At 38.0% G+C, this 144,179-nt stretch overlaps 2 protein-coding genes and 1 pseudogene across 3 annotated transcripts; 1 reads left to right on the top strand and 2 right to left on the bottom strand.

Moving 5' to 3' along the window:
- The first annotated feature begins 23,165 nt into the window (after positions 1-23,165).
- On the top strand, positions 23,166-67,326 carry LOC149145661 (uncharacterized). Of its 2 annotated transcripts, none has more exons than XM_089447786.1 (2): positions 23,166-23,305; positions 66,932-67,326. In XM_089447786.1, exons 1-2 carry the CDS (start codon positions 23,299-23,301, stop codon positions 67,195-67,197), a joined length of 273 nt encoding a protein of 90 aa, XP_089303912.1. In that variant the 5' UTR covers positions 23,166-23,298; the 3' UTR covers positions 67,198-67,326. The 2 variants fall into 2 exon arrangements, with proteins under 2 accessions (XP_089303912.1, XP_089303911.1); XM_089447785.1 differs by lacking the exon at positions 23,166-23,305 and adding an exon at positions 64,963-66,455.
- Positions 67,327-70,873: 3,547 nt separating this feature from the next.
- On the bottom strand, positions 70,874-81,915 carry LOC149145662 (serine acetyltransferase 5-like; annotated as a pseudogene).
- A 2,325-nt stretch (positions 81,916-84,240) lies between these two features.
- LOC149145663 (uncharacterized) lies at positions 84,241-84,693 on the bottom strand. Its single transcript, XM_089452526.1, has one exon. The coding sequence runs from the start codon at positions 84,691-84,693 to the stop codon at positions 84,241-84,243; it is 453 nt and encodes a 150-aa protein (XP_089308652.1).
- Between the last annotated feature and the right edge of the window lie 59,486 nt (positions 84,694-144,179).

Below are 144,179 nucleotides of genomic sequence, written 5' to 3' on the forward strand. Positions count from 1 at the left end.
AAAACAAAACAACAACAATAAAAACAAACAAAAACAAAATAAAGCAAAAAACAAACAAAAAAACCTTTGCCCGCCCGAGTTTAAACAAAAGCACCAAGACTGCAATTATTTTGTGCATGCCCTAGTGTTGTTCCTTACACGAACGCCTCGCGGCTTTTTTTATTATCTATTACCATTGGTGCATTATGAAACATAACAATATCGGTCCTTTCATATAACTAACGCGCCGGGGCATTTATACAAACCATACACATCGACTCTACAAGTTTAAACAAAACCACCGAGACAAGAATTATTTTTTGTGTGCCCAGTGTCATTCCTTACACAAACACCCCAGGGTTTTTTTTTAATTATCTATTAGCACTGGTGTGGTATATATTACGCACTAGTGTACTTTGAATTCAACGCCTCGGTGCTTTTAGTTATGTATGCAACTCAGTGTGTTTATATATGTAGCGCACCGATGTTACTTGTTCCATGAGGCGGACTGGAAAAAAACAAAAAACTAAACTAAACTAAACTAAAAACAAAAAACTAAAACTAAACAAAACAACACAAACAAACAAACAAACAAACAAAAACAAACAAACAAACAAAACAAAACAAAACAAATAAACAAAAAAACAAAAACAAAAAACAAAACAAAATAACAAAAACACAAAAACAAAAACTCTGCCTACCCATATTTTTTTAGTTGTGATGAAGTTCTGTTAAAATCTACGCTAAAATATTCACTATCGTAAACATATGTTTAAGTGGATTTTTTTTTTGACAATTTTTGCTAATTTATAACACTAAAAACCTTCGTTATAACCTCCGCTAGAAGGTATTTTCCTTGTAGTGATGAGAAGTCCAAAAGTCATGAGGGTAAACCAAGAGTCAAGGGGAGATGAAAGGTCATTCCTCTTGTTCTAAAAACAACATCATAACTCAAGCAAAAGGCTTTTGGAGGCTTAAGACTTGGAGAGATAGTCTTGGCTTTTCTACTTGCCATTGGAGAGAAAACTATTCTTTGGAGAAGTAAGAAATGACTTAATGTTCCACTATTGGAACTAGTGCCTTGTCATTCTAACTGTGTACTTGGACCTTTCACCTAATTGAGATTCAATGAACCAACACATTTTCATGCATGTATCACAAATGTTTTAGGACTATTCTTAAGATGTTTATGGTATATGTTGTGTTCATATGTATTGGAGAAATTGAACTAGTTTGGTGGCTTTGGTACTTATCTTGTTGAATGTGTGTTGTATTTGCTTTAATAATCGTTATGTGAAATATTTTGCTAACAAATATTTTCATGCTTTCGTGTGTCTCTCTCAAGTTAGTACTATTACTTCCTTCCAAAGACTCACTCTCAACTCCCACTCATGAAGGTCTCCTTTTACACATTGCAGTCGATGTTTCACATTGTTAACTCACTTGCTTGTTTAAAGTCTATGTATATGATCTCTTATGTTATCTGTTGAAACCAAGGCGAACCTTTGTGTTATGGTGGCCATGTCGATACTTAGAATGAATCTCTTACTCCAAATGGTATGAGGTCTAATTGGGACTTCACATGAAGGAGATCCCCTATATGTTGGAAATATCCAACACCGTCAACATGATGGTATGGTTGGTTAGTCCTCTTTGAGACCTTTCCACAGTATATAACACTTGGAAAAACTCATCTCAGATGAGAAGTTGTGATTGTTTGAAGTTAGCAGTTGTATTAAGGACCAAAAACACAAAATTTGTTAAAGAACGAGCATATTTTGGGAAAATCTATGGTCTTGTGGTGAAACCTACTGTGAATATCACATAAACATGCACAATGTTTAACCTATTAAATATCGAGCATCTTCTATAGAATCTAGTTGTTGAAATCTTAATATATGATGGATGACATGTCAACATGCTCATAGGTTAACAAGGTGGTCGCCCTTCTAGGTTGCACTAATCTCATTTGACGAGTGGCAAAGATTTGTTTGACCCCTCTATCGAGAGTGATGTGGACCCCTCTATCATCTATGACATGGAAATGATGAATCACATATGGACAAATGGCAGTAGTGACACGTGGCCTTTGGTGGTTGGCCCAAGATGATGACATGGTAGTATAGGATGATGTGTCTATTGAGGATGACGTGGTGCATGACATGGCATCTTGTCATGATGCCACATGGAATACAAATATGGCTCTTTCGGTCAGCCAATTAGTATAAATATTGATGAAACGTGACCCACTTATAATGAGCCACGTGACAGGGATGACACCATAGTGATGTTAGCAAGTTGTTGACTATAGACCTTTAGCCCCTAGGTCTTATGGCATGGTTGCATGGGTAAAAAAGGGTTAAGCCTTATTGGCTTTTGGCTTCATCGAAGGTCATATAATCACTAAGTTTGTTGGCACAAATGTTGGCCCCATAGGTTGGCTCACCATAGCCCACATCCACATATGAAATGTATATATACTCGACGAAGAGTTTCAATTGAAACAATCCTTCAAGCATTAAGAAGATTGTAGAGAACAAAGTGAGGGTGTGTCCTATGTGGCTAGTCTGAGGCAGTGTAGTTCAAAAGGTTACAGGGTTAAAACCATGTGGTTCATGTTTAGTTCGGTTAGATGAGCATTATTTTGATCTATCATGGCAACAAATGTTCTGGCTCTGTGTAGTTTGACATGGAAGTTCTATTGTGGCAACAAAACTTGTTTGGAAGCTCTTTGATTGGTCGTGGCAACAAATTGTTTTGGCTTTGTGTGCACTGACATGGAAGCTCTGTTGTGGCAATGAACTTGTATGGAAGCTCTTTGATTAGTCATAAATTTTTTGGCTTTGTGTGCATTGACATGGATGCTTTGTTATGGAAATGAAACTTGTGGGTTGTAAATGTTTTAGCTCTGTGTGTTCTTATCTGGACGCTCTATTGTGGCAATGAAACTTCTTTAGAAGCTCTTTGATTGGTCGTGGCAAAAAAAAATTATTGCTTTGTGTGCTCTTATGTGGAAGCTCTGTCATGGCAATAAATGTTTTGGCTCTATGTGCTCTGACATGAAATCTCTGAAGCTCTTTGATTGGTCATGGCATCAAAATGTTTTGTTTTTGTGGCCTCTAATGTGGAAGCTTTGTCATGGCAACGAAACTTGGTTACTATTAGTTGAGCATCCTTGACATGGAGCAAGGGCCTCAATTGTGAGTTTAAGTAGTCACAATATGCCAACTCCAAGTGAGAAACATGGTGACACAATTAGTTTGATGATAGTGTAGCCCCCATGAGGTCGAGGGTTTGAAACTCAGTGGAAGGAGGATTTTTTTTTTTTTGTATTTTATTTACGCTGATAACATGCTAAACTATTTGTAGAAATTAATGTGTAGATTCAAAACTGCTCATGAAATTTGCTAAACCACAAGACTTGAAGCTACTCTACTCATATGTGGAAGTTAATTCACCATCTAAAACAAGAATCATTGACATGCAAAAGGAGACACACATACATAGAGATTTATCTAGGGGAAAACAACTTCTCAAAACCCCTTACTATTTGTATTGCATTAATCAGAGAATAGAGAAGAAATACAATGCTTGCTCAAGCTTGAGCACACCCTGCACTAGTATAGTCTATCCCTTTGCCTGACTGACTGAACCTGGCCCAACACTTAGCCAATTTCAAGCCTTCCCAAGCTCCTATTTCCTTGCGTTGTTTCCTTGGGAAATTTCCCCTATTGTTTAGGAATTTCACACCAAGGAATTGTGCAATTACCATAGGCCAATCCTCTGACTGCATGAACCAACTGTACAACTTGGATTAGTTTACAACTGATAGTACATTGCCCTTAAACTCCAATCTCAACTAGGTAACTCAAATTCTCTGCATGCAAAAATTATTTTGGATTGATTAATCAGTTAACTGGTTGATAACTCAGTGTCGTTGCAGTTACACACCCACAACTTGACCTCCACTAGTTCTTCTAACAGTTAGAACTAGTTGCACTGATAATAACTCAAATTAACTGAAATATATTGCTACAAATTAGCAATCAATCGTGTAGAACTAAACTCGAATGTCTCCAACTTGAATTTATTGAGTTAACTGAGTGAAAAGAGCCATGTCACCTCAATTAACTGCCTCCAAGTATTCTGCTGAAATTGAAATTGAAATTTTAATCTAATTTGACCAAGGCAAAGTCAAAACTAGATTTTCTTGCTATATTTTCAACACTCCCTATCAACAAGAAAGGAATTATTAGATACCCCAATCCTGCTTCTATGGAACTTGAATTTTCCTCTTGACAAGGCCTTTGTCAAAATATTTTCAACTAGTTCCTCTGTCACAAGGTATTGCAACAACATAATCTGCCTCTGCACATAATCTCGTAGATGGTGATACCAAATGTCGATATGCTTGAATTGATCATGAAATACTGGATTCTCATAGAGTTTGATACAACTATGATTTTCACAGTAAATCATTGTATGATCCATCTTATGACCAAATAACCCAACATGATTATTTCTCATCCAGCTAGCCTCACATGTTGCTTGACTTGCACTCATGTACTCTTCTTTTGCTGAGTTGAGTGCCACAGATATCTGCTTCCTATTGTACCAAGAAATTGTTGTTGACCCAATGCTAAAAAGTCCTCTTGTTGTGCTCTTCCTGTTTGATGGAATCCCCGCCGAATCTACATCTGTGAAGCCTTGCAGCTTCACTCCCTTTGTCTATTTGTACCAAAGACCAAACTGAGTAGTGCCTCTAAGGTATCTCAACACATGATTTGTTGCCTTCCAATATAGTTTGGTTGGCTTAACCATTGCTTGACTAAGTTGGTTAACTACATAACACATGTCTAGTCGTGTGTTCACCAAATACATAAGTGAACCCACAAGCTACCTGTAAATGGTAGCCTCCACTACTTCACTTGAAGTAACATCCTCTTTCCTCCAGTTTCCTGCTAGAGGAGTCTCCATAGGTATACACCTGTCCATGCGGAACCTCTGAAGTATCTCGTTGGCATACGGGACAAGAGACAAACAATTTCCCATCTCCTTGCCATACCTCCAAACCAAGGAAGTAGTGCATGATGCCCATGTCCTTCATCTCGAACTATCTTGCAAGGTTCTCCTTGCAATATTGATCAGTTGCTCATCACCAGTAAGCATCAAATCATCGACATATAAAACAATAATCAATAATTTACCTTCTACCAAAATGTGATAAAGGTTTGCATCTGCTTCACTTTTGGTGAAGCCCAAACCAGTGAGATAACTATCGATCCTAGTATACCAAGCATGAGGTGCTTGCTTGAGTCCATACAATGCTCGTTTGAGTTTGAACACATGCGACTCTCTATCAAAGGTCTCAAACCCCTCTGGTTGCTCAATATACACCTCCTCCTTAATAACTCCATTGAGGAGTGTTGTCTTCACATCCATCTGCTGGATTTTCCACCCCATCTGCGTTGATAATGCTAGAATTGACCTGACGGATGAGTACCTTGCTACTGGAGCAACGGTCTCCTCATAGTCAATTCCCTCCACCTGAGAGAACCCCTTGGCCACAAATCTAGCCTTTTGTTTCTCTATGGTCTCGTCTGCTACATGCTTTACCTTGTAAATCCATCTCGAACCAACCACTGATTTGTCTGTTGGTCTTGGGACGACTTCCAAACACTATTTATGACAATGGAATCATATTTCTCTATCGTAGCATTAACCCATACTAGTTGCTCTACAACTTCCTCGAATGAGGATGGCTCTATCTCTACCAGATCACTCATCAGAGCCATGTAGTCAATGTACTAATCTGATGACCTCCTCTACCTGCGTTGTGATATGGGTGCTCCCACATTCTCTCTAGTGTCTTGCAATAATCTGTCAGCATCCCCGGTTCACTTCCTTCCTTCTCTGGATGTATATGCTTGAGTGGATGTCTCCACTCTCTGCTCCTCTACTTGTGGTTGCTCCACAACCTCCTGAGGTCCTTCCTTTAGAGCCAAAAGCTCCTTATCAGGCTGCAACTAAGGCTCCCTCTCAATAGAACACCTCATTACCTTCTCCTCGTCAAACTTCACATCTCTTCTGACCACTGTCATCCTGAAAGATGGTAATTACACCCGATAGTTGTGAGGTGTGTCTATGTACCCCACAAATATGCCCAACTTTGTTGTCGACTCTAGCTTTTTCCTTGCTTCCTTGGAAACATGACAGTAAATTGATGATCCAAAGATCCTGAAGTGTGACACATCTGGTTTCTTCCCTGAAAAATCTTCCTTTGGTGTACTCATGCCAAGAATCTTGTGAGGACTCCTGTTCTGCAAATAGACCGTTGTGTTACATGCTTTAGCCCACAAGTGTAGAGGTAGGATCATGCAACATCACCCGTGTTGCTCCCACAATACTTATGTTCTCTCAGCCATCCCATTTTGTTGTGGGTTATGGGGTGCTATCAACTCCCGTCGAATGCCTTCCTTTGCACATAAGTTTTTAAACTCATTTGACACGTACTCACCACTGTTATCGCTCCTGAGAGCCTTCACTTTCCTGCTAGTTTCTTTCTCAACAAGTGCTTTAAACTCAATAAATTTAGAGAGTGTCTGTCATTTCTTCTTCATGAAGTAGATCCAACACTTCCGTGAGAAATCATCTACAAATATAACATAATACTTGTGTTTGGTTGATGAGGTTGTCGAGAAAGGTCTACAAACATCAAAGTGGATCCTTTCTAGGACTACATGCACCCTATTGCCTTGATAATTGAAGGTGGATTTTGTGTACTTCCCCAATGTACACCCTTTGCGTGTATCTCGCTTCTCTAGTGCTCTTTTTGGGAGGCTTGTAGAAATATGTTGTGTGATATTCAAAGCACCATGATGCAAAAGGCCAAGTCTTCTATGCCATAATTCACCGACTTCTCGGCTCTACACCTTTTCTGATTTTGTGCTCAATGCTGCACAATATTCACATCTAATTTGTAGAGGTTCTTCACTCGAACCCCGATCTACTTCACTTGTCCCGTGGTGATATGTCTCAAGAAATCTTTTCCTTTCCTGAATATCACATCATAGCCACAGTTCGACAAATCTACATAAACTAGATTCTTCTTCAGACCCGGTACAAACATCACATTATTGAGCCTAAGAGGGCAGCCATAATCCCTCTAAAAAGTAATTGTACAATATCGGTCGCACTACACCAAGTTCCATAATCTCCCATCTCGATGTGTATTCGAAGATCCTTCTCCTCTAAGTCACTGAAAAATTCTTTGTTGCTCGTCATATGGAATGAAGCACTATTGTCAAGATACCACACACTACCCGTCATTGTGCTTGCCATGCATGCAATGAGGGTAGAATCAAATTCAAAATATGAAGCCAAGGCTTCACCCACTGCTCCTCCTACAATCTTCTTTCTTGATTTCTTGTGTGGACACTTCGTCGCATAGTGCACAAATTCATGATAGTGAAAGCACTTAATACTGGACAAGTCTTTCTTCTTGCTCCCGTAACTCAAATCTGCTTTGGATTGGGATTTCTTCCCCTTCCCTTTCTTTTCCTTCCAGCCAAGGCACATTTCTCCTTATCCTCACCCTTGGATGAGGTGTTACCTCTGGTGCTCCGCCTTATCTCCTCCTATACCAAATCAAACCACAAGTGTTCCCAATTTGGTAGCTTCTCCCTCTCATTCACCGAACCTTGGTAGTTGTGCCAACTATTGGGAAGGCCTATAAGGGTTACGCTCACCAATCCAACCTCTACTACAGTAAAACCAACTTGACCAGTTCATCATGACATTGTGTGAACATGGTCGGGTGTCGTGGAATAGTCTCGTTCCTTTGCCTCTTGATATTTTGAAGCTTGTCCTTGAGTGCCAATTTCCTGTGGTCACTACTATTATGGAATAAATCTATCAGTGCTTGCCAAATTTCACATGGAATCTCTTTCCTGTGGGATATTAGAGACAATATGGTCTCGTACTCCCTCCAATATGGTCCTCCTCGCCTTGGCAACACACTTCTTCCAATCTGCTAGATTATGAGCATCAACTATTGTTGGTTTCAGAATAACATTATCAATGAATTACTATAACCCATTATCCTCTAGTATTGCATCCATCTGGTCCTTCCATGCAACATAATTTGAGCATCCCTCAAGTGCATACTCGAGCCTTAGTCCATTGAAATCCATCTTCTCAATCTTAAAGAAAACCTGCAACCGAATCTACAACCTCGAACCTCCTGCAATGATAACTTCGAAATCTCCACTCTACAATGATTCCAGCTCTGATACTGTTATCACAAAATCAATACTGAGGGCTGCAACCAAGCAAGATTTCATGTAACTCTTTCAACCAGACTTTAGATCAAAGATTAGCCTCTTTGATCAGAGAGGGCTCTCTCACAAACTCTTGATAAAAATCCTTCACTACAACAGATGGCTAACTCTTTACTCATTCATGAAAACAAAAGCTGGTTGGATACATATCAAACTGGTCCTCATTGGGCTATGGAGTCTCATACACTAAGTAAACAAGAAAAACATAGTCATTTCATGGAAGTCAAGGCTCTTTGCATTAAATGTTCAAACATACTCCATACAAAACCACAGCTTGCCAAATACACAGGAAGTCAGAGCATAGGATATGAATTCTGAGTGATTGTACTATAACAAGGCTGTAAAAGAACATATAATATAAAACACCACCATTATATTTGAACACAATAATCCATCGAGAATCTTGAGAAGAAATCAACACTGTTTTACTATTACTGTCACAAGTCTTACAATGGCCCAAATAACTCTGTTTTTGTATAAAATGTCCAACCCCTATTACATCCTAATCTGATCCCTTTATAGGAATCTATTCCTCCCTCTCTAGAATGAGCTCGAAGCCTATGAACTACTCCTACATGCTATTTAACTAATTCATTAATTACAAAGTGCTGAGCTGTAATTACACAAAATCCTAATCAAACTAAAACACTAATTCCATTCTCCTCGTATGCTTGATTCCTTTGTGAATGCTGCCACATGTCCTCTTTCTGTTTTGGTTGAGGTATCTTGAAGGAGAATATACTGCACGAGCTAGCTTTGGATTCTAGTTGCGTAGATGGCTCATTTAATTAACCAAGAGAAGTGCTCTATTTTTACGGTCTCTGTCTCCCATTATTCTTCATCACTTTAATCACATGTCCCCTGCTCTTTAATTCTTCCCAAACAACGCATATCATCATACTTATTCAATGAGATGGAAGCCTTCTGAGCTGAACATGTGTTCAAACCAAATCACCGAAGACTATAACCAAAACCCTAATAATTCGGTCATAAAGTGACTTTAGGAAGACTTTAACAAAAGACAAAAATTTCACCTTTTCCTTAAATACTCACACCTGTCACCTTTTGAATATCTGAATAGCTTTGTATAATCTCCATGCTGGCCTCGAGTCATCCCTTTAAGATTTGCTGACCTCAGCATCAATTTCATTTTTTCACATAAACAGTCATCTACAGCAGTTTCGTAGCGCGTTACGAAACTGCTGTAGGTAATCAAAACAAAGCATATGAGTTTTAAAGCACTGATGACTTAACTCCGTGATCTCTTCAGCTATTTTTTACAGGTGTAAAGGCTCCAAAAAGTTTCAAAATGATGACAGCCAAAATTTATCAAAACTTGAAAAGCAAATTTCCCCTTGGATTAATCAGCTAGTTTACCTAGTTTCTTCTTCAAACTGCTAACCTCTTTCTTCAAAGCCTTTGTTTCTAGCTCTCAGGGTTATGTTCATCTTTCTGACATGTTTGGCTTGTTTGATGGCTGAAACCGTCCAGGTGTACACCTCATCCACTGCATCTACCTGACTAGCAAAGCTTTTGCTACCTTTCATTACAGCTACGAAACTGTTGTTCTGCCTGAAAATAGCTCTTGGGACAGAGCTCATAACTTCTCACAGAAAACGTATTTGGAAAAACTGAAGGAGGCTTTTGTGAACCAATCCGTGCTGAACAAAAACCTATTTTAGTTTTTTGAAACCTTACTCCAGCTGCCCAGAATCGATCCTTGAAGACTATGTATAAAACAGGAAATTAAAAACTGCATCTACAGCAGTTTCATAGCGCAACTTTAGTCACTTGTTTCTCCCAGCTCATAATCAATTTGAAGAAACTGAAAGAGGTTTTTCTAGTTCAGTATGTTAGGAATAAAAACCTCTTTCAATTTTCGAAAATATTATTTCAGCTGCTCTAAATACCTCCTGGAAGTTGACAACTTAAAACAGAGAAATATGCCTTATTTGCCTTGTTTCGATATCATGATGACAGGACCTTGAGTCAACACATGAAGCCTGAATGCAAACATTTGTTACAATATCATCTGCTAGTTCAGTGCCAACAGTCAAAACTCAAGTTTGCTTCACGTTGTCTTGGAGAGAGAAAGCATGTGTGCTTGAAATCATAATCATTGTAATACAATGGTGAACCTTCCAAAATGCAGAGAAACTTGGGCATGTCTCAGCAATAGCACGAAGTGATGATGGCAGCAAATGGTGGAAAGAAGACCACTCCTACTCAAGCCTAGGAGAAATTGAAGCAAAATCATGTGTCTGAGTTGTGAAGATCTCATTGCCAGCCACTTGAATGAGTCGTTGCAATCGATGCTTGTCCTTCAAAATCCGTTGCCAAAACAGAATTGCACAAAAATTTGCCATAAGAGTCTTTGTATGATATGAAGAACCAACAGATCCATTAGCATCATTATAATAGCTGTCCACATATTTATTGAACAAAGATTGCTGCCCAAATGGCTGTATGATAGGCATTGGTCGTGCATCCATCAATAAACCAATTATTGCACCCTCTCTAAGAAACCCACACTGACCAAACTTAATGACAAGCATTGATGCCTCCAAAGAAAGGGGAAGACTCCCAAGCAAATTGCCATATAATGTTGGTTCACACTTTCCCCTATGATGAGATGGTGCCTTCAGAGCATCTAAAGAAACCAACAAATCTAGTGCATCTTGAAAAACAGAACGCTGCACTAAGGAACTCGGCAGTGCAATCACTTCAACCCTTTCATTCTTACCAAGATCTTTAATGTAGTCCCTGTATCTTGTTATATCTTCACCTTTGGGGATTAGGTTGTTTTGCAGCTGCAATACCTCAGACTTTTCCTTTGTCTCTGCTTGGCAACAGTGGTGGATGCAAAGCATAAAAGTTACCATCCCACTCAAAACACTCCTTCACCTGTAATACTTCCCTTCAGATTCAGAACTGATGACAAGCATACATGTAGGAGCTTGAGAACATGCCACCTGTAAAATGCATCCACCCCAGAGCTATTTTGCATTACAGTTGCTATGGATTCGAACAAATCCCCAATTTCGTAGCGCAGCTAGTGCAAAATATGGATTATGTGCTACGAAATCACCTAGAAGATGTTGCGCTGCGAAACTGTCTTCAAGCTAGTCTGAGAAATTTTGGCATTAGAATTTTTAGTGATAACAGATACCATGTTGAAATTAATGTGTAGATTCAAAACTGCTCATGAAATTTACTAAATCACAAGAATTGAAGCTACTCTACTCATTTGCAGAAGTTAATTCACCATCTCAAACAAGAATCATTGACATGCAAAAGGAAACATCATACATACACAAAGATTTATCTAGGGGAAAGCAACTGCTCAAAACCCCTTACTATATGTATTGCATTAATCAGAGAATAGAGAAGAAATACAATGCTTGCTCAAGCCTGAGCACACCCTGCACTAGTATAGCCTATCCATCTGTCTGATTGATTGAACCTAGACCAACACTCAACCAATTTCAAGCCTTCCCAATCTCTTATTTCATTGCGCTGCTTCCTTGGGAAATTTCCCCTATTATTTAGGAATTTCACACCAAGGAATTGTGTAATTACCATAGGCCAATCCTCTTACTACATGCACCACTTGTACAACTTGGATTAGTTTACAACTGATAGTACAATACCCTTGAACTCCAATCTCAACTGGGTAACTCGAATTATCTGCATGCAACAATTATTTTGGGCTGATTGATCAGTTAACTAGTTGATCACTTAGTGTGGTTGAAGTTACACACCTACAAATTGACCTCCACTAGTTCTTATGACAGATAGAACTCGTTAAACTGATAATAACTCAAATTAACTGAAATAGTTTGCTACAAATGAGTAATCGATAATGTAGAAATGAGCTCAAGTGTCTCTAACTCGAATTTACTGAGTTAACTGAGTGACAAGAGCCATGTCACCTCAGTTAACTACCTCCAAGTATTCTACTGAAATTGAAATTCGAATTTTAATCTAGTTTGACGAAGGCAAAGCCAAAACTAAATTTTCTTGCTGCATTTTCAAGACTATTGAGCACTTAACCAAACAACGATTTCCATTTCGTAGCACATTGTCGAACTTTAGGCATTTTGTAGAACACGCCCTGGAAGGAGTCATTATGTCAAACAATTAAGTTTTCAAACATTTTTATAGGTCAAAATTAGTGTAAATTGATTTTTGAAAAAGGGTTTTGGTTGGAATATTTTGCAACTTGATAAAGTGAAGCTACAAGCATATGTTGAGTAGAGGTCATTGTTATTGGTTGTATAAGCACATGAACATGTTTTTGAAATATGAAGAGAAGGATAATTGATTTGGAAAAGATTTAAGCTCATGGATCTAGTATAAAATATTGTGAAAAGTGGTCTACAACAAATTGAAGGAGATTGGTGACTTCACCGAGATTGGTGCCCCAATCAGGTTGATGCCTAAAGTAAGTCGAAGCTTGCACATTTTCGAGGTTGGTGCCTCAATTAGGTTATAGCCTATTTCAAGTGGGTGCTTGCACATTATTTGAGCTTGGTGACTCAATTAGGTTGTAACCTATTGCAGATGGGTGCTTGCACACTTTGGGTGTCACTGCCTCCAACAAGTCGGTGCCTGCAAATCTATGTAAATAAATTGAAGAAGAAGACAAAAATAATATGTGATTTTCTCTTGCAAGGGTTTCCATGTAAAATATTGTGTCCTCTTATTGAGGTGATAATGGATTTTTGATGCATGGTTTCATTTATTGTTATGATGCAAATTATTATGATACATTGCTGCATGGGTTGTTAGGTCCCTATAACACTAGTGTATTCCCTCATTATTATTATTGTGGCCCCCTTATTGTTATTTTTGTGCCCATGTATTCCCCATATTTTTATTGTTGTGCCCCATAGAAGCCCACTGTTGTTATTTTTGTGCCCTTACATTATTATTGTTATGTCGGCTCTGATTATATTGTGACCCCTTAGACTCCTATATATAAAAAGGAGGTTTTGTCATTTGAATCATCAAAGAATTGTTCATTTGTGTAATGTAAAGGAGGTTTTTTCATTTTAATCATCCAAGAATTGTTCATTTGTGTAATGTAAAGGAGGTTTCCCCCTCGAATAGGCTAATTTTGAAGTCATTAATCTATCTCTTCTTCTATTTTGTGAGCTGGTAACATAACATTTGGTATCAAAGCTTTGGATTCTAGGGTTTCCCTGTTTCATACATGCCATTGTGGAATTTTCCCTATAGATTTTTTGCTATGAAGTTTCAGAAGCTAAAATTAAAACCCATTTGAGCTGAAATCTTGATGAACCTTTTGCCAAAATTTCAGATCTTGTCTCTCTATATTTTCGGAGATATGATCTAAGGAAGTTAGGGTTTTTCCAGGATCCCGAATTCCATCTCAAACAGGCGATCTTAGGAAAATCGTCATAACTTTTTCTCTGAGCATCGGATTCAAATTTCGTACAAAGTTCTAGAAATAGGATGGAATTTAGTTTGTTGGGTATCATTTTCAAAGTTGAGGGTCAAAAGAGTGAAACGTGGTACTTCGTACAAGTTCGCTCTTGAAAAAGTATATAATCAGGTCATCTTAGGATATTAGGCATAACTCTTTCTTGGAGAATCCAATTTCGATCAGACTTGTGGCACTGGAAAGAAGACTCAGAGGGATACCATAGTTCGCAATTTCAAACCTCGGAGATCCTAAATTTTAGAGATTCCTACAAATCAAAAAATGGTGTGTAGTCTTTTTAAAAATTGCATAAGTTTTGTTTGAAAAATTAGTTTGAAGTGATTCAAATAATGAAGCATAATTATCAATAATTGATTCCTTGAAGAAAGAAAATGGAAACACCTAGTAAGAAACCTAAAATCTCTACTATGACTCATGAAGAAGAGGAAGAAATGCAACATGATATATCAAAATTACGAGACCAAGTGCAACAAATTTCACTCTCACAAAAAGTAATAGAAGCTAAGATGGATGGTTTGAAGAATGGCATCAATGAAGCAAAAGGGAACATTGAAGATTTGAAGAAAAACATAGAAAGTTTGAAGGGAGGTTTGGCAAAGTTGCTACAAGAAATGCTTCTTAATGGCGAAAAGATAGTAGAGGAAATTCATGATGAGAACAAAAAAAATGTTAATCATGATTTCATATACTCTAACGTTGGATTGAAGACCCGCCATATTCCAAAGATAGATATGAGGAAGTTTGATGGCAATGATCCTATAACAAAGATACTACAAATGGAGCAATATTTTGATCTCCATAATGTGCAAAACACACAAAAGGTACGCATTGTAACTTTATATTTAGAACTCAATCAAATTGTATGGTATCGATGGCTTTGCTCTTGTAAACAAATTGTCACTTGGTCAATTTTTACGGAGGAAATATAGCACCTTATGAGGATAAAAAGAGCGACACCTTCTTTAGCCAATTGATAAATCTCAAACAAAAGGGTTCAATAATGGAGCACATTGAGGACTTCCAAAAATTGGATATAAGGGTAAATGATATTCTAGAGCAGCATAGGATTGATGTATTCACAGGGACTCTAAAGGATAACATCCAACACGAGGTTCTCCTTTGGGAACTTGATTCATTGGAGAAGACATTTAGGTTGGCAAGAAAATTTCAAAGCAAAATTATGGCAATAAGGAAGCCTACCACTCACAACTATAAAGATGGAAGTGTAGTTGCTCCTAGCCTTCCAAAACCTACAAGGTTGACACCACAACAATTGGAAGAAGAAAGGGAAAAAGGGCTTTGTTACAGTTGTGATAGCAAATACACTAAAAGTCATAAGTGTGCTGAGAAGAAATTATTTTACATCGTTTGTGAAGAGGAGGAAGAAAATGAACAAGAAATGTCAAAAGAAGAGGATATACACCATGAACCAACCCCAGAGAAAGAAGAAATGAATCCAACCATACCTTGTAATGCATTGGCAGGAATTACCACTTCTCAAACTCTCAAGATAGAAGGACATATCAAGAAGAAAAAGGTAACAATGTTGATTGATTCGAGTAGTACCCATAATTTTATTCATTGTAAGATATCCAATGAATTAAATTGCTTGTTATATCTAGCACCAGAGTGTCAAGTGATGGTTGCAAATGGAGGAACCATAAATTGCTGAGGAAAGTGCCATAATATAAAGATATCCATGGGAGAATATGTATTGAATAGCCCAATGCTTTCCATTCCAATCGGTGGTGTTGGTGTTGTACTAGGAGTCCAATGGTTACAATCTTTGGGTACGATAGCTTTTAATTTTCAAGAACTTTTCTTGAATTTTTTTTGGGAAGGAAAGGAAGTTCAATTAAGGGGTATCGCAAGGAAGCCAGGAAATATAATTAGCTCTAACGGCATGACAAAGCTTCTAAAGGAAGAACAATTGGGCATAATTGCACACTTATGTTCACTAGAGGCTTAAACATTGAAATCATCTATTTCTCCAGACCTCCAAAAAGTCTTGGACAACCATTCCAAGGTATTTGAGACTCCCAAAAGCCTCCCACCTTTTCGCGATCATGATCATGTTATTCATTTGATTCCAGGAAGTATTCCTCTAAACATCAGGCTTTACATATATCCTTATGCCCAAAAGAGTGAAATTGAACGTATGGTTGCAGAATTGCTAGAGGTTGGTATAATTCAACCTATTCAAAGTTCTTTCTCTAATCTAGTAGTATTGGTGCACAAGAAGGATGGATCATGGTGCATGTGTCTCGATTATAGGGATCTCAACAAACTCGCTATTAATGATAAATTTCCCATTCATGTCATTGATGAATTACATGGAGCAAATTACTTCACCAAGTTGGATGTTCGTTCAGGATATCATCAAATAAGAATGAAGATTGAAGACACTGTGAAAACAACATTTAGAACCCATGAGGACCATTATGAATTTTTGGTCATGCCTTTTGGCCTTAGCAATGCACCTTCTACATTTCAAGGTTTGATGAATTCCATTTTCAAACCCTTCCTTGGAAAATTTGTGTTAGTATTTTTGATGATATACTAATCTACAACAAGTCTTGGAAGGATCATGTTCAACATGTTGACAGGGTGCTCAAGCTATTGGTGGAGAAACAATTATATGCAAAAACCTCTAAACGTTTCTTTGTAGTACATGAGGAGGAATATCTGGGTCATATTGTATCTCATGGGGGTGTTAAGGTAGACCCTAACAAAATTAAAGCCATTAAGAAATGGAAAATACATACATACATAAAGCATTTGCGAGGATTTCACGGATTGACAGGGTATTATCACAAGTTTGTTAAGAATTATGGGAGAATAGCAGCACCTCTAACAACATTACTAAAGAAAGATGCATCTTCTTGGACTCCAAAAGAAACTAAGGCATTTGAGCATATTAAAGAGGCAATGTGCCAAGCACCGAGCTTAGGTATGTCAGACTTCAAAAAAACCTTTATTATGGAATGTGATTCCTTAGGAAATGGAATTGGTGTTGTTTTAATGCAAGAAGTAAGACCCATTGCTTTTGAAAGTCGTCCAATCAAAGGAAAGTATTTACACAAAGCTATTTATGAGAAGGAAATGTTGGCAATACTATTGCAATTAACAAATGGCAACCTTACCTAATGGGAAGGCACTTCAAGGTAAAAACAGATCATGATAGTCTTAAATAATTTTTAGAACAAATATTATCTTTAGAAGACCAAAAAAATGGGTCACAATGATGTTGGATTATGACTTTGAAATCATCTACAAAAAAGGGAAGAAAAATGTTGTTGCATATGCAATCTCAAGAAAGGATGAGGATGTGGAAGCATTGCTTTGTGCCATTTCTATTATCCAACCAGGTTGGATAACCGAAGCAAGGGATGAATGGAAGAATGATGAATAAGTGTGGGCACTCATTCAAAAGTTGCAGAAATATCCTAGTACATTTGATACATTCAACTGAAATAATGATTCATTATGGTACAAAGATTGCTTGTATCTTTGTAAGAATTCATAACTCAAACAAAAGATTCTTCGGGAATTGCACACCTCTCCCCTAGGAGGGCACTCAAGATTTTTAAAAACTTACCACAGGGTTAAGAAGGAATTTTTTTGGGATGGCCTTAAATCTGATATTCAAAAGTTTGTGGCGGAATGTTTGGTTTGCCAACAAAATAAAGTTGAAACAATTAAGAGCTCGGGTCTGTTGCAACATTTATCCATTCCAAGTCAACGTTGGGAGGAGGTTTCAATGGATTTTATCAGAGGTTTACCCAAGTCTGAAGGAAAGAGTGTCATCATGCTGGTAGTTGATAGACTTACCAAGTATGCACACTTTTATGCATTATCTCATCCATTTAAAGCCAATACAGTCGCTACTGCATTTGTGGAATCAATTCCCAAAGCTACATGGAAACCCAAAGATTATTGTAAGCAACATAGATCTTATTTTCAGTATAAATTTTTGGATGAAATTATTTTCTTGTATGGGTACTCAATTAGCTCATAGCTCATCTTATCATCCTCAATCAGATGGGCAAACTGAGATAGTGAATATTTTTTGGAAGGATATATTCGTTGCTTTTTATCTGATAAACAAACATAATGGGTCAAGTGGTTACCTCTGGCTGAATGGTGGTATAACACTTCCTTCCATACTGCAGCAAAAATGACCCCATTTATGGCACTTTATGGATATCATCCATCATCCATCACATCATCTTTATGAGAAAATTATAAGGTTCAAGCAATGGAAGATCACATCGAGCATCAACAACAAGTTCTCCAACTCTTAAAGGATAACCTCACTTTGGCACATAATAGAGTGAAACAACAGGTAGATCAACATCGCAGCGAAAGAAGTTTTGATGTAGGCGATTGGGTATTTTTACGGCTACAACCATATAAACAAATGTCCCTCGATCTAGCTAAGAAGGATAATAAATTATCACCAAAGTATTATGGCCCTTACAAGGTGTTGTAAAAGTTTGGTACTATGGCATACAAATTAGAGCTTCCTACATCTTCCCGAGTTTACCCAATTTTCCATGTTTCATGCTTAAAGAAGGTTATAGGTGACAAGCTCCCAGTTCAAACCATATTTCTAGAACTTGACGAGGAAGGAAAAATCGTATTGGAACCTGAAGCAGTCATGGAAACAAGAACTCGACAACTACGAAAAACAATCAATTTCAGAGTATCTCATCAAGTGGAAGAACTTACCTGCAAAAGATTCCACATGGGAGGATGATGATTTTATATAGAAGCATCAAGAACTACTCAAGCATTGAGGACAACACTTTTTTGAAGGAGAGGGGCATGTTAGGTCCCTAAAACACTACTGTATCCCCTCATTATTATTAGTGTAGCCCCCTTATTGTCATTTTTGTGCCCATGTAGTCCCCATATTTTTATTGTTGTGCCCCATAAAAGGCCACTATTGTTATTGTTGTGCCCTTACATTATTATTGTTATGTCGGCTCTAATTATATTGTGACCCCTTAGACTCCTATATATAGAAAGGAGGTTTTGTCATTTGAATCATCCAAGAATTGTTCATTTGTGTAATGTAAAGGAGGTTTCCCCCTCGAAGAAGCTTATTTTGAAGTCATTTATCTATCTCTTCTTCTATTTTGTGAGTTGGTTGCATAATTATTTATTGATGAAATGTTTTGAAATGATAAGTTTATCGCTACATTGATTCACCCCCCCTCTTAGTGTGATCTTTGGTCTAACACACTCATGAGATTCTCACTTCTTGTTACACTTTATTTTGTTACATTCATGGAAATTGATGTTGTACCCCTATCCTTTTTCATCTGAAACATAATTGCCATTAATCCCTTAAGAAGATGGAAGAAAATCCTCTCCCTGAAATATGAAACACTTGTTCAAATTCTTTCAAAAAACCTAATTCAAGAGGATGTCGCAGGTTTCACATTGACAAGTTGTGACATATTTGATTGTCATAGGTTGCATAATTGTTAAGTTGTGACACAGTCACAAGTTGCTTCACTACAAAGTGCGACATTATTTTAATGAAGGTGAAAAAAAAAGGAACGAGAGGCTTCTAGAAGATAAGCCTCATGGTTGGCATCTCTCCTGATCGATTTGGATCTTGCTCGCATCCCAAATTTGCTGGACCTTAACCTTCTTCCCTTATCATCCTCTTATCCTCTTCCAAGCCTATAAGTACAACCATCTCTCATTGAGAGGGCTAATTAATCTCATAAAGGCTTTGGCTTTGGTGAAATTATGCTAAAGTATCCAACCTATGGTCTTAAGACTTTTGAAGGAAAGGCACTAAGATGAAGGACAACTGGAAGGAGACCTACAACATCAAGGCAACATCAGGTTATAACCTCTTCTTTCTATATTAATACAATTATATGCTCCTTTCCCACAATTATTGTATATCTGCTTAGCAATCATTTGGTATACAATTCCTTGATCATGTATATAAGTTTGATCAAAACATTTTTTGGATTATATGTGCTTCGATGTTTTTGTTTGTTTGTGTTGCTTGTAGGTCTTTGCTTCAAGAGTATTGAGGGAAAAACTGGGAGCTACAACATTTTAGCGAGGACAACCTTTGATAAAGGGTATGAGTTTATCCCATTTTTTTTTTCGCTGATGATTTGATTGTATTAAACTTAGGGAAAGCTACATGTTCATGTTTATTTTGTTCTATATCTTGGTACCAGAGCTAGGGAGATCACTCTTGTCTACAAGAGGGATTTGTCTTGAAACACTTCCTATGTTGGTGCAATATTTCCTTTGCTTTGTCGGTTGTGTTGTATTAAACATCCAAATCAACCATTTTTTTTATACCAAAATCAGGTTATGTGGAGAGGCCCCCACTATTGAATCAAAATTGAGCTTGGTATGATTATTCATTTCCTTACAACTCATTCTCTTCCTAGGAAAACATCCTATTAGTGCCTGATCTCCCATATCCATTTTATCATTAGTTTGGTTTTACCACCCACGTTGAAACTAATGGCTTCCTATGTCTTTTTGGTACATTTATGTCTCATTGGATTTTTGGAGCCCTCTTAAGATTATATCCCAACAACCTAAATTCAAGAATGGGCCTCCACTCGATAGTTTCAAATCCAACATATTGCTAACAAAACTAGAACTAGGAAAATTATCCCACCAATAGATATCATAATGTAAAAGAAAATCAAACACATCACAAACCTCATCCAATGCAATTTTTGATTCATACCTTGAGTTTGATAAACCAATGACGTTCTCTAACTAGGCATTTAGGTTAAATGGATTTGTAGGACTAGGGCCTTAACTCCTTGTGTGGGGTGAACTACTTAGGCAATTATGGTCCTTGGATTGACCATCGAAAGACCCATCATCCCTTACTCCAATTGTCTCAAGGTCATGACTTTTTGTACACCCAACTCTTGTGCTAGTTCACTTAATATCATCACAGTGGCCTCCTTTATTTTCTTAGATCCCAAATGGAATAACATGTTGTAGTCCCACAAAGCATCTTGTCAACATACCCTAAGGCTAGACCAACTCATTGGATCCTCCAAATAGATCATTGGAGAAATCCAGTGCTTCTTCCTCATACCCCATTCTACCATCCATGTAGCCTTTTCCAAACAATAACAATGAAAAATTTACCACACATCCACGTTAGCTACTAATGGGGAAACCCCCCTACTCAAAATCAATCTATTTACACTCACAATTTTCGCAAAACATAAAACGATATATGAGTATGTGATCTATGTTGTATAAAGAATGAAATGAAATGTAGGAAAGGAAATGGAATACACACACACACATAGATAAATATAACAAAAAACACAATGATATGGTGAAAACCCAATTTCTATTAATAAATGAAATAACATAATACTATAGAACACAAACTGGCTAGAAAGGTGGTAGCTATCTTTGAACACAGAGAGATAATTGCCATTGGCATTCACAAAAGATATTGCAAGAGGCCAAAAAATAGCCTTTTAACATAAATAAATAACCTTAGAGGTCTAAAACCCTAACCCTAGAAGATGAAACACCAAAAGTTTTGTGAGCCTTGAGGTTGTTAGTTGGTACATCAACTTCTTAAGGGCATGAATTTTGCATACAATATCCATTTAGGGTTCACAATAGCTTGTTGGAAAGAACTATTTAAGGGCTACAATTTTTGACTAGGTCCAAGCCATGCCATAACAACTCCTAGCCCCTCGAATTGCCAGAAAACATCATTTAGGGCCTCAAAATGACCATGGAAGTTTAGGACCCAAAAAATCGGAATTTTCCCCCCAATAAGATAGAGAACCGTTATGACAATGAAAGAGGTGGGTGGTCACCAATATCCACGTGGATCAAAATGTGCACTTGTCATTTAATTTCCCAGTGTTCTCGACTTCATATCTCTATGGGCATTTTCTGATGTACCAAACACCATTCGTCCAACACACAATTGGCCCAACAATTCTTTGTCCCACAACAATGCCATCTGATTGAAGGCACCAACAATCTCCAATCTCTACATCATATCTAGGGCATTCGTCTAGGGTTTTCGTTCCAAGCTTGACTTCTCCTCATCTTTGGATTACGTCATCTAATAGATTGGACAAACACTACTAAGGATGCTACTATGGTCTTTATCACTAACAAGGACGCTATATGCCCCTTAGTTCATTGCATAGGTTCTCCATTCAACCACATCATACAATGTACATCAAGCTCCTCTTATCTCTAGACATCTCCCACATTAACACCATGGCAATATGCCTCGATTTCCTTAGAACCAATTAGGGGTTTGGACCCAGTGTTTATAATATTGATATAAAATATAAAATTTATGTGAAGCAGGATTACTTCTGCCATATTTTGATTGAAATTCCTCAAAATTAGTGGGAGCGAAAAAATCTGCTAATTATGTTATCATCCCATTCTAATCCCTTAAAATCGCACAAATGTATATTTTCATAAATTATTCAAGAGTGAGCATGGAAAACTTATCTATATTAATTTTTGTGGAGGACAAGTGTTGCATATAATTCCTCATTGTTCCTAGATTAACTTCTATGGAAGACAAAGGCCACATCTCCCTCTTCTTTTTGTTATTTAGCTCATTAAAAATTAGAGTTTCTTGTAGTCTAGGTGGTGACTTTTTGGCTTTTTCATCATAATTCGACCACAAACAATGTTCCACCATTTAAATTGTATTTTTGAATGTAAAAATGGTTTAACACCCTATAAAACTACGAGGACACTAGTATTTGAATTTTTCATCATAATTTGATTGTGCTCCATCATTTAAATTATATTTTTAAATATAGAAATAAATTTAACACCCTAAAAGAATCACTAGAACACTAAGATTGTGCATACTCAACAACTTAAAGCTACAATTTTCTTAAATAATTCAAGTAAAACCAACGTAAAAAACATATAAATCACCTCGTTAAACTGCACCTTAAAATTAAAAAAACAAATAAATTCCCAAAATAAATTTTTTTTATAACTTCAGTTTAAAAAATACATTGTATTGAAATTATCCTTAAGTATATTTAATAAACTAAAACATTATTTAAAAATATCTTTATTCATTAAGACAGCTAATGACAAAGCACAATAAGTTTAAAGATGCTAATCAAATATAGGAGAAAAGAAGAATCCAGACTTCGTGTCTCCGAAGGAACCGGAGAATCGCAGGGCTCAAATGTTTGGTGGGCAGAAAATTAGGATTTGTAACTTCCATGATTAATTAACCTATTCTTTAAATATATATTCCACATAAAATATCTAACAACTAGTGCGCGCCGACCTATTGTGACAACCACATATATGATAAATAAATGAATAACTAAATAAAAGCAAGGTATCTTTTGGCCGAAGCAAAAGGGACAGTGTTGTCTCTAGCATCGCTGGCTGGATGACTTCTATCGGAAGATGTATCTGGATGAATGGCCACCAGAATTATAAATACGAGAAAGGTGTGGGCAACGACTTCATACTAACACAATGCGAGGTAAGCAGAAGCCCCGTTCTTTCTTTTTGCTGGACTGCTTCAGCGTCTAGACCAGAAGCCCTGTTGTCATTTGTCTAATGTTTTCTATTTCTTCCATCTGAAGGTGGAGCTTCTAGAAACCCTGTTCTCATTTGTCTGAGGTTTTCAATTTCTTCCGTCTGAAGGTGGAGCTTCTAGAAACCCTGTTCTCATTTGTCTGAGGTTTTCAATTTCTTCCATCTGAAGGTGGAGCTTCTAGAAACCCTCTTCTCATTTGTCTGAGGGTTTCAATTTCTTCCATCTGAAGGTGGAGCTTTTAGAAACCCTGTTCTTATTTGTCTGAGGTTTTCAATTTCTTCCATCTGAATGTGGAGCTGGAAGCAAAAGCGTTCTTCACGTCTGGGCCACGATGGTTTATTGATCATTTATATGTCTAAACTATCGTTGCCAGACGCGACGAATACATTGGCCTCCGTGTATATCGATCGATTTGCGAGTATTTCTTTCAGGCTAAGCCGGAATCGCAGGAAGGTACTGGAAATTCTTGATTTTCGGCGAAGTAGCAAGAAAAAGTGCGTTTAACACGATCTTTAGGCAACGTCCTCCTAGAGTAACTATCTAACTTTGTGTCTTCACACGTCTCAGTTTATAAGCACAAGATCATCAATGACCCTGTTGGTGCTTTTAATCGTCCCTCTTTGAAACCCTAGTTTTTAGGATTCTTGGACTGGCCATCTTTAAACGTTATCGAGCGTTTTGCACTTTCACATCTGTACATACAGTATGATCCTTTTTATATGGTTGTTCTATGGCTAGACACTGTGGCTGAGATATAAGTGCAGGTGGAAGGGAAAGCCAAGGTGTCCTTCACGTCTGGGCCTCTATGGTTTGTTTTTACAAATAAACCATCTGTCCCAGGCGAGAAGAGCACCTTCGCTTTCGTTTAGTTATATTGCGAATCTTTCTGGATGAAGTCGGAATAGCCAGGCAGGGGAACCTCGTATTGAAGAGGCCTTTCTCCATACAGGTATTTTCCAATTTCCTTTTCTTTTGCACTTATCCAACGTTAAGTTGCGGTTACTACATTTTAATAGATGATAGAGGTTGCAAGAGTAAATGTATTTTTTAATGACTTTTAAAATGGATTTATGTTTTTTTTAATAACTTTTAAGATTTAAGATTGAGATGGAGTTATATTGTTTTATTGGATTTTTGAATAAAAATATAGAGCTGTGCTGTTTTAATAGTGTTGTGGATACTTAAAGATTCTTTTTAAAATTTGGAAAATTCGAAAATTTTCACATTTCTTAAATGATAATAGTGATAATGAAATATAATCTTAATGCATCTTATAAACACAATAACACATTTTTTTTCACATTTCTTAAATGATGATAGTGATAATGATAGTGATAATGAAGTACAAACTAAGACATTTTATAAACAAATTGATGGGATCCTTTTATATAAAATTCAAAACACTCATTTTTTTTAAATTTTTTTTTTGTAAGTTTGGTAGTACTTTCTCTATTAATATTTACAAACCATACTAATGTCTTTTAACAAAATTTGCAAGTGGCCTCAACCTGAAACTAGTTTGGCCACCTGTTTGCGTTAAATGCTGTCCAAAATTTAAATAAAGTTTTCAACACCATCCAAGCAACACTTGCAGTTCTATCTACTATAAACTTCAACTTAGAAAAGTACAGGCTAATAGACACTCGTTAGCTGAGTCCAGCGGGGCTAGGGCTTTCGCCCTGAACCTCGGGATTTCGCTCCTCTTCATGTCCAGTATGCTTTGCTCGATCTTGTTCAGTGCAAGATTGTTTATGTACACTTGTATCGGGACTACAACAATTTCTCTATGAAGGTCCTTCATGCTGGGCTCCGTTGTTTGGGCCTCTTCATGTGCCTCTTGTTCCTTGTATAGTGTCATTGCTCAGGCCACTATGTTTTTCATGACCCAGTATTGCTGGATTGTTTGCCTAAACAACGTGTGTCGGCCACTAGTGTTCCCCAGATCTTTCACCATAGTTTCTCATTCTTCTGTCTCTATATCCTGATTGGTTATGCTATCATTAAGCTCCCTCTCCCACTCTGCAATTTGAGCTCTTACCTCTGGTGGATTGCTAGCCATATACGCATTTGTGAGGGTTTGCATGTGTTCTTTCTCAGTCCTTCTGCCTCTTTTGTTTGGACCTCTGCTAAAGGTTGCTTCCCCCCCCCCTGGTCCTTTTTCCCTGCCTTCCCGATTCCTCTGGTTCCTCTTTTACTCACCTCTTTTCCCTCTTTTTCCATACTGTCTTCGTTCCTGCTTTGTATTGCTTTTTCTTGAGCGGCTCACCAGTATTGACTTGCTTGCTTGATCCAAATGGATCCGAGAATGCTCTCTAAGTCTTCATAAATTCTTTAAAAATCGTGCCAAGATTAAAATATTTTAAAAAGATCAAAGTATTTGCAAGAGGAACACCCTTAGCATGACAAAGAAACACTATCGGGAGGCCCAAAACCTGTGAAATCAAATAAAATGCAGCTATCGGAGGCGGAACAACAAAATACATAGTAGTCGTCGAATCTGACTAATCAACGGTCTAGATCCGATCGACAGTGGCTATCGACGCTTATCAGCGGAACTCACTTAAGAATTGTGATGGCGAACAACGATATCGAAGCTTAACGCATATATATGGCGACGACAATTGGTGGAGTTAATATGGACCGTTGATTAAGCGCGCAGATCGACGGTTCGTATTACGTCATAGGATCGTTATCGGGTATTGCAGGAGCGCTTATAACGGCCCGGGGGTATTGCGATGAGTGATTGCGATATCACAATCGGAGCAACCTGATGAATCGGACCCGATGGGCAATTAAGTGATAATGTATATATTTTGAAGTTCGGTATGTGGTTTTTACAGTGTTTTTATATGTTTTCGCAGTTTCGTTTGTCAAACGAAAAGCGAAGAGGGAAGAGCCGATGCGGTAAGTGACAACGACCAATAGGCAAATCTGATAGAGGAATGAATCATATTTAAGGACTTTTAAAGTTTGATATATTGAATTTTGGCGGACTTTCTTTGTTAAAACACATTTTCCGTGTGTTTAACAAAGTGTGGCTGTTTCAGGAGTTTCAGAGGCCCGAGGCACTCTGGCATTACAGAATGGGTGGCCACCTCCACATTAGGTGTTAAACAATGATTGTATCACGTTGAGAGAGGGATTTGAAGCGGACAGAGGTCGGGGAGACCGAGAGACAGGAACATGAAACGAACAGGTAACGCATTTTTGGCTATAAAGCCATAGACAGAGAACGCAGTAGGGAGAGCAGTATTTCAGGCAAATGCCGAGATAGAGTCTGCACAGAGACAAAGAGCACTGAGGGAGTCTGTGTACTCATAGAGAAACTTGAGAAGATCAAGTAAAGCTCTTGTTATTGTAATGTGTTGTGTGTGTGGCTCAAATTGAGCTCACTGTTGTAAAAAGAACTTTGCTTGAAGACATAATAGAGAGGCCGCCACCGAAGGCTGGACCATGAGATGTAGCCTAGGAGTATTGGGTGAACTCCTCATTAAATTTACTGTGTTATGTGTTGTCTATTATGTTTTGTTTATTGTTTCATTGTCTATGCATTTCGCAATCTTATCGATCCATTGCATAAAATGACATAAATTAATCCATGCACATAAGTTTGTAATACCTTATTATTATCTTAGATCTCATTATCAAATCAAGTGGTACCAGAGTTTTAGGTTGCTAAAGTTAGACAAGTTTGTGTTGGATTGTTTGTGAATGCTAACTAGGTCAAAGTTTAAATTAGGAGAAGGAGAACTAGTTGAAACTAACCCAGAAATTGGTAGAGTCTATCTTAAGAGGAAAATGATAGAAAAAATTCCTTTGGAATCAGACTCTCAATTCATGGACAGTTTCATGACCATGAGAGCCATGGTAAAAGAAATGTATAGAGAATTTAAGAAAGATCGAAGTGAAGATTCTCCAACTTCCAAACAAGACAAAGGAACAAAAGAATCTCTTATAGATGGCCATTTTGAAGGCAAAGGGAAAGGAAAAAAGGCTCCTCTATCCACACCTCCTGATAGCCCTGAAAATACAAAGAAGCCATCTTTGATTAAATTAGATGTTAAATTTGATTTGACGATATATGATGGAGAGTAAAATGCAGAGAAGCTAGATAACTGGATTAGATAGATTGATGTGTATTGCAGGGTGCAGAGCATTGATTCAGACAGAAGTAAAATTCAGCTTGCTAGCCTACGCCTTGGAGGAACTGCCTTGGTATGGTGGGAAGGCAGGACACAAGCTGACTTGAAGAAGCATGGTAAAACTCTCTCTGTCTGGAGTGAATTTGTTTCTGCAATTAAAAAACAATTCTATCCACTAGCTTATATGCAACAAGCTATGATGAGTTGGCAAACTCTTCGCCAATTAAAAGGGCAGAGTGTACAAAGCTACACCCAAGAATTTAGAAAAAGAGCTTTGATTCTAGGCATTTCTTTAGATTCACTTGAAACTTTGTTGAAGTATATAAGTGGTCGGCATAGTTATTTGAGGCACACCATTCTCATGTTTTACCCTACTAGCATAGATGAGGTATTTGTCCAGGCTACCCATCTAGAGGCTATAGGCAAGAATGTGAACCTAGAGATTGGGGGATCATCGAAACCCACTGCAAGCAAGAACAAGGAAAAGAGGAAGCAGAAATGGAAAGAGAGGAAGACAAATGATGTACAAAAGGCCAAACCTTTATGCACTCACTCAAGAAGGATGGACATGATGATGAACATTGCTGGTCTTTGCATCTGGAGCTGAAACCCAAGAAGTTTGATGGCAAGAAGAAGAAGGCTGCTACTGCTATTTAGAGAGATTTGGGGTCAGACTCAGGTGATGAAACAACCATCACAACCATAGGTATACAAGGTAAAAATTCCGAAGCATCTACTAGTAATTCTGCCCAAAATATTAGTGAAGAAAATGAGAGAAGAAGACATGAGCTTTTTCATATTAGAGTTATTTCCAAGCATAAAAAAATTGATATTTTATTTGATAGTGGCTCACAAGTAAACTTAATTTTTGAAGCAGTTGTAAAAAAGTTGGGATTACTAACCACACCTCACAAGAAGCCATATCCATTGGGGGTTGGTTATGTGATAAAGTAAAGCTACAAGTGACTAGACAATGTAAACTTAGGTTTGCCATTGGTTCAACATTTGTAGATGAGGTTGAGTTAGATGTAATTCCCTTGGATATATGTGGGATTGTTTTAGGAAGTCCGTCCTTGTATGATAGAAAAACCATTTTCTATAGAGTTGAAAATAAGTATCAACTTGTTAAAGATGGAATAGAATATACTGTAAGAGTTCACAAACTCAAAAATAATTATACTCATAAACTCAGGGCAGATGAAAAGGATTATAAATTCATGCAAGCAATTTTTATTGATGGTTGTAAAGGAAAAAAATTGATAAAATCAATGTATTTGAAGGCTGTGATGTTAAACAAGAAGCTGACTTAGAAAAAGTTGTTTCAGAATATGATATTTTATTTTAAGAACCTAAAGGTTTGCCACCCAAAAGGAAAATTTTACATGATATTAATTTGCACCAAGATGCTCCATTGCCTAACATCGGAATGTATAGGTTATTCGCTTTAGAGAATGCAGAAATCAAGAAGTAGGTACAGGAGCTGCTTGAGAAAGGGTTCATAAGACCAAGCACATCGCCATCGGATCTCCAACAGTATTGGTGAAAAAGGAGGATGGCTCCTGGAGGATGTGCATTGATTACCAAGCACTGAATAAAATAACAACCAAGAATTGTTATCCCCTTCCTCGCATTGATGACTTATTGGATCAACTGAAAGAGGCTGTTTACTCTTCCAAGTTGGACCTACGTAGTGGTTACCATGAGGTCAGAGTAGCAGAGCAAGATGCATGGAAGACTGCTTTTAAAACAAAGCGTAAAAATTTCTGTTTTCCCACCCCGGTTTTCAGTTTCACCTTATTTCTCCCATGTAGTTAAATGCCCATTCCCATAACCATACATTTAACAGACTGAAAAAAATAAATATGGCTGAAAACACAAATTCTGGAAATTTTTCAGAATGCTGGAAATTGCAGAAATAAAAATCAGCAATTAAAAACAGCCATTAAAACACATTAAAACACTGATATTTTTGGTCAACTTGACCCTGGAAAAACCCCCTACAACTCTTGGGGAAAACCAGCTTGAGAGCTCTTTTTTATTTCTGAAAATTGCCTTTTTACAGTGAGAATTATTCAGCAAGCAAATTTACAACTTATCTCCTTGCCCGTGCCTCATAGCAATATGGAAATTACAGCAAACAGGACAGCAATAAATGTTGTACGACCTCCGTTTTGTGTGCAGAAAAATCAGCAAACTGCTCCTCGATGTTTGTGCAAAAATCTGCCTTTCACTATGTGCTGAATCAGCGGTACAAATCTGCTCAACTGCTGCCTTGGAATGTGTGCCAAGCTGCTGTCTCCTTCTCCTTCCTGCTCAGAAATCTCTCTTGCTCTCCTTCTCCCAATCTGCTCATGAAAGAATGAATGACCTTTTCCTCCTTTTCCTCTAATATAACTCCAAGTGACTTTTGGGTGATCTCTAAATCCAATGGCTGAAATAGATTTAGATCAATGGTTGAGATTAAATGCTCATTTAAATCTCACTTTCTACTTTTTAATTCACCCGACTTTAATAAAGACACACTTAGTCATTTATTTCCAAAGTCACTTTTCCTTTTTAGTTTTTCATTGACTTTATAAAAGTCACTTTAAAATTAGACTTAATAATTTTATCACTTAAAGTCACTTTTAAATTAGATTTAACTTTATAAAATTATAAAGTCACTTTAGGAGAAAAATTAAATTCTTTTGGACACTTTTCCCTGGGCCAAAGATCAAAGCCTAAGGGAACCACCTGTCCTCCGGTACCAAATTTCAACACTCCCTCTTACCGAGGAAGGTGTTCTTCACCACACCCATCTTGTCTCTGAAGTAGACATGCTTGCCCCGTGGTAAGGCTTTGGTAAGGATATCTGCAACCTGCTCATCAATGGAAATATACTCAAGCTTCACAGCTCCCTTCTGAACATAGTCTCTGATGAAATGATATCTGATCTCGATATGCTTTGACCTGTCATGAAATACTGGATTCTCTGTGAGTTTAATGCAACTTTGATTATCACAGTAAATCACTGAAGGTCTCAACGGCTGACCAAATAAGCCAAACAACATCTTGCGAAGCCAGATGGCCTCACAACTAGCTAGACTGGCTGCCATATACTCTGCTTCCGCTGAATTCAGTGCTACTGACTGTTGCTTCCGGCTGAACCATGACACTACTGCTGAATCCAACCCAAAACAACACCCTGAAGTGCTCTTCCTATCAGAAGCACAACCTGCCCAATCAGAATCAGTGTATCCTGCCAATCTCACTCCATCTCCCTGCCTGTAGTCCAGACCATAATCCACTGTCCCCTGCAAGTATCGCAAAATGTGTTTTGCAGCCACCCAGTGAACCTTCCTAGGCTCACACATAAACTGACTCATCGTGTTGACTGCAAAACAGATATCTGGTCTAGTGTTGACCAAATACATCATGGAACCAATCAACTGCCTGTACAATGTGGGATCCACCAACTCGGAATCCGAAGCATGAAGCTTCTTCCAGTTGGTGATCATCGGTGTCGACATGGGTCTACAATCCTCCATGTGGAATCTGCTAAGGATGTCCACAATATACTTCCCCTGCCCCAGGAAGAAATGCCCCTCCTCCTGCCACACCTTCAAACCCAAAAAGTAATGCATCAAGCCGATGTCCTTCATCTCAAACTCCGCCGCAAGATCTCTCCTGCAGTGCTCTATGAGTCTCTCTGCACCTGTAATGATCAAGTCATCCACATACAGCACCAGAATGAGAGGCTCCTCACCAATCACAATAAAGTAAAGGTTCGGATCTGCCTCACTCTTTGTGAAACCCATCCCCTGCAAGTATGCATCTATCCTGGAGTACCAAGCTCTGGGAGCTTGCTTCAGGCCATAAAGGGCCTTCTTCAATCTGCACACATGGGACTCCTTCCCATGCACCTCAAAGCCCTGTGGCTGCTCAATGTACACCTCCTCCTGTATGAAGCCATTGAGAAATGCGGTCTTCACATTCATCTGGTGGATCTTCCAACCCATCTCTGCTGCTATCGATATAATGGAGCGGATCGAAGTATATCGAGCCACGGGAGCGAAGGTCTCCTCATAATCAACTCCCTCTACCTGGGAGAACCCTCTAGCCACAAACCTTGCTTTGAATTTCACAATGCTGCCATCTGCAACATGCTTTACCTTGTAAAGCCATCTGGAAGTAACCACGGATTTGCCCTCAGGCCTCGGTACCACCTCCCAAACATCATTCTTCATGATAGAAGAATACTCCTCCTGCATGGCCTCTCTCCAGACCTGCTGGCTAGTTGCCTCCTCATAGCTAGAAGGCTCAGAGTCAAGGATGCTGGTAATCATCGCCATATAGCTACAAAACCTCTCAGGTGGTCTACTCTCTCTGACTGGCCTCTTCGGCTCAGCAACAGATGTGGCATCTCTCAAGGTGTCCTAAAGCCACTTGGGCTTCCTCTTCCCTGATCGCACTTCTCCCACTGGAGAATGAAACTCCTCCTCCTCATCATCATCAGTAGCCTGAACTCCTGACTGTCTGTCTGCTGTCCTCCTGCCTGCACTTGAACTTCTAGAAGCTGAGGTACCGTGTGAACTGTCCATCAGTGGACTCCCTAGTGAACTGCTCTGGATGCTGCCCGGAGCACCACCCCTCTGGCTCGATGAGCCACTGCTCACTGACGGACCTGACATCCTCATAGATGTACCTCCGGATCCTCCTGATCCCTGCCCACTGGATCCCTGTGACTGACTCAACTGCCGCTGAGGGTCTGGCTGATCCAGATACTCTAACTCCCGTGACCTCCTAAAGGCCCTGTCCTCGAACTTCACATCCCGTCTGACAATAACTCTCCTCTGTGCAGGGATGTAAATCCGAAAGGCCTTTGAGGTCTCACTGTAGCCCACAAAGATACCCTTCTCTGCGGTGGGCTCTAGTTTGGTCCTCTTCTCCTTGGGTATATAGGAGTATGTAATGCATCCAAAGATATGAAGATGACCAATATCAGGCTTCTTCCCAGAGAAAGCCTCCTCCGGGGTCATGTGCCCCAAGGCACGATGCGGACTCCTGTTCTGCAAGTAAACAGCTGTGTTGCAGGCCTCTGCCCACAAGAACAATAGCAACCCCTGATCATGTATCATGGCTTTGGCAGCCCCTATGATGGATCTGTTCTTCCTCTCCGCAACCCCGTTCTGCTGGGGGTTGTAAGGAACAGTGAACTCCCTCTTAATGCCTGCCTCCGCACAATAATCAACAAACTCTCCAAGGGTGTACTCTCCTCCATTGTCCGACCTCAGGGACTTGATCTTTCGACCTGTCTGAGTCTCCACAAGAGCTCTGAACTCCTGAAACCGCTTGAAGACCTCACTCTTGGTCTTCAAAAAATAAATCCAGGTCCTCCTGGAGTGATCATCAATGAATAACACATAGTACTCATATCCACTCAAGGAAACATGAGACATCCGATCGCTCACATCGGAATGAATCAAATCAAGTATCCCTGTCGCTCTGCTGTCACTGCTGGGAAAAGGGGATTTGGCAAACTTGCCCATCACACAACCTCTGCAAGTATCAAAGTGATCAGTACTGAAATCTGGCACACCTGTAGTGATCTCCCGCAATGTCCTCAAGGCTCCATGATACATGTGTCCCATCCTGCGGTGCCAAATCTCACACAGCTCAGAACTGCTAGCTCTGCTGTCGGTACTACTGCTCAATGCCAAAAGGGGTTGGAATGCAAACTTGTACACCTTTGCATGACGTACACCTATCACTCTAGCTGAATCAGCTGGAGCGTCCCTGGGATACATCAACACCTGTCCTCCCCTGAACAGTACCTCATATCCCCTGTCCTCCAAAGCTGAGACGGATATGAGGTTCTTCCTCATCCCTGGCACATAAAGAACCTCTGACACCTTCAAGGGAGGTTTGGACTCCCTCTGAAATGTCACTGTCCCCACCCCGACTGCTCTAACAACTCTGTCATCACCGAGTACTACCTCAATATTAGTGCCACTCTCTGAAAGCTCTGAGAAGTACTCCCGGACACCTGTCATGTGACGTGAAGCCCCACTGTCCACATACCAGATACCTGAAGATGCTCCGCTAATCGAGGGAAAAGCATGCTCCCTCTGAACCTGTGTGGCAGGTGATCTTGTACTAGAGGACTCACACGTAGTGAACGCAAACTCTCGGTCAAAACGACCAGCAAAGTCCTCAATCTCTGCTGAAGCTGCCACGTTCTGGTTCTTCCCCTTCTTCTTCTTCTTCTCTGGACACAACTGCATAGTGTCCCATCTTTTGACAATTCCAACACTTCACCTTGGAATAGTCCTTCTGTGAGTTACCCTGTTTACCTTTACCTTTGCCTTTGCCCCCACCACTGCTTGTGGAAGCCTGCTTCTTCCCTTTGCCTTTCTTGCCTCCTGCCACCAATGCTACGTCCTCATCCTGCTCAATTGGCTTGGCTGCCCCAAGCTATCCTTTCCTGATCTCTGTCTGAATACAATCATCCCAAAACCTCTCCCATGTGGGAAGGGTTTCACGTGCACAAACCCCATCAGCAAAGTTCAACCATGAACGGGGGAGGCCATTCACTGCAATACGCACCAACTCAGTGGATGGAATGGCCTCTCTAATCGCTGCCAACTCATCTCTCACATTGGTAATCTTTGTGAGATATCCAACTGCACTATCATTCCCCATCTTAATGTTCTTCAGCTTCTCCTTCAGGACCATCTTCCGGTTCTCATTGGTACTCTGGTAGAGATTGGACAATGCTGTCCACATCTCATGGGCATTGCTCTTTCCTCTCACATGAGGAATGCAATGGTCTTTGATTCTGTCTAGAATCAGCCTCTTACCCTTATTGTTCTTCTTTTTATACTCAGCCAATTGAGTAACATCAGTGGGCACAACAACAGGGTTCTGTGCGGTATGCACCATGATATCCCAGACTTCTGCCTCCTCAAAGATACTCTGCATTCTCTCCTTCCAAACGCTGTAATTTATATGCCCATCCAGCCTATCCTCCACCCTCAATCCCAATGACATCCTGCTGTCTTAAAACTGAAAAATAGCACTGCTGTAGTAAATATAAAACTGCTGTTTATAAAAAAATCAGCTTGCTGGAATTTTCTGAGTGAAAAATCAGCAACTGTAATTTTTCCTTTTGCTGTCCCAAACTGCCCTTCAGCACTCAACCTCTGATACCATGTAAAAATTTTTGTTTTCCCACCCCGGTTTTCAGTTTCACCTTATTTCTCCCATGTTGTTAAATGCCCATTCCCCTAACCATACATTTAACAGACTGAAAAAAATAAATATGGCTGAAAACAAAAATTCTGGAAATTTTTCAGAATGCTGGAAATTGCAGAAATAAAAATCAGCAATTAAAAACAACCATTAAAACACATTAAAACACTGATATTTTTGGTCAACTTGACCCTGGAAAAACCCCCTACAACTCTTGGGGAAAACCAGTTTGAGAGCTCTTCTTTATTTCTGAAAATTGTCTTTTTACAGTGAGAATTATTCAGCAAACAAATTTACAACTTATCTCCTTTCCCGTGCCTCACAGCAATCTGGAAATTACAGCAAACAGGACAGCAATAAATGTTGTACAACCTCCGTTTTGTGTGCAGAAAAATCAGCAAACTGCTCCACGATGTTTGTGCAAAAATCTGCCTTTCACTATGTGCTGAATCAACTGTACAAATCTGCTCAACTGTTGCCTTGGAATGTGTGCCAAGCTGCTGTCTCCTTCTCCTTCCTGCTCAGAAATCTCTCTTGCTCTCCTTCTCCCAATCTGCTCATGAAAGAATGAATGACCTTTTCCTCATTTTCCTCCTTTAATATAACTCCAAGTGACTTTTGGGTGATCTCTAAATCCAATGGCTGAAATAGATTTAGATCAATGGTTGAGATTAAATGCTCATTTAAATCTCACTTTCTATTTTTTAATTCACCCCACTTTAATAAATACCCACTTAGTCATTTATTTCCAAAGTCACTTTTCCTTTCTAATTTTTCATTGACTTTATAAAAGTCACTTTAAAATTAGACTTAATAACTTTATCACTTAAAGTCACTTTTAAATTAGATTTAACTTTATAAAATTATAAAGTCACTTTAGGAGAAAAATTAAATTCTTTTGGACACTTTTCCCTAGGCCAAAGATCAAAGCCTAAGGGAACCACCTGTCCTCCGGTACCAAATTTCAACACAAAGCAAGGGCTGTATGAATGGCGAGTTATGCCTTTTGGCTTAACTAATGCTCCTGCCACTTTCATGAGAGTAATGAATGATGTACTCAGGCCTTTTATTGATGATTTTGTAATTGCATATCTAAATGACATTCTTGTATTTAGTAAAACATGGGAAGAATATTTAAAGCATGTAAAGCAGACTCTAGATGTTTTGAAGTAAGGAAATCTCTATGTTAAATTATCAAAATGTGAATTTGGCAAAATATCTTTGAATTATTTCTGTCATATTGTAGGGGGTGGTGAACTGAAGATAGATCCCTCTAAAGTTGCAGTCATTGTAAACTGGCCTAAACCCAAGTCTGCTACAGAAGTTAGAAGCTTCCTAGGGGCAGCGCAATATTGGAGAAAGTTTATTGCTAACTTGTCCTTAATTGCAGCTGCCTTATATGCTTTGACAGGATTGAACAAGGTGTTTCAGTGGGAAGGCAAACAACAAAAAGTCTTTGACACCTTGAAAGAAAAAATTAGTATAGCACCAATACTAGCATTGCCAAATATTTAACAACCATTTGAGATCGAAACAAATGCCAGTGATTATGCCATGGGAGTAGTGTTGATACAACATGGTAAACCCATATGCTATCATTCTGAGACTTTTAATTCTGCAGTAATTAATTATCCTACATATGATAAAGAATTGTATGCATTAGTTCAGAGAGTGTGAAGAAGTGGAAATATTACTTAATGGGCAAAGAAACAACAATACATACTGATCATCAACCACTTTAATACTTGCACTCACAAACTAAACTGCAACAGTCAAGACACCATAGATGGATGGGTGTCCTACAACAATTTCATTTAGTCATCAGATATAAAAAGGGCATACACAATAAAATTTCAGATATGTTGTCCAGACCAATCATAAATGCATCTACCATACTTGAACATAATTCAGTAATGCATGAAAGCTACATTGAACAATATGTTAAAGATATAGACTTTAAAGATGTATATGCAGCTTTAAGTAATGGTAAAAAGGTAGAATAATTGGATTACGATATTAAGGACAAACTCTTGTATCATTTGGAAAAGCTATGCATTCCACAAACAGAGAGAATTAACATAATTAGGGAGGAACATACTTCCCTGATATCAGGTCATCAGTTGCACAGCTGCAAAGATACTGCTATTGGCCAAAAATGAATGAAACAGTCTCTAGATATGTAAGAGGGTGTACCATGTGTGCTAAAAGGAAGCCTAGCAATAGAAAACTAGGCTTGTACACTCCATTGCCACTTCCTTCTTGTCCTTGGGAAAGTGTTTCCATGGACTTTGTTGGGGGATTGCCAAAATCTAGAAAGGGAGATGACAATTTATATGTTATTGTGGACAGGTTCAGCAAAATGTGTATTTTAATACCTTGTAATAAGCAGATTACAGCTGAACAAAGAGTGAAATTGTTTTTTTCGCATGTCTAGGTGCATTTTGGGTTACCCACTTCCATAGTATCTGATCGAAACTCCCAATTTGTTGGAAAGTTTTAGTCAAGTCTATGGGAATTAATGGACACCAAACAACGCAACCTTTCATCCACAGACAGATGGCCAAACAGAGGTAGACAACAGGACAATGATCCAGTTGCTCAGGGGTTATTGCAGCAAGCATCCCAAGCTTTGGGATGAACACTTATGTTATGTGCAACATGCTTACAACCGTGCTAAACATTCTTCTACACAAAGATCTCCTTTTGAGACTTGTTTTGGTTTCATACCAAGGTCTCCCTTGGATTTTGTCTTTGAAAAAGACAGTAGTTGCTGGACACAGTGATGTGGACAAAGCAACCAGATTCATTGAACAGATCTAAGAAATTCACCAGGCAGTGCAGGAATAGCTGGAAAAGAGCCAAGCCAAATACAAGGCAAGGCAATATAAACACTGGGTGGAGCACAGGTTCCAAGTTGGCGATCAAGTTTGGTTGTATATCAGCAAGGACAAAATGCAAGGTGAAGGAAAGAAGCTGAAGCCAATAAGGTATGGGCCTTTTAAGGTACTTGAGAAATTGGTGAGAATGCTTTCTGCCTTGATCTGCCAGCATACATGCACATCTATTTAGTAGTAAATGCAGAAAATTTAAGACTGTTTGAACCTTCTTTAATTGAAGATCCTGAAGAGCAAAGTCAATTGCCTTCCATTGATAATCTGTTGCCTGAATACCTCAATGAGCTGTAAGAAGATATAGTTCCGGACAGGAAGGTGAGGACTACGCACAGAGGGGACGTGGAGTACCTTAGAATTGGACTCGAAGGTTGAAGACCCAGCAGTGCCAAATGGATAGAGATTGGGCAAGTGAGGCAGTTATATCCTCACTTAAGTGATGTTTGAAAGCCAACCTTTGGTGGTCCAAAAGCCTTTTTCAGTGGGAAGGCGTGTTCCAAATGGATCCGAGAATGCTTTCTAAGTCTTCATAAATTATTTAAAAATCGTGCCAAGATCAAAATCTTTTAAAAAGATCAAAGTATTCGCAAGAGGAACACCCTTAGCATAACAGAGAAACACTATCGAGAGGCCTAAAACCCGTGAAAACAGAGAAAATGGAACTATCGGAGACGGAACAACAAAATACACAATAGCTGTCGGATCTGGCCGACCAACGGTCCAGATCCGATCGACGGATTGCTATCTGCGGTGGCTATCAGCTCTCCCATATAGTTAAATGCCCATTCCCATATCCATACATTTAACACTGAAAAAATAAATTTTTGCTGAAAACACAAATTCTGAAAATTTTATAGAATGCTGGAAAATGCAGAAATAAAATTCAGCAGTTACAAACAGCCATTAAAACACATTTAAACACAAAGATTTTTGGTCAAGGTGACCATGGAAAAACCCCCTACAACTCTTGGGGAAAACCAGTGCGAGAGCTCTTCTTTATTTCTAAAAATTGCCTTTTTACAGTGAGAAATATTCAGCAAAAAATCAGCAAGCAAATTTATAACTTATCTCTTTTCCCGTGCCTCACAGCAATCTGGAAATTACAGCAAATAGGACAACAATAAATGTTGTACGGCCTTCTCGACTTTCGTGCCCACTTTCAACATTAAATGTTGTTTAACGACCATCATTAAATGCGCTGTACGGATTGCAATAAATGCACTGTATGGCCTGCAATAAATGTGCTGTACGGCCCTTGTTTTGCGTGCAAAAAAATCAGCGAACTGCTCCTCGATTTTTGTGCAAACCACTCCTCGAAAATCGTGCCAAAATCTGTCCTTCATTGCGCTGAATCAGCGGTACAAATCTGCTCAACTGCTGCCTTGGAATGTGTGCCAAGTTGTTGTCTCCTCCTCCCTGCTCAGAAATCTCTCTTGCTCTCTTGCTCTCCTTCTCCCAATCTGCTCATGAAAGAATGAATGACCTTTTCCTCATTTTCCTCCTTTAATCTAACCCTAAGTGACTTTTGGGTGATCCCTAAATCCAATGGCTGAAATAGGTTGAGATCTATGGCTGAGATTAAATGCTCATTTAAATCTCACTTTCTATTTTTTAATTCACCCCACTTTAATAAAGACCCACTTAGTCATTTATTTCCCAAGTCACTTTTCCTTTCTAATTTTTCATTGAGTTTATAAAAGTCATTTTAAAATTAAACTTTAGTAACTTTATCACTTAAAGTCACTTTTAAATTAGATTTAACTTTATAAAAATTATAAAGTCACTTTAGGAGAAAAAATTAAATTCTTTTGGACACTTTTCCCTAGGCCAAAGATCAAAGCCTTAGGAAACCACCTGTCCTCCGTACCAAATTTCAACACTCCCTCTTATCGAAGAAGGTGTTCCTCACCACACCCATCTTGTTCCGGAAGTAGTCATGCTTGCCCCGTGGTAAGGCTTTCGTAAGAATATCTGCAACCTGCTCATCAGTGGGAATATACTCAAGCTTCACAGTGCCCTTCTGAACACAGTCTCTGATGAAATGATATTTGATCCCGATATGCTTTGACCTGTCATGAAATACTAGATTCTCCGTGAGTTTAATGCAACTCTAATTATCATAGTAAATCACTGAAGGTCTCAACGGCTGACCAAATAAGCCAAACAACATCTTGCGAAGCCAGATGGCCTCACAACTAGCTAGACTGGCTGCCATATACTCTGCTTCCGCTGAACTCAATGCTACTGACTGCTGCTTCCGGCTGAACCATGACACTACTGCCGAACCCAACCCAAAACAACACCTTGAAGTGCTCTTCCTATCAGAAGCACAACCTGCCCAATCAGAATCAGTGTAACCTGCCAATCTCACTCCATCCCCCTGCCTGTAGTCCAGACCATAATCCACTGTCCCCTGCAAGTACCGCAAAATGTGTTTTGCAGCCACCCAGTGAACCTTCCTAGGCTCACACATAAACTGACTCATCGTGTTGACTGCAAAACAAATATCTGGTCTAGTGTTGACCAAATACATCAAGGAACCAATCAGCTGCCTGTACAATGTGGGATCCACCAACTCAGAATCTGAAGCATGAAGCTTCTTCCAGTTGGTGATCATCGGTGTCGAGATGGGTCTACAATCCGCCATGTGGAATCTGCCAAGGATGTCCACAATATACTTCCCCTGCCCCAGGAAGAAATGCCCCTCCTCCTGCCACACCTCCAAACCCAAAAAGTAATGCATCAAGCCGATGTCCTTCATCTCAAACTCCGCCGCAAGATCTCTCTTTCAGTGCTCTATGAGTCTCTGCACCTGTAATGACCAATTCATCCATAGACAGCACCAGAATGAGAGGTTCCTCACCTATCACAATAAAGTAAAGGTTCGGATCTGCCTCACTCTTTGTGAAACCCAACCCCTGCAAGTATGTATCTATCCTGGAGTACCAAGCTCTGGGAGCTTGCTTCAGGGCATAGAGGGCCTTCTTCAGTCTGCACACATGGGACTCTTTCCCATGCACCTCAAAGCCCTGTGGTTGCTCAATGTACACCTCCTCCTGTATGAAGCCATTGAGAAATGAAGTCTTCACATCCATCTGGTGGATCTTCCAACCCATCTCTGCTGCTATCGATATAATGGAGCGGATCAAAGTATATCTAGCCATGAGAGTGAAGGTCTCCTCATAATCAACTCCCTCTACCTGGGAGAACCCTCTAGCCACAAACCTCACTTTGAATTTCTCAATGCTGCCATCTGCAGCATGCTTTACCTTGTAAAGCCATCTGGAAGTAACCACGGATTTGCCCTCAGGCCTCGGCACCACCTCCCAAACATCATTCTTCATGATAGAAGAATACTCCTCGTGCATGGCCTCTCTCCAGACCTGCTGGCTAGCTGCCTCCTCATAGCTAGAAGGCTCAGAGTCAAGGATGCTGGTAACCATTGCCATATAGCTACAAAACCTCTCAGGTGGTCTACTCTCTCTGACCGGCCTCTTCGGCTCAGCAACAGATGTGGCATCTCTCATAGTGTCTTGAAGCCACTTGGGCTTCCTCTTCCCTGAGTGCACTTCTCCCATAGGAGAATGAAACTCCTCCTCCCCATCATCATCAGGAACCTGAACTCCTGACTGTCTGTCTGCTGTCCTCCTGCCTGCACATGAACCTGTAGAAGCTGAGGTACCGTGTGAACTGTCCATCAGTGGACTCCCTAGTGAACTGCTCTGTATGCTGCCTAGAGCACCACCCCTTTGGCTCGGCGAGCCACTGCTCACTGACGGACCTGACATCCTCATAGATGTACCTCCAGATCCTCCTGATCCCTGCCCATTGGATCCTTGCGACTGACTCAACTGCTGCTGAGGGTCTGGTTGATCCAGATACTCTAACTCCCGTGATCTCCTAAAGGCCCTGTCCTCCTCGAATTTCACATCCCGCCTAACAACAACTCTCCTCTGTGCAGGAATGTAAATCCGAAAGGCCTTTGAGGTCTCATTGTAGCCCACAATGATACCCTTCTCTGCGGTGGGCTCTAGTTTGGTCCTCTTCTCCTTGGGTATGTAAGAGTATGTAATGCATCCAAAGATACGAAGATGACCAATATCAGGCTTCTGCCCAGAGTAAGCCTCCTCCGGAGTCATGTGCCCCAAGGCACGATGCGGACTCCTGTTCTGCAAGTAATCCGCTGTGTTGCAGGCCTCTGCCCATAAGAACAATGGCAACCCTTGATCATGTAACATGGCTTTGGCAGCCCCTACGATGGATCTGTTCTTCCTCTCCGCAACCCCGTTCTGCTGGGGGTTGTAAGGAACAGTGAACTCCCTCCTAATGCCTGCCTCCGCACAATAGTCAACAAACTCTCCAAGGGTGTACTCTCCCCCATTGTCCGACCTCAGGGACTTGATCTTCCGACCTGTCTGTGTCTCCACAAGAGCTCGAAACTCCTGAAACTGCTTGAAGACCTCACTCTTGGTCTTCAAGAAATAAATCCAGGTCCTCCTGGAGTGATCATCAATGAATAAAACATAGTACTCATATCCACTTAAGGAAACATGAGACATCCGACCGTTCACATCAGAATGAATCAAATCAAGTATGCCAGTCGCTTTGCTGTCACTGCTGGGAAAAGGGGATTTGGCAAACTTGCCCATCGCACATCCTCTGCAAGTATCAAAGTGATCAGCGCTGAAATCTGGCACACCTGTAGTGATCTCCCGCAAGGTCCTCAAGGCTCCATGATACATATGTCCCATCCTGCGGTGCCAAATCTCACACAGCTCAGAACTGCTAGCTCTGCTGTCGGTACTACTGCTTAATGCCACAAGGGATTGGAATGCAAACTTGTACACCTTTGCATGGTGTACACCTATCACTCTAGCTGAATCAGCTGGAGTGCCCCTGGGATACATCAACACCTGTCCTCCCTTGAACAGTACCTCATATCCTCTGTCCTCCAAAGCTGAGACGGTTATGAGGTTCTTCCTCATCCCTGACACATAAAGAACGTCTGACACCTTCAAGGGAGGTTTGGACTCCCTCTGAAATGTCAGTGTCCCCACCTCGACTGCTCTGACAACTCTGTCATCACCGAGTACTACCTCAATATCAATGCCACTCTCTGAAAGCTCTGAGAAGTACTCTCGGACTCCTGTCATGTGACGTGAAACCCCACTGTCCACATACCAGATACCTGAAGATGCTCCGCTAATCGAGGGAAAAGCATGCTCCCTCTGAACCTGTGTGGCAGGTGATCCTGCACTAGGGGACTCATACGCAGTGAACCCAAACTCTCGGTCAAAACGAACTGCAAAGTCCTCAACCTCTGCTGAAGCTGCCACGTTTTGGTTCTTCCCCTTCTTCTTCTTCTTCTTCGGACACACAACTGCATAGTGTCCCATCTTTTGACAATTCCAGCACTTCACCTTGGAATAGTCCTTCTGTGTGTCACCCTGTTTATCTTTGCCTTTGCCCCCACCATTGCTTGTGGAAGCTTGCTTCTTCCCTTTGCCTTTCTTGCCTCCTGCCGACAGTGCTACATCCTCATCTTGCTCAATTGGCTTGGCTTCCCCAAGCTGACCTTTCCTGATCTCTGTCTGAATGTAATCATCCCAAAACCTCTCCCATGTGGGAAGGGTCTCACGTGCACAAACCCCATCAGCAAAGTTCATCCATGAACGGGGGAGGCCATTCACTGCAATCTGCACCAACTCAGTGGGTTGAATGGCCTCTCCAATTGCTGCCAACTCATCTCTCACATTAGTAATCTTTGTGAGATATCCAGCTGCACTATCATTACCCATCTTAATGTTCTTCAGCTTCTCCTTCAGGACCATTTTCCGGTTCTCATTGGTACTCTGGTAGAGATTGGACAATGCTGTCCACATCTCATGGGCATTTCTCTTTCCTCTCACATGAGGAATGCAATGGTCTTTGACTTCGTCTAGAATCAGCCTCTTACCCTTGTTGTTCTTTTTATTATACTCAACCAATTGAGTAGCATCAGTAGGCACAACAACAGGTTTCTGTGTGGTATGCACCATGATATACTAGACTTATGCCTCTTCAAAGATACTCTGCATTCTCTCCTTCCAAACGCTGTAGTTTGTATGCCCATCCAACTTATCCTCCACCCTCAATCCCAATGACATTCTGCTGTCCTAAAACTGAAAAATAGCACTGCTGTAGTAAAGATAAAACTGTTGTTTGTGAAAAATCAGCTTGCTGGAATTTTCTGAGTGAAAAATCAACAGCTGTAATTTTTTCTCCTTGCTGTCCCAAACTGCACTTTAGCACTCAAGCTCTGATACCATGTAGAAATTTCTGTTTTCCCACCCCAGTTTTCAGTTTCACCTTATTTCTTCCATATAGTTAAATGCCCATTCCCATATCCATACATTTAACACTGAAAAAATAAATTTTTGCTGAAAACACAAATTCTGGAAATTTTACAGAATGCGGAAAATGCAGAAATAAAATTCAACAGTTACAAACAGCCATTAAATCACATTTAAACACTAGATTTTTGGTCAAGGTGACCAAGGAAAAATCCCCTACAACTCTTGGGGAAAACCAGTTCGAGAGCTCTTCTTTATTTCTGAAAATTGTCTTTTTACAATGAGAAATATTCAGCAAAAAATTAGCAAGCAAATTTACAACTTATCTCTTTTCCCGTGCCTCATAGCGATCTGGAAATTATAGCAAATAGGACATCAATAAATGTTGTACGGCTTCCTCGACTTTCGTGCCCACTTTCAGCGTTAAATGTTGTTGTACGACCAGCATTAAATGCATTGTACGAACTGCAATAAATGCGCTGTACAACCCACAATAAATGCATTGTACGACCCTCGTTTTGCGTGCAGAAAAACCAACAAACTGTTCGATTTTTGTGCAAACCACTCCTCGAAAATTGTGCCAAAATTTGCCTTTCACTGTGTGCTGAATCAGTTGTACAAATCTGATCAACTGCTGTCTTCGAATGTGTGCCAAGCTGCTGTCTCCTTCTTCTCCCTGCTCAGAAATCTCTCTTGCTCTTTTGCTCTCATTCTCCCAATTTGCTCATGAAAGAATGAATGACCTTTTCCTCCTTTTCCTCTTTTAATATAACCCTAAGTGACTTTTGGGTGATTCCTAAATCCAATGGCTGAAATAGATTGAGATCTATGGCTGAGATTAAATGCTCATTTAAATCTCACTTTCTATTTTTTAATTCACTCCACTTTAATAAAGATCCACTTAGTCATTTATTTCCAAAGTCACTTTTCCTTTCTAATTTTTCATTGAGTTTATAAAAGTCATTTTAAAATTAGACTTTAGTAACTTTATCATTTAAAGTCACTTTTAAATTAGATTTAACTTTATAAAAATTATAAAGTCACTTTAGGAGAAAAAATTAAATTCTTTTGGACACTTTTCCCTAGGCCAAAGATCAAAGCCTTAGGGAACCACCTGTCCTCCGGTACCAAATTTCAAAATAAGCATAACTCAGTAATGCATGAAAGCTACATTGAACAATATGTTAAAGATATAGACTTTAAAGATGTATATGCAGCTTTAAGTAATGGTAAAAAGGTAGAAGAATTGGATTACTATATTAAGGACAAACTCTTGTATCATTTGGAAAAGCTATGCATTCCACAAACAAAGAGAATGAACATAATTAGAGAGGAACATCCTTCTTTGATATCAGGTCATCAGTTGCACCGCTGCAAAGATACTGCTATTGGCCAAAAATGAATGAAATAGTCTCTAGATATGTAAGAGGGTGTACCATGTGTGCTAAAAGGAAGCCTAGCAATAGAAAACTAGGCTTGTACACTCCATTGCCACTTCCTTCTTGTCCTTGGGAAAGTGTTTCCATGGACTTTGTTGGGGGATTGCCAAAATCTAGAAAGGGAGATGACAATTTATATGCTATTGTGGACAAGTTCAGCAAAATGTGTTTTAATACCTTGTAATAAGCAGATTACAGCTGAACAAAGAGTGAAATTGTTTTTTTCGCATGTCTGGGTGCATTTTGGGTTACCCACTTCCATAGTATCTGATCGAAACTCCCAATTTGTTGGAAAGTTTTAGTCGAGTCTATGGGAATTAATGGACACCAAACAACACAACCTTTCATCCACAGACAGATGGCCAAATAGAGGTAGACAACAGGACAGTGATCCAGTTGCTCAGGGGTTATTGCAGCAAGCATCCCAAGCTTTGGGATGAACACTTATGTTATGTGCAACATGCTTACAAGCGTGCTAAACATTCTTCTACACAAAGATCCTTTTGAGACTTGTTTTGGTTTCATACCAAGGTCTCCCTTGGATTTTGTCTTTGAAAAAGACAGTAGTTGTTGGACACAGTGATGTGGACAAAGAAACCAGATTCATTGAACAGATCCAAGAAATTCACCAGGCAGTGCAGGAATAGCTGGAAAAGAGCCAAGCCAAATACAAGGCAAGGCAATATAAACACTGGGTGGAGCACAGGTTCCAAGTTGGCGATCAAGTCTGGTTGTATATCAGCAAGGACAAAATGCAAGGTGAAGGAAAGAAGCTGAAACCAATAAGGTATGGGCCTTTTAAGGTACTTGAGAAATTGGTGAGAATGCTTTCTGCCTTGATCTGCCAGCATACATGCACATCTATTCAGTAGTAAATGCAGAAAATTTAAGACTGTTTGAACCTTCTTTAATTGAAGATCCTGAAGAGCAAAGTCAATTGCCTTCCATTGATAATCTGTTCCCTGAATACCTCAATGAGATGCAAGAAGATATAGTTCCGGACAGGAAGGTGAGGACTACGCACAGAGGGGACGTGGAGTACCTTAGAATTGGACTCGAAGGTTCAAGACCCAACAGTGCCAAATGGATAAAGGTTGGGCAAGTGAGGCAGTTGTATCCTCACTTAAGTGATGTTTGAAAACCAACCTTTGGTGGTCCAAAAGCGTTTTTCAGTGGGAAGGCGTGTTCCAAATGGATCCGAGAATGCTTTCTAAGTCTTCATTAATTCTTTAAAAATCGTGCCAAGATCAAAATCTTTTAAAAAGATCAAAGTATTCGCAAGAGGAACACCCTTAGCATAACAGAGAAACATTATCGAGAGGCCCAAAACCCGTGAAAACAAAGAAAATGGAACTATCGGAGGCGGAACAACAAAATACACAATCGCTGTCGGATCTGGCCGACCAACGGTCCAGATCCGATCGGCGGATTGCTATCGACGGTGGCTATTAGCTCTTATCGGCGGAACCCACTTAAGAATTGCGATGGCGAACATCGATATCGACGCTTAACACATATATATCAGTGTTGTTAAAAGCGCGCTTTTTTCCCTAAGCCGATTTAATCGCGCTTTTTATGGGAAAAAAGCACCTAAAATTTTTTTTGCCGCTTTTTTCGTAAAAAAGCTCGGGGGTCCCTGGCAGCGCGATTTATAATGAAAATTGAAAAAAATGAAAAAAAAAATGAATATTTTTGTACCAAACGCTTTTTTCCCGCTTTTTCCGCTTTTTTCCCGCTTTTTCCGATTTTTTCCGCTTCATTCCCGGCACCGATTTAATCCCGCTCGCGCTTTTAACAACATTGATATATATGGCGACGACGATTGGCAGAGTTAATATGGATCGTCTATCAAGCACGCAGATCGACGGCTCGTATTACGTCGCAGGATCGCTAGCAGGGGATTGCAGGAGCGCTTATAACGGCCCGGGGGTATTGCGATGAGCGATTGCGATATCGCAATCGGAGAGACCTGATGAACCAAACCTGATGGGCAATTAGGTGATAACGTATATATTTTGAAGTTCAGTATGCCAAATTTTACAGTGTTTTTATATGTTTTCGCAGTTTCGTTTGTCAAGCGAAGAGGGAAGAGTCGATGTGATAGGCGACAATGACCAATAGGCGGACCCGATAGAGGAATGAATCATATTTAAGGACTTTTAAAGTTTGATATATTGAATTTTGGCGGACTCTCTGTTAAAACACATTTTCCCTGTGTTTAATAGAGCACGACTGTTTCAGGAGTTTCAGAGGCCCGAGGCATTCTGGCATTACAGAATGGGTGGACACCTCCACTCTAGGTGTTAAACAATGATTGTATCACGCTAAGAGAGGGATTCGAAGCGGACAGAGGCCGGGGAGATCGAGAGACAGGAACATGAAACAAACAGGGAACACATTTTTGGCTAGACAACCATAGACAGAGAGCGGAGTAGGGAGAGCAGTATTTCAGGCAAATGCTGAGACAGAGTTTGCACAGAGACAGAGCACTGAGGGAGTCTGTGTACTCATAGAGAAACTTGAGAGGATCAAGTAAAGCTCTTGTTATTGTAATTTGTTGTGTGTGAGGCTCAAATTGAGCTCATTGTTGTAAAAAGAACTCTGCTTGAAAACATAATAGAGAGGCCACCACTGAACGCTGGACCAAGAGATGTAGCCCAGGAGTATTGGGTGAACTCCTCATTAAATTTGCTGTGTTATGTTTTGTTTACTGCTTCATTGTCTGTGCATTTCACAATCTTATTGATCCATACTTGAGAGGATCAAGTAAAGCTCTTGTTATTGTAATTTGTTGTGTGTGAGGCTCAAATTGAGCTCATTGTTGCAAAAAGAACTCTGCTTGAAAACATAATAGAGAGGCCACCACTGAACGCTGGACCAAGAGATGTAGCCCAGGAGTATTGGGTGAACTCCTCATTAAATTTGCTGTGTTATGTTTTGTTTACTGCTTCATTGTCTGTGCATTTCGCAATCTTATTGATCCATTTCATAAAATGACATAGACTAATCCATGCACATAAGTCTGTAATACCTTATTATTGTCTTAGATCTCATTATCAAATCATTGTTGGAGCACGATATGGGATTCGGAAATATCGCGATATTTTCGGCAAAACGATATATCGTCGAGAAAATATCGCGATATTTTCAAACGGAAATATCGCGATATTTTCGGCAAAACGATATATCGCCGAGAAAATATCGCGATATTTTCTGTTTTGAAAATATCGCGATATTTTCAAAATATCGGCAAATATCGGAAAATATCGGCAAAATATCGCGATATTTTGAAAATATCGGCAAAATATCGCGATATTTTGAAAATATCGGCAAAATATCGGCTATATTTAAAAATTTGAAAAAATTATTTTTTATGCTTGCCGATATTTGCCGATATTTTGCCGATATTTTCGCCGATATTGCCGATAAGATATTTTCTGGACCCTCGCCGATATTTTGCCGATACCGATATTTTCAACACTGTTTAAAACATTAACAAAAGAAATTTCTTTATAAGTTAGAATTCTTTTGCACAGAGTGGTCTTAAGTTTCTCTGACCCGAGCTTGTCCATTCGCTCCGGACTTGGAGACTTGTGGTTGCCCTCTTTCTCCCTTGATTTCCCCCCTTCCTTCTCAGGGACTAACAAGCTTCGGCATCCCGATTCCTCTCCTCTCTGCTTATCCCCTCCCCAACACACAGGAACATGCGGGTCAACATTTGGAGTTCTGCAGGTGTCCCAATTTTGGATTTCTTTATTAGCATTCAGGGTCGCGTTTGAGGTTTTGGACCAAGAATCTCTCCTCTCTAGTGCCCTCACCTGGATTCTACCCCTGGTTATCCGTCGGGTTTGGGCTCAGTTCGAGCCGGGCTACCCACAACTTTGCTGTTTTGTCAATGATGGTTCTGGCTCCCTGCCCTTGATAATTATTTCTTCCTTCCCATGTCTCAGATACCACTTGGGCGGAGCAGCAGGCTTCCTACTCACACCATTGTAGAATTCCCATTGGGCATCTTGGTGGGCCTCATTCCCTCGATTCCTATCTACTCTTTTAATTAAATTGATTAAGAAAATTCAAAATATCATATAAACAAGTGCAATATGAGATAAGTTAAAGATTTTTGGGCTTATGTTATTGATAAGCCACGACATTGTATTAAAGCTAAGATATCGGAAATGCTGCGCCAACTCCTTGAAACACCGTTCAACGTTTCAGATACAAAAATGCATGCAAAACAACATGGAAACTTGTTCGCGACGTTTCGCTTTTTTGGAAACGACCAACCTAAGATTGGAAACGTTTCAAAGGAGTTTCAAGAAAATTTGACATGTTTCCAAAAATTTGGACATGTTTACAAAAAAATTGGATATGTTTCCAAAAAATTTGGATACATTTCCAACTTTTCAGTTTTCTAAGTTTCCAATGTTTTAGGCACTTTATTGCAAGAATATGTTATGGGTTTGTTTGTCCATAAACATGTAAATGCAGCTGAATTCTTTGCAAACCTTATATCCATTGATTACAACTCATCTGAAAGTGAACATTATCTTGAAAAAGGATTCATGACATGATAGAGGTATTTGTCAACAAGTTTTCAACAATGCCAGATCTAAAGGATGGATACATGGAATTCATAATGGTATCTATGAAATCAAGAAGGAAAGTTGTTATCCACAAAATTGGCTGTGGACGCAGTTTCTGTGTGTTGACACCTAATCTTTGGGATTAGGTAAACCATGTAAATATTTTAAATAGAAAATAAGGAGAATTAGAAGATGAAGAGATAATTGGAGATGAAAACCAAGAGTCTCTCCCTCCATGTATATAGCTATGATCAATCTTAATGCAAGAGCACAATTTGATTTGAGGAGTTACCTCCTGGTCTGACATGGTATTAGAGCCAACCCCTTTTTTTTGGCTTCCTTCCTGCCCTTGTAACTCCCTACTTGCCTCTATTTTGCATATTTTTTTAGAACTGACACCTCTACCTTCCAATCGACCATACCTCTCCAAAGCGAGCCCAACAACCAAGCTCGACATATGAGCCATTGTTTGTGGAGTACGCTTCCCTCTCTCCCCCATAAAGTAATATCGAAGCAACAATAGGTAGTTTGTTTGTTTATGAAATGAAGACTTCAGGTCCTACGCCCACAATCAATTCAAACTATTTGTAGTTTTTCTTATATTCGCCGCGCAAGTTTCCCTGCGATCACCATTGCTTGTCTCTGGCTTTTGTTTGATCTCCATTTTGCCGTACTTTGCACAGTTCTTGGCTCAAAATTGGGGATTTTTTTACGTCCAAAGCATTATATTTTGGGGTCCATTTGTGTTATATTAACGCTGAATTGAATTTGATCTGTTCGGGGTTCCTTGTCTCTGGAGGTTTTATGAAAAATTGCTGGTTCTACAAGCTTGGATTTTGTGGGTATTGGTGGCGAAAGCCTTCTTGCCTGGATTGCGAATTTACAATGACCTACTTCTAAAATGAAGTGATGAAATTTCATGGTAAGAAGCGTTGAAGCGAAGAGTTGAAATGTTTGTGTGAAACGTGGTGCAATGGCTGGGTGTCTTCGAGTTCAAGAGCAATAGATGACAGTGGCAAAACCGTGGCAACGACTGTGTATATTTTCGGAGCTGTTAACTGTGGTAGAGAGGGTGCCTTTGCACGGGAACAAAGGTGAAGCCTTAGTGCAGTCCTGTGACGCAGCAAAAGTGTGGTGGGTGCGTAGTTTATTCCTGTGTTGACTGTATGGTATTTATGCTGTGCGTTACTCCTTATGCAAATCTGTGGAATGAAACAGTGATTTTTTTTGAAGACATTCATTATGAGACAATTTTTTAATAGGGGTCAACATATGTTATGGTGAATACCTTATGGTGAATTATAATATTGTGTGTGTCTTCATATATTATATTGGGGCATTGGTTTATATACGCATATTTGAAAAGTCAAATATTGTTTGAAGCATGGTGTATGAAGGTATATTGATGAAGGTTTGAAGACATAACCACTGAATTTTATTACAAATACATCAGCCTTCTTTTGAAACCACTGAAATTATTTTGGGCACAAATTAATTTTTATGATGCATACACTAATTTCCATTGTGGGAGTGGTTCTCTCTTTGCAAAGAGAACTATCTTGAGTTGTTTCGGAAGATAAAACACACCCTCATTTTCAATGAGTTGTGGAAAGGGGTTTGTGAAGGAGAAGGGGACAATGCACCTGCAAAGCCCACTTTTGATAAGGAGCTTGCCTTCTGGGAAAACAAGAATAGCAAGGCTTATGCCTTGATTGCAGCATCAGTAAATAAAGAGGGGAGTCAACATATTTTTCCATTTCCAAATGCCTTTGAAGCTTTAACGAAATTGAAGGAATTGTATGACTCACACTCTGAACTTGAAGTTGTTCAATTGATGATTAAGTTGTTCAGTCTTGAAGTGAAAAATGATGACCCTCTTGCCTTAGCATTAGGAGTAAGATCCATTATGCATGATATAAGAACCATTGGTGTCGAGATAGATGTTCCACTTATAGCTTATGTCAAGGCACTATATCCCACTTATTCACATTATCTTGAGTCATTGCAAACAAGTGGAAACCTTAAGGAGATTACCTTTGACTCCCTTGAAAAGAAGTTTGCTGAGAGAGAGAAGGCTTTTGGGAAGAAATCAACTCCTCAGTCTACTGAAGAAACTGCATGCCTTGCACAAAAGGAGGAATCATGCACAAGATTCTTCTAAGGGAAGAGGTAGCCGTAGAAGAAGAGGAAGAAGGAATTTTAGAGGCAGGGGGCAGACAGTTCCAAGGAGAAAAGGCTTATCTTCATTGCATATGTTTCAATAGAGATGGACATGATGCATCCACATGTAAGTTGCCATGGGATAGAATTGAGTAGGAAAGAAATGAAGGGAAAGGTAAAATCAATTACAAAGGGAAAGGTAAAGCACCCGAATCCGCTCATTATGTTGTGGCTCATTGCAACATTGGAGTAATTGAAGACTTATTCAATGCTTCACTTGCTTCATGGAAAGATGATTAGCTACTTGATTCAGAAGCAACTTGCCACATGACTTTCAGGAGAGATTTCTTTGAATAATTCACTGACAATGTTGATGGAGTATTATACTTTGTAGACAAGTCAAAACTCAAGCCATCAGGGTTTGGCATCATCAGTGTCAAATTGCCTGGTCTTCCAAACTTTCTTTTGCATGATGTTCTAAATCTCCTGGAGCTGAGGAGAAACTTGCTTTCTTTGGTCCACATTTGCCAACAAGGACACTCCATTCATATATTTGATGGCAAGGTTGAGGTCAGAAAAACATCATATCCGTCACTTGTCATGACGCGAATATAAGAAGAAAGACTTCTGAAGCTAAAAGGAACCTCTGCTCGTGCACAATACTTCTCATACAGTTCTCACTATGATGAAAGTACATTTCCATCAAGTCTTTTATGGCATGCTAGATTTGGACACTTGAACTATGACAACCTTTGTTTGTTGAAGAAAAATGGTGTTACTGGTTTGCCTACAATTCTTAGGAAATTTAAGCAATGTGATGCTTTTATCTTAGGAAAGCACAACAAACAGTGTTCTCATGATTCTCATTCCAGAGCACATAGAAAACTTTGAACTCATTCATTCAGATTTATGTGGCCCAATGCTTGCTCTTTTTGCAAATGGTAATAAATATATGATGACATTTATTGATGATTACACTAGAATGTGTTGGGTTTATTTATTGAAGAACAAATCTGATGTTTTTCAAACATTCAAGAACCTTCATGCATGGATTGAAAATGATGCACAATCTGATATTGGCTCTATTCGCACTGATAATGCAAAAGAATACACTTCAAATGAATTTGAAAACTATCTTTACTAGCATGGGATCAAACATTAAACAATTGTGCCTTATAATCCCCAATAGAACGGAGTTGCTGAAAGAATGAACAGGACAATCTTAAATATGGTATGTTCCATGATGTTTTTCAAACAATCTTAAATATGGTACGTTCCATGATGTTTTTCAAGAATGTTAAACTGATGTTTTTCAAGAATGTTAAACATGATGTTTTTCAAGAATGTGCTGTGTATATAAAGAATAGGTGTCCATCTAATGCTATAAAAAACAAGACTCCCTATGAAATATGGTATGGCCACATTCCTTCGGCGAGGCATTTAAGGTTTTTTGGTTCCACCTGTTATGCCTTGATATCTAAGGAGCAAAGAAACAAACTTGGTTTAAGGAGTCACAAGTGTATCTTCTTGGGGTATTCAAGTACCTCCAAAGCATACCCTCTCTATGATGAAGTGAACAAGAAGTTTGTAATATCTAGAGATGTGATATTTCTTGAATCTTCCAAGACTGGGAAAAGTTCGAGTGACAACTTGATTGCTTGGATAGATTCAGACATGCAAAATCTTTTCAAGAGTTTGATAATCAAATTCCACATCCTGAAGGGGAGATTCCTATACTGGATCAATTCGTGGAATCTTATTTTGAAGCACTCTCTCCCCCACATGAAGCTCCAGCCATTGATGACACTTTGAGTGATGTGATTGAAAAAATTGGGAGACTAAATCTTGATTCAACCCCATCTCAGTCAACTGAGCAGCCCGGGACATCTCATAAAGGTCCTCCAAAATGGTTGACAAAGACACTTGAAAGTGTTAGTCTTGATGAGGTTGGAAAGAGAAGAACAAGAAGTTCAACCAGACAAAATGTAGGTGATGTAGACGATTTTGATTCACCTGTTGATATGGATGTTTCTTATGATTGTGAACTGAATTTGTCTACATATTTTGAACCAACTTCCTTCAAAGAAGCTGCTTCTCATGATGAATGGAAAGAAGCGATGCAGAAAGAATATGATGACGATAAATAATGGCACTTGGAAGCTGGTTGATCCTCCATTGGTAATTGTTGACCACTCCGTATCAATGAATCTATAACAATACACCCCTTTTTTCGCAAAAGGGATTTCATCATCCAGATCATCCAGGGTTCATCACCAGTATTCAGTTTGTTAAAGTTGTAAACTCGTTTTGCATGTTTTTAATGTAAATGATCTTAGTAAGACCATTATGTATGTAACAACTTATGTAAGATTTTTGATGACGATTTCTATTTTAGGAGGTTTTTCGTCTCACTAATTCATCTGTGTTTTTAGACACAAATGACCGACAAAGTTTTCCCCCAACCTCACCCCAAAGCTAGGGTGGATTTTGTTGTTAAGATCTTAGGTAAGTTAGTGTTTTAGTCGAGTCTTTTGTAAGTGATTTGGAAATAATTTTAGTTAATTCGCTATATTATTTTATTACAGATCACTTGGTCTACTAGATCATATTTGAGTCGCAGAATTGAGTAAATAATTTAGGGTCTTTAACGAACGGGTGTTTCCCTTCATAAGTTAAATGTAATTATTTTATGTAAATAATATTTTAGCCATGATGCTAAATAAAATATTAGAGGGTTGGAAAAAATAATTAATCCCCTCGTGTCAATTAATTAAATTTTTTGACAAAAATAAATTAAAAATCATAAGCCAGAAATTTAATTAATTAGAGTCAAGGTTAAGTCTTGGGAAAAATAAATTCTCCAAATTAAAAATTTTGTGGGTTCTAGAGAAATTATTTTTTGGACGTCCCCCACCAAGGGAATATTGAAAATATCAAGAAATTTTGGACTTTTGGGCCTTGGTGGTTAAATCAAAGTCAAACCTCCATCAAGGGAATATTGAAAATATCAAGAAATTTTGGACCGTTAGGCTTTGGTGGTTAAATCAAAGTCAAAATTTTGATGAAATTAATTCAAAATAATTAATTTTGAGTTAATTAAAATTCAATTAAATGAAAAATTCGATTTTTTCTAAAAAATATATAATTTCGACGGTGATGATTAAAAGATAATTAAATCTTTATCAATGGTCAAGATTACTTTAATGGGGATCAAGTCAACTAATCGTTTGGAGATTTTTTTTTATAAATGTCTCGCAAATGAACCGATCTTTGAATCATGTACTAGCTCTCGAAGCTCTTTTGTAATTTTTTTCTGGAATAATAATACCGCAAAGTAATATTGTCTACATTTTATGGTAATATTGTTTTTAATGCTCTAATTAATACTATTTTTAATAAGTCGTCGGTTAATAACCTTTGAGGAATAATTTATTGCACAGGTAGCTTGCATAGTTTATTGGGCTTGAAATAATATTTCAATTTTAATAGAGTTATAGCAGGTATCTCTAATTCTAGAAAAAATACATTGTTATTTTACGTCTTTATTAATCTGACAGTTTAATTTGAAGTGTGCAAAAATCATTTGAATTTAAAAAATTGGTCGTTTGGGGAAGTCCTCGGCTGGACCAGTTGATTGAAGAGTCTTCCAGATCTAAATTCCTAGACTTATTTTACAATTTTCCTTTTGCAGGGTCTTTGGGGCTAATACCTCATTTTTTAAATTAATCATCTTTTATAATTTGTGCTCAATCTGGCTAGAAAGAGCCTATATTTGCAGATTTGGACGCGGAATTGGACTCATACTTAGATTTCGTAGACTTGAATTTAATTGATAGCTCTAACTAGGAAGAACGTATATTTACAAATCTGGGAACAAAGTTGGACTCATACTCAGATCTGATAGATTTGTATTTTATTTGTATAGATCTGAATTTTTTTGTAGAAAAAATTTAAATTCTCAACATTAAAGTTTTGGGTTTTATTTTTGTACATATGTGGGACCTGGGGTTTCATTTTCATTTTGTGCAGGCAAAGATATGAAGTTTGCAGATAATATTTTTTTGGGATTTTGAGACAGATAGAGGCCTTGGAGGGTAAGATCTTGTCTCAAATATTGTTTGTAGGGTCAGGACATGACAAGATCATTCATTAGAGTTTCAAATCCAAGGTTTTTCATAAAAAATTTAAGAGCGATTGAAGGCAACAAACTTCTGTTTGAAATTTAATGTTTTGGGAAATTTTTTAATTTTACTTTTTAGGGCCCTAAAGGCCTAACGCAGGCCCCTAGGGCCATCCAAAACTTGCCACAGCTTATTCCTTGTTGCTGTTGATTCCATTTCCTCTCTCCTTGCCTGCGACCACCCTTTTTCCATGTCGCTGCTCCATCTCTTTTATCCCTGCGGCTCTTGCTTGATAGCCTCCTAAACCGCCGCTCTTCCCTTTTCCCTCCACACTGTTGCCTCTTCCCCTGCTGCCGCAACTTCCATCTCCCTCAGCCTTATCCCTCTGCAACTCCAAACCCTCCTCTGCTGCTTGCCGAAGCCTCCGCTCATCTTCTGCTGCCTTCCCTATATTTCCCGACACCCTTTTCTTCACCCACTTCCCTATTTTTCCCTGCTTGTAGCAGCCTTTATTTGCTGCCTCTTGTTGCTTGTAGCAGCCTTTCAAGGCTTAACGCAGACTTGTTTGCCTTAATTTCCTTGCTGCACCTTCATGCCTACCCTTATCCTTTTCAGTCTACCTTCTTCCTTTTTGCTGGCCCAGTCAAGCCTTCCCTTTGCCAGCGTAGCCTTCATTGTCCCTTTCTTCTAACTTTTCATTATTCTTCCCTAAACCCCCAGCTGTCACCGAAAGTCTCCATCTCTGTCATATTTTAGTTTCCATGTACTGACAACTTGTTTGCAACATTTGTTTTCTTCTCCAAGTAACGATGCTTGTAGGTAACATCATCAAAGAGGGCCTTGGACTAAAGTGGTTTGCTGTTCAACTCTGTCTCCTTCTCCTCTATTTCATTACAGGTTTCAGGTATATACTTTACAGTGGTATGTTCATGATCTAAGGCTCATACAAATTTACTCACATAAACTTGTAATTATTGCACAATAAACATTAAGTGATAAGTTATCCTGATGCCTTGACCTTCTAGTTTCTTGTAAATCTGAAAAATATGATATGCTGATTCCAAAGTCTGATAATGTATCTACGGCAGTGGTGAAAATCTTATGATAGTGACCTAGAATCATTCACAAGTCGTCTAGGATTTTTAACAGTTCATTGCATTAATAAGGCATTCAATATTTATGACTGTCATACTTTTTCTAAAGTCTGATCTTATATAACAGTGGTATAAAAGTAAATAGCGGATTTGATTGGTGAGTGGTGTTAACTCATGCTCTAAGGGGTTTCTATCTTGCTTAGACGTAGCGCTGATTGCATCTTAATTATAAATATATTTTGGTGACTGAAGTTACATATTGTCTAAACAATAATATTGCCATTTGCATATTGTTTCTTAACTTGCAAATCAAAATTGCAGAAGTTGCATATCTCTATTAACTGTCATAAAAAAGGTTGGCTATAAAGAAATTGCAAGTAATCATATTGCTTTCATGATCATAAGTTAAAAGGAACAAGTGTTCTTATGGTTTCATTTTGGTAATAAGTCATTTCTGCAATCTTGCAATTACCTCAATCATAAAAGTACTTATCCATCTCGAAAGCTAAACATTGTTGATTAGATTGGCAATTCAAGGAGCTATTGGATATTGGAAACTCTTTTTTTCTCACAATTACACTAGGATCTAATTCAATTTGGCATTGTAATTGGTTGACATAACTCAAGGCATTGGAACGTAGTGGCCTTGTGATAATTTTGATTTGATATCTCTTACATTGAAGCAATCCTACTTGGTCATCCTCATTCCAAACTTATATTGCATTTCCCATTAGATCTTGCATCTTGAACATTGACAATTAGGATTGTGAGTGATTTATATTTGCACTGCTGTGCTTGTTGATATTGTCATTGTTCTCTAATAATCCACTGCTCATTTCTTCATTGTCTTTGGTGCTAACATTTCCTTGCAGCATTACTTATCTTATAGCTTGAAGTATATTTCATCATTGAACAAGTTCTATAATTTATTTGAGCATTGTATCTAGGCATTGGTCTCTTATGATTTCTTCTTAAGTGTCATTATTTTAACTGAAGTTATTTGTCTCACATTGCTCAATTTAATAACTTGCCCTCTAATCTTAATTCAAGCTGCCTAGAGAAGTAATTGCCTTGCCTCAAATCTCCTAGAACTTGTTCCAACAAGTTTCCCCTTTCCATCTACCCTTCGGGACTACCCCCTTGACTTAGCTAGGAGAGAGTCTAAACAGAGTGAGTAGGGATCAGAGTGACAACCCCTACTTTGAGCGTTGCGCCTTAAGTGTACACTTTGGGCGACAACTGAAACCAAATCAATAGGCTGCAAGTGGGTCTACAAGAACAAGTATAAAGATGATGGCTCACTTGACAAGCACAAAGCCAGAGTTGTGGCAAAAGGTTTTGCACAGAAAGAAGGGGTTGATTATGAGGAAACTTTTGCCCCCACAACAAAATGGGTTACCATCCGGATACTCTTTGCCTTGGCAACACAGAATGGTTGGAAAGTCCATCAAATGGATGTAAAAACTGCTTTCTTGAATGGAGATTTGAAAGAGAATGTTTTTATGTCCCAACTAGAAGGATTTGTTGTGAAGGGTCAGGAACATAAAGTATGCAAGCTTGTAAAATCCTTGTATGGCCTCAAGCAAGCTTCATGAGCCTGGTACGAGAAGTTAACTAAGCATCTTTTGAAACTCAACTTCAAACATTATGATCTTGATGATGCAACTTTGTTTGTCAAGAAAGTTGGCAAAATAGTTGTATATCTTGTGGTGTATGTAGATGATCTTTTGATGACAGGGAACAATGAGAGCTATATTGCATCCATAAAGGAGGAGTTGAGGAAAGGTTTTGAAATGACAGACTTGGGCTATGTTCACTACTATCTTGGTATTGAAGTTGTTAGACATAGACAAGGTAAATCATTAATTGCATTTACTATTAACATAGATGTACATTTATAATACATTCTTGTGACTGTTGGATTCATCTTCCAATGTCTCTTGGACTCCCTTTGAGTGTCCAACTTCCACACCTTAACCCTTAGCGGATTAGGTGTCCAACATCCCCCCCCTTAATTTGAAGGGGTATGTATGAGTCCAAGAAGAGAGTTGTAATACAAAATGTAGAAAAATGCATGACAACACTAGGCTGGATGTGCTCTTTGAAATGTTGGCATAAGGTGGTGGTTTAAGGATGACCACCAACACTGAAACGCTTAGTGCAGGTCCCAAAACTTTTCCAAATCTGAAGTGCTCCTAATGCTTTGAAGAGGGAGACCTTCAACCTGGAAAAAGGGAGGTTTGTAACCTGCATAAAAAGGGAGAATCTCAACTTGAAAAGGGAGGTCTCAACTTGTAGTGGTTTAAGGATGACCACCAACTATGGAATGCTTAATGCAATTCCTGAAACTCTTCCAAAACTGGAAAGACGTTGAAGTCTTCTGCTAGAGGAAGTGTCCCTAATTCTTTGAAGAGGGAGAAGCTCAACTTGAAAAGGGAGGTCTCAACCCCACATAGATGGTTTAAGGCTGACCACCAACCAAGAGCATGCTCAGGGCCATCTCTATCTCTGGCTACAACTTTGAGTTTGATATTGGCAGGTTGTGGCTTAGGCTCGCTTTGTGTGGCTTTGAGGCTTGTATATGACCATCACTTCCCTCCTCGTCAGATACAAGGTGAGAGGATGGAGAAAACTCAACTGCAAGACCTTTTAATATTCTAGAAGAGATTCTCATGTTTGATTGAAATATCTTCTTGGCTGTTGAAGCCCATTGCCAAGAAGCGATCCATCCAAGATGAATCTTTGTTCTTGCAGGAAGCTTGTTTCTGAAGCATATGTTCGAATGATGATTATGCTGACCACAATGCATGCATGGGTGAAGATCAAAACAATGATCTTTCACATGGCCACCTCGGTCACAATGTTTGCATTCAACAACTTTTGGCTGCGAATGTGGAGCAGAATCTGGAACAGGTGAAGGTGAACCGCCATGAAGAAACGTAGCACTTTGAAATTGATTGGGCTTGGAATAGTCTGGAATATGAAAGGACGCCTCCTTATCATATCCAAGACCTGTTCTGTGTTTGTTGTGGACAAGTTCTTCCCAAGGTCTGATGATTGGCTTGGGAAGTGCAGGTTAAATTTCTGCTTCTGCATGCAATTTTGCTGCTTCATTGGGCACTGGATTTGAATCAACTTGTCGCTTATGGGAGTCTGTTTCAATGTTCTGAACAGAAACAAGTTCATAATGATGATTCTGTTTTAATTCCTTTTGTTGAAGCTGAGATTCAAGCTCCAAAAATTCTATCTTCTCTTGTGCATTTTGCAAATAGGTTCTAATGTCAGCAAGAGAAGCTTTGTTGATTCTTACTGTATCATGATCAAAGGAATGTATCAAAGTTTTTAAGAACTCTAATACTTCACCAATTTTGGCTATTTTATCCATTGTCAAAATTACACTTAAAACTGATCACAACTATGAACCTGTAGAGAAGAAACAACACTCACTCGCAATACAATGTCACTGCAAAATATTTTGTAAATGTGCAGCAAACAACCAATGTGCAGTAGTCGCCCGAACTGATTTACACCAACAACAACTCTATCAATCCTAGCCATTTTCTTCAATCTTAATACCTTAGGCTAGAAATTGCACAAAATTTGTTGGATTATCGTTGCAACTAACAACACTTTAAATACTGCTACACAAACTGTGCAATGAGTATGCCACTAAATTCAACACCTCAACCCAATCGACATCAAGCGCGGGACATCAACTAACCAATGCATATGCCAGAATTTTAAATAATGGAGGGACATGCCAATGCATATAATAACTTCAATGCAAGATTAAACTGCTCCACAAGAATTTAATATCAATGCACAAATCCTACTCTCAAACTCCAAAATGGCATCTGAATTTTGGGTCACAAAGCCTCGCTCGAGCAACGCCTTCACCCTCATTTTGGTCGCAGTCCGCTGCTTCTACTTGGGAATTAACTGGAAAGTCAACCTCTACAGTCCTTTCAGCATATCTTCATTCAAACTCCCTGCAGTCTCTGAGAGCTATTCGCAGCATGGGGCTTTCAATTTGTCTCGATCTTCATTCACATCGATAAACGACGACAACGAGAGCTGGTACATCAATGTCTTTGGGACTGCCAACGAGGTGCCACGAGGTGGTGGGCTGATCAGTGAAATCGACTTGTGTTCACCATTGATGAGAGACTATGTCCCCTGTCGCAAGAATGTTGATGTTGTCCGACAACCTTCCTTATTGGATAAGCGTTCAACCTCGATTTGATTCCCACCAACGCCTCCCACAATGCCTAGAAGTCGCGTCTAGTGCAAGGCCGGGGCTGATGCGAGTTTTGCTGATTTGCGCTGGTTCTATGATGAGGCATCAGATGGGGTATGCAGAGTGGTGAGCACAGTTGGGGTATGCTGACCTCTAGCAAGGCAGTGTGAAAATTTTGAGCGTGATGAGTTAGAGGTGCAACAACAAGGAAAGATGGAAAAAACGGTCCAAGGCAGCCAAAGGAGAATATGTTATAGCCTATGTGCACGAATTCTAATTCAACACAACATAGACGGCTCTGCCAATCCAAGGAATCGATAGAGGAGAGGTAACGAATTCCTGACCGTCAGTAAATTAATGGAGCATTACGGAGAGAGTGGAAATGACAGTGAACAAAAATGACATAACTGTCATGTGCATAACACACTATTTCAACGCTCTATCCTAGTAACGTTTAGCATGTAGAACACAATGCAATTGACCGAAATCAATGTAGGGTTTAAATCTTCAATGCTGTCAACTAGATTCATGACATTCAACATAATTCTATGCATACATCCCACATATTATGCACATACTTCGGTCAATCCAACGTATGCATCATGCATATCAAGAGCAACAACCCATAGATAGCGCCATTGAAACCACAATCATGAGATGAAGGAAGCGCACAACTAGATAGAGCATACATATAGGAAGGCCACAAAACCGGTGGCTTAGATATGGGCAGGGCAGGAGTAGGCCTGCTCTGATACCATGTTAGACATACACAAGATAGGAAAGGTAAATCATTAATTGCATTTACTATTAACATAGATGTACATTTATAATACATTCTTGTGATTGTTGGATTCATCTTCCAACGTCCCTTGCACTCCCTTTGACTGTCCAACTTCCACACCTTAACCCTAAGCGGATTAGGTGTCCAACATAAATAACTCAACATTTGAAGTTTATATTCCTCTCCCAGAAGAAGTGCAATGGAGATCTCTTGAACAAGTTTGGCATGACCGATTGCAATCCTTTAACCACTCCAATGGAACAAAATATAAAGCTCACATCCACTGAAGGAAAAGAGTTTGAGAATGCAACAAAGTATAGACAACTCGTAGGAAGATTCAACTACTTGACTACTACCAGATCAGACATTTCATTTGCTGTTGGAATCCTCTCTAGGTTTATGCAAAAGCATTGTGAGGGACATTGGTTTGCTGCAAAAATAGTTCTAAAATACTTGAAAGGAACTCAAGACTTTGGACTTAAGTATGCACAGGTGGGTGACTCTGCTTGATTGGATACTCTGATTTAGACTTCGATGGAGATAAAGAAATTGGGGTATCTACTTCAGGTTATGTTATTAGTCTTGGATCAGGAGCTGTCTCTTGGAGTTCATGCAAACAATCAGTTCCAACGGATTCCACAACTGAGGCAGAATATGTGGTAGTAGCTGAAGCAACAAAGGAAATTGTGTGGCTCAGGAAATTTCTGGAGGATTTGTAGGAGAAACAAGTGCATTCAACTCCTGTCATGATTTACAACACTTTTGCAATGAAGTTGGCCAAGAACCCAAAGTTCCATGATTGAACAAAACACATCAATACAAAATACCATTTGATTCGACATCATGTTGAGGCCAAGACAATCCACTTACGTCATTGTTCCCTAACCGAGCAGATTGAAAACATCTTCACCAAGGCCCTTGGAAGAGAAAAGTTTGAAAGATTCAGAATGATGCTTGGACTCACCAACATCCCTTTCAGATTAAAGGGGGGAATCTTGACGCTTAATCTTTGGGATTAGGTAAACCATGTAAATATTGTAAATGGAAAATAAGGATAATTAGAAGATGAAGAGACAATGGGAGATGAAACCCAAAGAGTCTCTCCCTCCATGTATATATCTATGATCAATCTTAATGCAAGAGCACAATTTGATTTTTTGAGGAGTTACTTCTTGGTCTGACACTTTGCATGAGGTTAAATTTCTTATCATTTCTTTACTAGCATCATACATCACAATACTTAATTGCTTAAATTGTGGCATCTTGATTCTTGGTCATATGATCTTAGGTTGCGAATAAGTAAATCTAGCTCAGAGCATCTCCTCCAATTTATAATGTGTAGACGTTGTTATTTACAATGATTAAATTTATATATTATATTCGGTGATACTAAAGAATATTTCTATGTCATGACTCCTTTAGAGTCTAGACCAAGATACTATGGAACATACTATTTATGAAGTCAAATTCACCATGTTGCCTCTGTGTTAGTGTTGTCAAATTCATTAGAAAAATTTATAATTTCATGAAGTATGAGTGACTCTAAAAACAATCTCATATTCCTTTCAACTGTGAGTGGGTATTGACATTTCAATCAAAGGTGCCAACTTGAATGTTATAATAATCATTGATGATGATGATGACAATGTTTATATTGAATTGATGAAGATGATGATTTGTTTACGTTGAATTCATGATGATGATTATCTATTTTTAAATATAGAATCTAGATTCTAAAGACTAAAAGATGAATGATAATATGAATTTTATATATATATATATATATATATCGTTTCCTTGCTGTATCATATCTAGATTTTCTGAAAATTTGTTGTATCTGTTTCAAACCCCGTATCTGTATTTGTTTCAGTGCAACTTAGTATTAAAGTCTATTTAGATGTTAAGAATCTCCAAGGTTAAGAATTTTGTTGCATGTTAAATTCCTTTTCACTCTAGAAAATGTTTGCATTTCAAGAGATTTGATCCTTTTGGGGGCTTGATAGATCTAGAGTTCAGATGAATTATTAATTATAATTATAAATGTAATTCTTAATTTTATGTTTTTTTATTTTGTTTTTAGTTTTATGTAAGTTGATGAAATTTGTTATTCATAATTATAATTAATAATTATTTTATTTTATTTTTTATTTTAATCAACTTAATTTCGAATCTACTATAAGCATAGGGATAAAATCTCTTGAGATGTAAATTTCTTTTAAAGTAAAAAGGGATCTCTTGGGATGCAAACTTTTTTTTAGAGTGAAAGGAGACCCTTTTTAGAGTGAAAAGAGATTTGAAATAATAATAATAATAAGGTTTTTTTTTTTGACAAAGTCAAAATAAAGTTATAATTTAATTAATTTTTATGATTTTTATTAATATCGACCATGTGTGATGTATTATGAAATATTTTGATGTTTATCATGGATTGATGCCCATATTAATTTGATTAATGGAAAAAGTCATGAAAATGTGTGATAGAAAAATGAGTTATGGTTTTTTTTGGATATGTGGTATTATTAAGTCATAGTATTGGCCCATAAAATTGTAATAAAACTTATTTACACAAAAAAACATGGAGTAACTATGTTGCCAAGAAATGTGGGTACGGGGATGGTTATGTCACTTTTTGAAATCGGGTGCGTGGGTTTGTCGGGGGTATATATATATATATATATTTGTATATTTTCCAACTTTAAACAATAAAAATAAAATATTTATGATTTAAACTTTAAAGATTTAAACATGCACATCATTGAATATTCAACATTCACATCGAAATTTCAAAATTTCTAGTTTGATATAAAGTGCAAATTGAAATTTACATATTAATAAGAATCATGATATATGTTCAATGCCATACGACATTCAAAATTTGCCTAGGAAACATGAACTAGGAAATTTCAAAATAGTGAACAATGGCTTCAAGCCATGCCATCAGCATTACTTAGATGTTTAGTCAGCATGCTCTCTAGCTACATAGCCACAATAGTAATGAACTTAACATAGCTACAATAGTGATGACATTCGGCCTACACAATGAATCTACAATGGCCATTTGTAGGTCGAAATTACAAAAAGAGAAGTAAAAAGACCGAGGTTGAAAATAATTAAAACCAAATTAGTTTAAAAAAATTGACCCTAATGTTCTCGATTTTGGGGTTCCCTGCACTTGTCGGGGTTCGGCTGACCCAATTAGACAAAAGATCCCAAATTTTGGTTGCGAAGAACCCGGTGCTTACTTGGAGAACCTGGTTCTTTTGGGTGTGTTTTAGAAGAACACGTATGTGAACCCGGTACTTGGGGACGAGAACTCGAGACGGGTTCGAGAACCCTACCCCAGGGTTTGCGAACCTTTGAAACATAGTGGAATAAAATATATTTAAATGTGTATATATTTAATTTATACTTTATTTATAAAGTGGAGTTAAATCATCTCAATCTTTATAATTATTACCCATCCATCTCCATGTGATTTAATTATACAATGGAATTTCTGGCAAGATTTTGATAAAATCATGCAGAAATTTTGGAAAATTCTGAGTTACAGCTGTCATGTTTCAAGATTTTGGGTGCCCCAGGGGTTTTTGATAGTGCTGAATCCATTTCTACTATCAAAAACAAGATTCAAGCACTCCTATCAAATTTGTTGAGAAAAAAATGGCCGAATTTCAGCAATTTTTCGCTATCGAGACAAATTTGCCACCTCAATAGACAACACCTATAAATTTAAACAACAAATATATAGATTTCATCTTTTCATCTTATTGGTTCCATTTCTTTGGTTGTCCTGTTTCGTTTATATGCAGTTCAAGCTCAATGATACTGGTTAGTGCTCTTTGTTTTTAAGCATGGTATCAGCTCGTGAGACACAAATTTCTAAATTGCTCGGTTTATTAAGTGGCAGTGGTCTCTGACCCTCTTTGTTTTTCGAGCTCTCTTCTGAAGGCGTCTCTGTTCTGATGCTCTCTACTCTTCCTCACGTGCTATGTGACAGTTGGAGCAAACACGGGCATTGTTTGATTGCATTTATAAATGGGCGTTGTCTACCGAGGTGTAAATTTCCGCTGGATAGCAAAAATCGTAAGAATCTGGCCACTTTTTTCCCAAAATATTTGACAGTAAGAGTGTTCGAATTTTTGAATTGTGTTTTTGATAGTGGGAATGGATTCAGCACCACTAAAATCCCTTGGAGCACCCAAAGCAATGTAACCAGATTTCCAAAATTTCCTACTAGATTTTATCAAAATCTTACTGAAATTTCCATTGTTTTCTAGGCAACAATGACGCCTCGTTAGAATACGCCTTTATAGATGTTTTTCCACCTTGCATTGCTTTGTCAGTAGCATCCAGATTTAGGAACTCTTTGGATCTGTGTTATGAACTCCTACAGTCTCTTTGGCAATTTCTTGTACGAAGACAACTCATCTCTGTAATGGGTTTTTCTCAGATCTATACCTTGCGTTTATTTGTTTTGTAGCCCTATAAACCGTGTAGACATGTATCGTGCGTTTGCTGTGTATATTCATAGCCCTGGGCAAATTTCAATGGTTTTGTAGAAATGCACAGTAAAATGGTTGGCGCAGTGGTTGACGTTTTGCTTTTCGAGCCTGAAGAAGATGATCTGATGGATGATGATACAGCGATGGATGATGGCAATGTGGACGTCGTTCACACTTCTGCACCCAAATTGAATTGTACCATAATGAGGGGCACTTCCCAACTTGGTGATGGCGGCACTAAGAAGAACAAAGGAAGGTGCTTCAGAGAAGACACCGATGTTGAACGCATAGCCGCATTGCAGCGCGAAGTTCGAATCTCTTGACTTGGATGGCGGCTCTGGCCCTCATAGATTCATGTGGACTTGAATTAAAGGTGATTTTCTTCATTGTAAAGATGCAGATGATATGTAACTCTATAATGGATTTATAACTCAAATTTGCTTAACCTCGCATGGTTGCTTGGAGTTCTTATGTTGATCTTTGTTGGCGTTGTTAGCTGGGCTGGGGTTGCTGGGCCCTTTTTAGAGTTTTGGTCATGTTTAATAAATTTAAATTAACATGGATAGATGCAAAGTTAACCTATAAATATGCTAAATTGGTAGGTATTATTAGATTTCTGCTAAACTAGCTGTTCATTACATGGAATAGTTGTGTGCATTATTTCCACCCATGAATATGTTTTTCCTTTTGATAGCTTAATTTTATTTTTATAAAGTGATAAAGATGTTTATACTATCTCAGGAATTAGAGTCTTGCATTTACAAGCTGACTGGTTTCAACAGAAAACATTCTAGGGAGTTTTTTTCCTTGCATGCCATCTACCAAAGCCATCCTATAATTGGATTTGAAATACTTAAAATGTTTTTGTATATGCCTGTGATTTGGTTGCTCACCCTTATTTTTTGAAGTGCTTGGGGCGCAATTTCATTGGTAAATTGGTTTGGATTAGTGGAAAGCCCATTTGGTTAAATTATTCAAAATACTTACCACCCATCTGCAACACACACTTGATACTAAGCTACCACCACCCATCTGCAACACACACTTGATACTAAGCTACCACATTTTGATGAAGTGAAAGCTACCAGAGTTATATTGAGGAGAAAGGATGTATAATATTTTTGGCTAACATGGTTTAGGTGAATTGGTAAAGGTGTCTCCCTTTTAGATGAGTTCATGGTCAAATCCCATGGACTTCTTTTCAAAGAAAGAAAACAATGCACCATAGGGATTTTTGTTATTTCGGCAGAATGCTTTAATAGAAAATCATTAAACTGAGAGGTGCGCTATTAGACTGAGTGGCACCCAACAAGATTATGTCCTAACTCATATAGAGTCCAAACAAGCATAATGATATTTACCAGATTCCCATGAAAATCGAATAAATTTCCAATATATTGACTTGTCTCATTCTTGGAATTCCTTCTGTTCAAACTTTTCAACAGATTAACTTGAATGAGTGTTCAAGTTGCAAATGCTGCCAGGCTCCCACGGAAATTTAATTTGACTTGGACATCAAATGTTGCTCTTTTTTGCCTTGTAAACTGACAAGCCTAATGGACTTGATACTTCATTATCGCTTCATTTTGAAATTTTGTTTTTCCTCAACTGGATAGTTGCAAAGGTAATGACACATTATTCATTCAATAATGGATGCAATATTTATTCAAATTTGGAGCAGTCTAAACGGTCTATGATTTCTCCATTTTTTAGTACTTCTCCTCCTATTGCCGTCATTTCATCTTTCCTTGGCCATTGTTACTCAAACGACATTAACCACATGCCTATGTTCACATGCAGAAAGTTCCACTTTTGTCTTCTCTATAACCAGCTAGCTTCCATAGATGTGGATCTGCGAACTTAGTGGCGGGATTTTGAATCTTAAATTTCCCGCTTATGGCAGAGCACAATGACCGGACTGCCATTGAGGTAACACCTAATTCAGTTTTAGATCATATTTAATTTGATAGATTCACAACAGCAAAATGCAGAGCAATATCAGTGAGCTTGTAAGTGGCCTTTCGTGGCAGGCTGGAACGACTTACGATGTGGAATAAGAGAAGGGCGTAGTCTAATAAGGTGACATTTTTGGCTTTTTCACTGGAATTTGGCTATATGATATTTGGTGAGATTGCAAGGTTCCATTATTCAAATTGTATTTTTGAATGCAGAAATTTGGTCAGCATCCTGGAAGACCTATGGGTCACTTGAATTATGTAAAAACAACTTAAAACTACCATTTTCCCAATTTCTGACTGAATTTTATGTAAAATTGACCTGAAAATCTGCATAAAAAAAGGGCCAAAACGTCACCTCATTAGACTAATGCTGAAAGAAGTGGGAGAATTTGCCTCCCTTGAACCAAAGAGAAAAACCTCAGGGTGAAAGTAGTGGGAGAATTTGTGTCCCTTGAACCAAGAGCAAAACCTCAGGGTATGTTTGTGGATGGAATTTGCACTTGTGATAAGCAGGTACACTAGATGTTTCATAGTGGCCGATTCAAGAGGATTGACCAGAAGTATGCGATCCAGTATAGGGGTTTGGAGCAGATTGAAGACTATGAATAGTATTAGTGATGTCTCAAGTTGTGCGTAGCGTTGCTGCATTCAAACATCTGTATTTCCTCCATCAGAAACAAGTCAGTTGTTTGTGGGTAGCCCTGCTTGTAGTGGAGCTGATGAGGCTTGTTACATGTTCAACAATTTTGAGAAGTGGATTCCAATGAACAGGCCAAGTGATTCTGAGGGCTTTGCTTAGTTTGCAATAATTGTAATTGTAGAGATGTGAACAGTTTTGGCTCTTGGGTTTACTCAGTTTCAAGTTATTTAGTGTGCACAGGGGCATCGTAAGTTTCACTGTAGAGCAGTGGGAAAGTTGGCACAATTGGTGGTGCTGAATGAACTGGATATTGGGGTGCTACGGCAAAGATTAATAGAGTCATTTTGGTGGTTAGAAGTTAAGTGAACTCTTTTTCCATCAATCATTATGTAACCAGAAAAACGTAAGTTGGCGGCAACATACATATTAAGAACAGGCTGATAAGGATAATAAGTCCTGCATAGCAGCGGCAATAAACTTATGTAGTTTGTTAGTGTCTGCTAACAAGATAATTAGAGTAATTGTGATGGTATGTGTGTCATCTCCTTTGCCTTAATCTAAGTCATATCCAAACAGTGCCATTGAAAGGAGATGAGTTAAAATGTAATACACTAAATAAACATTACGTATGAAATGATTAATCTAAACATGCTGAAGGAACATGTGGAGTTGTATATATTTGTCTGCCTATGTGTCTTTGTTAGAGGGATACATGAACAACGGGGACACCCCTTAGAGGGAAAATTGGTCCATACCCACATGAACCAGATTAATAAACGTGTATGCCAAGTGCAAAACCCTGGATGAAGCTTGCAAGTTGTTTGAGGAAATCCATTGCTCGTGGATCCTGATGATTGTGGCTTATGCCAAGAATATGAATGCTGAAGAGGCTTTGGTTTGTGTTGTTTCCCTAGATGCCAAGATCAATAGTTTACCCAATGAGGTCACTTTCGTGGGTGTAGTTTAACCTTGTGCCAAAAATGGGGTTTTGAAATAGGGCATTAAAATTTACGAAGAGATCATCATAGTTAGAGTATGGGTTCACTATGATTATTGAGACTGACAGAAGGGATTGATGTGGCAGAATTCAAATGAACTAATTAGAGGGTTTGAGATGTCAAATAAATACATAAGGTTCATAAGAGAATGTCTTATATGTAACAAGAGATTTGAAACAAGAAAGGAGTGCTGTTGAAAGCATTTTGCAAAAGTAGTTTGGTGAGATGTACAGATTTATACACACTTGCCATGATTTTCTCATACTTTTTGTCTTGCATTCTATCTAATTACTCAATCCACTAACAATTCACTATTCCTTGTACATTCTAGCCTTTCAGATGTTCCAACTTACAAAAGTACATGTTTCAATGATATTAATGCCATACCAAAGCATGTGTAATCCTAAATAACATAATCAAACCACTCACCAACGGAGATATGATCCATAGTCTCGCCGGGAATCTCTGTCAATGTAGTGGGATTGAGCTTGTGACCAACTAGTAGGTCTGTGCAGTGGAACATCAATTAAAATAATAGATTGGAGACTTCCCTAATTTTGATGTTGCCCATAATCATGCCCTTGTGTGGATGGATGAGAACACCATTTCCAATCTTAGGAAGAAAATTACCCCCTTGGTACCTGTGCCTCTAAGAGTAATGTGGTGAAGGATTGAAACATTGTTACTGATGCTTGCCATCTCGCCAATAATGATTCTGATGTTGTAGTAAATAGGACCCCTTTCCATATTTTGGCTGTGGGATGGATGTCCATGCCGAACACCTCAGAGATCCTGCTCTGGATCGCTACACCTCAGAGATCCTACTCTGGATCGCTAGGGCATGCAATATTCAACACTAAAACCACAACTTGTTCTACACTTGTTGCACCTGGCAGGTGAGGAAACCCTTGAAATCGAGCATACAGTGGCAATAGTAGATGCAGGTGTGGTACTTTTCTCTCACCTCCCTCAAGTTGGCTCGAGTTGCATCAAGGATTTCAGAGTCCTCCATGAAGACATCCACAACCAGATTTTGTAGAGGAGCTTGTTGATTTGCTGGAAAGGATGGGGTTCGACAGCTTGTTGCCTAGGTGAAATGTTAGTAGTGACTGCATATTTCATTGTCCAGTGAACTCAAAGTGTCTTGTACAGATAGCTTGCATCTTAGGCTAGAGAATAATGATCACTCACAGAGAGGCTTCAGATGGTTGTCATAACACATTTATATGACTGTCCATGCTCTGACAATCACATCAAATCAAAGACATGAGTTCCATAAGGGAAGATAGAAGGCTCCCTAGCTTGCAAAGCATGATGTCCATAACATCTAAGCAATTATGCTTTATGATGCTTGGTTGTTCAAAAGCATCCTTCTCATCATTTTATTTGACAAGCTTTGTGATATTTTCCTTTCAGATTAATTGCTTCCCTATGTGTCATATAAGAACATAAGACATTCAAAATCTACTCTTGATTTCAGAAGAGTGACAACCACACATCTAACCCTATCTTTGAAGTTTCTTTTATATCATTCAGACTGCATTTTATCTACCCAAACTTCAAGCTAGGCAGTAAACTTGATGCAAGAAATGATACTCCTCATCCAATGTTTTTCATGTCTTTAGGTAAAATAATTGTGAAAAGCATTCTAATTTTTAGCATGACCTCTTGAAACATGGAAGAAAAAACAAAATTAACCACTCTTTATCTATCTTTTGACTTTTCATTTGCGTTGGATTATGCATATTTTCTTCCTCTCCTCTCTATTTTCAACATGTTATCGTGTCTGAAACTAAACACTTCAATTTCTCTGTACATTATGCATTTCTAACTGTATAAATATCTTTCATTTTTGGTAGCCTTTTTGTTTGGTTGAAAAGGAATCCTCTTCGTATGCCTTGCTATTAAAATTTCAACTTTCTGGTATATGCTCCTTAGGAATATCTGTAAGGAATCCTCTTCCTATACCTTGCTATTAAAATTTCAACTTTCTGATATATGCTTCTTAGGAAGATCTGTCAGCTCTTCAATTTCTCTTTTCATTTTGCATTTCTGACTGTAGAAATATCTTTCATTTTTTGTAGCCTTGTTGTTTGGTTGAAAAGGAATCCTCTTCCTATGCCTTGCTACTAAAATTTCAACTTTCTGATATATGCTTCTTAGGAAGATCTGTCAGCTCTTCAATTTTTCTTTTCATTTTGCATTTCTAACTGTAGAAATATATTTCATTTTTGGTAGCCTTTTTGTTTGGTTGAAAAGGAATCCTCTTCCTATGCCTTACTATTAAAATTTCAACTTTCTGATATATGCTTCTTAGGAAGATCTGTCAGCTCTTTTAGCTCTTTTGACCAACTGCCCCTAGATCAGATGCAGGACGCATCTACCATATCATTGGCAGCTACTTGAGAAATTTAATATATCAAACATCAAAATTCTGTCCAAATTAAAAATGACTGATTGCTCAATTATTTCACTGTCAACCATTAGCCATTCACCAATCCATGTATGCCTTTAAATTATGCTGTAGATGAAATAAACAAATATATTTGAAACAATGCAGCCAAAATTCTTCCATACATGTATTTAATCAATGTAATCAATAAGCTCCTTGACAATTGAGGTGGAAGGATCGTATGCAGTAGATTAGAGTATGCCCTGTTCGAATAGTTTGGAATCTGTTATGCCTCTTTTTGTCAGTGGGCACTTCTCGCTGTATAGTGGTTTTTAATTTCCTTTTATCTTATTAGTGGATGACGCTATGCAAGCAATGGTGACAACATTTATGTTGTTGGTGGCGTTTGATTTATTCTATAACTTCAATCCCCAGATGCATGCTTATCTGGCTTCCAAATTGTAGTTGCTAGGCATAAGCTGCCACCAATTTATTATAATGGTCTTGTTGATGACATTTGCAGAGATTTTCCAGTTATAACAATTTCTTTAAAGTTTCTAATAAACACCTATTCTGCAGGGATAATTGGTTCCACTTTTACAACCAGGTATGCCCCACTTCTGTGGAAATAATTGATGAGAAGAGTCTAAAAGGTGAGTATTTTACTTCTCTTTATTGGAATTCTGCAAAAAGCCACTTGTGTGTTGGGGTTTATGTTAATTTTAGGTATGCTCTATGTTTAGAGTAATTTATTTCAATTTTCACAGTTAGCTCCATATCTTTTCCAGATTAGCTATCACATCAGCATTAAAGTAAACTGCAGATAGAACATAAACATAAATCGCAGAAGATAAGCCAAGACAAGAAGACAAGATGTGGCACTAGCCAGGGACAAACCCCAATGTGGGAAACCCTTGATCAATTCTTCTTATATGTTCTTCAATAGTTCAACAAAGAAAGAGAGAGATAGTACGTTTACAATATGAAGTCAACACTTTGACTTATCTAGATAAGAGCATAGATTATCTCTAAGAAGATGATACATGAGATCAGTTGAAGACATGCTGCTTCACCTAATTCTCCAAAGTGACTCTTTCATCTATCGTTGTGCTGCATTTCATCATCACGCCGCACTTGCACCATGCTGCGCTCATCATCACTATGCTGCATCTCATCACGCTTCATTAATCATGACTGTACCCATCACTATACTGCATTATGTGCCATTGCTGCACCATGTTGCCATCCTGGCCTATGTGTTGGTTGCACCTTGCATGCTAGTTGTCATTAGCATGCTTGTTGTTGCATGCTAGTTGTCCTTTGCATGCTAGCTGTAACATTGCATGCTTGGTGTATTTGTTGCTAAGTACCATACAACTGTCCCAATGTTAGTTCGTTGTCCCTTGCATGCTGCTCTCTTTCGGAGACAGATGCTCTCACTGTTTCGACAGTTCTAGCAATTCCGGTTGTTCTTGGTAGTTCCGGCAGTTCCAGCAGTTCCGGCTTTTTCGGCAGTTCTGGCAGTTTCGGCTTTTCTGGCAGTTTTGGATTTTCTGGCAGTTTCGGCTTTCTGCGCTATGGATCAGGGCAACTTTATTCCTTAGGATCTCTCCTCCTACTAAAACCCAAAGACAAGTAGAGAGAGGAAGAGATCCCAAGTGTGTTGAAATGACTTGAAGGCCACCTCTATTTATACTAAAACATTGAGCACATGTGGGGTTTACTTGGTCGCTGGCCGACCTTGACAAATTGTCTTATAACACAAATAAATTCATAACTCCATGAATACTTATCGGAATCGGATGATCTTAGATCAATCCTACACCTCTCGATGAGAGGGATCCAAGAAAAATATCAACTGCCATAAATAAGATGACCCACATGGAGTTTGGCCCTAGTTGCCAATTTTAACGCTCCCTCTTAACTAGGGAGAACTCCATCCGTTGATCCATATGTTCCATTGTACTATCTTTGCCATCAGTGCCCTGCACTGCGCTGCTCTGCTGAACCATGAAGAAGAAGAATTGATCGAGAATGTCTCATACCATTCTCTACTGACCCGAAGTCAGTTTCATTTGAAGAGAGTGTGTCATATCACTCTTATTGACCCAAAGTCAGTTTTATTGATCCCAGATCGATATCACAAGAGAGTGTCTCAAACCATTCATACTGATCCCAGATCAATGTCACAAGAAAGTCTCAAATCACTCATACTGATCCCAGATCAGTTACATTGATCCCATATCAATGTCACAAGAGAGTGTCTCAAACCACTCATACTGATTCCAGATCAGTTTCGGTGATCCCAGATCAATGTCACAAGAGAGTGTTTCAAACCACTCATACTGATCCCAGATCAATGGAGGTCATCCTAGCATAGGGAGTACGGTAGATACAACGATGCATCCATCGATAGTACTACTATGGTCCCTATCCTCATTTCCCTGCTCATTGATCAGATGAGAGGTACTTCCCGTGAGTCCCAGACTACATGGGTAGGATGCCTCGACATGAGAACTAATCATCCTGTCCACAGGAGAACAAATCATCATGTCAGTGGATGCCACGAAGAACTAATCATTCTGTTCCACAGTCGCCACGGAGAACAAATCATCCTGGCCTACAGGAGAACTAATCATCCTGTTCCACAGTTGCCACGGGAGAACTAATCATCCCGACCCACATGAGAGCTAATCATCTTGTTCCACAGTTGCCACGGGAGGACTAATCATCTCGACCCACAAAAGAACTAATCATCCTGTTCATAGCGCACCACCAAGGGAGGGTGAGTCGCCCTGTGGTCATATGTTGCTCCAGTAAGTACCCCAAGCCCCCTAGAGCTCCCAGAGTTCAATGAATGCAACATGCAGGACCGTAATAAGGAGGTCTCTCAACGATTCCAAGTCGTTTGGGAAAGTCACAAATTTGACCTTTCCCCGGGGCTTTGACACAATGTCTACGACCTGTACATCAGATACTGCCTTATCTGCGATATGGTAAGTCTATGAGCAAGGAGGCTCCATTGCACAGAGAATCACAATGGTATTCATCATGTGTACAAACAACTCACTTAAGAGCTTCTGCAACCATGCAGCTTCACACGAGATCATACTCGTAGCTATGTATCCGGTCTCGGCGGTGCTTATAGCAATCGACTTCTGCTTCTTGCTTATCCATGATATCGAAGCAGAATCCAAAGAGAACCAACATTGAGAAGTGCTCTAGTGATCCTCCACACTGCCTGCCCCGTCAGCGTTCGAATAATCATGCAGTTTCATATTTCCAGCAGTGTATCTCAATCCATGAGACACTGTGCCCCGAAGATATCTCAGAAGATTCTTGGCACGAACCCAGTGAGGCTCAACAAAATATGAGCTCACCATGCTAACTGCAAAACATGTCTGGACGGAAGTTCACCAAGAACATCAACGCGAATGAGTTTATGAAACTTAGAGGCATTTCCAAAATCTGGTTTGACATCACTACCATATAACTTTTGAAAGTTAAGATCCTCAAGGTAGTTACAAGCTTGTAGTTTATCATTCCACATCTGGAATCCAACTCCCTCTTACTACTGCAAATGAGAGGGTCTGCACTTGTCAGAAATAGGTCGTCCTCATAAGGTGCCAATATGAGAGGTCTATCATCCACAACCTTCGGGTAGTGATTTGGATCGGTTTCACTCCTAGTGAATCTCGGCTTCATCAGACATTTATCAATCCTCTCATACTATGCTCGGGGTGTTTTGCTTCAAGCCATAGATGGCTTTTTTCCATCTATATACGTGAGATTCCCAATCATGAATCTCAAACTCGTTGGGTTGTTCCAAACTTGTGGACATGCTGCATGAGGGGAATGGTCCCCTTATAAGATTTTCCTTTGGTACATCTCAGAAATGTACCTTCATGCTTTACTTGAATTCAGACATCCCTATCACCATTTGACTCACATCAGGTAGGGCCCCATATGTAGACCTCCGGTGTTATAGATGCGATATGTCAATTGACATGATCCATAATGGACCATCCTGCAACTTGATACAAATTGCCAACCCTGAACCCATGAGAAAAAGCATCTTTGAAAATTATATATTTTTAACACGTACCTTTCCATTGATGAATGCCACCCTAAAACCTTTGATATCCATTTCCGAGATGGACACCAGGTTCTTCTTGCAATCAGGTACATAAAAGAGATTCTGTAAATGAATCGAGTTACCCTTATTCAATTGACAGCAGTGTTTTACAAAACGGCCGAACCGAAACGGAAACGGCCGTTTCAATCCGTTTCATTGCAAATTTTTTTGACCCGGCCCATGACCCGGTTCGGCTGGCCGAGTCAGCTATGACTCGGCTGAGTCAGCCAATGACTCGGTCGAGTCATAGCTGACTCGGTCAACCCGGCCGGGTCCAAGTCCGAGTCAACTATAAACGGTATTGTGTTTAGCTGAGGAAATGCCAGTTGAGGTGGGGATCATCCTCTATTCTCAATCCATTTTAGTGCTTGAAAAACATGGAGGTTGTATAGCTTTATTGTCGTTGCTTAAAGCCTTTCCAGAGATATATATAAACTTTAAAGTCTTAGCTTCATTGGATGAAATTAAAGATTTGATACATTTCTCGCAACTCAGAGAGAGCACAAATAGAGGTAATGCTGAGAATGGAGGCCCCATGAACATTCTGTCATAGTAATGAGTTCCTGGAGCCTTAAATTACATAAGGTTGACCCATAATTATGGCTAGTACTGGGAGGTAACATATGCCAGCAAATCCATTGATAGCCTAAATGCTGACTCGCTGAGACAAAAGCAGCTTGTCTGTTAAATACACTCATTCTTTGAACATGCTAAGAGATGCTTCAGATTAACATATGGTACAAGGGAAATAGTGTATACAAGTAAAGAATGGATGCATTTTAAAATTATGAACCATCAAATTCATTTGATTGGATGTTTCTTGATAGTGTACTTTATAAAGTTCATTGAAACAGAATTCCTGCCTTTCATTCAATTTTCATGAACTAGAGACACCATTTAGTTGATGAATATTCCTTCATGGTAGTGTGGTTGATCAGTTGTTTTTGAAAGCTTCCACAAAAGGAGATTGGAATTTGACTTCCTGGTTAGCAGAAGCCCAAGCATTAATGAGACTGAAACTTCTCTTCCTTCCTTACAACTGAAGTTGCTGTACTACTTTCTAGGGTCATCTAACTGGTCAGATAACAGTAAATTTATTGATTTTAGTTATACATAGAGAAATGATGCTTATTTAATGTATTTTTATAAAAATTATAGAAATTAATGTATTTTTTAGAGAAATTATGTTTTTTTATAAAAAAAATAAATATTTAATGTATTTTTTACAACGACCGAGTCATTGAAATCGAGCCGGCCGAGTCATTACCGAGTCCGAGTCCGAGTCGGAGTCGATCCTCGGCCGAGTCCGAGTCCGAGTCCGAGTTGTAAAACATTGATTGAGAGTTAACATTCCCTACACCCTTTCTGGGATAGGTGGCATCGGCTCCAAGTATATCCCACGATTGTTTCAATCTCTACCAAATTAGAGAGTGCACCCATCTATCTGATGAAGTGCCTTGAAGCACTACAATCTATAAGCCAGATTTCCAAAGAATCTAAAGGAGAGGGCCAATACAAGATAACACTTCTTTATCTTATCAGAAACAACATTTGATTCTTCATACTTGGGGTTCCTTGCTTTCTATGAAGAGTCGGTCAGTTCCTTGATGACCTGCATTACTTGTCATTCCTTTGATCATTGAAGATCTTCCTGGAATGATTGTTATCATCATCAAGTGATGTGTCCTTGCCATTCGGACACTCCTTCGAATAATGGCCGAACTAGTTATCTGCCTTTTCTTCCACTCTGAGATCCGGTCTTCCAATGAAGTGATCTTTAGGTATGCCATATTCCGCTGCGCCATTCTGATAATATTCTCTTTTCGACTTCACCCTTGGTGAATTAGAAGAGGGATGAGGAATCCACTGATCCTTTTGTCCTTTCCCAATTGTCTTCGATGATTGCTCTTTCACTCTTGCTTGGGCATTGTCTTCACCTCAGCTCTGATACCATGTTAATTTTAGGTATGTTCTATGCCTAGAGCAATTTATTTCAATTTTCACAGTTAGCTCCATATCTTTTCCAGATTAGCAATCACATCAACATTAAAGTAAACTGCAGATAGAACATAAACATAAATCGCAGAAGACAAGCCAAGACAAGAGGACACAAGACGTGGCGCTAGCCAGGGACAAACCCTAATGTGGGGAAACCCTTGATCAATTCTTCTTATATGTTCTTCAATAATTCAGTAGAGAGAGAGAGATAGTACGTTTACAACAGAAGTCAACAATTTGACTTATCTAAATAAGAGCATAGATCATCTCTAAGAAGATGATACATGAGATCAGTTGAGACAAGCTGCTTCAACTAATTCTCCAAGTTGACTCCTTCACCTATCGTTGTGCTGCATTTCGTCATCATGCTGCACTTGCACCATGCTGCACCCATCATCACTATGCTGCATCTCATCACGCTTCATTAATCATAACTGTAACCATCACTGCACTGCATTATGTGCCATTGTTGCACCATGTTGCCATCCTGACCTATGTGTTGCCTGCACCTTGCTTGCTTGTTGTCCTTAGCATGCTTGTTGTTGCATGCTAGTTGTCCCTTGCATGCTCGCTGTAACATTGCATGCTTGGTGTATTTGCTGCTAAGTACCATACAACTGTCCCAATGTTAGTTAGTTGTCCCTTGCATGTTTCTCTCCTTCGGAGACAGACGCTCTAGCTGTTTCGGTAGTTCTTTGCAGTTCTAGCAGCTTCGGCTTTTCCTGGCAGTTTTGGCAGTTCCGGTTGTTCCCGGCAGTTCCGACTTTTCTGGCAGTGCTAGCTTTTCCGGCAGTTCCGGCTTTCTGTCATTTGGATCACGGCAATGTTATTCCTTAGGATTTCTCCTCCTACTAATACCCAAAGACAAGTAGAGAAATGAAGAGATCCCAAGTGTGTTGAAATGACTTGAAGGCCACCTCTATTTATACTAAAACGTTGAGCACGTGGGGTTTATTTGGTTGCTGGCCGACTTTGACGAATTGCTTTATAATGCAAATAAATTCAAAACTCCATGAATACTTATCAGAATCGGATGATCTTTAGATCAATCCTACACCTCTCGTTGAGAGGGATCCAAGAAAAATATTAGCTGCCATAAATAAGATGACCCACATGGAGTTTGGCCCTAGTTGCAAATTTTAACAGTTTTCTTCTATTACAACAATTTAAACTTTTTGTATTATTCCGCTGTTCAGTTTAGCCAAAACTCTTTTTAATACAAAAATCTAACTGTTATTGTTAAAAAAACATATAACCAAAACTTGAATGTAACTTATGGCCACATAAAGGAAACCTTGGCATAAAATCAAAGTGACTTTTCCTGTAGGAATCAATCTATAACAGCTATGACTAAATTAGCCATTCAAGTTTTGAAAATACTAGTATTATGACTATATCAACCATTCAAGTTTGTGTGCTTTTGTTTGTTTGTCTTTATTTTTTTATTTAATGTTTTTCTCAGTCGCAAGAAATAATATGATTAAAATACTATGAAGTTGTTTATTGATGGAGTAAATTGTCCTAGGGACTAGAATCTGGTGATTTTTTTCCTTAAAAAATTTGATGGTAGAAGTGCTTGAATCTTGTTTTTGATGGTGGAAATTGATTTATTACCTTCAAAAACCCCAGGGCATCAAAAATCTTGAAGCTTGACAGTTGTACTTGGGATTTCCAAAAAAATTTGCCAAATTTTACCAAAATCTTGTAGGAAAATCCATTATTTTTTCTGTCAATTTACTCTATTTTTAAACTACGTGAAATACTACAGCATCGTTAACATTGAACAAGTTTTACAAATATAAACTAAATATTTTAAAAATATAAACCGTTTGCAATATGCATACACTCATGGTTACAATGTGACCCAATGCTTGTACCCTGAGGGTTGGATCACTTTTTGAATTGGACTGCTATAATAGCAGAAAACGAGGATGCCCTCCTATAAAACCCACGAGGAAAAGCCGCAAAAATATTATGAAAGTAACATACAGGTGGTTGTTATTTTGCAGAATTCCAATAAAGAAGTAAAATGCCTCACTTTTTTGGACTCGTCATCAATTTTTTTTTGTAGATGAGGTGTTTATTCGAAAAGAATGGTTGTAAAAGTGAAAACTAATTATTACTGCGGAATAGGTGTGAAATGTGAAAGGTGTTTATTTGAAAAGAATGGTTGTAAAAGTGAAAACCAATTATCACTAAAGAATAAGTGTGCAACGTGAAAGAATTGGCGGTAAAAGTGTAATATCTCTGCAATTTTGTTGACATGTACCCAAATAGGTGACAATTTATGCCTACCACTACAATTTTACAGTGTTCCACGGGGATGCGTCCCCCAGGGTTAGGTGCACGCACCCCTTGCACCCGGAATGAGGAGTCTCTTGGGGGTGCGTTTCCCCAGGCACCTTTTTTAGGGAGTCTTGGGGAGATGCAAGGGGGTGTGTTTCCCCAGTGTGGGAGTCTAGACTCCCCAAAAAGGGTGCGTCTGGGCATCCCCTTCAAAAAGGGTGCTTTTGGGCATCCCCCTTCAAATTAAATTTGTCTAATAAGACCAAATAAAAAATTAAAAAATCAAAACAATTAAAAATATTTAAAAATAAAACTTAATAGAACAAAAAATATTAAATAACTAAAAGTCTAAAACCTAGGTTGAATAAAATCAAAATGAAAGTTAAAACTTAAAACTCATGAGTCATTTTCATTTCAACGCTGAATATGTTGAGCTGAGCCACGCCGCTGCCCAACCAATCTCCTGTTGCCGCCGAGACTGGTCTGTTGAGACTTGAGAGTGGACGCCATTTGCTCCAGTGTCACTTTGCAGTTGCTCCGGCTAGCAACCTGCACACTGTTCGTTTGCCCACGACTTCCAGTCGCTGCCCAGCCATCCTCCTTTGTCGTCGACTTCTAGTTGCTGCCTAGCCATTCGCCATTGTCGTCGACCCCTCTATGCCGTGACGCTGTGCGGCTATGGCCCGTCGACCTGTTCACTTGTGCCATCGACCCCTCTGTGCCGTGACGTTGTGTGGCTGTGGCTCATCGACCTGCTCACCTGTGCCATCAACCTCCAAGTAAACACTGAAGTTTGAATAACTGTAGTTTTTAAATTTTGTTTTTGCTGTGACAGTGAACAGAACGTGTTGTAAGTTTTATTTTTTAGTTTTTTAATTCTATTTTGTAATGTTTTAGCTTAATCATAATGTTTTAAATTTTAATAAATTTTTAATTTAAATTTTAATGAAAACAGTGGCTGTAATTTAATTTTTTATGTTTCATTTTTAAAATCATAATAATTAAAACTTAATTCTAGTAGATTTGCATTGTAAATTTTAATTTACATGATGAGATTTTTTTTTTTTTTTAATTAATTCTTCCTGCGAGACAAAAAAAAATAAAAATTTGCTAAATAAATTAAAACAACGACTTGCAAGTGTAAAATGGCTGATTACAACAACATGAACAACCACAATGACACTGATAGTGATAGTGATTATGGTCTTCAAACAGAAATCTCTCTTGAATTTGAAATCCCATCAATAATGAATGAAACCCATGGCAGCAGTGCAATTAGTGTTTCTCCCAGTGCAACTGCAACCTCGTCAAAGTCATTGGTAGAATATGCAAAAGGGACGTTTAATCCAATCAAATGTCTTTTGTTATATGTTATCAAATCACTGACTCTTCAACTCAACCAAAATCATGAAAACACAAAGGTGAGACATGCCATTGGAAATGCAATATTTGTGGTCATTCTTGAGTTGAGAGTTATAGTTGGATCAAGATGTATTTTTTGGTGTAGGGGGCAAATGGGTTCATATATGTACAAACTTAATTTTATTGCAAAAATCAGATCTCTTGAGAATGTAAATGACAATAGATGCAAATGGCAACTTATAAAGTAAAAATGTCATGGCCCAAGCTCACCAAAATATTGATGAAGCCACAAGCTCCAAAAAAATATTAAAACAAATGAAAGATATGCCTCCACCATCTCCAGTTGGGGCTGAGGGTTCTTGTTCTTGTGTAGTGGGACCAACTCTTACAGGGATGTATGGTAAGTTGAACTGTAATGATAGAAATGATACCATTGGAAAATTTCTTTTTGCCAATGGCATTCCTTTCCATGGTAGTCATTCTCCTTACTATAAGGAGATGGTCAAGGCAATTGCAGCAATAGGACCCTCATATGTGCTCCCAGGTGAGCATAAGTTGAGGACAATGATATTAGAATGAGAAAGTGGCCAATATTAATCTGCAAAGGGAAAATCCGAGGCAGACATAGGTGAGTGAAGGTTGTTTTATCGTTATGGATGGGTGGACAGACATTGCCAAATGTCCACTTATCAACATCATAGTTACTTGCCGAGAAGGGCCTTTCTTTCTTAGAGCTATCGATTGTTCTAGAAAGCGCAAAGATGCAACTTTACAATTTGGGCTTCTTCGTGATGCTATAGAGGAGGTTGGATATACAAATGTTGTACAGGTTGTGACAGATGAAGCAACAGTGTGTAGATCAACGAGATTAATGATTGAAAGTAAATACATGATATTTTCTAGACCCGTTGTTGTGTGCATGCACTCAATAATGCATTGAAAGACATAGGCAAAATTGAGTGGGTATCTTACTTCAAGAAATGTGTAGATGTTTATTTGCAATGACTATTACCTCTTTAGCCATGTACAAGTCTCATGCGAGAAAGGAATTCTTCAAGCCTACCGATACGAGATATGCTAGTTATTTTCTTTTATTAGAAAGGATGTTGGAGGTGCAGTCAGCATTGCAGACCATGGTTGTGATTCAAGATTGGAACAGATGGCAGAATCCAAGACATAGGAAGGAAAAAAATCAGGATTCAGATATTGGATAATGATTGGTGGACAGATTGTGGTTATTCAGTGTCTCTTTTAAGTCTTGTAGTTGAAGTCATTCGCTACACTGACATAGATTCTCCTATTCTTGGAGAAATATATGAGACTTTTGATAGTATATGTTGGATCAAGTAAGAGTGGCCATTTGTGACAAAAGTCTTGTATATTTCTCTAGGAGTAGAGGAATCTGTGTCGGTGTAGCGAATGACCTCAACTACAGGACGTAAAAGTGACACCAAATAATCACAATCTGTCCACCAATCATTATTCAATATTTGAATCCTGATGTTTTTTCCTTCCCCTGTCTTGGATTATACCCATCTGTTCCAATCTGGAGTCATAACCATGGCCTGCAATGTTGATTGCATCTCCAACATCCTCTCTAATAAATAAAAGAATTAGCGTAGCTGGTATCAATAGGCTTGATGAATTTCTTCTTCGCATGAGACTTGTACATGGCTAAAGAAGTATGGTGATTGCAAATAAACATCTGCAAATTTCTTGCAATTGTCACCAAGTTAGATACCCACTCAATTTTGCCAATGTCTTTCAATGCATTATTGAGCGCATGCACACAAGGGGTCCAGAAAATATGTTTGTATTTACTTCGAATCATTAATCCTGCTGATCTACAAGCTGTTGTTGCGTCAGTCACAACCTGTACAACATTTTTAGATCCACCCTCCTCTATAGCATCATGAAGAAGCTCAAAGTGAAAAGATGCATCTTTGTGATTTCCAGAACAATCAATAGCTCTAAGAAAGAAAGGAACCTCTCGGCAAGTAACTATGATGTTGATAAATGGACGCTTGGCAATGTCTGTCCACCCATCCATAACGATAAAACAACTTTCCCTCACCCATGTCTGCCACAAATCCATCTATAACGATAGAACAACCTTCCCTCACCCATGTCTGCCACAGATTTTCTCTTTGCATATTAATATTGGCCACTTGTCTTTTTAATATCATTGTCCTCAACTTATGTTCACCTGGGGGCACATATGAGTGTTCTGCAATTGCCTTGACCATCTTCTTATAGTAAGGAGAACGACTACCATGGAAAGGAAGGAGAATGATTACCATGGAAAGGAATGCCATTGGCAAAAATAATTTTTCCAATGGTATCATTTGTATCATTACGGTTCAACTTACCATACATGCTTGTAAGAGTTGGTCCCATTGCACAAGAACGAGAACCCTTAGTCCCAACTGGAGATGGTGGAGGCATATATATTTCATTTGTTTCAATTTTCTTTTGGAGCTTGTGGCTTCATCAATATTTTGGTGAGCTTGGGCCATGACATTTTTACTTGAAAAGTTGCCCTTTGCATCCGCTGCCATTTGCATCCTCAAGAGCTCTGATTTTTGCAATAAGGTTAATTTTGTATATATATGAACCCTTTTGCCACCTACACCCAAAAGATGCATCTTGATCCGACTATAACTCCCAACCCAAGAATTACCACAAACATTGCATTTCCAATAACATGTTTCACTTCTTTGTTTTCCTAGTTTTGGTTGAGTTGAAGAGTCAGCCATTTTGGTAACATATAACAAAAGAGGTTTGCTTGGATTAAACATTCCTTTTGCATATTTTGCCAATGACTTTGATGGGGTTGCAGTTGCACTGGAAAAAACACTAGCTGCACTGTTGCCATGGGTTTCATTCATTGTTGATGGGATTTCAAATCCAAGAGGATTTTCTGTTTGAAGATTATAATTACTATCACTGTCAGTGTCACTTTGGCTACTCATGTTGTTGTAATTAGCCATTTTACACTTGCAGCCTGCTGTTTTAATTTATTTTGCATTTATTTTTGTTTTTTTGTCCCGTATGAAGAGTTTAAATTTATAATGCAAATCTATTAGAATTAAATTTAAATTATTAAAATTTAAAAACTCAAACATAAAAAAAATTAAATTAAAGTGACTATGTTTTCATTAAAATTAAAATTTAAAAATGATTAAAATTTAAATAATTTTGAACATAATGATTAAATTGGAACATTACAAAAAAAAATATAGAACTTACAACACGTTATTTTGTTCACTATTACAACAAAAACTTTTTTTTATTTTTAAACTACAGTTGTTCAAACTTTAGTGTTTACCCTGAGGTCGATGGCACAAGTGAGCAGGTTGACGGGCCACAACGGCACAATGTCACCGCACAGAGGGGTCAATGGCACAGGTGAGCATGTCGACGGGCCATAGTCGCACAACGTCACGACACAGAGGGGTTGACGACAATGGCAGATCGCTGGGCGGCGGCTGGAAGTCGACGACAGAGGATGGTTGGATGGTGGCTGGAAGTCGTGGGAAGACGAACAACGTGCAAGTTGCAAGCTGGTGCCACTGCAAGGTGACGCTAGAGCAAATGGCGTCCACTCTCAAGTCTCAATAGACCGGTCTTGGCAACGACAGGAGGATGGCTGAGCGGTGTCTTTGGCTCAGCTTAGCGTAGTTTGCGTTGAAATGAAAATGACCCATGAGTTTTAAGTTTTGACTTTCATTTTGATTTTATTCAACCTAGGTTTTAGACTTTTAGTTATTTAATATTTTTTTGTTCTATTAAGTTTTAATTTTAAATTTTTTTAATTGTTTTGATTTTTAATTTTTAATTTGAGTCTTATTAGACAAATTTAAAATGGGACGCTCAAAAGCACCTTTTTTGAAGGGGGGCGCTCGGATGCACCCTTTTTGGGGAGTCTAGACTCCCACACTGAAGGGAGAACACCTAGACACACTTGTTTTGGGGAGTTGACTCCCACACTAGGGAAATGCACCCCCTTGCGTCTCCCTGAGACTCCCCAAAAAGGGTTCGTGGGGAAATGCACCTTCAAGAAACTCCTTGTCCCGACTATGGGGTGCGTGCATCCGACCCTAGGGGATGCGTCCGGTGGAACACTGTTATTAAGTAATATTGGTATAAACCTATTATTAATCTGTAATTTTATTTTACTAATGACTTATATTATTTGTTATTATTCTATTCTCAAGGTGTTTTCTCAAATCAATTTTTGGATAAGATATGATATTTTTCAATTTATTTCTAAATTAAATATCCATATTTCTATTTCCAAGTTGTCTTCTCAAATTTACTTTTGGATAAGATATAGTATTTTCCAATTTATTTCTAAATTAAATATCCATATTTTTATTTCCAACGCGTCTTTTCAAATCTACTCTTGGATAATATATGGTATTCTCCAATTTATTTCTAAATTAAATATCCATATTCTATTCTCAAGGTATCTTCAAAAATTTAATTTTGAATGAGATATGGTCTTCTCTAATTTATTTCTTAATTAAATATACATATTCTATTTCTAAGTGTCTTTTAAATCTACTTTGGATAAGATATGGTAAGGAAAATCAATGATATTAAAATAAAAGGATGGGGCGGTAGTCATGACATTAATTATATGTGGTTGAAGAAGATGCGGGAAGAGACAAAAGGGAAAGAGGATGAGAGGAGATGGTAGATAACTAAAATGCATCAATATTACATAGCGTTCATAAATAAAATAACATGGAACTACAAATAAAGCCTTAGCATAGGTAGCTATTTAAGTCAAAATGGGCATCACAAATGCTCAAAAAGTAAGGGGTAGTCACGACGTAAAGCTTCTCCATCTTCCCAAGTAGCAAAAGCTGGCTATACTTGTCCCACTGGACCTTAACCTTATCCACCTTGTCCCACTTCCTAGACCTGCAATTCCCTCCAATCCAGTTTGAAACATATTATAGAGGTCGGGAATGAGCGACTAATGCCCATAGAAGGAATAACTAAAAGGGTATTATTCACATTAGTATTTAATTTAATTAATTGAATATATATTAAACCATTTCATTAATTTACTTTAATATTAACTATATAATATCTTTAATAATAATAATTAAGGTTATTAAAGAGAGTAGTTTGGTGTTAAGAAAACATCAGAGCATCACTGACAGGTGTAACCTAACTAGTATCAAGAGAAAATTTGTAGGTTATGTAGAGCTCACACATGAGAGGATTTAATAGATCCTTGGGGATCTACTCAATATTAGTAATGCTTGTTTATGAGCATAGTTAAAAAATAATAAATAAAAATTATGCCTATCATTTTATATGTGTGTGAGTCGACTAAGAGCAGACAAGTCCTAAGTTGCATTAATAAGTCTTGTATGAAACAAATAATTGAATAGTTCAAAATGGTGAAGACGCAGGGAAATAGAGGTTGAGGAGGATCATCACAAGGACCTCCGACAAATAACCATTGCCATCACTAGAGCTGGCTCTCATCTTGTGCTCCCTGGAAGCAATTAATGAGACTTTAAGAGGGCGCCAAATAACTGAGGTGGAAGTGGAGCACCCCCCATCAGGGTTGGGTAATCTCGAGGGATCAAGAGACTCTGATAGAGGACCTCCAATCGAGAACGTTATGAGGGAGCCCCAAAAGATTAAGCTCCCAAATTTTGTGGGAGGTCGTGCTAGCAAATGAGCAAAAGGTTGGTTATAAGGAATGAGAATGTGTTTTGCACTAAGAGATTATACTTCCAATTCAAAAGCTAAAATAATGATATTCCAACTAAGAGATAATGCCTTGAACTAGTGGGATAACTTGGAACGACAACTACACCTCACTCTTGAAACAGTTCCCTGAGAATTATTTAGGAGAAATTCAGGAAAAAATACCTACCAGCATATTATGAAGAACAACGTGTAGGAGCCTTCCATGCTTAGGTATAGGGAAACCGTATGGTAGATGAATATGAAATTAGATTCATGGAATTAGTTAAGTATGTTTTCTACATGGATATTGATCAGTGCCAAACAGATCATTTCATTTATGGATTAAATCCTAAGATTAGGGGAATGGTGCGAATGTGGAATCCATTCTCAGTTGTAGGAGCTGTTGAACATGCTCGCTATATTGGACAACACTTAGACTTAAAAGTGGAAACAATGCCATTTTTCCACAACAACCAAGGTTTATGGGGAAGGTCCCTCGTACCTTCTCCAAGGGAGGAGGTTTGAGGTCATCGCCATATGGAAACAAGGTTGTACCCAAAACACCGATAGTGGGGATTTTAATGGTTGCTAGTGCAGCTTCGATGACTCATGCAAATCACAGTCAAACACGAGGAGCCACAAGCAGGGGCAAGGGTCTTAATGGAAGGAACTCTTTCCAAAGAACTCCAAAACCACGCATCACTTGTTGGGGATGTGGGGGACCTCATTACCAACACAATTGTCTTGAGTTACAAACTGGTAACAACCGTACATAAGGAAAAGCACCAATGGGGGGAGCAAGAAACCACCATTGAATATATGCAGTAGTTGATAACCAACAAGTTGAACACCAATCTGCTGTGGTAGAAACCTCGGGTATGATAAACAATGTAAAAGTTAAAATTTTGTTTGATTTTGGTGCTACAGATAGTTTCATTTCACCAGTTGCATTAGAAAAATGTGGGCTAGGATCATATGAGCACGACGATTTTAAACAAGTCGAAATAGCTTATGCGATAAAACTAGTAGGACCTAGTGTTGACCAATGTTAGGTGAACCTCGGGGTGTGTATAACTAAATTGAAGGCATATGTCACAACATTGGGGATGTACGAAGTAATCATCAGAATGGACTGCTAGAAGCTCATCGAGCTTTAGTACACTGTTTCAAAAAGAAGGTGATTTATTTAGATGATGAAGGTAGGTCAATTGAGATTTGTGGTATCAAGAGAAGAGTGTCCCTACAATTCATCTCCACAATGAGGGTAAAACACTGTTTCCAGAAAGGTTGTAAAATATATGTGACCGAGACTGGAAGTGACTAGAAAGGACCCTCCCTAGATCAACACCCAATTTTGTCAAAATTAGAGGATGTTTTCCCTAAGGAATTTGCCTAGATTACCGCCTGTGAGGGAGATTGATTTTACAATTGACCTAAAGCGTAGTGCAGAATCAATCTCCAAGGCACACTACAGGATGACAACTCCAGAACTTTGTGAGTTGCAAATGCAGTTAAAAGAGCTTTTAGACTTGGGATTTATTAGACCTAATATTTCACCTTGGGGTGCACCAGCAATTTTTGTCAAGGATGGTTCTTTAAGGCTATGCATAGATTATACGGACTTGAATCGAGCCACAATAAAGAATAGGTACCCAATACCCAGAATAGATGACCTATTCGATCAAATGAAGGGAGCAATAATTTTCTCAAAGATCGATCTACGTTTGGATACCACCAATTGAGGATTAAAGAAAGTGACTTTTAAAAAATTGCATTTCAGACTCAGTGTGGGCATTACGAGTTCGTAGTTGTACCATTTGGTTTGACCAATGCACCATTGGTAGAGTTTGCCTATAATAACAATTACCACAGTTTCATTGGGATGCCTCTTTAGCAAGCTCCACATGGGAGGCCATGCAAGATGCCATTGAGTTGGGAAACGTTGGAGGACCGAGTAATAGTTGGGGCAAATTGGTGCAAGAAATGGAGGAACAGGTAAGACAAATTCGATAAAGGTTAAAGAAAGCATAAGATAGACAGAAGAGTTATGGCGATGCACATAGCACTGATCGTAGTTAAGAAGGAGGAGACTAAGTTTTTGTTCGTATCCGACCCAACGAAAGCACCATTTGGTTTGGGAAAGGGACAAAGTTGTTACTTTGGTTTATAGGACCTTTTAGAATCAAGAAGAAGATTGGACCAATTCCCTATCGTCTTGTATTGCCACCCCCATTTGTATAAAACTAATGATGTTTTTCATGTATTTATTCTACGACATTATGTTTTTGATGAAACTCACAAACTAGATTGGAGGGAATTGCAGGTCTTGGACGTGGGAACCATAATGGTCTAAGCATTACACATATTTGACCATAGGGTTCAACAATTCAGACGTTGCATGGTGGACCAGGTTAAGGTCCAGTGGGATAAATATAACTCAGAATCTGGGAGGATGCAGAGACTATATGTCGCGACTACCCCTCACTTTTTAAGCATCTGTGATGCCCATTTTGAGTTAGATAACTATCTATGCTAATGTTCTATTTGTAGTTCCATGTTATTTGATTTATGAACGCTATGTAATATTGATGCATTTTAGTTGGACAAATGAAACTACTTATATAAATCATTAGATATATTAGGTATTGTTGATTAAAATATTTGATGTATGATTTACCTGATGTACAACTTACTTGGTTATGATTTATCTAGTGTATGACTTATCAGAGTTATTGTTGTTTGATATATGGCTTAAGGGGATATGATTTATCTAATGAATGATTTATCAAAATTATGATTTATCTAATGTAAGATTTATTTCTAGTATGTTGTTATGAAGTACAAAATTGGCACGTGGATACTAGACTTAATAACATGATGATTAAGATCACTTATCTATATATATTTTGTTGTTATGTATGTGCAGGAAAGAGAACTACCCTGTAGATTGGAAAAAAATATATGATAACCAAGATCTACTCTTCAGATAGGGGAATGTTGAGACATCTAATGAGGAATGATATGATGTACATTGTTCTATTACATTTTGTATCTACTTGATATACACTATTATGACATGAGTGAAATGTAAATGGCAGGTGACAAGACTACTTGATTGGATTATTCGATGACAAGTATCCAAACAACGCTGTAGTGTGATCCATATTAGGGTGTTGACCCTAGTTTTGAGGAGGGGTGGAGGCATTTCCCACCGTGTAACCTCCAAGTCCAGAATTGTGGGAGGGCGATGATGGACACACTCCTTTAGACGTGTGATGATGATTGTCAGTTGCTTACTAGGGAATTTAGGTCAATATAGTTTTTTTTTTCTATATAATATTACCTAAGCACCCATGGGGGATTTGAACCGGTGACCTATCGCAAGGAGTGCCTTAACAGTATACCCATTCATCGTCAATCCAAAGCCCCATGGGCTATTTAGGTCAATATAGTTGATGCTTCCGCCATATTGGTTTTATTAGTGTTTAGATAGGTATAACCGATGCCACAGTATATTGCTGCAGATGATGGATAGGATGAGAATGAAAGTAGGTTAGGAAGGATAAGTGACTATAAGTTAGTTGGAAACTATTGATGGGAAGTGGTATCATTGCTCGACTTAATTTGACTACTATATCTCTCTCTATTTTGTTATGCCTTATTGTTAAACTTCTTTTAAACTACTTGTGTCATTTTCACTCCAACTTCGGGACAATTTTTGAAGGAGGGGTGTAAGTAATGCCCAACTTGATCCTATTAGTCTAATTTTGATTAGTGTTTAATTAACCTGTAGATATTGACTTACAACTATTAAGTAATATTGGTATAAACTTACACTTGTGAATATGTAATTTTATTTTACTAATATGACTTATATTATTTGTTATTATTCTATTCCGAAGATGTCTTCTCAAATCTACTTTTGGATAAGATATGGTCTTCTCCAATTTATTTCTAAATTAAATATCCATATTTTTATTCTCAAGGTGTTTTCTCAAATTTACTTTTGGATAAGATATCGTCTTCTCTAATTTATTTCTAAATTAAATATCCATATTTCTATTCCCAAAGTGTCTTTTCAAATTTACTTTGGATAAGATATGGTAAGGAAAATCAAGGATAAAATAAAAATATGAGGGGGACGTCATGAGATTAATGATAGGTGGTTGAGGTGGATGGGAGGAAGAGACATAAAAGGAAAGGAGGATGAGAGGAGGGGGGGAGATCATTGGTCTTTGTTCAGGCATTGGAGGATTTTATTTTGGGGAGGAATGTGGAGAAAAATGAGGGAGAAAATAGAGAGAAAAATGAGAGAACTCAAACTTGGATTTATAAATAAAAATATGAGGGGGTAGTCAGGACATTAATGATAGGTGGTTGAGGTGGATGGGAGGAAGAGACATAAAAGAGGAGGATGAGAAGAGGGGGGGAGATCATTGGTCTTTGTTTAGGCATTGGAGGATTTTATTTTGGGGAGGAATGTGGAGAAAAATAAGGGAGAAAATAGAGAGAAAAATGAGAGAACTCAAATTTGAATTTATAGGAGAGTGTTGGTTTTAACTTGGACATGCGACAACTGGTTGGACTTGGGCTCGGAGGGGCTAGGAAACCGGTGGAGGTTCTCTGGACTAGAAAATCATTCCTAGCTGGCTGGGAGGTAAATTCAATCAAGTAACCAAGATGAGTATCCTAATAGAGTCAGGGGTATCCCAACCAAGCGACTGGAACATGTATTTTTTCATTTGTTGTTTTATTTATGTAAATAGTTGCAAATGAAAATTCTTACATGTTTAATATGTTGATTAAATTTTACTTATATGTTTTTATCAAGTAAAATAAAATTATAAACATGTTATATTTTCTGCTTATTGTAATTCAGTTATATGATAAATTTGGTTTAGTTAGAAGACTTAGGTTAGCTCTGTTACCGCTCAAACTAGCAGGGGGCATGAAAGGGACAACTGCTAGATCAAAGGGCAACAATGAGGCTTAGCCTATTGTCACCTCGGCTAAGACTCCTTATTTTTTACGAACTTTAATCGATGGGAGGATATTCGGTATATAGAGCCACTTGTGAAGGATGGATCAACTAATGGATGTGAAGTGACCTTAATGATCTTTTCCCTAGAAGGGGGTTAAAAATAGAGCATGCTTGCTAAGCAAGGTGCAAGGGTTTCTAGGATAAGGAGGCGAGTATTTGAAGGTTAGGTTAGAGGAATATGCTTTGTAAAGGAGTTTGCCAATCTTAAAATCATTACTGGACTTGACTTCCCGAATGGTTCTTGAAGATTTGACTTTTCAAAAGTGTGGGACCACACAGGACCAAGTGGACCCAACCTAGGTTAAGGGGGGGAGAATCTAGCAATCAATGATGTTCTTAACCCAGTCGAGGAAGGGGAAAGGATCAAAGCAAGAATATACATTTAAAGTGTTAAATTGATCTTATGAGGTACTAGCTTAGGGAACACCAGGGCAAAGTTTGATGAACCCCAGGGCAAAGTTTGATCTCGGAGCTAGGGCTTCGGTTATCTCACAACTCCACAATCGGAATAGCTTCAAAATTGGAGGCTTTGAGGACACACCATCGCAGTAGAGGCTAGGAGATCGAACTTTTTCGTGGGCTATTTTTTGAGGAAAATGATGCCCTAGGTGATTGAACTGGGCTAGACCTAGAAGAGAGAGGGAAAGGTGATGAAAAATATTCTTTGAGTGATCACCTATTGGAGGACGAGTGCCTTAATCCCTTGGGGAGAATGGAGTCTAGGAGTATAATGAGAAAGGAACTTGTATTTCTGTTAAGGAGGCCTTATGGACTACTTCGCTTAGCCTTTAGGGCAAGAGGAAGAGACATCAAAGCTTTTATACTTCGCTTGGCAAAAGAGATGGCTTATCAAGATAAATTCCTCTGTGGAATTATCTCTAGGAGATTCCATTCACATACATGGCACAAACATTGAGAGATGCTATATAGAAACAATAATTCCACAAATTTCCAATTATGTAATGCAACAACTAGCCCTATTAATGCGAAAATCCCATTCAATGTATATGACAAAAGTAAAACAAGAATATCATTAAAATTGTGTACTTACATGTAACAAAACATATCCAACATCAATAATTCGACAATAAAAAAGTTCTAAGATAAAATACTCCAATCCAAACATCAAAATTCATCAATGCTCCAATTCTTCATCCTAGGAAAAGTGCGAAATTCTCTAAAGAAAAGAGAGATCTAATCCAAAGTGATGATGAAAAAATGAACTCATCTCATTTGTATTTATACACTAAAGTAGGAGTTCGAATTAGTCTTTTAGGCCTACATAAGCCCCAAAAATAAAATAATATCCTAATAACCTAACTTTTGGTGACAATCCCACCAAACTAGCTTATAAATGAAATAATAAGCCTCTTAAGAGGTCAAATGATAAACAATACATGTCGTAGGGCCCTCCAATAGGCCTGATGAGGTCCATAGGTGCCATAATGAAGAGTAGGACCCTCAAAAGTGATGGACAAGGGGGTGGCCTCTTGTTCTCCAAACAATAAACTTGTGGTGCTCTCTGTGGGTGTGGGGGCACAATAATAACCTCATGGGTCTCCAAATGAGTCGAAGATGCATGTAGACGATCTATAAGGGCTTCGATGATGGTGTAGGTTATGCCATATCATTCTACAAGTCCTAGGTCAGCTAGCAAGTGCATGGTACATTTGTGGGGCTGGCTGGGCAAAGGTGAACCGGGTGTATCTTTCTCATCCAATAGATGGCTCTTGAACCAATCTCTGAACATATTTGGGTATCCATGGAGTGTTCTCTACTGCGGTGGAGGCCAAAGATTCTCAACACACACCCTACGTGTGCCAATGTAATCCTCTGGAGGGTTAGGACAACGTATAGGGAGACCAAACCCAAGATGGAGACCACCTGCAATCCTGCATAAGATCCAATGCATCCCCTAGCCTTTCAGTACAAGTCATCAAAGAAATTGAGTAAAAGAGCTTATAAACTATGGGCCACAGGTGAGGACATCATAATGGTTTGCCCTTCCATAATGGGCTTTGACATGTGCTAATGTCTCCAAACTCCAAATACGGTTAACCAAATATCCTATTAAGTGGTTTCTACTTCTAAAGGAGATAATATGTCCAAGGTACATCTTTTAAAAGGTGGTGGTATGTGATAAAGAAGTGAATGGAGTAGGGGATGAGAAGGGGCAGCCTTGGGCCACATGATGGGGTACAAGGGCAGCTAATAAAAGGGAAGCCCACACTTGGATATATAATGTTACACAAGAGGGAACAATCGTGGTACATGTGGTGCGTCGACCTTGATTTTTCCACCCTTCTTTATATGCCTTTTCCCTTTTATGATTTTTCTTTAGTTAATCGCTCTAGTCTCAAGGGTATAGGGTAGTTAATAAAAGGGAATCCCACACTTGGGTATATAATGTTACATAGGAGAGAACAATCGTGGTACATGAGGTGCACAGACTTTGATATTTCCACCATTCTTTATATGCCTTTTGCCTTTTATGATTTTTTTTTAATTAACCGCTCGAGTCTCAAGTGGTAAGAGCTTGATGTGTGAGATATAGCAGCGGATACCCCCTTTTAAGGTAGGGCGGTTCATTGCCCACCAGGGGTTGGGACAATCACGGGTTCCTATATGATGGAGGCTCATAGAATCTGTAGGAACCTGGGTGATAGCCATGATGATACGGTAGAGCTCAGGTATTGACTTTTGCCCACTTGCTAAATGTGTTTGTCCCAACTATCTTTTGCATTTTGTGTTACATTTTCTTGTTGAATGTGGCCAATTATGCTTTTAATTTTTTACTTTTTTTAGCTGCATCAACCTCCGGCCATCATTACAACCCTGACTGAAGGTGTGGGAAAGGGGAAGGGGAGAACTAGCCCTATGTGGATCATCTTACCCACCATTTTATGGGTGATATCTCTATGAAAATTTTTTTCTCCAAGATGGTCCTCAGTCGACAACCACTTGTAGTCACTAGATAGCTCAAATGTGCCATTTCTCCGCCACCTGAGCCAACAATGTGGTCCCTCGCCCATCTGCCATGATGGTATGTTTGAAGGTGGGCCTCCCGAACTTAAAGGTCTGCATTGTCATTCGATAATCGAGTATTGTAGTTTGCCTATCATGGACACTTCAGGACATGGATTAATGGGGGGATTCAACGGAAATAATGGGTTAGGTCTGTGCCCTTGTCCCCTAGACCCTTTTTGGATATTAACCTTGCATTCTAGTCCCATGGGATCTCATTTACTGACCATTTGGCTCTAGATATGTATTTCATGAGAAATCTCGATTTTGGTTGCATGGTCTCGCTGCCTTATCCACTTATATTACCCTCTTTCCACTTATTATTACCCCATTCATTATTTCTCCAACTTGGGTCCACAAAGGGTTAACTCACCCCTTCCCTTCGCCCACACATTGGGTCATGCCTGGAATGATGCCCCAAAGGTTGATGCAGCAAAAAAGAAAGACAAAAACATATTTGGCCACGTTCAACTGGAAAATGTACCACAAAATGCAAAAGATGGTCGGGACAAACACATTTAGCACGTGGGAAAAACCCAATACATGAGCTCTACCCCATCATCATGGTCATCACCCTGGTTCCTACAGGTTTTATGAGCCTCCTTTATCACATAGGAACCCAAGATTGTCCCAACCCCCAGTGGCCAATAAACCACCCTACCTTAAAAGGGGGCATTCACTGCTAAAGCTTATGCATCATACTCTTACCCCTTGAGCCCTGAGCAATTAATCAAAGAAAATCGTAAAAGACAAAACGCATATAAAGAAGGGTGGAAAAATCAACGTCGGGGCACCTTATGTACGACGATTGCTCTTTCCTATACATTATAAACCCAAGTGTGGGCTTCCCTTTTATTAGCTACCCTTGTACCCCAGCATGGGGTCCAGGGCTGCCCCTTCTCACCCCCTACTTCATTCACCTATCTGTCACATTCCACCACTTTTTGAAGGATGTACCTTGAACATATTATCCACTTTAGAAGTAAAAGCCACCTAATAAGATACTTGGTTAATCCCATTTGGAATTTAGAAGACATTGACACATCTCGAAGCCCATTATGGAAGGGTAGGCCATTATGAAGTCCCCACACGTGGTCCATGGTTGGTAAGCTCATTTACTCGATTTACTTAATGGCTTGTTGTACTGGAAGGCTAGGGGATGCATTGGATCTTATGTAGGATTGTAGATGGTTTCCATTTTGGGTTTGGTTTCCCTATATAGGGTCATAATCCTCCAGAGGGCTACATTGGCACATGTAGGGTGTGTGTTGTAGACAACACTCCATGGATCGCCGAGGATGGTCAAAGATACTCCCATTGGACGAGGAAGATGCACCTGGTTCACCTATGCCCAATCAGCCCACTGATGTAGCATGCACTTGGTAACTAACCCAAGACTTGTAGGATGATGTGGCATCCCCTACACCATCATCAGAGCCCTTGCAGACGATCTATAGGCATCTTCGACTCACTTGGAGACCCATGAGGTTATTATTGCAGGTTTATTGCTTGGAGAACACATGGCCAACCCTTTGTCCTTCACTTTTGAGGGTCTTACTCTTCATTATGGTACCCATGGACCTCATCAGGCCTCTTAGAGGGCCCTACGACATGCATAGATTATTATTTGACCTCTTGATCGACTTATTCTTTCATTTGTGAGCTAGTTTGGTAGGCTTGTCACAAAAAATTAGATTATTAGCATATTATTTTATTTTTGGAGCTTATGTAGGCCAATGACACTAATTCGAACTCCTGACTATTGTATAAATACAAGTGAGATGAGTTCATTTGCTCATCATGCCTTTCGGTTGGATCTCTTCTCTCTCTTGAGAATTTCACACTTTTTCCTGGAGGATGAATTGGAGCTTTATGGATGAATTTTGATGTGTGGATTTGGTTTAACTTGTCTTGGAGCTTCTCTATTGTCAAATTGTGGATGGTTGAATATACTCTATTACATGTAAGTACATGCTCTTAATGCTATTATTGTTTTACTTTGTCGTATACATTGTACTAAGATTTTTGCTATTTTTAAGGCTAATTGCTACATACATTTACTACTTAAAATTGTGGAATCGTGTCTTTATATAGCATCTCTCAATGTATGGGCCTTGTAATTTGAGTGAAATCTCCTAGGGGTAATTCTATCAACAAATTCATCTTGATAAGCTATCACCTTTTGCACATTGAAGTATAAAAGGTGCGAGATTGCTTCTCTTTGACCTAGAAGGCTAGCGAAGTGGTCTTGAGGCCTCCTTGACCAAGAACCAAAGGTCCTCCCTCATATTTATCATAGACTCCATTCTCCCAAGATTAAGGCACTGATCTACGGAGAGGTGGTCACCTAAAATCAACTCCTTTCACCTTTTCCTAAGTCTAGCCAAGTTGGGTCACCTAGGGCATCATTTTTCCGACAAGATAGGCCTCCAAAAAGTTCAATCTCCTAGCCCCTCTTGTGCTGGCGTCTACTCAAGGCCTCTTCCAATTTTGAAGCCATTCCGATGGTGGAGTTCTGAGAAAAGCCAAGCCCTAGCTCTGAGATCAAACTTTGCCCTAGTATCCCCAACGCTAGTGCCTCATAGGATAAATCCAACACCTTGAGTAAATATTCTTCCTTTGATCCTTTCCCCCAACTTGTCTAGGTTAAGAACATCATTGATTTTTCTAAACTCTTACCTCCTAACCTAGGCTGGGTCCACTTGGTCCCATGTGGTCCCATTCCTTTGAAAAGACAATTCTTCATGAACCATCTAGGATACCAATTTCAATAAAGATTTTTGGGATTGGAAGACTCTTTCACGAATCATATCCCCTAAACCTAACCCTCAAATCCTATCATTCCTCTTCTTGAAGACATTGTACTTTGCTTAGGAAGCAAGAAATCTCTATCCTTCAACCTCTTTTCAAAAGGGATCGTTTGGGTCACTCCACATCCACTCATTGATTTATCTTTCATTGGTGACTCCATAATATACAGTTTCCTCCCATTGGTGAAAGTCCGTAAATCGTAGGGAGCCTTGGCTGAGGTGACAATGGGCTAAGTCTCCATCTGTTGCCTTTGGTTTAGCATTTTCCCTTTAAAGATCCCCCTTAGGTCCCTTGCTAGTTTGAGCGGTAACATTTTGGCGTTGTTGCTGGGAGGAATCAAGTCTACCTCCCTAGTGAATCATTGAGGAATTGATTCATTAACGACATCTATAAAGCATTCCTCTAGCAACTCCACTCATTGTCCAAACCCCTAGCTTACTTGAAGGCAACAACATTCCTCCTTTAATTAGGCCTGCTGCAAAAAGGGGAGAGCTAACTCCATCACCTGGTGGAACCACCCTTTTCCATGAATTTGAGAAGGTCAATGATCCATCTCCAAAGATGCCATCTAGTTCAAACACTGAGAAGGTATGTTCATTCTCTTTTAGTTTTCTTTACATTACTAACATCGTTATGTCTTTGGTTTTGAATTTTAAAGATTCTTGTTAGGGTAATTAATCGAATCTACCCTTGCTATATTGGCTTTTATTTGATCATTCTTGTGAAACCCTAACCTTTAGGGTTCACTATAAAACCCTAGCCTTTTGATGCTAAGGGTATTGATTATGAAACCCTAGTCTACTTAGGGTTGTTGATGAAGTCTAGAAATCCTATTCTTTTGATGTTTAGGGTTTTTGTATTGTTATGATAAAAACCCTAAATCTTTAGGGTTTGGTGAATTAGGGTTTATGAATAAAACCTTTGTAATAGTTATAGTAAGATCCTAGGAATGAAACCCTAGGTGTATATTCTTCCGCATGATTGAGACCCTAGTATGGTCAAAATTGTTGTGTATCTAACTTTGATGTATTGATGTTTGTGTCTTGGGTTTACCTAATTAATATTGATATGAAATGCTAGTGCATCCTCTATATGTATATGCGAGTATGCTAACTTCATGTTTTCATTTGTAAAATCTAGGGTCTGTAACAAAACTCTAATAGACATTGATATTCTAGGGCATGATGATATTGTTTTCGATTATTGATATGATTTAGCCTTGATGATAAAATATAGGGTTTGTAACAAACCCTAGTAGAGTCTGACATGTAATTCTAAATTCTTATTGTTGAAACCTTAGATATATTGTACTATAATTGGCTTGTTATTGAATAGTTGATATCTAAGGCTTTATGTCTCGAAGATGAAGTCTAGGGTTTATGACAAAACCCTGGCAAGAAGTTGAAGACTAGTATATATAAAGACGTGTCTCTTGCTGATTATGAACCTAACTAGGTTTAGGTATTTGATGTCCAAAGTTTGAATGTTTTGATGCTTCCATGATAAACATATTATAGTTGTGTTCATGCTTCTATATATTTTTGTTTGGTTATACTTGTTGTTGAAGATTTGTAGGTACATAATCTTCAAGATATTCATAAGTTGAAGATGATAATGATGAGCATGATGAAGGAAGCTATAAGAATGATGATGACCTTGATGCCATAAGAAAGAAATGAAGTCTTTAAAGAATGAAGTTTCTCCGAAGTTATGAAGCTATTGATCTCCCCAAGTTGAGAGGGAGCTTGGATAGAAGAAAGGGTATATCTCTCCAGTTGAGAGGGAAGACATATTATGACAATCATAAAAATACCTTGAAGTAAGAATGAAACTGAATGAATGAAATTATGAAAGAGGAATTTAACAAAAGACTTGACAAGTACTGAGATTCCATTCGGTGGTGTTGAAGAAATGGAAAAGAAAAACTTCCGATAAGATTGAAGATGATATAAGCAACATCAGAATGATTGAGGATCTTGAAGGTTTGTGTTTAGTTGTATATATACATTTGAAAGTTTATTATTGATTGGGGTTGTGATTGTGTAGGATCTCTCCATAAAAGATTGAATGTTTAAAGCATGCTTGGATTGGTGGATATATTCGATTTAATTGATTAGGAGAGATGAAGCATCTTATGACAAGATGATTGGGAAGCCATATGGTTGATCTATGTGTTGATATCTAGATCTCAAAGTAGGGAGGGTGGTGTTGGTTGTGAAAATTCTATCACTGCAGCAACTGATTTACTTTTCCTTCTTATTTTACCATAAGTTATTTATGAAATTACTTCAATAAACATTAAAATAAATACCGCTGCAGATATCACACCATAATACAGAAACAAACATATGCACAAGAATCAACACATTGACACAATTATTTTGTACTAATGTCCCCAAAAAAACCCAATGTGGGAAAACCGGTGCAACAAGGGAGGATTTCATTATTTAGCAATTTTCTAGTATAATAGGGTGCCAAACTGGCTTACCCACAGATAAACAAATTTTCCAGCACTTCTTCTGAACCCAGCGTCAGCCCTACTAACCTCTGCATGACTTAAAACCCTCTGCATCAGCGTGCTGAGACTCTGTGCAACCTCTCTGACCTTCCGCGTCACTCTTGCAATGTATGTGTGGATGATGCAGGCCCTGCTAGCTTTGCACAGTATCTGTTGCCTCTGCGTGGCTCCCTCTGGCCCTACGTCTTCCTTTTCTGCCTCTGTGCTGATCTCTTGTCTCTTTGTTCCATACTTGCTGCCTCCTGATTGCTCTCCAGACCATTAGTTCAATTTTTCAGCTAACCCCGCTCCAGAAATTGAATTCACTGGTCTCCCTCAGTATGTTCTCCAAGTGACCCTCAAGCCTCCTCTTATACTTTTCTCGTTGACAAATCAACAACCGAGATTAAGTCCCTAATCATCGGCTAAGATTATATCTGGCTTGATCCACGACTTTTGGACCATTCTAACACAGTTCTATATTAATACATATTAATATTTTATTTTCCCTAAGTTTAGACTTAGGGACTCCATGAAAAATATTAATTATTTTAATATCTCCCAAACTGTTTAGAATCTGCCCAAACCCTTTCTAGGTATTGGAGATCTCATGTGCCTTAGCCTCTCCACCAATTTTCGTGGCTAAGGCACATCTGATGCTACCACAAATCAACACTCCCTCTTAGTGAGGATTGTGCTCTAGTAATACTACTCACTGAGTATCACTTTGATCATTCGGCATCAGTCCTTGTGCTGATGCTAAGCCTCCCTGCCCAACATGCCTTGCACTGCTGCATCCTGTACCACTGCCTATGACTTAGCTACTGCCACTGTTGCATCTGTATGACAACTCCCTCTGCATCTGTGCTGCTGCTGGTCCTTTCTTCCAACATTGCATTTGCACTGCAACTCCCTCTCCATCTGTGTTGCTGCTGGTCTTTTCTCCCAACACTGCATTTGCACTGCAACTCCCTCTTCATTCGTGCTACTAACACACTCATTTCTACTTCTGAAAGGGGTTCTTTACCATCCCCATCTTTTCCCTGAAGTAGTCAAATTTTGACTTTCCAAGGGCCTTGGTAAGGACATCTGCTACCTGTTCTCCTGTAGGAGTGTAGCTCAACAGTACAACTCCTCATTGGACACAGTCTCTGACAAAGTGACACCACGTATCAATATGCTTTGACCTATCATGAAACATTGGATTCTCATAGAGTTTGATGCAACTCTGATTATCACATATGATCTTGGTCGCCTCCATATTTTTTCTGAATAGGTTCACCAGTGGTTTTCTAAGCCATATGGCCTCACACGAAGCTGTGCTTGTTGCCATATATTCTGCCTCAGATGAGCTTAGAGCTATGGACTTTTTTTTCCTACTACACTAAGAGGTAATTCCTAATCTAATGTTGAAACAGTACCCAGAGGTACTTTTCTGATCCACTGAACTTCCTGCTCAATCTGCATTAGTAAATCCTCTCAACTCGATATCCTTCCCCTTGGTGTATAAGAGACCATAATCAACTGTTCTCTATAAATACTTGAGAACGTGTTTGGCTGCTGCCCAGTGTGCCCTTTTTGGTTCCACCATGAATTGACTGAGGGTGTTGACAGCGTAGCAAATATCTGGCCTGGTATTGACCAGATACATCAGGGACCCTATGAGTTGCCGGTATAGGGTGGGATCGACATCTTTGTCATCTGATGCATCAATCTTCTTCCAGTTGGTGATCATTGGCATAGCCATAAGTCTACAGTTTCCCATCCCGAACCTTTTCAGGATTTCTGTAGCATACCTTCCTTGCCCAAGGAAGATTTCGCCTTTTTGCTGCCAAACTTCCAACCCTAGGAAGTAGTGCATTTGTCTCAGATCCTTCATATCGAACTCTGTGGCTAGATTCTTCTTGCAATCCTCAATGAGTGTGGATGATCCTGTCAGAAAAAGATCATCCACATATAATATTAAGATAAGCGGCTCGTTCTCTACAACCAAATAGTAAAGATTCAGATCCGCGTCACTCTTGACAAGTTCCATCTTCCGCAAGTAGCCATCTATTCGACCATACCACACTCTCGGTGCCTGCTTCAGCCCATACAAGGCTTTCTTCAGTTTGCATACATGAAACTTCTTCTCATGAGTTTCAAAGCCCTCTAGTTGTTCAATGTATGTTTAGAAATGTCGTCTTGACCAGTGTTGTGAAAAGCGCGATTAAAAAAGCGCGCTTTTTTCCCTAAGACGATTAAATCGCGCGTTTTATGGGAAAAAAGCGGCTAAAATTTTTTTTGCCGATTTTTTCGAAAAAAACGCGCTTTTTTTTCGGAAAAAAGCTCAGGGTGTTAGGGCAGCACGATTTTATAATTTTTTTTTTGGTTTTTCATTTGGTCATTTGGGTTTTTTCATGCAATTTTTTTTGAAAGAAACAAATAATTTTTATGTGGGGCAGCTTAATGATCAAGTCTAGGCCCTAGTATGGATATGCTATTCATGGTAATGTTAAATTCTTAAAGTAAAAGTGACATTCTCCTTAATCTTCATTTTCATCCTTTTACTTAAATTTTTAACATTACCATGAAATGACTCAGGATGTTTGAGAGTGGTTCCAGCCTCATTGGATTTCATATGGAGAAAGTAGAATTTTAGATTTCATTTAAAATCCAGCAGACTTATCAGTTTTTCAGAATTTCAGGATTGGGAGATTGTAATGTTTCCAGGGGACACCACCTGCTCGGGCTACCCCTGCCACCAGTAGAGGACGTGGTCCACCTCCTATAGCTCCTACTTCTAGTTCTTCAGCTTCTAGAGCACATCAGACTCCACTACCATCTCCACTAGCACAGGCACCAGCATCCTACATCTAGAGGGAAAGGGAAAGTTGTGGCATTTTCTCGCAAGAGGGGCAAAGGAAATCAATAGGATTAGACCTCATTTTATTGTATATGACATTATGACATGATGAGATACATTATCATATTTTTTGTTGATATTTTGAGGCTGAGTTGGGACTCAGGAGTCAGGACTTACTATTCAGGACATGATTCAATGTTATGTGTGATTTTAGCGCTAGAAATGATATTAAACATCTTATATATTAGTTTTTTATCATGTTTATGTGTCAATGTGTTTATTTTATGTTGTAGATGGTTTAGATATTAAAAAAATTGAAAAAAAATGAAAAAAAATGAATATTTTTGTACCAAACGCTTTTTTCCCGCTTTTTCCGATTTTTTCCGCTTCATTCCCGGCGCCGATTTAATCCCGCTCGCGCTTTTCACAACATTGGTCTTGACATCCATCTGATGGATCTCCCATTCCATAAGATGGATCTCCCATCCCATCTGGGCTGCAAGAGATATCACGGTCCTAATAGATGTATACCTGGCTATCGGGGCGAAGGTTTCCTCATAGTCAATCCCTTCCTTTTGAGCAAACCCCTTAGCCACAAACCTGGCCTTGTATTTCTCAACACTGTCGTCCGCAACATATTTGATCTTGTAGATCCATCTTGAACCTACCACAGATTTGTCTTAAGGTTTTGACACCACTTCCCAGACATCGTTCACCATTATGGAGTTATACTCCTCTATTATCACATCTAGCCAGACTTGATGTTGATATGCCTCCTTGAAATTGGCAGGCTCTCCATCCTGAGCTACTAATGCTTGATATATGTCGGCTGTTTTCACTCCCTCTTACTGTTCCTTGGCTCGCTGATGAAGTTCTTTGCATCACGCATAATCTGACGAAGTTCCCTGCTAGTTCTTTCTCTGCTAGCAAGTGCTTTTGTTTGCTCCTCCTCCTCATCTTGAGAATCTTCTTGACCTGAGGAAGAATTCTTCACTTCTGTTGGATCCTCTTTCGATTGCTCCTCAGAAGGCATTTCACGAGATCTTCTGAAAGCTCTGTCCTCCACGAAATTTACATCTTGTCGTAATACTACCTTCCTGCTCCCTGGAAGATAGATTTTGTATGCCTTAGCGTTCTCACTATATCCCACAAGATATCCCTTTTCTGCAGTCTGATCCAGCTTCTTCCTCTTTTCTTCGGGTATGCGGCAATATGCTAAACTCTCAAATATCTTGAAATGACTGATTTCAAGCGTCTTCCCAGTGAAGACTTTCTTTGGAGTAATCTTGCCCAGTGCCCGATGAGGAGTCCAATTCTGAACGTAAACAATTGTGTTGCATGCTTCCACCCACAGGGATTTTGGCATATCCTAATCATACAACATGGCCCTAGTTGCTTCTACAATAGTCATATTTTTCCTTTCTGCCACCCCATTCTGCTCCGTATTGTAGGGCGTTGTCCACTCTCTTCTGATGCCCTCCTTAGTGCAATAATTAGTGAAGTTCTTATCGACATACTCTCCACCATTATCTGAGCACAAAACTTTTATTTTTTCCCAGTCAGATTCTCCACCAGAGCCTTGAACTCCTTGAATCGACAGAAAACCCCATCCCTAGTTTTCAGAAAATAATTCTAAGTTTTCTTTGAGTGGTCGTCAATGAAGGTAAGGAAATAATCGACATCACTGAGAGCTTTGACGAACATAGGTCCGCATATATATGAGTGTATCAATCCTAGTACACTCTTGGCCCTATGTTTGCTCCTAGAAAATGCGGCCTTGGCATGCTTTCCTAGAGTGCATCCCCTGCATACATCATCTCTTTCTGTACTGAGATCTGGAACTCTTGTTACAGTGCTCCTAAGAATTCTCAGAGCTCCATGGTGCAAGTGACCCATCCTTCTGTGCCATAGTTCGTTCAAGTCCTTGTCCCCATGACTGCCTATTAGTGCCATTGGTGATTCTAGTTGTAATCTATACAAACGATTACTTTTGATTCCGATCTGCACTTTCTTTTTCCAGCTCGGGTGTTTGACGTATATCTTTTCCTTGATGAAGTAGAAGTCATAGCCCTTGCCTTGTAGTTGTGACACAGAAAGTAAGTTCATCCCCAATCCTGGTACATGCAACACATTTGTGGCACATAACCGCTCTCCCGATTCTCTCTAAAAAACTATGGTACCCTTCCCTACTGGAGTACACTTTGCCTTGTTCCCCATGGTGATCTGAAAGTTCATCTTCTCTTCTCGATATTCTGAGAAACACTCCCTGATTCCCGTCATATGCCACGATGCTTCACTGTCTATATACCATACTTCTGATGATGCAACATTAGTCATGCACGCCACTTCTTCTTCCAGCGTGGAAGCCAACATAGAGAAATCGAAATCTCTTTCTCTTGTGCAATATTCAGAAAATCTGCGAGTCCCTTGAGGTGGATGCCTCTGCATCGTGGTCTTGACCCATAACTAATTTTCCCTTTCTATCTTTGATTACTTGCCTTGATACCATGTGAAAATTCTATCACTGCAACAACTGATTTATGTTTCCTACTTATTTCACCATAAGTTTTTCATGAAATTACTTCAATAAACATTAAAATAAATACTGCTGCAGATATCTCACAGTAATATAGAAACAAACATATGCACAAGAATCAACACATCGACACATTTATTTTGGACTAATGTCCCCGGAAAAGCCCAACGTGGGAAAACCAGTGTAGCAACAGAGGATTTTATTATTCAACAATTTTCGAGTACAACAGGGTGCCAAACTGGCTTACCCACAGATAAACAAATTTTCCAGCACTTCTTCTGAATCCAGCGTCAGCCCTACTAACCTCTGCGTGACTTGAAACCCTCTGTGTCAGCCTACTGAGACTCTGCGCAACCTCTTTGGCCTTTTGCGTCACTCCTGCAGCCTCTGCGTGGATGACACAGGCCCTGCTGGCTCTGCACAGTCTCTGCTGCCTCTGCGTGGCTCCCTCTGGGCCTGCCTCTGCCTTTTCTCCCTCTGTGCTGATCTCCGGTCTCTCTGTTCCATACTTGCTACCTCCTGACTGCTCTCCAGACCATTGCTTCAATTTCTCAGCTAACCTCGCTCCAAAATTTGAACTGACTGGTCTCCCTCAGTGTGTTCTCCAAGTGACCCTTAAATCTCCGCTTATACTTTTCTCGTTGACAAATGAACGACCAAGATTAAGTCCCTAATCAGCAGCTAAGATTAGACCTGGCTTGATCCATGACTTTTGGACCATTCTAAAACAATTTTATATTAAAATACACATTAATATTTTATTTTCTCTAAGTTTAGACTTAGGGACTCCATTAAAAATATTAATTATTTTAATATTTCCCAAACTATTTAGAATTTGCCCAAACCCTTTATGGGTATTGGAGATCTCATGTGCCTTAGCCTTTCCACCAATTTTCGTGGCCAAGGCACATCCGATGCTACCCCAAATATCTGATTGGTGGATATATCTGATTTAGTTGGTTAAGAGACATGAAGCATCTTATGGCAAGATGCTTGGGAGGACATATGGTTGACCTATGTGTTGATGTCTAGATCCGAAAGTAGAGAGGGTGGTGTTGGTCATGGAGCTCTGACCTTAGATATGCACCTAGATCCCTAGGTTGGTGGTAGAGCTTAAAAACCTGATGGTACCTATAGTGGCCAAAGCTTGAGTCCACCCTAGTCCCACCCGATTAGAGTCCCCTATTCAGTTATCTAATCTGTAGCACTGCATGTGATATGAATCTTCATAGAGCATATCATTTTGAGATCTTCCATGTACCTCTGTATATATGTTATTATGAATATCTCCCTAGTTAAGAGGGAGTGTTGAAAAATGTAACTAGTGTCGGTCTTCATAATTGTATTTGAGTCATGATGTAATGTATTTGTCAAAAGAAAGAAAAAAAGAATTTTATTATTAAATAAATTGAGTTATTAAAGCATGTGTTTTATGCTTGGGTCAATGGTTGATAGATCAAAGCCTTCATTGTAGGCTTCTGGGGTTTATGTTAAGTGTCCTTGTCCATGTCATAATGTAATAGACCCTTCTTTGGCATTGTTAATTAAGAAACATATTTATTTTGATGTAAATTAGGTTTTCTAGGTCTCCTCTACCAAGTCGTCTTCAAATTGGACAAGTCGACCTAATTGAGGGGAAAAAACTCCTATATAAAGGCAACAACTCAACCTCATTTGGAGCACTCACTCATCAAGTTCGATCTGCAATTTCTGGGACAAGAAAAGGGTGTGAAATTCAAGGAACAAGGAGGAAAGGGATAGCGAAAAAGGAGGACTTTGTCAAGCACTAGAAGTTGAAATTTTCTCTCCCCATCTCACACGTGCGAATTTGATAGATTGTTGCTGGGTCGAAGTTATGAAGTAGCTAGGGTCGAAATTTTCTCTCTCTATCTCACACATGCAAAGGTTTTGGATTTTTGTTGGGCCAAAGTTATGAAGTAGCTGGGGTCGAAATTCTGGATTGTTGTTGGGCACTGGAATTCTGAAGTTGTTGGGGGTCGAAGTTCTGGATTGTTGTTGAGCTATAACTGTTGAATAAGAAGAGACTATCAAAGTTTGTTGAATCATCTTGGAAGGCTGACTTGGTGGAGGAGGAAGGTCTTTTGGGTCTAAGGTCTTGGTTTATCTCAATTTGATTTACTAGTGGAAGATTTTGATTGGGTTCTCCCCTATAAAGGGGTTTTAGCACTGCTTGAGTGCCTACATCTGGTGTCCATAATCTTCATGTTTTGATTTGATGATTGCTTGATGAAAAGAAGATAAAAGTAGAACATAAAAAAAGTTAATAAGAACATGAATATCACAAGTAATTATCAATAGAAGAAAATATTGTTGCCTTTTTGATTTTCTAACACGGAGGAGGGAGAACATTATTTGGGAATTGAAGGATGTTAATGGACGTAGCGTTTATTCTCAAAAGGGACTCTGTTAAGAGGTTATTCGATATTTTGGAAACTTATATAGGGCTAAGGATGAGGTGGATTTTCAAAATCACGTGAAGGTCATTAATACATATCCACAAATGTTCAAGGAAGTTGATAATGCACTTTTTGGCAAGTCGATCCCTATTGAGGAACTGGTGGTTGTCTTGAAGTGTTTTGCTTGGGAAAAATTCCCCAGTGGAAATTTACCTCCATTTTGTGGATATCATGGGACATGATTTTCTCAATTTCGCTGAAGAATCAAGGACATCCTGTAGTATATCGGGTGCGGAAAAATCAACCTTTATTGCACTGATATCTAAAGTTTTTCATGCCTCTTCTTTTATAGATTTCAAACCCATTTCTCTTTGTAACTCTATATAAAAATGATCTCAAATATCATTTCTAAGAGACTAGAAGACAATTTTTCTAAATACATCTCTCTGAAACGATTTTGGTTCCTAAAAAATCGATAGATTTAGAATGCGGTGGCCATAGCACGAGAATGTTTACATTCCATCAAGGTTAGAAAGATGGATGCTTGTATGATGAAAGTTGACTTGGTTAATGCATATGATTGTGTGGATTGGTTTTTTTTGTGCACGGTATTACATAAGGTTGGCCTTTCTATGCAGAATGTTTATCGGATATGGCATGCATAAGATCTATTAATTTCGTCGTTCTAATCAATGGTATTCCTTTTCTATTTTTTAAGGCCTCTAAAGGGTCATGACAAGGTTGTTCACCTTCTCTATTATTTTTACTGGTTATAAATGGATTGAGTAGAATGATATATGTTGCACAATCTATTAGGTCTTTCTCAGGTGTGGATTGAAAAAACATTTCTATCTCTCATCTAATCATTGTGGATGATGTTCTCCTTTTTAGGATCATTTTAGTTTAAGAGAAAATATGATTTTGCTCCTTTCCCTAAGCCTGGTCAAACTAGCTGTTTCCTAGTCTATTATAGCCGTTTGTTTAGTCAATATAGCCATTGTATGGTCAAAAATTATAGCTGTATTTTGCTCTGTCTATTTAACATGCATTCTAGATCTGATTCTTCAACTTGTTCTGACGATGAACCACACTGGTTGGTTTGAAATGCATCGACAAATGACATATCATGTGATTTACACCGAAAAAATTCTCTCTTAAACGATATGGATCACAGAAGCCTCAATTCAACAATCATTTTAGTTATTGAATGGTTTGTGATGTACCATATTTTTATCTTTTGGTGATGCTATAGGTCTCTACACGAGAAAAAACAAAATCCTCGTTGTTTAATTTATCTCTGGAAGCGATAAATGTTATGGAGATTGCAAATACGTTTGCGGTGGAAAGGGCATCTTGGGATCATGGATTTAAGTATCTTGTTTTTTTTTTTTTTGAAGCCAAATTGTTATGGTATCAAGAATTGGAGTTGGATGATTATTAAATTTGAATAAATGTTACTTACATGGTCCCATAAGTGGTTAACTATTTGTGGTGGATTGGTTATGGTTCAAGCTGTATTACAAAGCCTTGTCATGTATTGAATGCATCTTTATATGCTACCCGAATACATACAAATATAAAATACACTTGGCTTGTCTAGTTGACCTTGCTAGAGATAAGGAGTTTGGAGGATGGGGTATAAAGAATTTAGAGAAATTTCGTTGGTCCCTGTTGATGAAGAACTTTTGGCGTGCTTTGCATGGTGATGGTATTTGGAAAAATATCTCAGAAATAAATCTTTGTTGTCATGGATCAAAGATGGGGCTTGGTCTCCAGGCTTGGCATCATATATATGGAACAACATGATGAAAGTTAAAGTATGGTTACTTGGTAACTTGAAGTGGAAAGTTGGACCTAGTTCTATGGTGGAGATTGGATTGGATCCCATCAGGGGTTTTGTGGGTAATCATACATTGCATGTTCCTCTCCTAAGATATATCCATCATCTGGGCTTATTACTTAAATCAAATTAAGGTCGTGCATGATATCCCATCCATATATCATACTTGCACATGTGATGGGCCTCCAAATTAGACACAAATTAAGGTCCATCTAACCATCCTTTAGCACAATAAAGCTCTCTTCTTACATTAGATGACATCTTTTTAGCTTTAATATGTTCACTAGGAAGGTTTAGAGATGATTGCATATTATTTGCTTAATATTATTTATTTTTGTAAAATATTGTGAGAATATTGGGCAGATTATAAAGATTTGGAGGCTGATATAATCTAGAGACTTGCTCCCTGCTACAGGATGGACCAAGATCGGATAATAAATGAACAAGATATTGAAAAAATTTAGGAATGTGCTTCTTGTCATTTAATGAAGATTCTTAGTGTTGGGAACCAGATCCATTTTTTGAGGGATTTTGGAGGGGAAAGTTGCTTCCTTTCAAGGATGATGCTTCCCCATCTATTTGTATAAGTACCAATTCGAATTTGCCTCTAGGGACATGTATTTCTTAGTTTTATGGTAGAGAAAACTTGTTATTTAGTAGCGCTACTTTCATTTCTAGCAGGGATGTACTTGGATTGATTCAAATAATGAAGTTTGGTGTGATTTTCAGCTTCTAAGGTTTGGTTTCCTTCATAGGACTGTGTGTATATTTGGGCCTGGCCATTCCAGGAGCCTCGAAGCCCTGTTGTACAATCTCTTTATTTTATTTGAATGTCTTGTTTGTTGAGAAATCTAGGGGCAACAATGTAGGTGATTTCTCTCTTAATGATAAATGTTTGTGATGTGTTTTTATTTCTTTAGATTAGCTTCTTCTATTCACTTGATTATTATTACTCCTTCCGTCATAAAATAACTATCAAACCATAAATAACAATAAGAAAAAGGGCACAATCCGTCGCCTTAAAATTCACCTTAATAACCAATCCGTCGCCATTAAATTCACGATGGAAAAAGAAGAAAATGGTTGTCTTCCATTCTTGGATGTTCTCATCTCTAAGAAGGTGGATGGTTCCTTTTCTCATCAAGTGTTTAGAAAGAAGACGCATACTGAGCAATATTTGCATGCTTCTTCGCATCATTTCCCCGCTCAGAAGTTAGGGGTTCTTAGCACTCTTGCCACCCGTGCTGTGAGAATTTCGGATGAGGAGAGCCTGGAAACTGAGAAGGCTCACCTCCTAGATGTCTTTGAGAAGAATGGTTACAATAGGCGCCTCGGTCAAAAAGCCTTCCTCAAGGCCAAGAAGGAGCCTTCAACCCGAAGGGTTCCTAAAGATCATGTCTTTGGTGTGAACCTTCCTTACGTCCAAGGGACCACGGACAGGATTGCGAGGATCCTAAGGAAGTATGATGTGCCCACAACCTTTAGACCTCTCAATACTATCCGTGGTTCCCTCAGGTCTGTTAAAGACCCGATTGACCCAAAAAGCATGAAGGGTGTCTATGTCATTCCCTGTTCCTGTGGGACCCCTTATATTGGTGAGACTGGTCGTTCTATCAAACAGCGAATTAGCGAGCATTCAGCTGACTTAAGGCATGGGAGGACCAAGTCCTCGGCCTTGGCTGAGCATGCGGGGAAGACTATGCATCATGTTTGTATAGAGGAGGCTCGAGTCATTGCCAAAATTGCGCATTTTCACCATCGCAAATTTAGAGAGGCCCTGGAAATTGAGAAAAGGCCGGAGAATCTTAATAGGGATGATGGCTGGAAGATTAGCCGTTGCTGGGTCCCAGCCTTGTCTTCCTAGGTTCCTCATTCCCCTTTGGGGTAGGTCTTAGGTTTCTGTTTTTTCCCCCGCCTCTTATTCTTCTTTTGGCTGATTTATGAAGTGTTTAAGTCCTTTTTAAGTTATGAATTAGGTAGGCATATTACTTTTAGATTTGATTCCATTATTAATTCTATTATATCCTTAGTATTGAGTTGACCTTTTGTCTAATAAAACCTTTTTATTTTGACATAATTAACCTTAATATATTTTTATTGGAATAAATAAATTAATACGGATTATCATTGAATATAAAATTTACCATTAAGGATTAGTTAGGATATACCAATAAATACCATTTTTAATAAACATTACCTTATAAGTAATTAAATAACGTCTTAGTTAAACTTGAAATATTAAATTATTATTAATTATTTAACCATAAGGATAATTAGTTATTCTATGTACCTAATGGAACTAATTCCTAGGAATAAGTAATAATTTAACAATTTGTTTGGAATTATGGATTATTAAGTAGATATAGTTTATTATTAAACATTCATTACTTATTAATTTAAAGACCATTATATTAAAATAATAGATAAGAATAATATAATTTAAAGATCTAACTTACCAATGAACCTTTAATAATTATTACGCATTACCTAAATAATAATGATTTATCACCTTTTAGTTGTATTTAAACAATATTGGGATGATTACTAATATAAATATGTACTTTATACGAGATATAATGACCTTTATAACTAAAATATGAATTTTCTTAATATTTAGTATTAGATTTATTTATTTATAAATAAACAAGTGAATTGCCTTTACTTACCTTTTCTAGGAATATATATATATATATATATATATATATATATTCTTTTTATTATTTTTGAATTTGACTAGGGTGATTGGTCAAAATTAGTCGTTGGCATTATAACCGTTGGAGTCTCTGCACCTCTATTTAATCAAGCTAATCCAGATTGGTTCTTCAACTTGTCCTGACGATGAACCACACTGGTTGGTTCGAAACGCGTCGACAAACGATTTATTATGTGATTTTGCCGAAGATTATCTAAACAAGATTTAGGTGATTAGCTAGGGCCAAAACCTCTCCAAACTTGAGAGGAAAACCCACAAGAATTCTTCTTCTTATAGAATCTTTAATTGACGAATTCCATACCTATGCCCTTTTCCAATAACCCTTCCAAGACCAAGGCAATCCTTGCCTTGAGTCAAAGTCATTTTCTTCTTGATATTGCTGCAATCTCTCCTTTTCTTTTAACCCGCAGCCCTGCAACCCTAGACTGAAATTCTTGACCTCTCTTTGTGCAATTTTCGAACTCTAGTAGATCACCGCAATTTCCACACGTGTGACAGAGTTAGGGAAACTTTAGCCCTTTTTCTCCTTCGCTAGGCTTCCCTTTGTGACTTTAACCCACAAGATAACCTCTGTCCTTGACTTGTTTCAGCGTCCTTGAATTGAATGTCTCTTTGATTTGCTGCTGTATGATAAACCCTAGAATCCTTGCATGTGAGAACATAATTAGCCCAAAATAGCTCCAAAAATTCTTCAATCTTCCTCCTCTTCTTTGCTTGATATGATACTCTTTTCTTGTCCAATGATCAAACCTCTATGATGCTTCTTGAAATTCTCTTCAAAGTGATCGACTAGCCTTGTATATATAGGCTTCTTGACAGATCAAATAGGTCGACTTATCACTGTCCCTTCGGCCGATTTGTCTCTTGAGAAGGCCAACTTGTTGCATGCACTTGAGTTAGTCTTGGAAGGTTATTTTGACTTTTCTTTGACTTTAATAATTTCTTTTTACAATATGTGACATGCCCAAATGGGTCATTCATACATGAAATTGACTCATAAGCCCTAGAAGCTCTCAATGGGAGCTTGACCTCTAAAATAAATTCTTCTTGAGCATGAAACCCATGCCTCAAGAAAACAATAACAAATTTATTTTTCTCATTACATCAAATACATAAAATCATGATTACATATGTCATTATGAAGACCGAACATAGTTACATGTTTTGACATTGTTCACTTGCATTTCTTATTCTTGCATTTTTTTTGCACTTAGTATCCATGCTCCATTTGATGTAGGTTATATTGGTTAAATGATTGAAGTGAGTTGTTTTGCAGGTTATTTATGAAGTCAAAAAAATGATGCATCTTTAGAACAACACAACAAAGTCATATCCATGATTGATATACTTGGATTGGTTTACTAGTTCATAATTTTAGAATTTCTAAAAGTATCATGTAGCAAAACAATAATAATTTCTTGTTATTTTGTAACACATGTTAACAAGAGTATTTTTGAGTGATTCCACTTGGATTGGAGTCCTAGGGAATCCTACTTAATAAAAAAATGTGTTCCATCTCATTTGCATTTGATTTTCTTGGGCATTCAACAAGTTAACTCGAGAAGTAACAATCTTGTAGCAGTTTGCTTTCGAGATCTTCCTTGCCCAAATTCACTCCAAATTCATGATAGAAGTAGATTTATAGCCTATGAATGCTCTGAGGCCACTTTGGTTGAGCTAAGGCTTGGTTAGGCCGCCATTTAACTCTTACATTGCTTTCTTCTTGAACGTTGATTTACATTGCTTCTTACTTCTTGCTTCCTTTCCGCAATTTAATTTATGCAAAGTGTGATTTCCTTCTTGCAAGAGTAATCTAGGACTTTCCTTTCTTACAAAATAGAATATTTTTCCTTTAACGCCATTTCCTTTCCAGCAAGATAAATTATCTTTGTTTAGTTGTCATTATGCTTTACATTTTTGCAAATATGATAGATTTCCTCTATGCCATTTACTTTCGAAGAAAAGTAGAATAGGTTTGCTTATTGTTATTTACCTTTTGCAACCTAGGATTGACAGACTTACCTAGATCTTTGCTCATTTGGAGTTGTTTCATGGCCTTCTTTTACTTGCATCAAAGGGAGCCAGACCAGGAAGAGGAAGGAGTTTGTTGCACATACAATGTCGATCCCTCTTAAGTTTGTACAAACCCCAGGTTGATATTTTAAGTCATTAGCCTTCGGAGAATGTTGCAACACTGGGGCTCATCAACATGCTCAAGGGATCTTGGCTTAGTTGGAGAATTGGATAACGTGGGACATATATCTGAAAAATCTATGCTCAACTGGTATTACATTGAGCGAAAATGTAGACTATTATTCATGGGATGGTAATATTGTCATGGGGCAGATAATGGTGGTGGAGGCATATTGGTACATCACTCATATGTCCCAACTATCAGAGGGTAGGAGATGGTAGACGAAAATATGGGGTTGGAACATTCCCCTCAAATTGAAATGTTTCGGGTGGTTGGTTGTGCAGAATAAGATAATGACATGAGAAAATTTATGTTGCAGGAGTTTCGATGGCCCGGGATGGCGCGTTCTCTGTAAATCAGAACAAGAGAACGCGACCCATCTCTGTGTACATTGTCCACTAGTGATTCATATATGGTATGGTGTGTTACATATATTGAACATTCATGCTAATTGGAACATTATTTCTATCGAAACATGCTTGCAAAATTGGATGCATGGCTACAAGGAATATCATACACTTCCGTCTATATCTTTTGGGGCATTTGGAGATGCCATAATGCAATTATTTTTTAGGATTCCATTTTGAATTTAAACTACACATGTAATCAGATTGCTACTTATTTCAATGAATTGGGGTCGATTATTGAAAAGGGATCATTGAGAATATTTCAGCGAATGAATATTTAGGGCAAATATCTTGTTGGCTTTTTTGATGGGGCAGGAAAAAATCTTTGTGGTTGTGGTGTGTACATTGTTTTAAAGCCGATATTTTATTATCATTTCAGCTGGTGTGGCGATGTAGGATCCAATAATCATGCATAGGTATTGGATTTATGGGGGGTTCTATTTTGTGCAAAGTGGTTGAATATAGTCTATGGATATATATGGAGATTCAAAGGGGGTTATCGAATGGTCGAAGCGGTTTACTTTCAACCCTCCTTTACTTACAAATTGGATGCAAAGAATATGGAGGTTGATTGCTCTTTTTCATGGGGTGGATTTCTTCCACATTTACAAGGAACAAAATGGTATTGCCAACAACATTTTCTAGAGGACAAGGAGTCATAAACTGTGCTTTTTGATGTGTAACATCACTTTCTTCTTTATGTTATTTATGTTAGTTGAATTTTAGAAACACAACTCTATAAATTTCGATATGTTAGGTTATTTACATGCCTAGTAAAATATAAATTAAGAGAGTAGGTATGAATCACTTATGTGAACTTTAGATATTATATGCCGATTTTGATGGAAATTGTCCTTTGATATATCTAAACAACTTTTTTTTCCATAAAAAAATATTAGTTTTTTCCTTAAAAATATTCTGAAAAATTTCAAAACAATTTAGTAAAAACCCTAGAAATCATATGCAAATTCTTCAAGAAATTAGATACTGAAAACCCTAGAAATCATATGAAAGTAGTTGGTGGATAGTCTCAAATTTATTTGATACTTTCTTGAACTTTTCAAGAAAGTAGTAGTTGTACATAATGTCAAGCTCATGACAGCTCATCATGAGCATGAAACTTCCATTATCTATCATGGTGTCACATGCAACACTGACAATATTTCATCTTGATATATTAAAAAAGATTTATGCACTGAAATCGGAAATTAGGGTTTTTGGAACACAAATCAAATGTGGCACCCACACTATAAACAATTAATAAAAAATAAAAAATATAAAGTCAGGGAATCTTCTGGAGAAAGTAAACGACAGTTTTGCAAGTGGGCAATGAAAGGTGCCAATCTGACTTTTATCGTGACGCGTATCCCGTCCCCAGTGGCCAGCCGATGCTGGTTAAGCGTGTAAAGGATGGGCACCAGATTTTATAAATACGAGTTTGAGATAAAGCAGTAGAGGCATTCTAGTTACCTGTGAGGTAGTTTTCAAGACCAGAAAAGCTCTCTTCTTCTGTCTTCTTGATTGGTTTCTTGATCCTTGTCTGTAAGTGCTGGTTGGAAGAGAAAGAGGAAGAGGAAGCGATGGTGTTCTTGACGTCTGGACCACGAGGGTTTGCTTTACTTTGGGCATGAATAAACAATCATCTACCGCGGTTCAGTCATCAAGAACACCTTTGCTTTCATTTACATGCCTTTCTGACCAATTTCAGCCGAAAGAAATCACAGGAAGGGGCACTTGACGACTCAGAAGATTTCCTTCCATCTGGGTATTTTTCTTTAGGTTCTTCTCTCCGCTTGTTTGTTTGTCTTCTAGTATGACACTCGAAATCATTAACAGAAGCCGCAGTATGAAGCCAGCGGTATTGAAATCTGAAGAGATGCCCTTTGTTTTTAGGGTTGCAAGATAACGATTTTCTGGTGGATGTCCTAATGTGTGGAAGAAAATATGAATATCTTCTTTATTTATTTTAATGATAAAAAATATATTTAAAATTGGCATGAATTTATGTTATTTTTATAGGTCTTTATAAAAGTTTAATGGATTTATTTTTTGGTAGCGAACAGATTTAGGGCTGGCATGGATCTAAAGTTAGCATGAATTTATGTTATTTTAATAGGTCTTTATAAAACCTAAGATGGATTTATTTTCTGCTATAGTGAGAAGAGATTTGGGGCTGGCATGGATGGATACTTTTTTTTTTCTTTGTTTATTCTTTGGTGTTCTGTTTAATTTCGATAGGTTTATATGAAATTTAAGGTTGGTTTATACTAAAACTGTTGGGTTTTAAGCCTGCATACGTTAATAGATCTAAAGTTTATAGATTCAAGTTGAAGTTAAATAGGATACATTTTCTGGTATAATGAACAGATTTAGGTCTGGCATGTACTTTTTTTTACTTCAATAGGTTCATATGAAGTTTAAGGTGGATTTATTAAAACTGGGATGTCTAAAGCTCTGGTTTGTTCCTAAATACGTCAATAGATCTAAAGTTTATGGGTTGTTTCTGCATATGTCAATAGATCTAAAGTTTACAGATTCAAGTTGAGGTTAAATAGATCTAAAGTTAATAGATCTTCTATGTCCTTAATACATAAAGCAATGGAGATGGAAATATTTTAATTTAATAGATCCACAGGATGACGTGGAGTTGTCTCGTTTTTAGGGATATAACGATATATAAATTCCGGGTTAAGTCTAAAGCGAGTCTCCACAGAGAGAAATCCAAAGTCAAACCCATGGAAAATCTTCTCTAAATGAAAGGAACTAACCTACAATACAAAGATATTGTAAATTGTAACTTACAGTTGTAACAGATTTTAGATTGTATAATACAGGCAGGCGTTGGAAATGTATTTTCAAATATATTATGAAGATTGACAAAAGATGTGGGCAGGATAATTTCCCTTTGGTCTTTTGGGATGAATATAGATTGTAACTATGTCACAAGGATTTTCGAACTCCTTGAGGTTTGGATTCTGTGAATCTCAACAAAAAATCAGATTTGGCAAACCTCATGGTCCTTGACCAAGTCCAAGACCACCATAACATTTTCCTTGTTTTATTGATATTGATATCTTACCAATTTATGTTTTATGCTAAATTCATTTAAATTTCATAAAAAAATTCGAATTTGAACTTGTACTGTCAAACCAAAACATGAATCGAGTGGCTTAGAATTGTCCGTAAATTATATAGTGCTGCCAGGCAGTGGGAACGTAGTTCGGAAAATCCATCTTGTCAAATATGTAAAGATGTGAGTAGCGAAGGATGCCCCTTTTCTATTATGAAATGGTCACAGATTAGGATAAGATGGAATCTCCGTGGTCCGCTGAATATGGTAGATTGTGGGCACGGGGAAATTCTATCACATGTAGTATCATGTGTCAGCATAGATAATAGTTGATGATCAATTTCATCTTTTCTCTTACAGAAGATCCAAGGTCAAACCCCATCGAAAACCTCCTTTAAATGAAAAGAAAATAACTCAAACCTCCTTTAAATGAAGTTAAAATAGATTGTAAATTGTATAATACAGGTAGGCACCGAAAATGTATGTTTGGAAATATATCATGAAAACAGTGGGACAAATATGTCGAGATACTGATAGCAATGATATGGTCTGGATAAGGACAGGATAATGTTTCCCTTTGGTCTTCTGGGATGAATATAGATTGTACGTATTATATACAGTGCTGCTTGGCACTACGAAGGTAGTTCAGAAAGTCTATTATTTCAAATATGTAAAGTTACAAGTGGCAAAGAATAATGCCCCTTTTCTATTTTGAGGTGGTTAATAGACAAGGATATAGGTTAAAATCTCCCTTCGGTCACCTGAATATGGTAGTTTGTGGGCACTGGCAATTTGATGGTAATTTGAAAAGCCATCGGACAGGCAGCATGTGTTGTCAACACAGATGGAAGTTTTTGATAAAAGTAATTTCCTCTCGGACAAGATCCAATGTCAAAGCCATGGAAAACCTCTGTTGAATGAAAAGAAAATAACTCAACAGTTTAAATAGATAGTAACCTGTATAATACAGGCAGGGACTGGAAATGTGGTTAGGAAATCTATAATGAAAACAATGCGACAAGTATGTAGGGATATCAAGCGCTAAGATACGGGCTTGATAAAATTTCCCTTTCGGCTTTTGGGATGAATATAGATTGGACATAGATTATATAGTGCTGCTGGGCAATGGGAACTAGTTCAGGAAATCTATTATGTCAAATATTTTAAGATACAAGTAGCATAGGATGTCCCATTTCTGTTATGATATGGTCTTGGATAAGGCTATGATAAAATCTTCCTTTGGCCTGCTGAATATGGTAGATTGTGCACTGGGAACTTTATGATAATTTGAAATTCTATCAAACCGTTGAAGGTTGAAAGTTGCGTCTCCATTATTCCTCTCTTTTGCAGGGCAGATATAGCTATTATTTCAGGGCGGATAATATAATAATGAGATTAAAAGAAATGGAGGCAATACGGATTACGGGGTCAAAGAGACTAGAGAGAACGTGTCTTGCAGAGATCAACAGTCAACTGTACCAGAATGCAGGATGGCATCAGACACTTGGGCAGAGCTTTGGAGTCCAGTCGTTGTTTAAAGCTACAGTCATTATGTTGTGTCCTCGAATTTACTTTAAGAGAATCGTGTCTTTGAATTAGCAAATTTTAAAACATTTTAATACGCAGCAAATTTTTAAACACTGTAAGGGGATGCAAATTTTGTACATAGAAGTTTCCGGATGACAATTTAAGTGCATGGAATCAGTGTGGTTTTATAAAGATCTGGCTAATCGTCCTGGCAACCTGTGTAGGGTGGGTTGCAACTGCTGGGGTTGAAGTTGATTGGTTGCCAAATCTATCATACTTTCTTGAGATGGTCAGTTCCTCAATACTACTAGTGGATAGCTGTCCACACTCTTTCTTGTCTTCCTAGATTGTAATAAAGACTGGTAGTGGTAGGCTGGAGGAGAACCAAACGGAAACATTGAGGGAGAGTGACCTTAAACTTTATGTGTGCCTGTTAGGACGTAGGTTTTTTAATCGTATAATTTTAAGTGCATGTAAGGCACCTTTGCAGTTGAGGGAGTTCATTGGTCTCGTCTTTTTACAGTTACCAAAGTTTACAAGGCAGTTGAATCATTTAGAAATAATCTGAAGTGACACTATCAGACTGGGACTGTGTCACAGAGGGCAAGATTAGATCCCAGCATTGCCTTGAGGATTCCTTCAACTAAAACACCAAACAAGCATGATACCGTCACCGTATTCCTCCGAAAACTTTCCAACGTATCAATTTGTCACGGACACTTACTTTCCCTCGGAGATTTAACAAACCTTCTAACAGATTAACTTACGTGAGAGTTCACTATTTGGGTTACAAAAATTGCTACTTAAGCTGATATTAATTTGGGAGTTAACTTACGTGAGAGTTCACTATTTGGGTTACAAAAATTGCTACTTAAAGCTGATATTAATTTGGGAGTTGTTTATAGTGAGACTTTTTAGAATTTTTGGTGTCGGAATCTGGTGAAAATTTTAATTTCTGGATTTGTGTTATTTAAACTAGTTTTTTGATTGTATATATGGATTCAGCACCATGGAAAACCCAAAGGACACTTCTATTGTGTAGGGTTTTCCATCAATCTTGTGATTTCAATGAATTCCTGCTGGTCTTTGATGAATTATACTGGAATAATCCACCAAAAAAACTTCCAAAAAATTGCACTAAAAACAACTCCATTAATTTGACTGGCATCCCTTTGGGAAATGCTGCCCTTAAATTTGGTAACTTGATAAGCCTAAATTGACACTGGCTACTTGAATTTAAAATGTTCTACTATTTTTGATAATTGAAAATTTTGCAAAACTAATATTAGAGCAGTCATGGTTTTGATAATTGAAAATTTTGACCAAATTAATATTTGCCTAGGCATATAAATTAAAGGAGTGAATTTAAAATATTTACGATTGGTTAGCAGAATTAAAAAATTTAGGAAAACTAATTACATTTTTAAATTTAAAATATTTACATTATATATATATATATATTTTTTAAACACAGCCATGCAATAAAAATGGGAAATAAAAACATCAATTTAAAATAAAATAATAATATAATTATTGATGATGATGATGATGGTTAACGTCTCTTGAGACCAAACATTGTTCTATTGGACTTAAAGAAGCAAATTATTTATTTTGATTTAAGATTTTATTCCTATGCTCAAAAAGCTTGGAGAGAAGCCTCCTAAACTCACTATAATTTTGACATTGTAAAAGGCTAGGAAGGTGAGTGTTGTAACAAAGATTGTGACACTGAGATCTAATGTGGTTGTACACAGGGCACTCTAAGAGGAAGTGGTTTTCATCATCGATGTTCCTATTTTCACATATATCGCAGATCCTTTCCATCCATGGCGTTTTAGGCACTGCCCAACGACCTGTTTCATTATGGAGCTCATGAGAATTCTTCTAATCTTTGCTATATTAATTTTCTTCTTTGAGCTAGTTAAAATAGAAAGATACTTTTGATCCTCTTCTAGGGTAGGGTTGATGACTTTTTTATAATAACTTAATTTTTTTAGTCGCTAAATTTTTTTCACACATCATTTTTTCTTTGAACTTAAAAGTAATAATATCTTTAATGTTATTTATGTTTTGCAATGCATCATTCTCATTGATCTCCCAATGGTTTAACCAGGCCCTTGTGTCTTTATGCCCCTTGTGTCTTTATGCCACCCCCGATTGAGTCTTAGGTGGTTTTGGCTGGAATTTAAAGCTAACTTAGGAAGTCTGTGATCATTTATGTTATTAAGTTTGTGCTTGTACAGTAGAAACCTAATCATAGTTAGGCTCTCAATAGGGGAAAGGCTTGCTTCTATAAGGAGAATAGGAGAGGGTGTATTACTTTTAATTTTCAGGTTGTAAGTTATAAAACGCTTATAGATTTGCTCAATCTTTCTCCATGATTCTTTGGAGATGCTGCAAGCTTTCCACCCTCCATTAATCATTTTCTCAATGCTACGGTTCCATTTGAGCTTGTGATGAATATCAATTCCTAGGTACTTGTAAAAATACACTTCCTCCAAGATATTATTGTCATACATAAAATTAGCGTAAGTGTTCTTGGATTTGATAATCATAACTTTTGTTTTGTTAGTGTTTACAGTCATACCCATGGTAGAGCAGAAATCCTTAAGAAACCTGAGTTGTTTATCAAGATCAGATGGACACCTTGCCAAAAGAACAATATCGTCAACATAGAGAAGAAGGGTGATGATTATCGTAGCTAAGATCGTGCCATCACATCTTGCTTCCTTTAAATAGCCTTCGAGCTTATCGATGTAAATGCCAAATAGGGTAGGGGAGAGGGGGCAACCTTGTTTAACTCCGATGTTACACTTAATATCTTTCGACCACCCCTCATTGCCCTTTAGCTTGGCAATTACATTCTCGTATAGCCTTATAGTGACAGATCTCAACTTGAGACGAACCTTTAACTCTTCTAATCTATTCCTTTCAACTTGAGAGGAACCTTTAGGTCTTCTAATCTATTCCAAAGGTTATATCTAGGAACCGTATCGAAAGCCTTTCTAAAGTTCACAAAGCAACAAAATAATTTGGATTTATCATTACGACATTCCTCCGTAATGATCTTAAGCGTAACGAGGTGGTCTATTGTTGAGTGATCCCCTCTGAAACTTGCTTGGCCTTTAGATCGCTTACCTTCGCTTTCAAGCCATATGCTTAACTTCTTTTCTAAAATACTACCATATAACTAGGCTAAGAGAGCGCTGATCATAATTGTCCGATAATTAGAGGGGTTATTTGTATCCCCACTTTTAAAAATAGGGATAATGATGCTCTCAGTCCAAGGTTTAGGGAACCCTTGCTTCACTGCTTGATTGAAAAGCTTGTGGATGTGGGGGATGAGGACATGACCTCCAATTTTTAAGACTTCCGCCTGGTAACCTTCGGTGTCCTTAGCTTTCCCATTAGCGAGGCGATTAACCCCAAACTTAATGTCTTCTAAAGAGAACTATTTTCGTTGTGAGCAGGGTTTTTAAATTATCCATGACATTTGGAGATTCATAAAGCTTTTTAATATAGGAATTCCAATCGTGAAGAGAAATTTTATTATCTTTAGTCTTCCTAGTCAGAGTCTGCCTCCAAAATTTCTTAGGAGCTAACTTAGAGAGGTGTAAGAGATTATCTTGTCTTTGACAAATGTATTGCCTCTTTTTCCTTTTAGTTAGGGCTTTGTATATTTTTATCTTGTTCATTTTAAGAGATTCATCAACAATTTCCTTAATTGCCCTCCTCGCACTTTTACAATCTTTGTCATACCATGGATTTGTTTTGCTATTTCTTTTATTATTTGAAACTTCAATTGAGAACTTGTTAATAGAATATGAGAGGGTTGTAATAAAATTATGATAGAGGTATTCTATGTTGTCTATATTAGATAAAGGAAGCAAATCAATTTTAATTCATTTAGAAAGAGATCATTTTTATTTCCATCAAATATTAAGTTCTTTTGGCTGTAAGTATTAATTTTTGTGGGAACTCTATGCATGACAAAATTGAGAGTTACGAGTAAAGCCCTTTGATCAGCGTTTGTGGTCGTTTAAAATAAAAAGAATTAATATCTAAGTTAAATATATATGATTTACAAAATTATAGAATAAGCTTTTTATAGAAATTTGAAATTTTTAATCTGTAAATAAGTTTTGTTAGAGTACTATGGCCAATATCATGTCTTATCAATAACACATGCATTAATTTTAATTTGAAGGAGATGTTTAAAAATTTGAGTTTAAATTGTTGCATAATAAACTATAACTCATTTAATGATCCATCTTAAGTACGGATCTAATATGATCAGCGAAGGGTCAAATCTCTTCATGTGCAAGCTTTTTTAGGAGTGCAAAATACAAATCTCTTAATGTTCAAACTTTTTAAGAGTGCAAAATACAATGAGAGATTTAGAATGCAAAATACAATGAAAGATCATGAGTAGAGAGGGATCAAATCTCTTCATGTACAAACTTTTTTTTTAGAGTACAAAATATAATGAGGGATTTAGAGTGCAAAATACAATGAGAGATCAAATTTCTTCACTTGCAATATGCAAATTTGTTTGGAGTGCAAAATACAATGTGTAATTTTCAGTGTTTAAATTGTATTTTGAATGTTATAGAGTATATATTGGACCAAACAACATTTTAACTATAATTTTTTTTAAATGATATATAATATATACATGGTTGACATTAAAATATTTTAGATGTACAAATTAAAATAGTTTTTTCTTATTATTATATTTCTAATAAAATATTTTACATATACTAATTAAAATAGTTTTATTATTATTATTATATTTTTAAATTTATTATTGTGCTATTTCAAAAATTTATTAATAGTAATAATTTGAAGGCATATCATATTATTATTATTAAATTTATTTATTATTATACTTCAAAATTTACTATTATTAAATTTATGTTTTATTATATTTCAAAATTTATTATCGGTAAGTTTCAGTTATTTTCATTTAATTTTAAAAATAAAATTCAAATGAAAAAGTTATTATAGTTTTTTTTATTATTATATTTTAAAATTTATTATTATCCTATTTCAAAAATTTATGAATAGTAATAATTTTAAGCAATTTGCAAAGGAAGGGCATTAAGGTCATTATAGCTATATGAAGGGCTAATAGAAAGTAATAAAAAAAATTAAAAAAAAAGGGGGGGAGGGGGGAGAGGACCTGAGGATTCACTGAGTTGGCTGCTATTCCATCCAAGATCTCGTAAGAGGGAATTTCATTTATTGATTTGGTTGCTCCAAATTGAAAAATATTCTTAATGGAATACCCTTTTTATTATCTCGTGACATCAAAAATTCTGATGAGAGTGAAATAATTGAGGAATCTCTCATTTGACAAAAATAATTTATTTTCTTCTTTAAGTTCATCTTTACAAGGGGGTAATATGGATATGGATATCGTACGATCTCCTATTAGCACACTGAATCATATCTATGAGATATCCGGTGTGGAGGTGGGTCAACATTTTTATTGGCAAATAGGGGGGTTTCAAGTTCATGGATAGGTACTTATAACTTCTTGGGTTGTAATCGCTGTCTTATTAGGTTCAACTACCATAGCTGTTCGAGATCCACAAACCATTCCTACCGGTGGTCAAAATTTTGTTGAATATATTCTCGAATTTTTTCGGGACTTGACTAGAACTCAGATTGGGGAGGAAGAATATGGTCCCTGGGTTCCCTTTATTGGAACTATGTTTCTATTTATCTTTGTTTCTAACTGGTCAGGTGCTCTTCTTCCTTGGGGAATTCTAAAATTACCTCAGGGGGAGTTAGCCGCACTTACAAATGATATTAATACTACGGTTGCTCTAGCTTTACTTACGTCAGTAGCATATTTCCATGCAGGTCTTACAAAGAAGGGGTTAGGTTATTTTGGTAAATATATTCAACCAACCCCAATACTTTTACCAATTAACATCTTAGAAGATTTTACAAAACCTTTATCACTTAGTTTTCGACTTTTTGGAAATATATTAGCTGACGAATTGGTAGTTGCTGTTCTTGTTTCTCCGGTACCTTTAATAGTTCCTATACCTGTAATGTTCCTGGGATTATTTACGAGTGGTATTCAAGCTCTGATCTTTGCAACTCTAGCTGCAGCTTATATAGGTGAATCCATGGAGGGTCATCATTAAATCACTGTCCAATCAGACAAAATATTTTCTAAGTATCGTACCAACGCATGACTTGATATGTGTGGTAGAAGCAAATCAAATTTCTTAATAAAAAGAGCTTCGTAAAAAGATTTAAGATCATTTAACTACTTCTATCCATTAGATCTCCAGATAGAGTGGATCTAATTGGTCCATTTGTATAGAAATATGATAATAGGATCGAACAGGTTCACTAATTGGAGTTGTTTGAGTAAAGAATGTACCGACGTAGAACGATTAAATTTTTGTTCCCATTAAGGGGATGATTTTTCGAACGTGTTTACTTTGTATATAGTTCGTTTCATATATTAATCCATTTATATTGATTATAAGCCTTATAGATTATATGGATTAATATCACATCTATAGATGTGATATATAATGACTTATAGGCTCTTACGCAGTCTATTCTCTCTCCGTGATAAGAATTCATATGCCCAATAAAATGGAATCTTTATTTTGAATATTATGAAGAATAAATCTTTTTATGATGAAATATTTGCATAAGGGATACCCTATTTGTTGATATTATCACTTTGATATCATCAATAAATATTTTTGTTCTTAGTTGTTCGGAAGAAATCGTTCCATAATTTTACCATTGGTGAACACTCAATAGATGAAACTGTCGTATTATCAACTATTTCCCAACCTTAGTAAGAGGAGATTACCATCGATCCCTTAATTTCTGCTGCTTCCGTTATTGCTGTTGGATTATCTGTAGGGCTTGCTTCCATTGGACCTGGCATTGGCCAGGGCACTGCTGCGGGCCACGCTGTAGAAGGTATTGCGAGACAACCAGAAGCAGAAGGTAAAATACGAGGTACCTTACTGCTAAGTTTAGCTTTTATGGAAGCTTTAACTATTTATGGACTAGTTGTGGCCCTAGCGCTTCTATTTGCGAATCCCTTTGTTTAATCCCGAAAAAAAAAAAGATCCCTACACCTCGTCATTACATTAGTATATCTCCAATAATTTACTTGTTAAACTGTAGGAGAGGATGATCTGAATAATTAGCAAATGAATTATTCTTCCTATAACTATACTTCAGTCGGAAAGATTCATGACGCGTGCGGCAGGGAAGGGAGTGGATAGGGCAAGCAAATTATTTTTATCCTTATAAAAGACCTGGGACTAAGTTAAGTATCCCAAATATTATTATCCAGAACTAGATATGATCAAATAAGAAAATAACAAAATTCTGTAGAACATATCCTTATCTATGAGGGGAGAGCGTATGAAAAATGTAATTGATCCTTTCATTTCCTTGAGTTATTGGTCTTCCGCTGGGGGTTTCGGATCAAATACCAATATTTTAGAAACAAATATAATAAATTCAAGTGTGGTGCTTAGTGTACTGATCTATTTTGGAAAGGGAGTGTGTGCGAGTTGTATATTCGAATAATATGGCTGGGCCCAACCAGATGCACTTTGGAGATAGAAAAGTGCATAATCTCAACGAATTACTTCCGAATGGGGAATAGCGAAGAACTATAGCATTTCGTAATTGATTGGGAAATGAACCCAAAGTTATAACAACCAATGAGGGAGGACCACTAGAATGGTTAAAGCTAAACTGTTTGAAGTCTAAGCACAACTAACTGGGTATTCTTTCCACCGCTGTGTCAAGATGAGATGGATTCAAAGGCATAGTTGGAGATTGATTCGATATATAACATTCATATCAATGGAATAATTTGATCTATTTACTGAAAAATAGTCCCAATCTCCCATCCAATTTTAGTTCCAATGCTGAACTGACGACCTAAACAGAAGGGAATTTATTCGATAGAACAAAAAGGAGGAGGCACAAATTAATTGCTTGAATGGAACGATTCAATTTTCATGAGGGAAGAAGAGGAGAGAAAAGGGGAAACAAAAACAACATAAAACTTTCTTGATAATTGCAAATCCCTTTTGCTGGAAGAGCCCTTTGAAGATCTCGGTCTTTTATAAATTGATTCTAATCTTCCGTAAACGGAACGGAAAGGGCAAGCTTGGTGTGAAGGGAATGTATACGTTCCTGGGGAATAAAAAAGAATTGAGCAGGAGAGCTGAATGAATTGAAAGATTCATGTTCGGTTTGGGAAGAGATTATGAATTCGTGAAATTTGTGAATAGATAATCTACTTTCATTAAGTAATCTATTAGATAACCGTAAACATAAAATATTGGAGACTATTCAGAATTCGGAAGAACTATGTAAAGGAGCTATCGATCAGCTTGAGAAAGCTCGGGCTTGCTTAAGGAACGTGGAAATGATAGCGGACGAAATCCAGGTAAATGGAAACTCCCAAATAGAACGAGAGAAAGAGGATCTCCTCAATACTGCTTCTGAGAATTTGGAACAATTAGAGGATCCCAAGAATGAGACGATTTACTCCGAACAACAAAGAGCATTTGACCAGATCCGACAACAAGTTTCTTGCCAAGCTTTACGAAGAGCTATAGGAACTTTGAATAGTCGTTTGAATACTGAGTTACATTTACGTACGATCGATCACAATATTGCCCTGCTTAGAACCATGATGAACACGAATGATTAGTTGTTATCGGTCCTATTTCTCAATAGGTAATTAAAAAGGTTAAGGACCTATTTCTGAACAGATAATGAATAAGTGCTAATGGGAAGTATTAGACTCGACGAAATTAGTAGTATTATACAGAAACAGATCGAACAATATAACGACGAAGTAAGAGTTGGTAATCTTGGCACCGTACTTCAAGTAGGAGATGGCATTGCTCGTATTCATGGTCTTGATGAATTAATGGCAGGGGAATTAGTGGAATTTGGAGATGGTACAGTAGGCATTGCCCTAAATTTGGGATCGGATAATGTTGGAACTGTATTAATGGGCGATGGCTTGATGATACAAGAAGGTAGTTCCGTGAGAGCAACAAGAAAAATTGCTCAGATACCAGTAAGTGATGCGTATTTGGGTCGTGTTGTAAATGCTCTAGCCCAACCCATTGATGGTAAGGGTAAAATTTCAGCTTCCGAATTTCGACTGATTGAATCTCCCGCTCCAGGTATTATATCAAGACGGTCCGTATATGAACCCCTTCAAACGGGGCTTATTGCTATTGATTCTATGATTCCTATAGGGCGTGGTCAGCGAGAATTAATTATTGGGGACAAACAGACCGGCAAGACAATAGTAGCTACAGATACTATTCTTAATCAAAAGAGTCAAAATGTAATCTGTGTCTATGTAGCAATTGGTCAAAGAGCTTCTTCCGTGGCTCAGGTAGTTAATACATTCCGAGAATGTGGCGCAATGGCATATACCATTGTGGTAGCGGAAACTGCGGTTTCTCCCGCTACATTACAATATCTCGCCCCTTATACAGGAACAACTTTGGTTGAATACTTCATGTATAAAAAACAACACACATCAATCATTTATGATGATCTCTCCAAACAGGCACAAGCTTATCGACAAATGTCTCTTCTATTAAGAAGACCACCTGGCCGAGAAGCTTATCCGGGAGATGTTTTCTATTTGCATTCCCGTCTCTTGGAAAGAGCAACTAAATTAAGTTCCCAGTTAGGTGAGGGGAGTGTTACTGCTCTACCAATAGTTGAGACTCAAGCTGGAGATGTTTCAGCTTATATTCCCACTAATGCAATTTCCATTACCTATGGACAAATATTTTCATCGGCCGATCTATTCAATGCCGGGATCCGACCTGCTATTAATGTGGGTATTTCCGTCTCTAGAGTAGGATCTGCGGCTCAGATAAAAGCTATGAAAAAGGTAGCTGGAAAATTGAAATTAGAGTTAGCTCAATTTGCAGAGTTGGAAGCTTTTGCACAATTTGCTTCCGATCTTGATAAAGCTACTCAAGATCAATTGGCGAGGGGTCAACGATTACGTGAGTTGCTGAAACAATCTCAGTCGGCTCCTTTGACTGTAGAAGAACAAATAGCTACTATTTATACCGGAACAAACAGATACCTGGATATATTCGAAATAGCACATGTGAGAAAATTTCTCCTTGGGTTACGCTTTTATTTGATAAAAAATAAACCTCAGTTCGGAGAAATTATACGTTCTACTGGTACATTTACAGAAGAAGCGAAAGCCCTTCTGGAAGAGGCTCTTAAGGAACACACTGAACTTTTTTTACTTCAAGAAAAATATGAATATTTGATCATTTGGTGGAATTATTCAGAACAGTGAAAAGAACTAAAGAATTTGTTCCATTCCAATCCAATACATTGCACAACAATTTATAACAATTGAAGAGTATTACGTAAAACATATCCTATTATTATTATTAAATAATTTATTTATTATTGTATTTCAGTTATTTTTATCTAATTTTAAAAATAAAATTGAAAAGAAAAAGTTATTGGTGTTACTCTTGTGTTCATTCTTTATTTTATGAATTATATGGCAAGGTTCTTTCATGTTACATGAGAAATGAAGACCTGAAGAGCACCATTGAATTTGGGTGGATTTATAGTACTATACAGGTTTGGAGGAAACAAAACTTATTCTAATACCTTGTTCAGAATGCTCAACCTCGAAATAAGCCTATACTAATACTTTGTTCAAAATCCTCAACCTCTATGTCAGTTGTCATAGGATGAAAGTAGAGTGCCATTTCTAAGTGGTTGTCTCTTTTCCATTTGTTTCCATATCATTGGTTTGACTCATTCAATATCTGAAACTCCCCTTTGTAGTGATAAAGTATTCATCTTCTTTGTTGGGTGTGGAGCTTGATTATTTTCTTAATTGTTCAGAGGTTTTTATTTAGTTGTGTTTGGATCTAATTCTCTAATGGGGGAGTGGCGACATCCACCTAACCCCTTCATGGTGGGGGCTTGGTGGCATTGCCCTTGAAGCGAAAAATTAGAGAAAAATTGCCTTGTAAAATATTGTAATTTCGTAGTCAATTTGGGTTGTTTATCGGGTGGCAATTCCGATAGTAGAAGCTTATGTTAATTTAGGGTTTTTCCCCTAAAAGGGAACACTCGATTTATATGAGAGAATTGTATTATGACTTGTGTATTATTTTGTGCGAAGAATATGGGAGATTGTATGAAAACAAAGAGGAAGTTACATCTGATTTGTTGTAGGGTTGTATCCTTTCATTTTGCTGGATAATATAGAATATCAAGAATATCTCTCTCTCTTATTTATGCTTTTTTGTGTTTGTTTTTCTACAAGATTTTGTGTTTCATTGCTCTATTATATTATTTCTAACATTCTTTACAATGCTCTCACCAATGATTGCGATTGTTGTTTTTGGGTGTGACATATTTCACTTTAATGATTATTAACCATATATTTTAATTTAGTAGATACTATTTTGGAGTTATAAGCTTCAACTATGTAATATGTATAATCCCAAGTGTTTTAGTGATTTTTTAGGGTGATAAGTTTATTTATGTATTCAAAAATCCCTTTCTAAATGATGAAAAATCACAATTTCACCAAAAATTTTATAATCTAATTTTGACAAAAAAAACCAAAACATGGAATTGTTAAATTACCTAAATATTGTATTAAAAAATATTAAGAAATATAATTAAATATGATGTCATTATTGGTCATTACACAATTTAATATATAATGCATTAAACAACTATTTCTACTTTTTTTGTAAGTTGCTACCTTTGTCACTTATGTAGATTCCTTTTTATGCAAAGTATATCTAGAAAGGCATCACTTCAATTTAGGTTGAACCATAAGCAACCCACACATCTATGGCATTAAAGGGTTGTATCTCAACATATGGGCTTTAGACATTCACCCTACGATTTGGGGTTGTACAGGAATGAAATATGCATAAATATAAAATAGAGTACAATAATACAATGAAAAATCAACTTCTATTAATGAATAAAATAGCATAATATTATACAACACAAACTAGCTAGAATGGGGGTAGCTTATATTTAAAGAGATAGATGACAATCACACTCATTCACAAAAGCTATTACAAGAGATTGAAAGGGTGGTCTAATCAACAAAAGGTGAGAACTCTAAAGAACTAAAACTTTAACCCTAGATAAAATATAACTGTGAGAAATACAATTTCTGGTTAGGTTTGAGTTGTTGATGAAATTTCTATCCCTTTTGAAATGATGGTTTACGATAGCCCAAATCAACACAAACATGCCCAAAGAAGAGCTCAACAATGGTGTAGACTATGATACTCCTTTTACATGTTGCCAAAATTGTTATCCTAGAGAATTGGTCGACAACCACAAAGACATAATTGTGACCATGTTTGTTGGAGGGCTAGCCTAACATCTAATCGATGGACACTGACTTCATGGCTTGTCTACGGTTGGGAGAGGAGTGTACAACTTTTGCCTCTTTATGGTTAGTGCAATGGCACATGTAATGCATTACCTAATAATTGACCCATCATGTTGAAGCTTTGGCTAATAAAAATACTTCTTAAGCACGACTATTGTCTTCTCCACATTGAAGTGCCCTGCCTCCCAATTGTAATTGGCCTCCCAAATTAATTTTGCATGCACATCTAAAGGAACACAAAGATGTCTCGGATAACACAAGAGTGTGTCACAGAGGTGGAAGTATTTTTGTTTTCCTCCATTTAATGTTTGATAAGTAGTAGTGGAGTTTACTATGGTATAATTATGGCAACCCAGAGGTCTCATGCCCACAAGGGTTAAGAACTATGGTTAGTTCCACAACTAAGGGTGACCTCGTAAATGATAAGGTTGGTGCTACCTTTCTGTAATGACCCCCTTGATCTTATTATCTTACATAATTTTATTAGCGTACTCGTTTAGTGACTGATTTTTTGTTCTTGATTCCAATAAGTATTGTTAGTATAGGTATGTGTATGCTAGCTACATACGCACACCTCGCTCAAATACACTAGTATTCTAAAGCTTGAAAGATTAGATGATTAAATAACTGGTTATGCTTGATAAATGAATAAGCTTGATTGGTGTTTAATTAGCAGTAAAATCTTGGCTTATAATTATTAAGTTATATTTGAATATGTTAATTATATTGATTAGATTCTTGTGAATATGTAAAATTTACTGATATGACTTATTATTATTTACTTGTTTATTGCTCCCTAGCTTGACAATTTGTCTCAAACTTATTTCAAGATCAAATATTATTATTTCATTTCCCTTAGTTAGACTTGTTTCCTTCTTGAAGTTATTCATGGTTAAGGCATTTGGGAGGGAGTGGGCGGAGGGAGTTATGAGGTTGTTGAAAGTGGGTGACAATGAAGGGTAGTGGGAGGGCATTCATATTGAGGGGGAGGCATAAGGCGAAGGGGATTCCGTGTTTTTGGTTTTGGAGTTGAAGTGGGGAAGGGAGGTTGGCGGAGGAAGGATTCTTTGGGGTTTTAGTCTTTTATTATTAAGGAGGGGGAACTCAAAGAGGGGAGAACTCAAAAGTTAATTAGATTAGTTCTTGGTTGGAGGGTGTTGGGTTTAGTTTGAAGACACTATGACTATTTTTGGACTTGAGCTTAGAGGACTGGGGAACTTCCTAGTTGGTAGGGTGGCAAATTCAGTTGGGCGACCCTAGCAGGAGCATCACAATCGAGCCATCGTATCTTAATGATGTATGTATTTTCTCATGATTTAGTTCATGTGAATGGTTTTAAATCAAATTTATTATTTAATGAATCATTTGTTATATATATGTTGTCAAATAAATTGAATTGTTGGGTGGAAAATAAATCATTATGTAAAATTTTGGTTGGAGGACCTCGTTTTAGGTCCTCACACTTCTTGTATTTAATGTTCAAAATGAATTGCTTTCGATGTATAGACCACTTATGATGGCAACCATTTTGTAACTTTTCTTGTATTTACATGAATTGCATTAATTGTAAAGAGGCTTGTAATCAATGTGGATGATCATTTCCTTTCCCATATTGTAATTCTTTCAATGTTAACATGTTTGCACAACATAGTACATCTCCTATTAATATTTCACTGTGATAGGCCATTGGATGCCCCTTCTAATTGGGGATTTATATCTATAGCATAGTCAAGCATCTATCCCAGTTTCAAATGGTAGCTACAGGTCTAGTAGCATGAGGATGGGTACAGAGTAGAGGTGGTGTTTCAAATCCTAAATGATTTTCGTTGTGACTTAGACTGAGAGAACTGGCCCTTAGCTCCACTTTTGGTCATTTGACTTCATGTTCAAGTGATATGAGAGAACCCCAACATGAATCTACAATAGAAGTTGGCAGGGCCCAAGAAGTTGCAAAGCTTAGTCAAAGTTGTTAGGGTTGCCCAATTGCTAATGACTTGGATCTTGGTTGATCCACATGCACCCCATGTTCATCACATTGTATCCAAGATATTGGATTTGTTGCATGTCAAATGAGCACTTCTCCATATTGTATATAACTTGTATTATTGTAAGGTGTTCGATTCCCTTGATCGTGCATGATTCCAAGGTTTTTTCGTCAGCTTGGATTTGACCATCTCTGTAGATCTAAATTTCATATACGAGGCTTAGAGCCCTGGAGGTTCGACCATGCGATGCTCTTGGATGTTCACTTGCGTGATTTTTGGTAAAAATACGTGCAAGCAATTGCATATATATCTATCTATCTACTTGTCCATCATTCTCCTCAATGACTCACACAGGGACCTGCTCTTTGTTTTTGAAATGAAACATATTCTAATTTTGGAAGACACAACATCTTTTTTTTTTTATCGATAAAACTACTCTAAGAAATTATATTATTTACAAGGAGAAATTACAAACAGTGTAGCACGTTTTCAGTCCAGCTATGGCACTGAGACAATGTAGCCAACTGTGGCTTGCTTTGAGCTCTGAGTGCCAATATCCTCCTCCAGAAAAACCCGAGATTAATCAGAGACATAGCCCACGCAGGGGTTGAGATGCAAAAACAATACCCACGCTGGGGTAGAGACCCAAAACCATACCCACGCAGGGGCGAAGACCCGGAAGACCTTGCCCACGCAGGGGCGACCCTGCACCTTAACAAGATTACGTAATAAACCAGAGCTTGCCCGCTCGACCCAAACAAAGAGACATTGACCAAAACAAACATGAGCAACCAACCAGACAGAGACCAAGCGACAGAGACCAAGAGACCAAACAACAAAATCTGACCTGAACGGCAAGCGAGTGATGCAGTTATGCGCCTGGCCCCAGGTCGTCCAGGTCGTCCAGGTCAGCCGGGTCCATCTCCACAATTGGATACCCGAAGCCAAAGGGAAAGTCCAGGTCCTCGTCCGCTGCCTCTTTGGAGGATGACGCCTCCTGCGCCATGTTCTGGAGAGGCTCCTTGCCTTTTGTTTCTTCCCCTTGAACCTTGTTTTGGTCCCTCTGGTTCTCTGAGGGCAATTCATGCTTATCTGCCCCTTCAAGGTCCATCGTTTCATCTCTGACAAAGAAGATGGAAACGTGGGCATTGAAATTGCCCAACTTGAATACTGCAGAGCCAAATGCTGGGCTCTCAGTCTGCCTTGGCGATTTCTCATGCGGATCCTCTGTGTCCAGGAATTGAGAAACTTGCAAATGGGGAATTCCTGCCCGATGAAGACTGCAACAGCAGCAACACTGATGCTGCCTTTCTGCCATTGCTGGGGAGCGAGAAGGTGCCCCACGTCCAGGTCCCCTTCGACATGGCTGCCTCTCTCTGGTTCTCGCCATGGGAGCAGAGAAGCTGTCCACACTACAAACCCAAAACCAAATCTCCAGAAGCGTCCAAGCACAGAGAATGTTCCCACTCTTCCGCAGAACCTGAACTTGCCCAGAATGTCTCTGCCACATTCCCACTTCATTCTTAAATTCCTCCTCCTTCCCTCGGCACCAGAGCACCATGAATGCTCTACACTCTCCCCTGCAACCAGCATTAATGGTCATTAAGACTTCTTGCGCAGAGGCTTATGTTATTTAAGCTTCCGTCCCCTCCATCACGTGGCTCCCTTCGCGCGGCAAGTGGCGTCGGCCTCCCGGCGTGTGGCTCCATGCCCTCCACCTCATCACCCGCATCCGGGGTTTGGAAGACACAACATCAAAATTGACACATTCCCACATTTTTTTGTTAAACTATTATAGACCTTATAGACCAGAGCCTCCTTTTCACCAAAAACACATCACAGTGGTCCACATGAATTATTAAAATGGCAAAGTTAAACTTAAACACAATATATATATATATATATATATATATATATATATCTATATATATATAAGAAATGTCTAGTTGGAAATGGGACTTTCTGGAACTGTTTCCTACAATACAAATATAAAATTACTGACGTTGTTTTTGCTATATTCGTCATATATATATATATATATATATATATATATATATATATATACATGAATTATTATTAAAATGGCAAAGTTAAACTTAAAACGCAATATATATATATATATATATATATATATATATATATAAGAAATGTCTAGTTGGAAATGGGACTTTCTGGAAGTGTTTCCTACAATACAAATATAAAATTATTGATGTTTTTTATTTTTTTTCTCTATATATATATATATATATTGTTATTCCGAGGAGAAAATCCGTAATTTCCATTAATTTCAGAAAATTACATGTTGTAGATGCTTAACGCATATGCAGAAGTGTGGGCAAAGCCACATACAATAACAATACTTCAAGAGAAGTATTCCAGAAAAGCCCACAAACTGGGCAGCAAGTAAAGGGTATGTAAACCCCAAACCAGTCTGTAGAAAACAGAACTGTGGAGGATACCCATACCCGTCACAACAAATAAAGCAAAAACATAGCTTCTGTGGTAGAAAATGAAACAGTAAAACATCTAAATCTGGCTGCCCAAGCAAGTAGGAGAGGCACGAAATGAGGAAAGTGCAGCCATGGTAGCCACTCCTCCCCCGCCCCCTCAAAACTCTCCTCCTGAAGCCGACGAAACCAGAGGTAGAGACCAAACTGCCCAAACTTCCTCAGCCGCCTGCAGAAACCCCAACAAATAAAACGGCTATGATGATGCGGCACGAAACAATGCAGAGAAATACACCTCCACACCCCTGTTCCCTCAACGCTTCAAAAAACCGCAATGGAATGCTAGCGAGCCATCAAAAAAGCACCAACTGCCACAGCAGAGGAACCCATCCGGTCCCAGCCAGAGCAGAGGCAGGTCTGGGGGCAGAGGCGGCTAGGGCAGCCACCTCGCCCCCACGAAGAGTGATCTGAAGACCAAAATAAAATCTCGCTCCCGCTCCGCCGCGCAGTCAAAAACACCAAAAGAATCTACTCCTTTGCTTGACCGCCAAGCAGAGCCGCACGGAAGGTTCGAGCAGGGGCCGCCGAAGTCTTCAAGGCACTGAGTCTCGCCTCAACCGCTCGACAGTAGCGATGCAAGGTGCCCCGGACCTCTTCCGTTCAGAGCCCAAGACGAGCGGGCCTCCAAACAGGAATCTCAGAGCCGAAGCCGAGGAAAAGGATTCAGGTCAGCAGGAATGGGGAAGGCAGGGGCCGAAAGATGAAGCTCCGCCTCAGGCTGAGCAGGAACCGATAGTCATTCAAATCCCCAACTGAAAACTGCGAAAACCGATTAGACCTCCGGCAGCTCGGCAATGGCGACGATGTTCAAACAAAGGCGTCAAGAAGGGCCGCCAGAACCAGGGGCGGCCCTGCTGCCTCTTCCCAACGGCGGCAGCAGGGGCAGTAGAAAAAACCCTATCTCCGCGTGCCTTTCAGTCCCATATTCGTAATTAAATTGATGATTAATTTTATACTTTTAATAAATTTGAAACAAAATATTGTTATTTTTTAATTTTTATTATGGTAAAGATATCAATTATTAAATTTTCAAATAATAAGTGAATGAATGATTTTATTTTTCTATATGAAAAATGATATTTTAAAAAATAATTATAATTTAAGTGGTTGAGAGGTGGCGTGATAATGTTTAATTATGAATCTTACTCGAGCCCAGAAAAAAATAATCACAATAATATATGCTCTTTAATAACTAACAATTTATATTTTAATTACCGATTTCATTGGAGAGTTTGCATCCAACAATGGCTTTGTTTGTGGTGAGATCATCTCCCCAAATCTTCTATTCCTTCAGTGTACCTTCGCACCTTTAGGGGCAATTGCTAGTTTATTACCAATGATATATGTGTTATTCTAATTTTATCATTATCTTTTTCTTTATTTTTTTTTGTTCTTTTCTCTTGTGTTATTTTTTATTTTATTTTATTTTGAATACTATTTATTTTAATTGCATTCCCTTAGTTTACATTAGATTCATGGATCATATATTTTATGTAAGTTTCATTTGCTTTAAAGATTAACCACTCATTTTTTAAGGACTCCTTTATTCATAATTTACCTATATTTATTTGCTATTATAGAAAATCTATATAAATAATAATTAAATACAAGGAATACCCCCTTGTCGTTGGAGAAGGATAATCGCCAACCTAAAGCGGGTGGATAATTAGATCTTCATTGGATGTTTTTAGGGTTGTTGTTCGTCACCAAGAACAGTATGAGATACAATATACACATTATCTCATCAATTATCACAATACATCATCAAATAAGCAACATAAGCGGAAACAATACATGAAAACATCACATCACAAGGAGACACAAATTTTTAGGTGGAAACCCAAATGAGAGAAAACCACCAACTTTTCTTTTGCTCAATCTTCAATTATTTTACATCAATTTGGAGGCCCGTACATGATTCAACTGCTGCTAAAATATGCAAGTTGCCACTTGAAGTAAGCTACAACTTGGTTGAGGCACATACCTTGTAACATACCTCAATTCATACCCAAAAATAATTAAATTATTATAATTTTACTTGTATCCACATTGTATTTTTGCATACTATATATATATATATATATATTATCACGATTCTATGATTTATTATCATTTATTTCACCATTATGATCTATAATGTTTCTTGTAATTTGTTGGTTCCATTTTGACTACCAAGGTTATTGTAGAGGTTCTTATACCTCCCTCCAAGATGGTTGTCTTTATTCCATTTTGTCCATTGATGGTATTACATGTATTATAAAACTTAATATGTTTTGATGTAAAATGTTCAAGAATGTGGTTAACTTACTTTCCTCCTACCCACTTTCTTATTGTATAATTGTTCCAAATTCATGAAACATGTATTCGACTTATACATATATTGATTTGTTCTCTAATATGGTTTTACCAGTTAAGAGAACCATACACCAACATGCAAAGCTATGCATGTCCAAACCAACTAGAAATTCACACATACAAAATGTTGCTAGTATTCCCGTTGAAGCCGCTTGATCTTGCTTTCCTTTCCTTGATCCTTGCTTGCTTTCCTTTCCTTGCTCCAAGTTAGAGTGCTCCAAGAAAAATCCAAGTGACCAAAAGTGAGAAAGAGAGAGAGAGAGAGAGAGAGAGAGAGAGAGAATAATGAGAGAGCTCCAAACTTGAACTGACAAAAGGTTACCAACCGATCCTCAGAAGTTTTTTTATGAATTAGGCCTCTCTATTTTTCTTCATTTTCCCTCAATTTCCTCCTCACATGCAACCTGTAACCTTTCACCTTACTTTTCTCCCAATTTCATTTATTTTCATAAATAAATGTGACAAAAATGCATTTTTTCCTTTTAATGCCTTAGCCTTTGCCAATTTTCCTTGGCCAAAACACACATTCAATGATGCCCACTATGATAAATTTGTCCAGCATTCAGCTTGGAATAAGTGTCTTTTAACCGTGGTCTTATTTTTCCTTTATTAACTTTTGTTACATGAAATTTTTACTAGGGTTGTTACAAGGTGGATCCAATGGGAGAGATTTCTTTGAGGGCCAAATACACACAAAAATTCCAATCAAGATGTGGTCCCACATGTATTGGATATATTCCCTGATATGGTTGGATTGAACTTCAAATTTTGGGTTTACTGCTACTTTGGGAAGGAAACTACATAACATTTGTTTCCTAATGGGGTATGAGGTGGTAGAACATTTTTATGATCCACCTTAGGGTTTTGGGTAGAAACATTGGGGTTAGATGTAGAAATTTGCTCGACACGATTATAGCTTGTTGCAATTCAATTGTATTAAGGTGATCTTCTCCCTCCGTTGATACTAGTCATATAAAGCGCAGTTGGAGGGCCACAAGAAACATAATTGCTAGGGTTTTGATGCAAAACCAAGTTTTGCAGGGTTTTATATCATAAAGTTATTATGATTTATGGTAATGTAATTTTCGTTAAGAAATTATGCTTATATTTTAATCGAGGTTTAATGGATGGAAAATTTATGGTCTACATGATACACATATTGTATTCTAACATTGTTAAAATGTCATATACATTATTAAAAAAATTTCATTATGAGATCAACATATAACATGCAGATATTAAATTAAGTAGAAGAATAACAATATTTCTGCCAAATCCCAACTATCCAAACTAAACCCAATTAATAACATTTAAATATAATTATTATAACAAGTTAAAATATTAATAATGGTAGATATGTGTAAAGTAATGTAATGTCCTAATTAATAACATTTAAATATAATTATTATAACAAGTTAAAATATTCATATTTATTAATTGCCCCTCTGGAGCCTAGTATGGTAAAGATGTGTAATGTAATGTCCAACAAACATTTTGACTTGGTCAAAATAAAATTAAAATAACTAAATACTTTTACTGGTATTATTATTATCATTTTTATTAGTTTTTCTTGGTTAGTTAAGATAAACTTGATTTGCTCAAGTTACCGGTGGTTTTTGAGCTCCCAATTTATGAGAATCCATAGTATTGACCCATGGTATTTATGTATAATATAGTTTATTTAAATGGGGAAAATAAATCAGCGTAGATCCATCTTTACTCTAGATCTCCTAAGGGTTAAGATGGATCAAATCTTTTGATATGCAAATTTCTCTTAGAGTGAAGAAATTTTATCCTTCTTTGTGAGAGTTAAAATAGATATAGATTAATTGTTATTTTTCAAAATATTTATGACCGCAAAATCAATAGACATATTATATTTAAATATCTTTTTTAATACAGGTTTGCGTTGCACATTATACAACTCTAAACCCTAATTAAGGTTTTCAAGGATATGTACAATTGAAAACCCTGACTAGGGTTTTCAATTTCACATTTATATCCATAAAAAGATGAGAGGAAGGGAAGGTGTTTTTTAAGGAGTTGTCTATAGTGAAACTTTTTGGAGTTTCTGGTGTCGGAATTCGATGGAAAATTTTTAGGTGAAATATTGATTTTTGTTATTTAAACTAGTTTTTTTATTGTATATATGGATTCAACACCATGAAAAACCCTTAGGGCACTTCTAATGTGCACGATTTACCCATCAATCTTGTGATTTCAATGAATTACTGTTGAATTTTAGAGAAATTAGACCTAAAAAATCCACCAAAAAAGCTTCCAAAAAGTCACACTAAAGACAACTCCGTTTTTTAAGGTTTTCGAGGATATTTACAATTGAAAACCCTAACTAGGGTTTTCAATTTCACATTTATATCCATAAAAAGATCACCTTCGTTGCAGATGGATAGAAAGGGAAGGTGTTTTTTAAGGTTTTCGTGGATATGTACAATTGAAAACCCTAACTAGGGTTTTCAATTTCACATTTATAGCCATAAAAATATCACCTTCGTTGTGGATGGAGAGGAAGGGCAGGTGTTTTTGGCCATGATGGTTTATTCTCCCACGCTTGTCCAGAAAATCTTGAGTTGCGTGGACATTGATTCTGTCCATGTGGGTATTTTCTGTGCCCCATGTTCAGACTCAAAATGGTATGAGAGGGAGTTTGTCCTTCTGAAACACTAATCAGGTTAAATACTTTAACTACGACTTTAGAGGGCAATCAATATTATTTTTTGATTTGGTCCTATATATATTGTGTTGGATGCATCCGGTTGATCTGGAGTCAGAAGAGGAAGCGAATGTGTGATTGTCGTTTGGGCCTCGATGGTTAATGATCACTTATGTTGTTCATAACCCCAGGGGCCAAAACAACAATAATACCTTGGAATTTGGAATCTTATATCTCATCGAGTAGAAGCATCTATTGCAAACGCCTCTATCTAATTAGGTATTTTCTCTACCTGACAACACCCTGAATCAATATAGTGTCTACATACGCTAGCATAGATCGATATTGTATCAGGGTTATTGATTTCTAAGAGCCTAAAGGTATAAAAAATGTTTCGATTTTTGTTTTGTTTTGTTTTTTCTTTCTTTGAAATTTGCTTTATTTTGATTATGTTGTGCTTGATCCTGCTCTCATGCTAGGTGAAGAATTAAATTGGTGTTTTGATGAAATATAATGTATCCATTTCTCAGATCTATTGAAAAGTAGGTTGATTTGGTTAAATTGGTGCTGGGATGATATAGTATGGATCCATATTTTCTCAGGTCTATTGAAAAATATGTCGATATGTTCTCTTTTTTTTTCAATTAATTTTTTGGAAATTTATTTTGATCTGTTTTGCTTGATCCTAATTACACTCTAGGCGAAGAATTTAGTGTCCAGAGGAATTAGCATAGATCCATATTATTGTAGATATATTGAGCTGCAAGTTGCTCGGGCATCACAACTATTTCAAAATTCAAACTTTATTTTTTATATCTTTTTTAATCTCTTTATTTTGATCGGTTTTGCTTCATCTTGCTTGTAAGTAGGGTGAATAATTATATTTATGTCTAGATGAAATAACATAGATCCATATTATGCTAGATTTTT

The sequence above is a fragment of the Pinus tabuliformis genome, chromosome X, assembly GCF_031772625.1.
Source record: "Pinus tabuliformis cultivar Carrire ecotype Pingquan chromosome X, CPIR1, whole genome shotgun sequence".
Lineage (NCBI taxonomy): Eukaryota > Viridiplantae > Streptophyta > Pinopsida > Pinales > Pinaceae > Pinus > Pinus tabuliformis.

Excerpts from the sequence above, each read along its gene's own strand:
- LOC149145661 (XM_089447785.1), top strand. The coding sequence starts at position 66,335 with ATGCTCTCTACTCTTCCTCACGTGCTATGTGACAGTTGGAGCAAACAC. Across the intron at positions 66,456-66,931 it reads TCCGCTGGATAGCAAAAATC|AAATGCACAGTAAAATGGTT; the intron begins GTAAGAATCTGG and ends ATGGTTTTGTAG.
- LOC149145663 (XM_089452526.1), bottom strand. The coding sequence starts at position 84,693 with ATGGATGGGTGGACAGACATTGCCAAGCGTCCATTTATCAACATCATA.